Here is a 136,713-nt window from a genome sequence, read left to right as displayed (position 1 = left end):
AATGTCGTATCTCATGGTATGCATTTATCGCTCCTCGTCCTTCAATAACAAACTTGATCTACTTCACCTACTTAACCATATTGATGATTATGCTGCTACCAACAAAAAATGTGTATTGTTGGTGGGTGATTTCAACTATCCGGACGTTGACTGGACATCTCTAGACACCCCCCAGGCCTCTTCAAAGGCTGATGAAGACTTTATTTCGGCACTTTCTCTATATGGTCTTCATCAATTTGTCTCTGATCATACCAGGCTTTCTACTCAACGCGATAGTACCTTAGATCTTGTTTTCTCCACTGACCCTTTATTGGTTTTTGGAGTGAAATGTTTACCTCCGTTGGGCACAAGTGATCATAGCATGGTCTCTTTTGATCTACGTTTGCCTATGCCAATTCACCTAAGTCCTGTCACTCAGATTGACTACCTAAACTCTGACTATTCAGCTCTACAAAATCATTTGTCTCAAGTTAATTGGAATGATCTTTTTCATAATAAATCCACCACCGAGTGCTGGAAAATTTTCAAAAATGAAATGCTTTCTGCATGTCTTTCTATCAAAACTATTGGTCGCCACAAATATCCTAACAAAGAACTGCGACTTGCAAAACAATCCAAGGAACAAGCATGGCGACTTTTTCGTAAACATAAAAAACTTAACTCCCCGAACATAGCCGGTCTACATGATAACTATAAGAGAGCTAGAAACCACCTCACTCACCTAGCTAGAAAATCTCGGCAACGGCACGAAATTTTTATAACTAAAACCATAAATGATAATCCTAAAGCTTTCTTTAATTTCATTAATACGAACCGCAAATCTACAAATGGAGTGAAGAACCTCAGAGTGAATGGAACAACTGTCACTGATGACGTTGACATTGCAAATTCCCTTAACAACTATTTTGCTTCCGTCTTGTCTCCGCGGCAAATTCCAACAGTTAATGTATCTCCAAATTCCAACGCACAACCTACCTTAATTGACTGGTTTCAAGTTTCCAAACGTGACGTCCTTAAAAAACTCAAAGGTCTTTGCTCAACCAAGGCGCCAGGCCCGGATTATTTGCACCCTAACCTCCTAAAATGTACTTCTCATCAAATTTCTTGGCCTCTTACTCATATATTTAATCTAAGTCTGGCTACTGGGGAAATACCTGATTGTTGGAGATCAGCAAATGTCACTCCTATCCCAAAAAAAGGCGACCCAACCCTTCCTGAAAACTATCGACCCATCAGCGTCACCAGCCAAATTGTTAAAATTCTGGAGTCCCTTATAAACGACGCGCTTTTAAAAGTGCTACTTGAGTCAGCCTTTTTCTCAAGTCATCAGCATGGATTTCTACCATCGCGTTCATGCACCACTAACCTGTTGGAAGCCACAAATATTTGGACTGCTGCTTTAGAAAAGGGTCAACCTGTCGACATTATCTATCTTGACATTAAAAAGGCTTTTGATCAAGTTCCCCATCATACATGATCTCAACGGCATCGGTCTGCAGGAATAACCGGAGATTTACTAACTTGGTTAATGGCGTTTCTCTCAGATCGCACACAACGCGTTGTCATACGTGGTTCCAGCTCTACTTCCAGCGCAGTTTCCAGTGGTGTGCCACAAGGGTCCGTGTTGGCTCCCTTGTTGTTCGCAATTTATATTAACGATTTACCTTCTACCGTCTTAAACTCATTTGCCAGCCTGTTTGTTGATGATACTAAACTAATTAAAGCTCTAGCATCTCTAACCTCTTCTACCGAACTGCAACAAGATCTCTTCCGTGTGGAGGCATGGGCTGCTGAGTCTGGTCTCGAGTTCAACACATCGAAATCCAATGTTCTTCACCTCGGTAAAGATAACCCAAAGAAAACATACTACCTTCATGGACAAGCGATACCGTCAGTCAAATCTGTTCGATATCTTGGCGTGCAAGTGGACGAAAAGCTATCCTTCTCTGATCATTGCAGGATCATTGCAAAGAAAATCAACATGTTCACTGGTCTTGTCCGACGCACTTTTCACTTTAAAACCCCTAAAGTCATCAAGACCATTTTTAAAACTTTTATCTTACCTTTATTGGATTTTGCTTCACCAGTTTGGTCCCCTCACTTAAAAAGAGACTTGGACCTCATAAACAAGTCAGTCAACAAACTCACTAAATTAGTGCCAGCCCTTCGGAACGAAACAGCTGTGTACCGACGAAATTATCTTCATATACCAACTCTTCAGGAACGTCACTTGGCTACTGACTTGGGAGAGGTTTTTTCAATTTTATCGGGCACAAATATTTTACAAGAAGGTGATTTTTTCACTCGTTCTTCTACAACATTTACTCGAGGGCACGACAAAAAACTTTTTGTGCCGCGTGTAACCACATCGAACCGCAAGCACAATTTTTGCATACCCACTGTCCCACTTTGGAATCAGCTTCCACAGTCAACGGTGTCTCTCAAGTCTAAGCCACTCTTCCTCAACAACCTTCGCACCCTCTGAGCACCTACAAGCAGCCTATGGCGACTTTGGTGCATATATTTTAGAAGAAGAAGAAGATATGCAACATAATTACTCTAATTACTAAATATGCCACTGTACATTTATTCCATTCAAAAATCTTCACTAACGGTTTGTTTCACCACGAACCAGTAAAAAGGTGGACTACGTTAGATTTTAACCTTTTTATTCATCCTAGTAATTTTGGGAGTCACACTATTGGCTACTAACATATTGATTTAAGCCAATGGAAAACCTCTAAATTGAGAAGAAATTTTTTGCGTCGAAATATGAATATTGAAATTCATAAACTCGCTCGGTTTGTGCGGATGAAGTTAAATAATGAGTAGTTTAAAAAAGAAAAGGTTGGGGAAAATGACCCACACGGTTCGGTTCAGAGATCACTTTCCGAAAATGGAACAAGTCGTCGAAGTGGGCTATTCCATCAACGTTTTTTAATTAAAACCCATACTAGAAGAGTTAGGCCTAGGCTCAAAAGAATCTTGTAGATGCCCCAGAAAAGCTCAAATTGAATTTCAAATTTTTTTTCAATAAACCTGCTTCTTTTATTTGACAATGCAAATTTATTTTAGAACGCAAATTGCATTAATACAGTATATTGTAGTTCTTTTTAGCTCCTAAGCCATGGTTGTTCAAACCGGTTTGTTTACTAAAATAATGGCCGTCGGATTATCAGAAGTAGAGCTAATTGAGCGACGGTATGATCAGTATTTGAGATTCGATGACGTCAAATATTACATCAAATATTACGTAGGGTACGGATGACGCAATATCTGTGAAACAAACCGTTATTGAAGAAATAGAGCTAGTTGCATACTTATGAGTAATTATGTTACATATGTTAAAGGTCTACGAGAGGTACTAGTGATGCAAGGAAATAAAGAGTTTGTAGCGTACGTTCAAAAACTGTACTAACTAGTATATGTTTTTATGAAATAATACATATGAAAGTGTTCGATGCGAAACCAGGAAATAGACGCTTCAATAAAACATCTTCAAAGAAATTGCCAATAATTAATATTTCCGAGAGCCAGGGCCTGCAAGTCACTATTTATATAGTGCTTGTTAAAATAATGGAAACTTTTCACCTGTACGGTATGCAACAAGTGTTATCTTTTAACCAGGTAGCTTTTTTTTGACATAATAAGCCTTGGGTGCTTCCTCCATGTTTTGTCCTTGACGGAATCTAAAGACGGATTCTCTATCGCGCATGACCCACCGACGGCGCTCCCATTTTTCGTCCCTCGCCTCATATCCTTCTAACCGGTCTTATGTCCCCTTTTGTTTTAACATATAGGATCCTTGGTTCCATTGAAGTTGGACCAAATCTTTCGTCTAAATTCAATAAAAGCTTTCGTTTTCTCATTTCATGAAGAGTTTTTTAAAGATGAATAATCTTCAATCTCGTCCATTTCAGTAGATTCAAAATCCATCCATACTGACTACAAATTTTAAATAAGGTAAATCACGGAATAGTAATTATTATGGCAACTATTTTCTTCTGTATATTCTTTATCTGAGGATGACACTTCTAACTCGGGAGTGTCGAGACCATAGAATGTTTCATATTGTTTTAATGTTTCCCTGCAACAGTAGGTGCTAGATGTATATTTTTAATCTTGAGTGTCTCCGAACTGACCAAATCATTATGTTAGCTGTAAGTCCTCTATAAAGTTGTTTTTGTATATACCGATATCACTAATATTATTAAACCCTTAAAATTGTATACTTTTATCCCAGTTTTGTTGAATCTCAATGGAAAATACAATTTGGAACTTCACAAGCTTCAACTATTTTCAGTACCCCGCCAGGAATTTTTAACACACAGGCCCGGTCTGATTTAAAGACCCCCCCCTATCTATATATTTTAATTTTGAAATGTCCGATTTTAAAGAATTTTCTTGACTATAGTTAAAATTTTAAAATTATGACACTAATATGTTAATTTAAACGTTTTCTTAGGAACTAAAAAATTTCCTGCCCTCGCAATTTAATCAAAGAATGATACTCTTCGATTAGAGCTTTTACCAAATTCGTCAACCACTAAATTAGGGTTTTCTTTTAAACAATTCGACAAATTCCGATTTATGGACAACGTAGCCAGATTTGAAAGTCTAAATTCTCCCATAGTTGTTCGAAGACGTGGTGCTATTCTTTTCAGGGAACTGAAACTTCTTTCTGAGATGGTGTTTGCGACAAGAATGCATTGAACAACCTTGTAGTACGTAACAAGGTCGGGGAAGCCATCTTCCATGGGCATTAAATAGTGGAAGCAGTGGCGGCCTAAGGGGGGGGGCGGTCCGCCCTGGGGGGGGGGGGTCACAAAACACTGCCGCCGCCCCGGGGACCCAGCCTTCTTAAGCCGCCACTGAGTGGAAGCAGTCGCTTACGCTGTTAAATTTTTTGGGGATAATTAGATTTCTCGCAATTTTAATTTGACTTTTTAAGGAATCAAGGTCGAAATGAAACCTATCGTATGTGTTACAATGTGTTAGGATATCGATTTCGTTTAGGAAGTTCTCAGAGTTAGGGTCAAACGCCATGATACCATTATATAGACCAGAGTTTTCTAATAGCCGGATTTTCATTTCAGAAATAAATTTGTCTATTAATTCGAAATAGGTGGACCTCATCTGGTCTATTAGGGTTTTTGCTTCAGTTTCCCTGGTCCCCGTTGTAATTGTTACCACACTATGTTTTAATCTCCTGTTAGGGATAATTTTACGTTTACGTAAAGCTAATGGTTCGCTGTTACGGTCAGGTACTGCAATAAAAGCCGATTCCGCGATTTTAGTAGCTTCTTCCCAAATAGAATCAAAGCGCTCAGAGTTTCTACAATCTTCTAAGGTCTTGACAGAAGCTTGGCAAATGGCAACGGCTTCCGTAAAAATAACTTTGGAACTTTGTAAATATTCCGACAGGGAATTTGTTACGCCTAATACTTCGTCTAATGCAACGATTAATATTAAGTTGTTAAAGTTATGTAATTGGGATATATACCCACGACACTCAGCAGCCTCGTCGGGTTTTCCGTTTTCAATCAGATTCTCTGAAGTTAAAACTACGGAATCGAGTCTATTTCTAAAATAATGAATCCCCTTTTTTTTCCACTATCGAGTGTCGCAGCTTTGTGGCATTTTCAGTATGTCGTACCCTAGATCTTTTTGAGAGTTTTCAAAATATTCACTTCTAATAATCGAATTGCTTTGAAAGTTGTAAATGGCTTGAACCAAACCAAGTAATTCCCTAACTGTCGATATTTTGGAGCAACAGTCAACTAAAACAAAATTTAAGCGGTGGGCGTAGCAATGAACGTACGGACAATGGCCACCTACTGCTTCTTCTACTTTAACCCTTACTCCTTTTACGTGTCCATTCATTACACTAGCTCCATCATAATTCTCTAGTTTGAAACCACCCTCTTTTAAAAGATTTATAATTGCCAAGCTGATACTCTTTTTTTTTTTAAATAGAGCTAATACCCAAGGCCCCACCTTCGACCACATAAGCAATGTTGCTTGTGCGTGATCAAGTAACAGGTGGCCGGGTTACAATGCGTAGGAGGGTGGTGGCAAGCACTTCATGCCACGCGAGCCAACAGCTCCCTACACTAACTATTACCGTTAACCTCAGCAAGTTTTTAATTGGTGGTCGTTAACCTGGCAAACTATTGATCCACGGGATTTGGATTCCATGTAGTCTAAGTACGTTTTGTAGGCTAGTTAGTGAGAAGATTTGTTGGAAGTGAAGTGTTCTTCGAATTGTCTCCCCATGTTTTTCTAATCCGAAAATCCCTTTAGAAATGCAGTGTTTCTACTGCCTAAAAAATGACGGCAACAAAAACAATACACTGTAGCCTTTGCAACTGAATATTCAATCATTTGATATTTGTCATACCAAGAAGAATTGAAACCTCGATTTTTACCTCCAATTAATCTTTTAGGAAAAGGATTTAGTTTAAGCTGAACTGGAAGGCAATCTTTATCTAGACTAATATCCAAGCTATTCAACGCGTGTAAGCCCATTTCTTTTGAATTGGACACGTTGTTTGATGTATTTTGTGCATGGTTAGAGTTGGGGTTTGCAATTACTTCTGCAATTTCTCCTTCATGAGTTAGTTCCATTTCCATATCAGTACTGACGTTTGGAAGAACTTCAGCAGTATTACTAAAACAGTGACTGTTATCAGTCCCCAAGGATTCTAAACCCTTTCCAAAATAAGTGATACTTATCGGAGTTATACGCGATGCTTACAACGTATGACCTGAAGTAACAAATAAGTGTGACACTTATCGGAGTAATACGCGATGCTTACAACGTATGACCTGAAGTAACAAATAAGTGTGACACTTATCGGAGTAATACGCGATGCTTACAACGTATGACCTGAAGTAACAAATAAGTGTGACACTTATCGGAGTAATACGCGATGCTAACAACGTATGACCTGAAGTAACAAATAAGTGTGACACTTATCGGAGTAATACGCGATGCTTACAACGTATGACCTGAAGTAACAAATAAGTGTGACACTTATCGGAGTAATACGCGATGCTTACAACGTATGACCTGAAGTAACAAATAAGTGTGACACTTATCGGAGTAATACGTGATGCTTACAACGTATGACCTGAAGTAACAAATAAGTGTGACACTTATCGGAGTAATACGCGATGCTTACAACGTATGACCAAAAGTAACAAATAAGTGTGACACTTATCGGATTAATACGCGATGCTTACAACGTATGACCTGAAGTAACAAATAAGTGTGACACCTGGCAATGAAATAATATCATCGCCTTCTTGGCGAACTTGTTTTCCCCTGTCTACTTATTTTCTATCTCTATGTGCTTGACATTATAACGTAGCGGAAGTGAATCTTTACAAGTTACGGGACTTGATGACTTAGGCCTAAGGTGGTGCCTTGGGTATTAGCCTAGCTGATTATTATTATTATTATTATTATTATTATTGACCTTCGGAAATGACCTATCGCATATTAGGTGCTTCAGAAAATAATGGTATTTTTTATTCTTAATGAGAATGTCTACGTTGAAACGATTTTTGATCCCCGGCATGCTTGAAAAGTTAGCTACTTCCCCCGAAAAAAAATCAGCCGGTTCCCTAATAATAGCAGCAGTACGCTGAAAAAGCTTAGAACACAGAATTGCTTTACACAAGCAAGCCTCTTGGCACTAGAATACAACATTTCTGTACACAAGCAAGCCTCTTTGCTCTAGTGTAAGTTGAAAATAATAATTCGATTTTAGATTACGTCACCTTAAGAACCCGCATTTGATTGGCCCACGTCAATCGAGTCACGGCCCCCTGCACGCGCTCACGTGATCGAGTTTAATCAAAGAATATAAAGCCACAGGAATGGAAGGTGTAACTCCGTCTAGTGGAGCTTTTGCGCCTCTCGTTTTTAAGGATATACCGGGTTGCGTTAACCGTTTCCGGTTACTCTGATTTGCTCTGCCGGAAGTTTCTAACGCAACCAAAACACGCGGCCATTAATATCAATCCTTCCATTCCTGGGGTTATGCTGGGGCTTTATATTCTTTGATGGTAGACTGTAAGATTTCTTTACTCGTAAAGATTTTTCTCTTATATGCAAACGTGTTGGATAACTATTGCGTTGTTTTTTGTTATGGCTCTTCGATGTTTCATTTCCACATGTAGAAAACGATTTGCGGTGGACGGTAATGTGTCGTTGTACAGGTAAAAGTTTGGGTTTCCTTAAGCCTCGGGGCAATTTGAAATGTTAACAAACGGCGGGCTTTCAAATTGATGATTTGGTTTCTACAAACATAATAATAAATATAATATTACTTACATAAGTGTCATTCCTTAGTGTAATGTATTTTTTCTGGGATATAATTACTCTTTCATAAGGTTTTTGTTTATCTAAGTTTCTACAAACATAATAATAAATATAATATTACTTACTTTAAATGTGAAATAACCTTTAAATACAAAGGTCAATACTAAGGACCTTCAGTCACTGCTTCTCCCAAAACTGCCATTGACATTGCCTGATACTTTAAAAGTTGGGCCTATGTCAGGCCTAGGCTTATATATTTTCAAACCGAACCTAAACGAAATATTATTTATCTTCCTCATAATGGCATTTAAATATTCCTTATAATAAGTAAATATGAAAACAAAACTAAAAGTTCAAAAAATCTTAACACTATTATTAAATAAAAATCCAAAAACGTTGAAGTGGTCCATGTGAAAAATTCCAGCAAAAACCTATGGGAATTCTGCGAGCTTGGATCGGATGGATCCTGTAAAAATCGTCTGAGCTTCTACTATTTTTAACCGCCATGTTATGGCGCTAGCGGCTTGCCGTATTCAATGAATGGCCGCTGATTGGCTGAAGCTTAAGCAAAGACTATATAATCATTAGTCGTTCCTACAAAATGTCCTGGCGTCAGGTTCTCCCGTACACTGGAGCATTCTATGTAGGAGTATAAGATTTCTGTGGTTTGTTCATGGTCAGCAACCGATTTATAATGAATCAAACGTAACAAAGAAATATTCGTCTCTAAGTGGCGCACCTAGCGGTAAAATGCAAGCTCTGTAAACACGCAAAATTCAGGCGATTGGGCCCATAGAAATAGAAATTAGACTAGAAGCACTGCCCTTTCCGCCAATCCCAAGGGAAACAGGTGAGCTAGAAGGCTGACATTAGGGTGGAATCGCGATGTACGCGCCATCTGACAAACGCATTAAACTTTGTCGCCATGGCTACGACGCGAATTTCGAAGAGGGAAAAAAAGGTGATCCACTGCGCATCACGTCGTCATCGTGCGCAGCGGCGGTCTTTTCGTGTTTAAATTTTTGCGTCTAAAAGCATATCCGCAAAAATGGTTAAAAACTGCGCTTTTTCACATTGTAAAGAGAGATCTGGGAAAGAAATAAAATTATCATTTCATAAGTATGTAATATTATAGTAAATATTTTATAATAATCTCGGAATAAGAGATTTTTTTACACAAAGATTTCCTCTGAGAAATGCTAAATTACTAGGAAAATGGGTTTTAGCGGTAAATCGCGAAAATTGGACTCCATCTTCAATTACTTTATATGACTTTGTGTGTAGTAAACATTTTCTGCCGGATGAAATTTACTTTCAAAATGGAAGGCACCATTTGAAAGCAAATTCTGTGCCTACACAAGTAAAAATTACCCTATACATTCTGAAATAAAAAACTAACTGAAATATGAATAATTTCTTTATTAAAACAAGAATTTGAAAGAGCTCCCAAAATATCTATTCCAGAACAAAGCATATTTACATCTTCTAGAGTATGGCAATTTATTGATTTTAGTAATTGTTATTTAGTTTCCCTATTTATCAGAGGTTATTTCAGAAAACTTACGGAAAAAGTGAACTACCGGAAACCACTCAATATGACTTGACTAATACTGATGATAGTTTAAAAGACACTGAAACCAAGATTTTGGAATCTCATGTAGGCATATTTTAAACCACACTGAAATAATTAAAATTTAGTTAAACTGTGATGATTTCAGACTTACAATGATTGCGCAAAGTTAACGTGTGACTTTAAGGTTGACACGGTAGATATAGTAGATTCTTGAGATTTTTACGATTTTCCTAAAGCTGTTTAAATAACTTAATATAATGTCAGATAAATAAAAGAAAGTTTTTAATACGTTGCCTACGATCTGTTTTATGTTATTCCACGTGACCATATTTACTTATTTAGTTTAAATTGTTTCTATTAGATGGCGCGACTATCGCGATTCCACTCTGATGGCAGCCTTCTAGCTGGTACGTCCCCGGCCAATCCAATCGTGCTTCTAGTCTAATTTCTATTTCTATGATTGGGCCGGCCGCTATAGCGCGTGATCGAAGTTGACCGTTGTTTAAATGAAAGAATTTTAATCTTTTTATTCTTCAAATGAAACACGTAAAAATTTAATTAAATTACAAAAATTGTTCAAAATGACCACCTACAAATTATTCTTGAACCCATTCGTAGATTTCAGTCGTGTTACGGAGAGTTTCACAAGCATCAATTATTCATTGTCGTAGGTCATCAATGTCGCGAACTAAGTTTTTAAACTTTTTAATGTGTCCCCAGAGATAAAAGTCAGGATATCATGCAGACCACGCAACACTGACCATTCGACCAATCCATCTCATAGGAAACGTCGCATCAAGGTGAGCTCTTCTCGGCTACAATGTGGTGGGGCTCCGTCGCTCAATTACTACAGGCACCTCCTCGTTCCTAATGTACGTCTTCCAGTATTTCAGGCAAAGTATCTTTTATTAACCATACATACTCAAGTATACCGGGTGTTACCACAAGCCTATCATAAGGTCCCCATAAGTAAAGGTCTACCATAGGGCCCCATGGTAACGGCATTGTCCTGGAGATAATAAAATTAATTTCTACATCTAAAATATTAGCTTACTTGTTAGAGCAGCAACCATTGAGTTGGGAATAAATAGAGGTACAACTAAATCTGGACCAATTTCGTTCAATAAGGAGACTTTATCAACTTTATCGTTCTACCGTGGCGGCATCTGTCTCTAGTGGTGGAAACTATATTGCAATTGAATTTTTTCGCGAATCTGATGCGAAATTGAAATGTATGATTACTCGTAACAAACAATCCTTTGAAGTTGTTTTAACTCAAATAACGGTGAGTTAGCTAATAATTATTTATTTTTAGCCATATAACTTTAAAAATATAGATGGCGCTACCGCCTAATTATAATGATGAATTTCGTACAGTCTTATCAGAACAGGTCTCGCGTAACCATGGCAACCGAAATCGTAATTGTAATTCTAGCAGTATTATTACCAATTCAACGGCAGCAACGCTCGGGCTGATAAATGCCACACAAAGCGCGTCTAAATCTCAAATTTGAAAAATAAATACCTTCAAGAACACAACTCTTATTTCTAATAGCCAATTTTAGGTTCTGATGAATCATTTCGCAAAGATGAGTGTTAATTTTAAGTTTTAAAGCGATAAAATTGCGCATAAGCCTTGGCTACGGTGTTAAGGGGTAAGGGCTCGCGGCGGAGATTTCTCCCTCCGGGTTCTAAGTTTAAAAATGTTCGCGCACGGCTTATGCGCATTCATAATGCATTTCGTGAAATTTATTTCAGAAATGCATAGTTGAGGACGTAGCCACTAGGAGGTGCAGATTTTGAATACCTACCTCTTAATAACGGATATGTGATCATCAAAAATTTGGCCTAGACCATACTACAATGCATGTACTATTACATAATACGGTTCCATAATTGTGTCAGTTATGTGACGTACACAGTATACCCCACTATAGAGTAAATATTCTAAAATAATTCATCAGACCCTACACCCCGGCACGGAAAAAAGAACAAATTAGGCCTTTGGAATTTGTCTGAAGTCGCTCAAAAATGGTTGGCCATTTTTAGAAAGGAACACGCTGAAGTTAGGAAACTGGCACACTTGAGTGAAACAGAACTATAAACTTATGATCATATGCTTTATGATTTTATCCATTGCTTAAATATTCCTTATTGACGATAAAAATAGAATAGTTTCATTATGTTGTAATCCCTTTTTAAATTGAAATCTGATCTCGATGATTCAACTTTCGACCGAAATTTTGTCCTAGTAAATAAAAATTGTGTCATCGAAATCCCCCAAAAAAACTGAGTCCCATTTTTCGCCGAAAAGGTCCAATTTCTTCGTGTATTTTTCCCATTAATTATTTTGGAATAATCTGTGTACGTAGTTTCGTGTTTCCGATAAAGTCATTTCCCCTTTTATCTATCAGTCGCTTCGAGAATGTTCCCAGCCTATCGCGATACTGACCTAGAACTTCTCAATTTGTAAATTGTCCATTCTTAAGAACAAGCGAATCTCTTTCTTTTTCTGCCGCCACAAAAACGCCCATGACCTTCAGAAGGTTGGGGACGTTTGGCACGCCACAGAAGAATGCGACGAAAAACATCCCGACACTTCAAACGTGACACTCGTACACTCTTAGAAAGTGTTTTCGTCGAAATGAATTGAAGCTTAGAGCGTTTCTTATCGTTGATTTTTAACTGGGCCCATTATCTTTGAAACGCCGAATATTAAAGTAAACTATCGTAATAAGCTTCTTAGGAAGAACGATATCTATTGCGCAATCTTGGTTCCTTTTTAGAGATATACCCCGTGACACGGTTTTATTAGAAATCGATGAATCGCCGACGTTCTCGGGTGCATTTAAATTCGGAAAGTCAACCATCCACTTCAAACCTTAGATACTCCGAGCTTTATCAGTGCCTTTTAAAATCACTTCTACCATTGAATCGAAATTTTAAGTTTAATATTATTAATATAATAATGAATTCAGTCGCGTTGTTGACCTTATCTTCGTTAGTATTATGTTCAGTTTCAGCATTTGATGTCCGACGAGCTCCAAACACAGGTAAAGTTCATGTCAAGGCATCATTGAGTCCTGTTGCTTATTGCGTCACTTGAAAGACAACCTCTTAGTAACGAAATGCACCGACCAAAAACAGGTGTTATAAGCATCGTAAAAAAATGGTATTAGAATTCTTAAAGTATTGAGTGTGGAATATTTCATAAATTCATATTTTTGGGGCTTCAGATAATTTTACATTTACGCCATCAGATTTATCAGAAGCTATAAGTGATTGACGTTAGTTACGTTAAAAACCAGTACTTAGTAAACGCGTGTTAGCAGACGATTTTTCTATTTAGAATATACTCCTTTAATCGATTTAATAACACCATAAGTAACTTCCTAGTGCTAATTTTCTTACCAAATCTTTTTTCGATACGGACACTTCACTTAGCTCCAACTTGGACACGTACTGAACTTAGTAGTTTATTATCGTCCTTTGTAGCAAAAATGTATTTATTATACATAATGGTTATGTGCCGAATGAAACCTTGATTGTTTAATAACTTTGAACTGTGGTAATTTTTGCTAAAATACTTGCGTTATTATGCTACTTGTGATAAAAAGGTTATTGCAGCAACGAAATTATCGTTTAAAAGGACTTTCAAGGGAGATGTGAGGGGTTGAAAGTCGATTCCAAAAACGTCATCAGAGTGTAACTTTTGTAAATGCGACGAACGGCGACCGAATGACGTATTTTAAATGGATTTCCAACCCCCACAGCTATGTACTGACCTGTTTCTCTTAAAAACATTGAAGTACACTAATTTCGCGACCAAAAACTATCGCTACGCCCCCTTTGGTTCGCCATTGAAACCAAGACAGGTAGTGGCTAAAGCAGACGCTATTAGTTTTTCCTAATCGTTGTTAATAATGATACTTGCATTTTAAAATAATTTTTGCATCGTTTGCTTATATTTTGATAAGTTTATTCCAGAAAAAAACGTTCTTTTAGCTTTTTAATTGATCTGTAGCAGAGATCCTAGGCCCTACCTCGGATAAGCTAGCGCCGTTACGCCACCTACAGAGCTATTAGGAAAAGGTTTTGCGTTTTACGTTTTAGCTGTGCCCTATTTTTGAACCGCATCACGATTCAAAAAAGGCCGCGCGAATTACTAGGCCTATCAATGTAAAAAGTAGAACTAAAACCCCTAAAGGATATTTACAAATTTAACAGTCACATTTTTCGGGTGAAATCATTTTTGAAAGTCAATATGAGATCGTGAATTTAGCTCGGTAAAATTTTACTTGAAAAATTAGCTTGAGTTTGTTTCAAGCGAATAACATTAGTGATGTTGGAAGGTGACGCATTACTGTAACTTTTTGGTTTTTAAAAAAGATCAGCTTCGATTCTAATTAATTTATGAAACGTAGTCGAAGCTAATAATGAATCTGTAAAATGAAATGGGCCTTTCTATACAATAGCATTGGCCTTCTTGTTTTGATGTTGCTGCTGCGTCACGAGTGACGTATCGATGACGTTTTACTACGAAAGGCCCTGGAAATAAGAGCAAATTTGATGAGGCACCCTGTTTTTAAGTAGAGACTGAACTGAACTTTTACGCATTTCGTGACGAATGAGCCACGTAAAAACCAGTTAAGCAAGAGTAGCTAATTTTATAGAAAGGCCTATTGAAATGGTTAAATATACCTCTACCTTTGTCATTTTCTTTAATGACCCATTGTTCACGGGTTATGACGTAAGTTACGTCATTTCGAATTCTGTGACGAAAAACACGTTATCAAACTCAATGAACAGAAACGACAGTTAGTGAAGCGGATTTTGAAAACACGCAGAATCCGTAAAGCTTTTCTGCCTTTGACGATTTATAGTTTAGCTAGTACCTCACGATCACGAGATTTTGTTTCCATCGTAACCATTTCAATATCACAAGATTTATAACGATTTTCCATTTTATTGTATGTTCCGTGTGAAACAAGGTCTCATTGTAGTTTTTCTACGGAAATGTTATACAGAGGCACACTTATGACTGAATATGTTACATCAAGAACGCATAGAGGTACTAAGAACTATGAAAGACTTAAATTTTGGCGCCATGAAGTTATACTTTGCTGATGGCTTAAGCCTAACTTGGGCCTTGGTGTAATGGATTTTGACATAGAGAGAGAACCGTCGGCTGCTTAGACTGCTTCTGAAAGTATAAGATCATGGCAGCCGGAGACCATGCTATCATTCATAGTTCTTAGTACCTCTATGCGTTCTTGGTTACAAATGGTGTATGATAAATTTGTAGGATTGCAGACGTAGTACGTGTTACTGTATACAAGCTAAACCCCTACAAATTTTCTCACACGTTTTCGATTGGTAGATTAACCTGTCTAATAAAGTGAATCAAAAATATTATCTTTGCTGACTGAACCAAAGATAATTTAAACTCCTACCCTAGATTCGAATACTGAGAGCTTTCCCATTGACGGTTTTGTTACGAAGCGTTTACCCTTTTCCGGTACGTGACCTCAGAAAAATCGGGCTCCATCGGTTGCCGTAAGTCGCAAACCATGGAGCGAATTTTTTCTGAGTTCCAGCGGGAAGTGGGTAAACGCTATCGGCAACGCGCGAGAGTGATTTCGAATCTAGGGCACGAGTTTAAATTATCCTTGACTGAACTCATGTTGTAAAATGAAGGAATTCAGATTTGGCTGAATGAGAATTTTCAAAACACTTCATTTAATGAATTTCTGGTTTGTTGAATTTTGGCAGGCGTGACATGCTTCGATTATCAATCTCTTTGCGATAATTCTCTATGCATTCCCTTTTGGAAGCAATGTAATGGAAAATACGAATGTCAGGACCAAACGGACGAACATCCTGCTCTTTGCAGTGAGTTTTCAAATCACGATTAATGTTAGTAGGTTTCTAATATTTGTCGTTTGCTGTAGCGAGGAACAGAACTTGCGGCCACGATCAGTTTTCGTGCGGAGAAACTGGACAGTGCATAAAGAGCGAATGGAGATGCGATAAAGACTTGGATTGCAGTAACGGAGCCGACGAACGAAATTGTGGTAATTTGTAATGGAAATTTAAGCAGAAACGTTCGCCGATAGTGGCGTGACCGAGCTAGAGGTTGTTTAAACAGACGTCATTTATTCCATTTGTAGTCTTGACAACGATTATTTATTCTATGCAGACGTCATTTGGTTATTCCATTTGTAGTCTTGGCAATGATGTCTATGCAGACGTCATTTGGTTATTCCATTTGTAGTCTTGGCAATGATGTCTATGCAGACGTCATTTGGGTATTCCATTTGTAGTCTTGACAATGATGTCTATGAAGACGTCATTTGGTTATTCCATTTGTAGTCTTGACAATGATGTCTATGCAGACGTCATTTGGTTATTCCATTTGTATAGTCTTGACAACGATCGAGTAATCCTACTGGTAGTCTTGACAATGATGTCTATGCAGACGTCATTTGGTTATTCCATTTGTAGTCTTGACAACGAGTATATATTCGATTCGTAGTCTTGACATCGATTGTTTATTCCATTCGTTGTCTTGACAGCGTGTATTTTTTCCATTTATAGGGAGTTTACAGTATGACGTGCCACTACGTCACCCGTGCTTTTTCCTATTGATAAAAAATCCCCCCCCCCCCAATGGCGGCCATGCTCAAAGCTACGGAGTGATATTTCCCTATAGTATTGGTAATCTTGACAAGTATTTATTCCCTTATTTTTAAAACGAAAAATGCGCAGCGTCTGCTAAGAGGACCTTTAGCTCGGTCACGCCACAAACGGCAAAATTTTCTTCTCAGATTCCCATTGCTTCGCTGTGCTACTGAAATCGAAGAACTGCTGTAGTAGAGTTATTTTCGCGATTTTAGAAAGCATCGTGTGCGAAGAGAACCAATTCAAATGCGTGGACAGCGGTCTGTGCATTCCTGGAAGATACGTTTGCGATTTCCAGAGTGACTGCTCCGACGGTAGCGACGAACACAACTGTGGCTCTGGTAATTTATTTGATAATAATACTATTAGATAACAGAGAAAATGCTCAAAACACGTGTGAACCAAACTTTAGCGTAAAGACTACAGTTGTTAAATTTCGATGAGTTTTACATCAAAACTCAAGAAGGCCATAGATCATTTAGGATACCTTTGCGAAATTGAGGTTTTCAATGCATTTTTGCTCGCGCATTGCCACGCACTGTACAGCATAGATGGCAACCTTCCATAAACCTGATAATTTTAAATAATTTCAAGATAGATCATTTGCTTAATTTATTTTTGATAGAAAAACGAGTATAAATTGGGCAAAGAAGTTATAAGCTTTAAAATTAGTCTGGGTCTCTCTTCGAGGGGGTAGTGAAAAGGGGTGCTTTTTAACTTACAAACTCAAAGTTAAGATACACTTCATTTTGTCAACAAGACCTAAATTTCCCAAGTCTAAGCACTTCGGGGGGGGGGGAGAGGTACAGTTTTGTGGCCCGCAGTGGCGTAGCCAGAAATTCGCGAGGTACATGAATATTAAGAGGGGGGTCGAGAAGGGGTGGAAATTTAGTGCAGTCAAAGGTAGGCCCAAGGAGGGTCTGGACTCCGAAACCCCCCCTTGTCTACGCCACTGGTTTGTGGGGGTGGTTTTGGCCTCCACAACTATTTAAAACTTCGGGGGGGGGGGCAATTAGTGGGTGCATTTGAAAACAATGGAAAAATGTTTCAGCTTTATAACTTTTCGGGGAAGGGGGGAGGGGGTTCTTTGCACTCCAAAACTCAAAGGTATGATATGCTGGATTGGGACAACTAGGCCTAAATTTTACCACTTTATTCAATCACGGTGGTAACTATGCCTAGAGGGTATTATTGCGAATTTTTTCTTATGGTAAGCTTCACGTGGAATTTCGAGATTGACGTTGCCTATCAAACTAAAAGTGAATTTTCTCGAATCTGTAGCATAAATTTACCTAAAAATAAAGGATTTTATAGGACTATATATGCTATTTAATTTACTAACTTTATGCATTTAAAAACAAAATCTATATTTAGAGAAATAAATCTTTTATTTTCACTTAAAAAATAAAAAATATTTAACCATTTCAGTGGCGTAACTAGGGACCCGCAGAGCCCGCGACCGCGGGGGGGGGCATGACATTTTCACAAAATAAGGGGCCCTTTCGTCTTAAGAATTAATTTTTTTCTACGAAAATTGTACTAATGCTTAATAACCAATAAAAAAGTTTTTTTTTATAAAGGGCCCTTTTGATATCCTGCTGGGGGCCCAAACGTTGTCATTACGCCACTGTTTTACCATTTTATCACAAAAATATACTAGTAGCTAACCATGTTAACAATAACAAAAGTATAGACTAGAATGATTTGGTATAGGAATTTATCATATAGCTACATCTAGCAATTTAACTGAATGGTTGTATTTGACATGGGCAAAATATCAAAATTATAGGATTTTATAGGACTTTTAGGGGATTTTGCTAAAATAATAGGATGTTATAGGACATTTTTGAAAATATAGGATTTTATTGGAATTATAGAACCTCTGGGGGCCCTGCTATCGTTTTGACAGTGGAAGTTATTAAAAGGCTTCAAAGGTCGGTTGATGACTTAGGCCTAAGGTGGTGCCTTGAGTATTAGCCTAGCTGATTATTATTAACTATTATTATTATTATTTATTATCATTCTGCTCATTTTATTTTCGATAACATATTATTTACAAGAAAAACCCTAAAATTTTTAAGATATTGTTACACTATATATAACTACAACTACCTGGGGCCAGGCCTTATATTATCAATAACATTAAACGACGTTAATTTCCGATAGCGTACGTGACTTGTTCGAGACAGCAGTTCGCCTGCACCGACGGCCAATGCATCACCAGAGATTGGGTGTGCGACGGAGACCACGATTGCGCCGACCATTCCGACGAAGAAAATTGTACTTAATGAAACCTTCAATATTTTGTTTTATCGATTTTAAAATTTTATCCAAGCTCAGATGTGGAAGAAAATTGTTTGTAAATAATGCTTTCAATAATTATCACGTTAATCAAACCCAGAATGTACTTATTTATACCGACATAAGTAACATAATATGACACTTCCTAATAGGTGGTTTTTTTTCGCCTGTCCGAGAACAAAAAGGGTTAACTTTTTACCCTAAAACGTTTTATTCGCCTATTCTCGAGGTAAGATTTACCCTGTCCCGAATTTTTTTCGCTTGTTCCAGAGCTCAAATGTAACACTTTTTACTCCTCCTCGAAAGGAGGTGTAGAGGGAGTAATCTAGCTTATATAGAATATTCGTCTGCTTAAATTTTGTTTCACGAAAACATGACGGGCTTTGAACATCTTCACATATGGCAAGCCTTTAATAACGAAAATCCAATTGTGAAATGCTATTTAATGACTCTAAAAGTTGCTTGATGACTTAGGCCTAAGGTGGTGTCTTGGGTATTAGCCTAATTAGGTTTCAATGGCGAATCAAAGGTCAAAGGGGGCGTAGCGAATGAGATTTTAGAAAGTAGGTTGTAATTCGGAACGATATTAATACTTTTCACGAATTTTGTCATAGGTGAATTATAAATATGACTTGAAATAAGTTTCAAGGTTTATTTAAAAGCTAGTTTCATAACTTTTCATCCATTGGTTCGTTCAGAATGTATCTTTAAAGTAGACGAAAATTTTAAGGCGCGGAATCTTGCCCAGTCTTAAGCCTCGGTTTAATCTACTGCGCATTTTGAAACGGAAAAACCCGATTACTATCGTTAAATCTTGGTTAAATGATGGCGGACGCTCTTTGTAATAAGAAACAAATAACTAAATACGTTCTAAGCTTATTTAACGCCAAAAATTCCACGTATTTCGTTATGTGTTTCGTATTAAAAATATCATATTATTAATCCAAGATTTAACAATAGTAATCGGGTTTTCCGTTTCAAAATACGCGCGTTGACAACGCAAACTTATTATATTATTAATGTTAATAATTTTAATATTATTTTTGAATGTTATAAAGCAATAAACGGTTTTTCAAGACGATTTTATATTACATTTAAGTTCATATAAACGGGAAAATTTGTATGTTGAATATTTCTTATATCATTTGGTAGGTTGATTCGCTCGCGTTCGAACAGTCTCATCGGTGTCGTGTTTTCTTTTCAAAGCATTGATTCTGGTCTTTTGGATTTATTCCTTACGGCAGTCAATATGAACTTAAATTGAAGTGACCCATTATTCCGACTTTCCCATCATTTTGTCTCACACAACCTTCACAATAGCTTCATTTTCAAGCGATTGATTGCAAAAATAACAAGAGTTAGCTGGGTGGTAAATTTTAAACGCGGTTACATGAAGAGCGGCGGATGCCTTTTAAGTCAACGAAGGCGCAAAATTGTAAGACGCGTTTCAGGTACAACGTTAAAACTGCGATTACGACACAACGATTGCTCGTATGTAAAATGTTCATAGAACAGTTCTTGTAGGAAATAGCCGGACCCTAATGTTCATACTTGGGTTTATAGCCGTACATACAATACTAACGTAGATATTCGCGATAAGCCATTACTGTGCACCGGTTTTCCCCATAACCACTGCTCGTAAAACAACTATTTCTAACAGTAACATGTAAAAAGATATGTTTTTGTTTGAGTAATTACTCCTTAAATATTTAATTACGGAATTTTGAACCATTCTTCATTTTTTATTTAAAAACTATCTTTATGATTTGAAAGAAACGCGTTTTCTAGTGCGTTCTTAGCGATTGGAAATTATGGTAAAAAGAAAACTATTTCTAACACTAACCTGTGAAAAGATATGTTTTCTTTTGAGTATGTACTCTTACACGATTTGATTACTTTAATTAAAGTTACTTTAAAGATGTAAAAAAACCGCGTTAGCGTCGAGCTAAAGTCGGCCATTTAATTTTAGGCGAAAAGAGTGTTAGTTCACCAGTTTGGCACCGATGGCGTAACTTTCGTTGCCAGCCAAACGAAAAGCATGGGCCAAAGGCAGGGTTTTTTAAAAGTTCTAACCGGAACCCGCGACCAAATTTCAAAAATCGTTCTAGTTTGTTATTCGATTTCTATGGAAATATCGAAACTACCATCCAGATTCAGTGCTTCCACTTGTAGGGAATTTCTCCCTTTGCAGAGAATTTTCAACTTTAAAAATTAGAAAATGGATTTTTATTTGAAAAAAAGGGAAAAAGGGAAAAAAATGGAATTTCCCATTTTTCTGGAAAACAATGTAAGTTACCACTATTATGAGAAGAATATAGTTCATTGAAAATAAATATAGTCTAGACTTTTCTCCAATTTGAATGCTTTTTTGACTAGTAAGGGAATCAGCTGCACAGTTTCTATAGTTACTAAACACGTTGTGATTAATAAATAAATATCATGTCCGTCACATTGATATATACAAGACATTTCAGGAATACTTTTTGGACTCTTGTGGCTAAAATAGACGCTTTGAAATATTCGTCTGTTTCTGTATCTTGTTCTTTTCGGTTTCATTTTCGTTTTTCGGAACTCGGATTTAAACTTACAAATTGTTATCTTTAAATTAATTTTTTTTCCTTATATTAAAATAAATTTAAAATTATTTTGGTGGGCTTTAGGGCCGTAGTCCCCTTTCAAGCCACGTGGTCTAGTATAATAAAATAAATTTATGTGAAAATATTCCTTGACTTAAATATTAGGTGAAAATATTATATTTAACTCAGAATATGTAAGAAATCAATAGGGAAATTTTGAGGGAATTTCTATAATTAAAAAGGGAAAAAAAGGGAATTTTTTTGGTTACCTAATATAGAAAAAGGGAATTTCAAATTTCCCAGAGTGGAAGCACTGTCTAGATTGGCTGAGCTGGGATGCATGTTTCTCTGCTATCGTGACTTGTGGTCTTGTGGAACATTGGAACCCTCTGGTAGATTAAGCAAGGATGAACACTGACCCGTTCTTCCAATTATAAAACGGGACCCTTGTTAGTGTTAAATGTAAGGCCCATCGAAATTGTTAAGTACGTCACGAAATCTAGCGCAAATAGTAAAAATAATTAAATATATTTTGAAGCAACGGTCGGCTCTATCAATGCCCCCTGAATTATGATAAGGCCGTTGTTATTAGAGAATTGATAGTAACGAAAAAACGGGAGCTACTAAAAAGCATACCAGCCAACTTAGCATACCTAGCATACCAGCTGGCCAAGATAGAAGCGAACTTGGCTAATCGCATACCATAAAGACGTCGCGTTGGGTTCATTTTAAACGGGTCCCATCCAATTTTATCGTTAACATTACTTCGTTTTAATTTGATTTTAAGCATTTTAGAATAACCTTCGTTAAATTATTTTCATTTTAAAACATTTCCACTCAATTTTACCGATAATTGTAAACGTTTCTAAGCCGTTTGGAGCTATTCTGGAAAAAGCATACCGGCCGAGAGAAAATGCATACCATCAAGACGTCGCGTGGAACTCGTCTCATTATTGATTATTCTAATCATTAAAATTAAGTTTAATTTCCTTGTATTATGGTTTATTTGGTTTCTAACAAATGTTAGCTTTAATTCGTGTCGTTTTCACAAAAGAAGCGTAAAAATTCAAATCGCATACCGGCCGAGAGAAAAAGCATACCAACAAATTTTTAATATTTGTAACATAAATAAAATCTTTTATTTTTTAAAATGGAAAAATACCTAATATTTTTTCTGTTTTTAAGCCCTAGACTCTTCTCTTCAATGGCAGATATTCAAGAGAACCTTTCGCACTTTTGGTAAGCACCTAACATACTTCATGCATACTCCTGACATACTTCGTGCATACTCCTGACATACTTCGTGCCTACACCTGACATACATCGTGCATACACCTTGTTCGTGACAGTAGGACGAGGCAATGAGCCAGACATAAACTCAACATTAGATTTATTTAAATGATCATCTTTCAACGGAGTTACATTAGAAGACCATAAACTTTCAAATCTCGCATTCGCTTATATACAATAATAAAAAACAGTTTAGATTACGTAAAAAACAAAACATGTAAAAACAGTAAAAAACGTTAACAAGAACCGGTGCTTGAACATTCCGGCCACCTTAAACTATACCGGGTTTAACTAAACCAAGATACGACGCCTCAAGTGTCCAACGGTTGAAGACATAACTTCACCACGGGTCGTTTGAACTCCTTCTCTGCCGTCTTCACCGTTACCACTCGAACTAGCTGATCCTCGCCTGGATGGACCTGCGTGACCCGCGCCATCCGCCATTTTGTCTTTGGTAGATCTTCCTTCAGCAGGACCAAGTCCCCAACTTGCAGATTTCTCTTAGGATTAGCCCACTTCGGTCGTTGTTGCAATCAAGATATGTACTCCGCTTGCCAACGTCGCCAGAAATGCTGCAGTAGCTGTTGGCTTAGCTGCCATCTAGACAACCGACTCATCTGGACTGAAGTTAAGTCCGGTTCCGGAATGGCTGTCAGGGCGTCCCCGATTAGAAAGTGACCGGGCGTGAGGGCTGATAGATCGGCAGGGTCTGACGTCATTGGCGTAAGCGGCCTCGAATTTAGACAGGCCTCTATCTGGCAAAGGAGCGTCTGCATCTCCTCGAAGGTTAGCTTGGTTTCGCCGATAACCCTCTTCAGATGGTGCTTCACAGACTTCACGCCCGCCTCCCAGAGGCCGCCGAAATGAGGTGCAGCTGGCGGATTGAATTTCCAAGTTATGCTCTCGTCACCCATCCATCTTGCTATTGTCGGATGATACGTAGCGGTAGATACGGAGATGACGAAGTCCTTTATTTCTCGGCTGGCTCCAACAAAGTTCGAGCCGCAGTCGCTATAGATTTCTGCGCACTTTCCCCGACGGGAAACGAATCTCTTCAAGGCTGCCAGGAACGCCTGAGCCGACATGTCGCTTACAAGCTCCAAATGCAAGGGTCGGGTAGCGAAACATGCAAAAACGCAGATGTACCCCTTGAACGCCTTGCATCCTCGACCCTTCAGGACCCTGAGATTGAAAGGCCCTGCGTAGTCGACGCCGCAACTGAGAAATGGCCTTCCTGGGTTCACTCGGCTAGCTGGTAAGTTACCCATCAATTGTTGGACGGTTTTGGCTTGCTGTCGGACACACCGCATACATCGCCTGACATGGAATCGTATGGCGTCCCGAAGGCTAAAGATCCAGTACCTCGCTCGAAGAGACGCCATCATCAGCTGCGCTCCGCCATGTAACGTCTTGTTATGCTCATGGCTAATAATTAAGTCAGTCAATTTGCTCTTACGAGGAAGGATTATTGGATGACTCTGGCTTTCTGGTACTCGAGCGTGGCGAAGACGTCCTCCGACTCTCAGAATCCCCTCCATGTCCAGGAACGGCGTGAGCGGGAGCAGCTGACTCTTAGAGGACAAGCTCTCTCGCTTTCGTAGACGTTGAATCTCTTCTCCAAATGCGCTCAGCTGCGTGGCTCGTATCCAATGGCTTAGCGCTCCGTCATTCTCAGTCTTAGTCAACGGTCCTTTTTCTCGTTTGTCAGCGGGATTTCGCGTGTTCCGTACGAAACGTTGGACATACGCCGTGACATGAATCAGCGTTGTAAAAGATGAATAATTCGTGAGCAGAGGCCAATCGACAGCGCCATGTGCCACGACCGCCAATGTTCTCCTTTCCTCTACGGTACATTCGGTCGGCTCCGCTACTGACGTCTGACCTTCGCCGGGATGCCCGGTTGCCAACCAAGCCGGACCATTCCACCAGAGCGGATGATGGCAAAATTCTGCTACAGTGATCCCGCGGGACGCACAGTCCGCTGGGTTGCATATCCCGGGAACATGCTGCCATTTGATTGCTGGTTGCGCTTCTTGAACCTCGGATACCCGATTCGCAACGAACGTTTTCCAACGCTGAGGAGGTGAGGACAACCATGCCAATACGATTCTACTGTCGCTCCAGCAATGGACTTCGGAAATCATGGTGCTCAGTGACCGTTGAATCAGGGACATCAAGCGTACTAGAAGTACTGCAGCGCAAAGCTCCAGCCGTGGTAAGGTCACTTGTTTGAGAGGAGCCACCTTCGTCTTTGCTGCAACGAGCCGAACGGTTGCTACCTCGGTGCCGGTTGAAGTTCGTAGGTATACTGCCGCCGCATAGCCATTCTCCGATGCATCGCAGAAGCCGTGCAAAGACAAGTCTTTCTCCTGACTATGACCGACGTAGCGATGAATCCTCAGCTTCTCTATCCCGTTCATTTCCTCTCGTAGTACATTCCATTTTGCGACGACCGCCTCAGGCAACTCTTTGTCCCAGCTAATCTTGACTTTCCACATCTCTTGTAATAGTATCTTCGCTCGTATGACGACTGGTGACAACAAGCCCAGTGGGTCGAAAATCTTTGCCGTATCTGATAGTATAGTGCGTTTGGTGACGAGAGACCTGTTCGTTGGGAACTTGACGGAGAACGATAGGTAGTCGGAAGCTGGGGTCCATTGAAGTCCCAGGGTTCGGATCGATTCTGCATCGTCGATTTTTAAAGGAATCGTGATCTCCCTCAGCTCCAACGGCAATGACTCCAACAGCGCTGGTTTATTCGACGCCCATTTGCGCAGTCTGAACCCTCCTTCTGTAGCCGCCAAGTTCAATTCATTTTGTAATTCCAGGGCTGCAGGGACATCCTCGGCACCGGACAGCAAATCATCCATGTAGAAGTCCTCGGATAATGATCGAGCCGCTAACGGATACTTGAATTGAACATCATGAGAGAGCTGTTGCAGTACCTTCGTAGCTAGGTAGGGCGCGGATGCCGTGCCGTACGTCACCGTCAGTAGTTTGTAGTCTTGAATTGGATCCTGTTTCCTACGTCTCCAGACGATTCGCTGGTATTCTGCGTCTTCCGGCTTTACACGAACCTGGCGATACATTTTCTCAATGTCAGCAGTAACCGCTACGGCGTGGCATCGGAACCGAATCAGAAGATTCACGAGGTCACCTTGCAGCCTCGGCCCAATGAGCAACGTATCATTGAGTGACTTGCCGTTCGATGTCTTTGCGGACGCATCAAAAACGACCCTGAGCTTGGTAGTGGTGCTGGATTCCTTGACCACAGCGTGATGCGGAAGGTAACAAGACTTTCCTTGCTCAAGAGGACGTTCGGTTACAAGTTCCATGTGACGCAGAGCAAGAAACTCGTCCATAAATCCCCGGTACTTCGTATATAGCTCCGGGTTGGCTTGTAGACGCCGTTCGAGGTATCCAAATCTCCGTACTGCTATGTCTCGAGAGTTCCCAAATTGCTGGAACTCATCTTTGAAGGGTAGCTTCACGATGAACCTTCCCGTAGTATCGCGGCAGTGAGTTTCCTCAAAGATCTGTTCGCATTTCTTCTCAGCCGTTGTTAGGATCGGTTTTAGTCCAATTTCTTCCAGCTCCCAAAACCTGGCAAGTTGGTTATCCAGGCTGCAATGATTAACTCGAACTTGAGGTACGACGAAGTTCGAATCCGAGGGTCCCAACCTCCCAGCTACCGCCCAGCCGAAGACAGTGTTAAACATTCCAGGAACACCAGCCTTACCCAACAGTTTCCCGTCTCGTACGATTTCTAAGTACGCATCCGATCCCAGCAAAACGTCTATGGACCCTGGGACATGGAATGTTGGGTCAGCCAGCTTCACGCCTTTGATATGAGTCCAGGTTTGTGGATCGAATGCCAGATTAGGAAGCTTTCTGGTGACCTGCCTGAGAATCAGCGCTTGTACCTTGATGTTGAAGTAAGAATTTTCACTGGACTGGATATCCAATAAAGTAGCTCCAAGTGTATGGCCAACTCCGCTCTCCCCGATCCCTCCAACGGTAGCATTCAGACGAACCCTCTTCAGCTGCAACTTCTGGGTAAGCTGGTCCGATATAAAACTGGCCTGTGATCCGCAATCGAGTAACGCACGGCAGGACCAGATGTCTCCATTCCTCGCCCGAACCTGAATGACCACCGTCGGCAGTACTACTTGTGAAATATCCAGGAGCTGACAGGAAACATGAACGACCAGGTCCGTATTCGATCTGCCTTGGGGTTTGGGACCATCCTCCCTCGAATCTCGGTGTAGAAGCGAATTATGTTTCGCGTCGCATCTCCGGCAACATCCAGACTTGCAACTGGTACTGACATGATCTTTTCTAAGACAGTTGAAACAAAGGGACCGTTTCTTCACCATGTCCCACCGTTCCTCGACGGACGCTTTCAGCAACGATGGACATTTGTAAGCGTGATGTGTCTCCGAACAGATAGGGCAGGAGTTATCCCGCACAGCTCCGTGATTCGAGCTGACAGATCTCCTGTGGCCCGTTGGTAGGTTCGGCTTGACCGTATCGTTTACCGTTTCCGAAGCGGCTAACGCCCGTGCTCTCTGCTCCAGGAACGTGGTCAACTCTTCATATGTCGGCCTTGAGGTGCCTTTTAGCGACAACTCCCATTGACGACGTGATTCTTGGTCAAGCTTTTCCCCAACGACGTGAAGCAGCACTGCATCCCAATACTGGACAGGTTCCTTTAATACCTTAAGCAACCGGATGCATTCCGCTGAAGTATCTACTAGGTGTCTCAGGGCTATGGCTGAGCCGTTCTTCACGCTGGGTTGACTAAACAGCCGCTTGACGTGCGCGTTGATTATTTCTCTAGTATTGTTGAAGCGATTGAGTAGTATGCTCCAAGCCTCGGGATAGTTGGCGTCGGTCACCGGAATTGACTGTATGAGCAAGGCAGCTTCATCCTTCAGCGAGGCTTTTAGGTACTGCAATTTCTGCGCCCCAGATAACGATGCATTGCTATGGACGGTAGCGGTAAAGAGGTCATGGAATGGAAACCAATCAACATAGGTACCTCTGAATACGGGCAGTTCCAATTTAGGTAATTTGATGTCCGCCGTTGACTGTACCGCTGGTATGTTGCTGGTAAGCGTGTTAAAGAATATGACCAAGGTTTCCGCTCGTGCGGCAAGCTGCTCGTACTCCTCCTCATGAGCATCGAAACTTGCGGGTGCGCATGTGGCAGCAATGTCTCGTTGTACCCTCTCAAGCTCCTGCGATGTCTCGTCGGCTCGACCCTTGTACATCGTGACTGCGACTGAAGTTAAAGGTGTAGTGGCATGATTAAGTACAATTGATTCGAACCTGGTGATTCTCCCCTTGATGGTCTTCCTTTTGTTAAGAAGACTGTCCATGTCTTGTAGTTGACAAGCTGTTGACGAATTACGACCTCACCGGACGACTGCTTCCCACTAGAAGGAGATAGATACTAGTTCCTCGCTGTCAAGCAGACTAATACGCGACTAATATCCGGCTCGACGGACCAAAATATGTTCGTGACAGTAGCGACGAGGCAATGAGCCAGACATAAACTCAACATTATATTTATTTAAATGAACATCTTTCAACGGAGTTACATTAGAAGACCATAAGCTTTCAAATCTCGCATTCGCTTATATACAATAATAAAAAACAGTTTAGATTACGTAAAAAACAAAACATGTAAAAACAGTAAAAAACGTTAACAAGAACCGGTGCTTGAACACACCTGACATACTTAGTGCATACTCCTGACATACATCGTGCATACACCTGACATACTTCGTGCCTACACCTGATATACATCGTGCATACACCTGACATACTTAGTGCCTACTCCTGACATACATCGTGCATACACCTGACATACTTCGTGCCTACACCTGACATACATCGTGCCTACTCCTGACATACTTAGTGCATACACCTGACATACATCGTGCATACACCTGACATACTTAGTGCATACACCTGACATATATCGTGCATACACCTGACATACTTAGTGCCTACTCCTGACATACTTAGTGCATACTCCTGACATACTTCGTGCATACACCTGACATACTTAGTGCCTACTCCTGACATACTTAGTGCCTACTCCTGACATACTTCGTGCATACACCTGACATACATCGTACATGCACCTGACATACTTAGTGCCTACACCTGATATACTTAGTGCATACTCCTGACATACATCGTGCATACACCTGACATACTTCGTGCCTACTCCTGACATACATCGTGCCTACTCCTGACATACTTAGTGCCTACTCCTGACATACTTAGTGCCTACTCCTGACATACTTAGTGCCTACTCCTGACATACTTCGTGCATACACCTGACATACATCGTGCATGCACCTGACATACTTCGTGCCTACACCTGACATACATCGTCCATACACCTGACATACTTAGGGCATACTCCTGACATACATCGTGCATACTCCTGACATACATCGTGCATACTCCTGACACACTTACAAGGATGATAAAATACGCGAAAAAGTAGATTAGTCCATAATTAAAAGGGATAATATATCTAAATCCTAAACAAATTTGAAGAAATTAAAAAACTTACTACTAACTCGTACCCAATAGGTCTTCGAGCAAAAAACGCGAAACTCGGATCAAATAGATCTTCGAGTAATAAACTAAATTAAAATTAAATAAAATAGCCAGAAATTCCAACGGTAGACCGGTTTCGTTCTATTTGGAACTCATCAGTACCGTGCGGGAAATCTGGCTGGCGACTGTTAAATCTAAAGGAGAAACTAAGCCTAAACCTTAAAAATTTCAAAACGCGTTGCATATAGCAACGGAAAGCCGAAAAGGGGGGAGTGTGGTGGAGAATAGTATATACGATAAGTTAAGTTAGAAGAAACCACCTATGGACTGTGAGAAGGATGATAAAATATGCAACGCGTTTTTAAAATGGGTAAATTACAATGCATTTCGGCAAAATCCAATAATATTGGCTAAGTTCCTATATCATTGGATTAATAGAAAATAATTATGGTTAAATTCATCATTTAGGCATAATGTGGGTAAATTGAAATATTATTAAATTAGTTCAATTGGCATTGTAGAATTATTGGTAATTTGGAAAATGGTTGTAATTTAGGAAATTTTGGTTAATTCTGGAAACTATTGGTAACTCGGGAAATTATTGGTAACTCGGGAAATTATTGGTAACTCGGGAAATTATTGGTAACTCGGGAAATTATTGGTAACTCGGGAAATTATTGGTAACTCGGGAAATTATTGGTAACTCGGGAAATTATTGGTAACTCGGGAAATTATTGGTAACTCGGGAAGTTATTGGTAACTCGGGAAGTTATTGGTAACTCGGGAAATTATTGGTAACTCGGGAAATTATATTCCAATATGTCAAAAAATGGCCAAAATCAGGTATGCCCGAAGGTAAGGTAGAAATAATTAAAAATATTTTAACGTTTGGACTTCACTACAGCAAAAGAGTAGGGTTAAAGTATCACCTATAGGAGGCGGAATACTGGTCTATATATTAACTAATTTGTTTAAGGAGTAGTAAGGTTATGTGTAGACCCCTGAAATAGCCAATCACTTTATCTTCTCCTTCCCACAATTCCCCCAGAAAATGTTTGCAAAAATTTAAAAGCTGATTTCTTTACTCGTCTATTCACAAAATGTAATATACATTTTTCCGATATTTATTTTAACCAAATAATATAGTATAATTTAAACTTACCAAAATTATTATTATTCGCCCAATGGTTAATGAATTTTCACTATAGAAATTGGATTTAATTAATAGACTGTAAACAAAATTATGTGAATTGCACAATATTATTGGAATTTTCTCAATATATTCAAATATACACAATATTATTTCAATTTACCAATTTTATATAAATATACACAATATTATTTAAATTTGCCCACTATTATTTCAATTTACCAAATATTATTGGAATTTACTCAAAATTGTTCCAATGTAATCAAAATTATTTGAAGTTACTCAATATTATTAAAAACACCAAATATAGTTTGAATTTCTCCCAATTTATATGAATGTCGACAGTGTAATTTGAACTAATTTAATGTTATTTCAATTTACCCAAATTATACGAATTTACCTAAATGTATTCCTTTCCTAATTTAATGTGAAATTAGCCTTAATTATTTCAGTTAACCCAATGATATAAGAACTTATCCAATATTATTTGAATTTGCCGAAATATACCCATTTTAAATAAATTTTCCGATAATTTTTCTGATAACAATCAAAAGATACATTGTTATGCGCTATTTTGCAAACGGCATATTTCAAATCAATGGACAAATAATTTCGGAAATTATCGCATTATGAGGTATTGATATCTGCCATTTTGTAAAATGGCGTCAGATTTCTATCACAGTGTAATTATTTATTCGGTCAGATAATGTAATGTAGAAAATTTTACGTAAATCGACAAATAATTTCGGCAGTTATCGCATCATATTTCAAAATGGCGTCGGATTATTAGTGGAAAATCCATAGGTCTAATTAACTCGGGCAGATAATGTAACGTAGAAAATCTCAGGTTAATCGGATACAAATTACCTAACTTATTGTACCATGATTTATATTTGTATCCGCCATTTTATAAAATGGCGTCGTTTTTCTATCGCAATCTTAAAATCTGTTTACATCGTTCGGATAATGTAATGTAGAAATTTTAAGATTTATCGGCGAAAATATATGGCAGTTATCACGGCATACGTTTTACAAATATTTTGTATTATACCTAAAATTTCAACCTATTTATTCAAATTAGCTCGAGTTCACCCAAAATGGTTTTTATTCCCCCTATTTGTCCAAAGTAATCCAAAAATGTAAAATTTACTATTTTCTTTATTTTTTTAAAAATATATATTTTTTTAATTTATTGAAGTTTTGCACATGGATTAATGGATTTATATACCCCCGTAGTCCGTACCGTAAATAGAATTTGTAATTTTCGCATGTTATTTCACGTAAACTTTTTCTCATTTTATGTTGTCAAAACATTTTTGGTTGCCATGGCAAAACTGAAGCCCAGCGTAACTTTTCCCTTTAGCGGGTTTCATGTTACATCTAGGTCTAACAATCCCCAACTTTGAACAAAATCGGTGAGAACCATCTCGGGTCGTCTCCTCTTAAGTGTGTCAGGAGTATGCACGATGTATGTCAGGAGTATGCACGATGTATGTCAGGAGTATGCACGATGTATGTCAGGTGTATTCACGATGTATGTCAGGAGTATGCACGAAGTATGTCAGGAGTAGGCACTAAGTATGTCAGGAGTAGGCACTAAGTATGTCAGGAGTAGGCACTAAGTATGTCAGGAGTATGCACGATGTATGTCAGGAGTATGCCCTAAGTATGTCAGGTGTATGGACGATGTATGTCAGGTGTAGGCACGAAGTATGTCAGGTGCATGCACGATGTATGTCAGGTGTATGCACGAAGTATGTCAGGAGTAGGCACTAAGTATGTCAGGAGTAGGCACTAAGTATGTCAGGTGTATGCACGAAGTATGTCAGGAGTATGCACTAAGTATGTCAGGTGTATGCACGATGTATGTCAGGTGTATTCACGATGTATGTCAGGTGTAGGCACGAAGTATGTCAGGTGTATGCACGATGTATGTCAGGAGTATGCACTAAGTATGTCAGGTGTATGCACGATGTATGTCAGGTGTAGGCACGAAGTATGTCAGGTGTATGCACGAAGTATGTCAGGAGTATGCATGAAGTATGTTAGGTGCTTACAAAAAGTGCGAAAGGTTCTCTTGAATATCTGGCGTTGAAGAGAAGAGTCTAGGGCTTAAAAACAGAAAAAATATTAGGTATTTTTCCATTTTAAAAAATAAAAGATTTTATTTATGTTACAAATATTAAAAATTTGTTGGTATGCTTTTTCTCTCGGCCGGTATGCGATTTGAATTTTTACGCTTCTTTTGTGAAAACGACACGAATTAAAGCTAACATTTGTTAGAAACCAAATAAACCATAATACAAGGAAATTAAACTTAATTTTAATGATTAGAATAATCAATAATGAGACGAGTTCCACGCGACGTCTTGATGGTATGCTTTTTCTCTCGGCCGGTATGCTTTTTCCAGAATAGCTCCAAACGGCGTAGAAACGTTTAAAATTATCGCTAAAATTGAATGGAAATGTTTTAAAAGGAAAATAATTTAACGAAGGTTATTCTTAAATGTTTAAATTCAAATTAAAACGAAGTAATATTAACGATAAAATTGGATGGGACCCGTTTAAAATGAACCCAACGCGACGGCTTGTTGGTATGCTTTTTCTCTCGGCCGGTATGCTTTTTCCAGAATAGCTCCAAACGGCGTAGAAACGTTTACAATTATCGGTAAAATTAAGTGGAAATGTTTTAAAATGAAAATAATTTAACGAAGGTTATTCTTAAATGTTTAAATTCAAATTAAAACGAAGTAATATTAACGATAAAATTGGATGGGACCCGTTTAAAATGAACCCAACGCGACGGCTTGTTGGTATGCTTTTTCTCTCGGCCGGTATGCTTTTTCCAGAATGGCTCCAAACGGCGTAGAAACGTTTACAATTATCGGTAAAATTAAGTGGAAATGTTTTAAAATGAAAATAATTTAACGAAGGTTATTCTAAAATGCTTAAAATCAAATTAAAACGAAGTAATGTTAACGATAAAATTGGATGTGACCCGTTTAAAATGGTATGCGATTAGCCAAGTTCGCTTCTATCTTGGTCAGCTGGTATGTTAGGTATGCTAAGTATGCTGGTATGCTTTTTAGTAGCTCCCGTTTTTTCGTTACTATCAATTCTCAAATAACAACGGCCTTATCATAATTCAGGGGGCATTGATAGAGCCGACCGTTGCTTCAAAATATATTTAAATATTTTTACTATTTGCGCTAGATTTCGTGACGTACTTAACAATTTCGATGGGCCTTACATTTAACACTAACAAGGGTCCCGTTTTATAATTGGAAGAACGGGTCAGTGTTCATCCTTGCTTAATCTACCAGAGGGTTCCAATTTTCCACAAGACCACAAGTCACGATAGCCGAGAAGCATGCATCCCAGCTCAGCCAATCTAGAAAGTGCTTCCACTCTGGGAAATTTGAAATTCCCTTTTTTTATATTAGGTAACCAAAAAAATTCCATTTTTTTCCCTTTTTAATGATAGAAATTCCCTCAAAATTTCCCTATTGATTTCTTACATATTATGAGTTAAATATAATATTTTAACCTAATATTTAAGTCAAGGAATATTTTCACATAAATTTATTTTATTATACTAGACCACGTGGCTTGAAAGGGGACTACGGCCCGAAAGCCCACCAAAATAATTTTAAATTTATTTTAATATAAGGAAAAAAAAATTAATTTAAAGATAACAATTTGTAAGTTTACATCCGAGTTCCGAAAAATGAAAATGAAACCGAGAAGAACAAGATACAGAAACAGACGAATATTTCAAAGCGTCTATTTTAGCCACAAGAGTCCAAAAAGTATTCCTGAAATTTCTTGTATATATCAATGTGACGGACATGATATTTATTTATTAATCACAACGTTTTTAGTAACTATAGAAACTGTGCAGCTGATTCCCTTACTAGTCAAAAAAGCATTCAAATTGGAGAAAAGTCTAGACTATATTTATTTTCAATGAACTATATTCTACTCATAATAGTGGTAACTTACATTGTTGTCCAGAAAAATGGGAAATTCCATTTTAAAAAATGTTTTAAAAGGAAAATAATTTAACGAAGGTTATTCTTAAATGTTTAAATTCAAATTAAAACGAAGTAATATTAACGATAAAATTGGATGGGACCCATTTAAAATGAACCCAACGCGACCAGTGGCGTAGCTAAAGGGCAAGGGGCCCCGGTGTAAAAAAACAAATGGGCCCCCTAACCAATGTTTAAAAAAAATAGTTAATGAAAAATCTTTAATTTTTCTATTTAAATTTTTTTAAACGAAAACTTACAATCTTTTGCGCGCTTTAATGTTTGTAAAATTATCAACCACTTCGTTCAAATTCAATTTTGATGCAGCCTTGTTCTCTATTGCTATTAATGGTAAATGGCAAAGCCGATTTTGTCCCAGCCTATTCCGCAAATAGCTTTTAATTATTTTTAGTTTGCTGAAAGATATTTCAGCAGTTGCAGAAGTTACAGGTATAGTGTGAAATAATAACATTGCAGTAAACACTTCTGTAACGTCACATTCAAGAACTACAAATTTCGTTATAATTACACTTAATAATTGTTGCAGCCCCCCCCCCCCAATCTTAAATTTTTAATATGAAAAATAGGATTATATTTCTAAAATATAGGACTTTTTAGGACAATTTTTACAAAATGATAGGATTTACTAACTTTATGCATTTAAAAACAAAATCTATATTTAGATAAATAAATCTTTGATTTTCACTTAAAAAAAACAATTTAACCATTTTATCACAAAAATATACTAGTAGCTAACCATGATAACAATAACAAAAGTATAGAATAAAATGATTTTGTGGAATTTGTCCTATATCTAAATCTAGCAATTTAACTGACGACGTGAGTGGCGGGATTTGAAATGGGCAAAATATCAAAATTATAGGATTTGATAGGACTTTTGGGGGATTTTGCTAAAAATATTGGATGAAATAGGACATTTTTGAAAATATAGGATTTTATAGAAATTCTAGGATCTCGGGGGCCCTGTTGTTGAACAGTCCCCACTTCGGTTAATTCCGGTAGACATTGAGAAATTGAAGCGAAAAATTTGATATTTATCACATTTTTATAATGAAACTGCTTCGTCGATATCTACTAAAACTTTTGGCGTTAGAAAATCAAATGTGTCACAGTCTCACAGATTTCTCTCATACCAGTAAAAAACGCCGCTCTACTTGAGATATCAAAATGTCTAACACATTATTGAAAATGGTCACTTTAAAAATATCTTCCTTTTTTTCGAATCGGTGGTCAGAAGCTAATTTGTCAAAATGTTTTTTAACTTTTTCTACCGTTTTACTTGAAATTGGGGATCAATATCATATTTTGCTGCAGTTTCATTGGCCTGGAATTTAAATGATTCGAAGTCATTTCTGTAACTTTTCAATTTAATTCGAGCGCCTTCCAAAGCTCTACATGCCTCGTCCAAATCGATTTCACATTTTTGGCAAATTTTGGAAACATAGTTAATGTCGTTCAATACACGGTGCATGAATTCGCAGAGTAACAAAAATTCGAAATTGAACATTTTTGTTTTAATATTTTCTGCTTCAACCCGTTCGTCTTCACTGTGACTTTCAAAGATTATTTCTGACAATGCTTTGATAATATCGGGAAAAAAAGAAGTTTCACTGCACATAACGTGTTAACCCTGCTGGACCATCTGGTAGGATTTAATTTTTTCAAGCTGATTTCTGATTCGCTAGTGAAATTCGATAAAAGACCCCAACGCTTAATGCTATTACCAAAAAAATTATACAGGTCTTGAATAGTTCCGAAAAAGTTCTGTATTTCCACACAACCACGCACGGCATCGTTTATCACCAAATTTAGGTTACGACTAGCACAGTATACATATTCGGCATGACGAAGCGTCGAAGTATTTATGTAACGTAAATACGTGGATTTCCCGAATTTTTCCACAGTATAGCCTAGGCTTTGGGCCCCCCCCCCCCCTCTGAGCTATGGGGCCCTGGTGCACCGCACCACCCAGCCCTATGATAGCTACGCCCCTGAACGCGACATCTTTATGGTATGCGATTAGCCAAGTTCGCTTCTATCTTGGCCAGCTGGTATGCTAAGTATGCTGGTATGCTTTTTAGTATTTGCCCGAAAAAACGACTTTACTGGAGAGCGTGGTGCCATCTATTAAAAGTAAAGGAAGCTAAAATTCGTAATAGAGAAACAATAACGTCGTCAGAGAACCATTTATAATTATTATAATTTGACAACTTACAGTCCTCTTAGTGGACTTTAAACTAAATTAAATTTCCCATATAAAATAGTATTGTTAAAAATGACTATACGTAATTGTCAAATTTACAAACAAGCTAATAAACCCAAGGGAATCTTTTATGTCCCGCTTTTTGAGTCAAAATCAAGGTTTGTAGGGAAAATGTAGCGAATCTTGTTTTGATTTCGACGCTAGCGACCATATAAGAGATTTTTATAGGAAGTTAGAACCTTGCTTCACGTCGAGCCGACACTTGCTTTAAGTACGTCACGACATCTAGCGCTGGTAATAAAAATAATTAAATATTGTATATTTAATTAAATATATGGAACCAAAATATATTTTCAATATTAATGTGTCAAAAGTATAATTAATTAAAAACTTGATTATACGAAACTCGAAAGGTATAAGTTACCGCTATGTTTGAAAAGTTAATCTTTAGTGATCAGATCCAAACATAGATGGCGCTGTCGTCGAATCCGGTGGGAAACATAACTGAATTCAGAGAATTGAAAACCAGCCACTTGGCCCACTTGAAATCACGGACGGCTTCTAGCATTTTTTTCATAAACAAATTTCACTTTCAAATAAGCCTAGCTAGCTTTTCTGTAATAAGAGTAATTTTAAAGTTGTCTTTCAGAAAATGGTATAGTTTTGAAAAGCTATTTCCAACCCATAGAAAACTAATTTGCAACCCATAGAAAATAAATTTTCGACTCATAGAAAAACAATTTCTAACCTATAGAAAAACACAAAAGAAAATGGCGTTTTTAGACGCGTTTCAGGGATAAGTTTAACATTCAAACTGAAATTTCGCAGAAACTATTGCTATAGACATAAAAGCTCTAAATACGAACGTAGATATTGGCATATTAGATATAAATATTACGCGTACAACCAAATGAGGGAAATTTTTGACACATTATGTATTAAGCCTAATTAGCCGGTGCATGACGAAAAACCGAGCAATTGCAAAAACGCATACAATGATTGTACTTTGACGTCATACGGTCATACTCCAGCATGACCTCGGTGACCTATTACGTCAGCTTAGGCTTTCCCTTATTGCAGTGGCGTAGCTTCAGATTTTGGGCCTAAGGATTTGTGTGTAGTAGTTTCACGTACAGTGTAGCCGTTGCCGATGTCGATGCCGATGCCGATGCCGATGCCGCCGTGTCGTGCATATCTCTTCAACGGTTAGGGCTAGAAGAGTCAATAATATCTCGTTCGAGTGTACATATATCGCCATTGATAGCCTTTCATAAATTTTTGAAATCGAAGCCCAAGAAGTTGGGCATTTGCCCAATTTATCGTTTTCGGTAGTTTGGCTTTGTGTGGTTGATATTTTGTTAAAATGTAAGTCCGGTAACGTTAAAAAAATATTATTGGATAGGTTAGGATTCAGTGAAGCTATCCCTTCGGTTATATCAGTATATATTAATGTTAAGTTTGGGTTTCGGGGTAATTTAAGGGACCCCAATGTTCGTGGTTTTATATTTACGCCTGAAAGTCGACATAACGTTCCTTAATTTAAGTCCGATTTTCATGAAAGTTATATTTTTGGATAGCTGTGGTTTCCATATAACCTAGAGTTGCAAATACGTTCCTTAATTTTAATTCTAAGTAAGGTTTTTTGGGCAGCGTATACGGACCCCCTCAACTTCCAACATTGGAAACACGCGTGGTTATAGAGACTTTCCGTGAATTTCTCTCTGGAATTTTCCAAGGCAGTTCTAATATGGCCCAAAGTAACAAATAAGTGTGACACTTACCGGAGTTATACGCTATGCTTACAACGTATGACCTGAAGTAACAAATAAGTGTGACACTTATCGGAGTAATACGCGATGCTTACAACGTATGACCTGAATTAAAAAAGAAGTGTGACACTTATCGGAGAAATACGCGGTGCTTACAACGTATGACCTGAAGTAACAAATAAGTGTGACACTTATCGGAGTAATACGCGATGCTTACAACGTATGACCTGAAGTAAAAAATAAGTGTGACACTTATTGAAGGCCGTTCTAATATGACCAAAAGTAACAAATATGTGTGACACTTATAGCAGTACGCGATGCTTGCAACGTGTGACCAGAAGTAACCAATAAGAGGGACACTCAACGTGTGACTATTAGTAACAAACAAATGTGATACTCAACGTCTGACCAGAATTAACAAATAAGTGTGACCACAGAAGTAACAAATAAGTATAAGTGAAAATAAGTATGGCCGTGGATATATATTGGTTATGTCACTGGCGTTGCAGGTTTCTGTAAATAGCTCAAACAAACTTATTGTGTGTATTCCGATGCGTCGTACGTCTTGTTTGGATTAGATCGTTTTGAAAAAACTATGTAAACGATAATGACTTTATTTTAAGAAAGAATCGGCCCCCTAGGGCCCGTGGGCCCCACCAACATTGTGGGCTCTGCGGGTCCCTCGCTACGCCACTGCCCTGTTGTAAATAGTAAATAATAATATCCACATCTGATAATAGCTATTTTTAAAACCGATACTTGGCGACGCGGGTTTTTTAAATTTTACTAATTTTATTAAGTTTTTCTAAACAAATTAACTAATAATTTGCGATTAGCGGTAATATAAACTGAATTTTAAATTAATCCAAATTAAATTTAATTACTACTTGTAATTTAGTTTGTTTCTGTATTGGGATTAATCTTATAGATGTTCCACGTTTGTTCATTGAAGTATAATAGACGATATCAATGACTTTTTTTTTAAAACGTTTGATTTAAATCTCGATTTAAATGAGTTATTTAGTAATAAATCTCCCGTTAATTCGGGGACTGTATTCTTTAGGTCCGAATATCACAAAATTATCGATTTAATCGGAATTTACACTGTAAGATAACAGCATGAAAATTTGCATGTTACTTAAAAACTACCCAACCATAACATTCTAATTTAAATATAATTTCTGCATATGGTTTTTATATTTTAAATTATAAAACTAATCGCTTTTATCGTAGTGTTTCTTTATGATCCAATAGTTTCAAAATGTCATAAAAGTAATTTGGGTACATTTGTTCGAATTTCATTCGTCCGAACGGTGGTACAAATGTCCGAATGAGCATTTGTCCGAATGCCCGAAAACAGGATCGTATCATGGACTAATTAATGTATACATTAATTAGTTCATGATCGTATGTCCGAAAACGTATTTCATTTGCCCGAAAAATTTATCACAACTTTTGTTGGTGATTTAGTCGTTCAATTTATGTTAACTTTACTGGCGAATTTCATTTGTTCGAATAATCGTTTGTCCGTTTTTTCGAAAATTAGGAATTGTTTTTTTTTAAATATTGTTAATATAAGAAAATAGTAACATTAACGTGAACCTAACCTAACCTAACCTAACCTAAAATATCCACAACATTGATCGATATTAATACGAATATGAAGTAAAATATACAATATATATAGCAGCAATTAAGAAAAAATAACTTGAACAAACAACGATATTTACAATGTAGTTTTTAATTTTTAATTCTTGCACTAAAAAAAATCCGGACAAAAAAAACAGCAATAAGAAATACTAATTTAGCGACAGAATTCGGACAAGTGATGCTACCGATACGGACGAATGAAACAAACAAGTTGTCCAATTCGAACAATTGAAACATTTGTTATTTCGGCGGTTCGGACGAATGAAATTCGAACAAATATACCTACCCCATATAAGTTTCTTATAATTGAGAGGTTAAGCCACTTATTGAAAACGTGTGGGATGAACGTTTAGGCTTTTTTTTCTGTTAAATCCCCCACAAGTTCCACCTACACGTTTTCCAAAGGTTGCTTAACCTGTCTATTATTTGTAATTGTACAAACATCTCAAATCAGCTCAGTTGTCTAAAACTAATCATTTCCCCGAAGTGCACAAATAAATACATTATTTCTTAAAGTAACTGAATTTTGTATTGTTTCGTACCTTCGATTTTCAAATAATATTTAGAAATATAGTAAGATTGGTTTTGGGCATCGTAACTTTGAAATATTTTAGAAAGTACAGATCAGAAATACAAAGTTTATTAGCTATAAAGTCCGTCAAAAATAAATAATACTTACAATGGGAATTTTATTTTTATCCATAATAACGAAAATGCTAACGTGTTTATGTTTAAGCATAATAGCAACTAGGCGCCTACGCGGCAGACTCACCAACAAAACCGTCGTAACTTCCAGGTGAGTCTGCCTCGTAGGAGCCTATTGATATGTTCCTGAGCCGCAAATATAACGTTTTTGTTATTAAAGATGGACAAAACGTTTTGATTCTAACTATTGTTTATTTCGGGCAGCCTTTCTAAACTATTAACCTAGTTTATTTACTTCAACTGATATAATTAGCTTTGAATAGGAAAATTAATCATTTCTATGCCATCAAAAATAACATAAATATATCATCGTATAAAACGTTAAAAATGAACTTAGATATTTAACATTCAATCTGGTAATTTAATATTTTTAAACATATTTATTTATTATTAACTTAACTTAATTTTTAAAATTGGAATTATCATACAACCCAGTTATAAGGTGTTTTCTAAGAATTTAGTTTATTCCTAATAAATGTTACAACAAAATAATATACTTTTAATCTTCTAATTATTGTAAAATAGTAAATACATAGCATTTAATACGTAATGTATATGTAGAATTATAAATTATTCTTCTGAAATATTAAAATTTGTACGGTAGCATTCTAAATTATTCTTATAAAATTTTAGAACTTGTATTGTACCATTCTAAATAATTTTTATAAATTTTTTGAACTTGCACTGTAGCATTATAAATTATTCTTATAACATTTTTGAAATTGTATTCTAGCATTCTAAATTATTCTTATAAAATTTTAGAACTTTTATTGTACCATTCAAAATTATTCCTATAAAAATTTTGAACTTGTACTGTAGCATTATAAATTATTCTCATAAAATTTTAGAACTTGTATTCTAAGCTATTCTTGTAAAGTTAGTACGGTACCATTATGTATAAGAATCTCACATTTAATTGTGTAGGAATGACCCCCCCCCCAAAATGCTAAGGCCCTAGCTCACCCGTCGTAATTGCGCGAGGTTCCTAGAAATTTACGCTAATATGCGTGATTTTGAGGGGATCGTACATAAAATTTATTTTACATTTAAGATTAAAACTTGCATCATTTGCCAAACCTGTCACGTCAAAGATACAGCGTGCCTCCAATAGGCGAAACTATAAAGTAAATTTGATCTTAACCAACTTGTTAAAATGGGAAAACAAAATCTGGGGACTACCATATCACAGCCAACTTCGATTTGGTAACTCGTGTTCATAGGTGCGACGGAAAATAAAAAAATATTCCTTCCAGATACTGCAGAAAGCTAAATACCTTTCACCTTTCTATTAAAAGATGTTTTAAATAATAATAATAATAATAATTATATAATTTAGATGAATCGATCAAAATTTAAACCACCATTAGCAAAATAAAATGAATAATAGTTCGTATTTCCGAGGATAGATGGTGCTACAGTTCTCCACAAAGTCACGTGACCACCATCTTTTCAGCTTCCCCTGCTGGGCTTTATAGTTTCGCCTATTATTAATCAATTTTATTAATTTTCGTATTTCCATGCTTTAAAGGGAGTGTGAACTTCCATATTCATGGTGCATCAAAGAATTCACATTTCTACCACTGGGCATAGCAGACGCTAGGGCTGATTGGTGATAGTTACGTTAAAAACCAGGTTAAATTAAATGGAATATAACATATCTAGTAGTTTTCAAGCTGTCCAAAAAGGTTTGCGATATAGGCGCATCAATAAAACATCTTCAAGGAAATTGCCAAGAAGTAATATATCCGAGAGAAAGGACCCGCAAATTACGGTTTATGTAGTGCTTGTTGAAATAATGTACACTTTTCACTTGTACGGTATTCCAAAAACCAGGTAGCGTTTTTTGACGTATTAACGCTTAGCAAAGACACGACGTTGTATTTCCAGGTGAAAAAAAATCATTATTTCAACAAGCACTTTATTAACAGAGACTTGCAGGTCCTGGCTCTCGGAAATATTACTCAGCCTATTGGGATTTGTTGCTTGGTTAATTGCCAAAATTTGTTGGGGTCTTCTGTAAAGAACGCGTTGAAAGTTATAATCAAAAAGTACGCTTTATCCTCCAGACTAATGAGCATTTCATCTCCAAAAACCAAATTACCCTTAAGCACGGTAAATAAAGCACGGTTTTACCATTTATTAAATTATTTCTAAATTGACGATCTGTAAAAAGAACAATTTGATTCATCTTTTATTTAATTTCATTTCACTCTACGGTTTTAGGACTTAATTATTGCTAATTCATGTTTCTGAAATGAAGAAATTTTATTTAAAATATTATTTAATTAATTTAATACAATATTTTTAATATATTATGTAGTGAATACACTAATTTGCTATCAGGAAAGAGTATCAGAAGTGAATAAAGTCTATTACTAACTAACTGATTTTTCAAAAATAATTAGTTTTAATAGTAGTAAATTTTGAAGCTTTATGCCTAAAAAATTTAAAGGTTTTTCGAACCTGCTAAGGTACATGTTTCACTTGAATGTCCTCTCCTAAGAGCAGTATTATACGCTTTTGTTGATTTGTAATTTTATTTGCTCCCGTTTTTACAAAATGTAAATAGAATGTGCTTTCTAAAAACTGCGATAGATGGCGCCAAAACCAAATATTGAAGTGGAATTTTCTCGAAATTTACTTAAATTAATAATTTTGATCTACCTTCAAAATTGATTAACAAAAAGTAATCATTAACAATAAAGTAATTTATATAAAAATTATTCAAACGCTTCAAAATAGTGAAATATTTGCTCGAATTAATAGTACAAATTCAAAATTATTTAAAATTTTAATGCAATAACAATTTAATATAATGTAAGTAGTTGTAAGCAGTCGACGCTTCGTCGTAAAGTATAAAAAAAACGTCCGTCGGAGGTCGCTGTCGAGTTCAGAAACATCAATTAAACGAGGGAATCGAGTGGAACACGAAAATACACCGCAGTCAAAACAAAACAGAAAAGAGCTCTCTAAAGATAGGGTGCGTAACGTACGGGCCAATTTCCGCAGAGCTAAATTTTTTAATCAATAAAACCTCGATTGGCCTTTCCTTCGCGCGCGCTCTCTCTCTCTTCGTTTCGCGAGACTCCCACGTGACACCGAACCACCAATGGGACGTCTCGAAGTTCGTAATTGTAAAAGTAAGGGGGGGTAGAAATAAGCCTCAAACTCACTCGGCTTCGCGCGTACACTGATATCAAGCGCCCGTCTTTTGTATCTGTACCGCGCGTGTAGGCATATAATCGAAGCTGAGCATGGGTGGGGGGGGGGGGGGAGGGTTAACTCTCGAAAGGGCGAAAAGGGGGGGGGTGTGGTTGCTCTCCCTTTTCGGGAGGGAGGCGCGCAAAAAAAGGGGAGGGTCGTCCAGGGCTACACGGTGTATGGGGAGGGAATCCGAGAAATGTTTCCCAAGTTTCGGTGGCGAAGCACCAGAGCGCCAAGTACGTGTATAATATTGCGCTTTTCAGTGATCCGCGAAATGCAATGTTTCTCGAATTAGGGGCGTATTGGTTTCCGAACCTCTTAGTAAACAATAGTCGGCGTAACAATGCGAAGAAGAAAGTTCCAAGGTAGTCTCCCTAACGAAGACGACTACTAAATTCGTTTGAACGTTACGAAAGTTAAAACGAAAGAAGACGCGTTATATCGCGGGCCTCGGCTTCTGGGAACTGTAAAATGGCGTCGGAGGCTGCTCGGCCGCAGCCCGTCGGGGTCGTCGCCGTTCGACGCCGTATGGCCATCGAGCTTTGGAGTTACCTCGTTATAATAACTACTCTATCGACTCTGATTCGAACTTGCGTCGCGTTGAATAATAAGTGTCCGTCTAGTTGTTCGTGTTTGGGTGTTTTCGTGGACTGCAGCAAAAGAGGACTTATCGAAGTACCCCGAGATCTTCCTGTTTGGGCTGAAAACATGTAAGTGTTCGCCGACTTTCGAGCACAGGCTTAGCGATTACTTCTAACCTCTCTGGCTACTCTTACGAATAACAACTTAAACGTCATTCCGAGGCCTACCTTTTTTCGGGTTTTATTAGTAAATATATTGGAATGTGGGTGACGCGTAAAATTGATGTTAACAGTTGATGTTATTGATTTTCTCACGTTCGCGTTCGTCGAAAGACACGTTTATTTATGGCTGGTTTGACAAAACTCGTGACAAATGTCACGGAAGCAACGACAATTAATTCTTAAATACGTATTCGTATAATACCTCTTAATTTCTTATTAATAACAATGTACATCACGTTCATTATAGTGTTAAAGTAAGGTTAGGGTCTCTTAAACCATTGAGTCAGAAGTAACGATAAATTTTAACATATGGGCTAATGAAACGCTGTTCATTTATTTCGCTATTAAGTATTCTGGTTTTTGTTGGGTGTTTCAATGCTTCTTTACTGAAAATGAAAATGGAAAGGCCGTTATGTTAATGAGTGACACAACCCTAGTTAAAGTAGCAAAACGAAATCATGAAATCAAAGTTTATAAAGTATATTAGGTGATATTACACTGTAAATTTCCATATTGGACATTTTTAGGCATTCTCAACTGCTGTTACTTTAGTTGATTCCTTAATAATACAAAATGGTTGAGAAAACAGTATTTATAAAGCAGTTTTCAATAATACAGTTTTTCTGTATTATTTCACCGCTGATTTTATACGATTTTAGAATTAAAATAAATTTAAATTGGAAAACGTTCGTTAATCATGATTAAAAAAGGTTAGAGATTCTTAAAATCAAATGATATTAATTTTCAATTGTGTCTGAAATTAGTTTGAAGTAAAAAATATTGATTCAATTTAAGTTATTTCATTTAGTCTTTTATAAACGATTAAAACCACTTAACAATTAACGTCATCGTTATTTCATTTTATAAATTTGTTTAGGGAACTGTCAGGGAATTTGAAAATAGTCCTAGAAGGTCAGGGAATTGTTGAAAATTGAAAATAGTCGGAAATTTAACTTTCTTATTAAAATTGATACATTATGTAATTTTAACGTTGAAATATAAACTTTATTTTAGTTAAAACAATTACCTTTATTCTAAAATATAAGCTAAAGGAAATTCATTAACTTCTGATAAAAATAAAACGTCAGGTAATTTCAGTCTGAAAATATCGCGTGTGTAGAATTAGTACACAATTTTTAAAAATGGAAATTTTAAGAATTCGTAAAAATCCTCAGGAAATTTAAATTTATCTTGTTAAGGTTATAAATTTGTGTCATTAACATAAAATTCCTAACAGGTTTCGGTCATTTTTAAACGTTGTAATTTTAACGTTGCAATAACTATTTTTTTAATTAAAAATGAACCTTAAGACAATTACGTTTTGATAAAATTAAATATAAAGTAAAAAAATTTACTATAAAACGGTCATTGAAAATTAATACAATTTCAATTATTATATTATTTGTATTATAAATTAAAATGATATTTAAAAATAATGTAGCAACTAATTTTAAGTTTATATGTAAAACAAACTGCGCATAAATAGTAATTTTTAGCATTAATTTGTCAAAATCAGCTCAGTTACACCCAATCCTTCTACGCGTACGTTAAATTTCGTGTAATCTCGAATCAAAATAATCTGCCCTGGGGCTCCGACGTTCAAACTAGTAATAAATTTATTTTCCACAAAATTTCCCTTATTTGGAAATTAACCTATATGTGGCCAATTATGGTACACACGTTGGACCTGGGGTGCGTCTTAATGGTAATATCCACAGAGATCTCGTTGATGGCTTAGCCCTTTTAGTCGGGCTGTTTTGTTTACCTTTTGAACCGCGGGGCCAACTGGTTTTCTCGGCCCATCAAAGACGTCGTGTGATAATGACATCAGTCACACATCTAATGAATCTCCCGCAACAATTTGCTTTCTGGTATATTCCCGGAATTCATTTTGCTCGAAATCCGTATGCCAATTTAAAATCGTAATTTGCGATTTCTTTAAAAGGGATTAAATCGGAAATTTAACTTTTAATTGACGTGTTTGCTTCGATTCCAAGTGATTTAATTATTACGAAATATAATCTTGTATTTTTAAGATTTTCGTTTAAGATTTCAAATTATTGTGTAGGTATGATTTGTAGGATTTTTTACTGAGTATCTAATATTTCTCAGATTTTTTTGATTCCAGCGATTTCATTATTACGAAATATAATCTTGGATTTTTAAGATAAAATTATTGTGTAGGTATGATTTGCTGGAGTTTTTACTGATCATCTAATGTTTCCCAGATTTCTTTGGATTCCAGTGGTTTCATTATTACGAAATATAGTCATGTATTTATTAGATTTCAAATTATTGTGTAGGTATGATTTTCAGGATTTTTTACTGATTATCAAATAATTATCCGATTTTTTTAAAAATTTCATTCCAAAATTTGATTTTATGCTTTCTAAATTAATCCTTGGATTTTTAAGATATGCATTGAAGGTTTCCAGATATTTATGAATTTCGTCTGATTATTTTTCATTTTCTACGATTGTCTAAGATTATTTTCGATAATTTATTTTATTTTATTTCTTCTATGATTGATTCTATTAAACGCAGTTATATTTACTACAAAATTCATCCATTTAAATATCTCGTACACTTTACAGAAAAAAATATTTTTGAAATTTGTAATTTGCACGGATATCATTGAATTTTGTGCAAAATGCCACACACAAGAAAATTTTCCTCTTTTAAACAGTCTATATTTAAGACCAAAATTCCATAGGTTTTTATTCGAGTGAATATTATATATATTTTATATTTTCCTATTTTCCGATTTCCTATAACCTCGTATATTTTGACAATTTTCGTATTTTTCGTACTTTGAGCTTTGCTTTCAATATAGTTCTAAAGTTCTATAGAAGGCGTTCAAAACACACAGCCTTTTACTAAAACACTAATATCATTGGCTTTTACGGCTTGCTGATGTTTTAAAATAAAAATATTACCTTAATATATACTTACATAGTCATATATCTAGTCACAAAGTCTGTGATGTTTTTATAGTTTTTTAAAATAAATATTATTCCTGTAATTTCCTTTAAATTCGTTGAATTCCTATAAAATTACTATTTTACAGACCTAAATCAGAAAGTAACCCTGGCAATTTTGGCACCGTGGTTAACGATTATAAAATAAACGGTGGTTTTTGTAAGGTAGTAAAACATTTTTTTGGTAGTTGTGCAAAGGCGCGTAATGACTTTTAAATTCATTTTCTATGAGACGAGCTCAGGCTAATTAAAAATCCATTACGTTCCTAACGAGTTTACCACATATATTATTAATTATTACAAATAAGTTACTTTACACACACGTATTGCCATAAGTGCATTATATTATCTCTTACGAGAGAAGTATAAACTAGGGTTGGCACTTTTTTGATTTTCTTAATAAAAATTAAATCAATCGATTTTTATTATTTAAATCGGATTTTTTTATTTTTTTTAATTTATTGATTTTTATACAATTTACGGCTCTTACATTGTATTATAAAGTGGATATTTTACTTTTTTAGCTATTCTTGAATTAAATGAAATCTTAATTAAATTTAATTACTATTAAATATTTTAGTTTGCATTTTAAATTTATTAGAACCTATTTTGATAAAATTTTGATTCCCCCATTGAAATACATTGTGTGATTTAATTCAACGATTTTTAAAAAAACAGTCACTTGATTTAAATCTTGATTTCAATCACGATTTAAATCAATGCGGAGGAAAGTTGTGCAGGGTTCGTACACGACCTGGAAAAGTCAGGGAATTTGAAAATGTTTCCAAAACGTCTTGGAAAAAACGGAATTTTAAAAGGGTCCCAAAAGGTCAGGATGAAGTCACGGAATTTGAAAATGGTTCCAAAAAAATCAGGAAAATAAATTTTTGAGAGAAAATATTTTTCATATTTATACCTCAAACCATTCATTTATTTTTACAAAAATGGTCAGGGAAAATTTGGAAATTTGGTCAGGGAAAACCCGGGAAATGTCAGGGAATTTATTTCCGTAAATTTTGTACGAACCCTATTGTGGTGTCATTTTTGGAAATTCATCATATATAGAATTTATCGAACTATTACATCACGAATTTATTATTTAGTACATATTTCTACGCAGTGGAATTTTAATATTTTACATGGTTAGGAAAAGTAGTACGTGAGGCGTACTCATCCGCGGTTTGGCGGGAAATTATCGCCCAATGAAATCCATGTCTCATGCTCCATTTTAAAGGTCTAGATGCAAACGTTTCTCGTCAGATACTTCTGATACAGATCCCATTTCTCGAAAGTTCGAAACCTCCACGAAGATGGCTCAGGCCTTGTTTGTCTGAACGCAGAAACGCCCAGTTTGTTGAAAAGGCTAATTTCTTGTAAATACGTGAAACCCGTGAAAGGAGCGATAAATTACGATTGTCGTCGACTCCCTCCGGAGGCGTATATTGCCTCAGCTGCTCCGCAAAGGATAATCGCATTTCGGAAGATATTGGATTATTTTTATTGCGGGAATTTAAACCGTGCAATAAAACGTAAAATCACATTTTTAAATTCCTCTTCAAATAACGTAAATTCACTGACAATTGTTTGAATTTTCTATTTCCCGAAACAAATTTCAATTGTTAGAACTCTAAACACGACCTAATTTAAACAAAATTTCCATTTTTATAAGATTTTAATAAAAAAACAAATATTTTTTATTTAAATCAATATTGTTATTTCGATCGGTTCGATATTTTTATTTAAATCGATAATTTTATTTATATTGCTTTTTTTAAATCAATATTTTTATTTTTATCGTTTTTAACTAAATTGATTTTTTTATCGTTTTTTTTAACTAAATTGATTTATTTAGTTAAATCGATTTTTTTACTAAATCTATATTATAAACTATATTCAAACGCAATTATTAACTAAATTTAAACCCAATTATAAACTAAATTCAAACCCAATTATAAACTAAATTAAAACCAATTACAAACTAACTTAACACCCAATTATAAACAAAATTAAAACCCAATTATAAACCAAATTAAAACCCAATTATAAACTAAATTTAAAACCAATTATAAACTAAATTAAAACCCAATTATAAACTAACTTAACACCCAATTATAAACTAAATTAAAACCCAATTATAAACTAACTTAACACCCAATTATAAACTAAATTAAAACCCAATTATAAACTAACTTAACACCCAATTATAAACAAAATTAACACCTGATTATAAACTAAATTAAAAACCAATTATAAACTAAATTAAAAACCAATTATAAACTAAATTAAAACCCAATTATAAACTAACTTAACACCCAATTATAAACTAAATTAACACCCAATTATAAACTAAATGAACACCCAATTATAAACTAAATTAACTTAATTTAAATAAATGGTAATTAATATAATCATATACATAAAAAACAATTATTGATTGAAATGAGTAAGTTTATTATATACAGCGAATGCTACCATTTCCAATTTCGATTTCGAACGGGTTTATATTTGAGAGATTTCCACAACGCCACTTCGAAAACTGTTATCGGAGATATCGCTCTATCCCCCCCCCCGGAATTTCTTCGAGGTAAATCCATCATTAAAGGTAATTTTACCTCGTACGAGAATGTGGGTCGTCTAAACAAAATGCTCACGAAGCGCCCCCTTTTGGCCACAGACGAAACAAAAGACCCTCCAAAAATAACACCATCAACCTTCACAAATAATCGGGACGCAACTCGATACGACGAGCGCGTCATAGAATATCATTATATTTTTACCTTGGCTGCCAATCCCCGTAAGCTGCTGACCGAGGGGGCAGCCACTTAGAAAAAAACTGTACACCAGATTCCTTCCGATATTTCTTCATATTTCCGTTATTTCTTCAATATTTCCGTTATTTCTTCAATATTTCCGTTATTTCTTAAATTTTTCGGTTATTTCTTCAATATTACCGTTATTTCTTCAATATTTCCGATATTTCTAGATTTCCAGAAATATCAAAAGAGTTTCCGTTGGTTTCTCTAGATTTCTAATATATTAAAATTTGGGCGAAAAACAGTTCGAAAATCTCGAAATCAGTCACGGACATTTAAGTACAAGTCAGGGAAAAGTCAGGGAATTTAAAAATGGGCCTAAAAGGTCAGGGAAAGTTGTAAAAAGTCAGGGAATTCAGTTTTATCTAGATCTGTGGCAAATTATGTTATTAAAATTTAGATAATTAAAAGGCTTTTTATAGTTGAAATAACGTTTGTACTTAAATACAAGTTTATTTAAATTTATTAACTTCTAATAAAAGTAAAAGTTAAAAACTGTCTAATTTTGGCCTTAAAAGTCAGGGAAAATAACTTAAAATTGGCAGGGAAAACAGGGAATTTGAATCTGAAAATTTTGTGGCAACCCTGTTAAATATTAAAATTAAATTTGAACAAATCATATTGTACATTAACTTAATAAACCAAAGATGAATTTTTCGAATTACCTGGTTTTTTAAATAAAGTAGCGAAACGCGAATTAATTCTTTTGTAGTTAGATGGAGCCTGTATCAATTGGTCTAGCAAATTGGTCGGAAATCTTACTTAAAATTAAATTTCTTACGCAACCGAAATGATTAGTACTAACTAAAAGTATAATTTTCAACGAAGTCAGTCTTAATTTAATAAAAATATGAAGATAAGTCGAAAATCGTCCAAAATGGGCAAATTACCAACTTGTGGGGTTGTGCGCCCCCTAGCGCCAAAATGAATACTGGGCTTTTGAGGATCTGATATTTTCTGTCGATTAACATATCATTGACCCTTCTAGACCTAATTGTTGAAGAGTTAGGTATCTTATTGGTTTCCTTAATCTAACCGTTTCTAACGTCATTTAATTTCGTTAAAATAATTATATAATAGAAAAATTATGAATCAGTAACCCGGCCATCTGAATTAAAGGCTTCAAAAGTCGCTTGATGACTTAGGCCTAAGGTGGTGCCTTGGGTATTATAGCCTAGCTGATTATTATTATTATTATTATTATTATTATTAAAAAAAATCACAAATTTGCAATTTTTATTTCTATGCGAAACCAAATTTAACTCAAATCCAACAATCATAAGATTCAAATTAACACACCAGCGTTGTAAGATTCTGAAAAACAACAACAATAATAATAATAATAATAATAATCAGCTGGGCTAATACCCTTGGCACCGCCTTAGACCAAGTCATCAAGCGACTTATAATGCCTTTAAACAGGTGGGCGGGTTAAAATGCGTAGGAGGGTGGTGGCAAGCCCTTCATGTTGTAATAATCTAATGATTTATGAGAAATAAAAAGTGGGGAAAATCGAAAAAATATCTACATTGAAAGAAAAACTAATATTAATAGTTACCATTTTATCTTGTTATCGATGAAATTCGAATATTATCGTACAGCATCGTACGCTCAAGCCGTATTAGCGAAATTAAGGTACTATATATAGTACGCCGATTAAATTCTCGTACGGTTCAAAAATTGCCTGGAAATTATCGTATGGTTTAACAATTGCCTGGAAATTATCGTATGGTTCACAAATTGCCTGGAAATTATCGTATGGTTCACAAATTGCCTGGAAATTATCGTATGGTTCACAAATTGCCTGGAAATTATCGTATGGTTCACAAATTGCCTGGAAATTATCGTATGGTTCACAAATTGCCTGGAAATTATCGTATGGTTCACAAATTGCCTGGAAATTATCGTATGGTTCACAAATTGCCTGGAAATTATCTTATGGTTCACAAAATGCTTGGAAATTATCGTATGGTTCACAAATTGCCTGGAAATTATCGTATGGTTCACAAATTGCCTGGAAATTATCTTATGGTTCACAAATTGCCTGGAAATTATCGTATGGTTCACAAAAAGCCTGGAAATTATCGTATGGTTCACAAATTGCCTGGAAATTATCTTATGGTTCACAAATTGCCTGGAAATTATCGTATGGTTTAAAATTGCCTGGAAATTATCGTACGGTTCAAAAATTGCCTAGAAATTATCAACGTGTAAGATAATTATCGTACTTCTGGCAACACTGTAACACACACCTTGGTGGAAATTTGTGGCCGCTAAAAGCGAAATCTTTCAAGGTCGTTGTTTCGTAACGAGTTAGGAGTGTCTGTCTACCTTTAAAGTTAAGTCTTCTTAATTACCGTATTTTAATTAAATGAATGCGTATTTTAATGGTGTTTGATACGCTGTTTATTCGGATTTCTTTTTCCAAACTCTCGAGTTCTCAACCCGAACAAGGACGCTACTTCGTTAGAGGCGTGAAATCTAACGTAATAACGTATTTATTGAAATGTATGCAAATTGTTTTAAAAAGCAGGATTTGCTGGTCTGCGGAGACGGCCTACGCCGGGTGTTTTAAGGGAGTTCCCTCAATTCGTAAATACGCAGAACGTAACTGCAGGGTGGAAAAGTGGTTATTGGTTGTGCGAAATAAATTATTTTTTGTAAAGAGAATATCTTACTGTAAGAATAATGCAATTTAATATTTCAATTTTGGAAAATACAGTCGTAGATTGTAGTGCTAAGCCTTATAACATCGATTTATTTAATTAAAATTGATTTATTTTTATAGAATTTTAATTTTTATTGATTTTTTTATTTTATACTTTTATTGATTTTTTTATTTTATACTTTTATTGATTTTTTTATTTTATACTTTTATTGATTTTTAAACATTTTTGTAAAATTTATTGATAATTTTAATTAATTAATGTAAATTTAAATGACACTTAATTAGTACATTTAACAGGGTTGCCACACGTCAGAGAAAACAGCGAAATGTCAGGGAATTTTAAGAATTTGTAAAACGTCTGGGATAAGTCATGGAATTCAATTTTCATTTGACACTTGAAGATAATTTTACTCTAATTTTTCAGTTTAAATTACCGCTGTACGTAAATTATTATTAAATTGACAAAAGAAGCATAAAATGACTAAAAAACATTAATATCCAAATTTCATTAATATTCAAAATTCATTAATATCCAAAATTCATTAATATCCAAAATTCATTAATATCCAAAATTCATTAATATCCAAAATTCATTAATATCCAAAATTCATTAATATCCAAAATTCATTAATATCCAAAATTCATTAATATCCAAAATTCATTAATATTCAAAATTCATTAATATTCAAAATTCATTAATATCCAAAATTCATTAATATCCAAAATTCATTAATATCCAAAATTCATTAATATCCAAAATTCATTAATATCCAAAATTCATTAATATCCAAAATTCATTAATATCCAAAATTCATTAATATCCAAAATTCATTAATATCCAAAATTCATTAATATCCAAAATTCATTAATATCCAAAATTCATTAATATCCAAAATTCATTAATATCCAAAATTCATTAATATCCAAAATTCATTAATATCCAAAATTCTTTAATATCCAAAATTCAGTAATATCCAAAATTCATTAAAATTAATAAAATCAAAAACCAATAAAATTAATAAAATCAAAAATCAATAATTCATTAAAATCAATAAAATCCAAAATTCATTATAATGAATAAATTCATTAAAATCTGATTTAAGTATTTTTAAATTATTTTAAAACGAAAAATAAATGAACGATGAAGCAATTTAGCCAATGAAAATCCGATTTGAATGAGATAAATCTATTTTTTTCGACAATTGAGCAAAATAAGGTGGTGGTATCCATCCAAGGCAGTTTGATTTATGTCAGCACGTCCTCGAACTCCGATAATTAGAAGCCTTAAAGGATTCGTGGCTATTAGCGCCTTTACGAACTCGTACCATAAATAACGCGGTGTTTTCTCGCCAAGTGACATCCGTTATCGCGAAAGGAAATAACACTTGTCAAACGACACACTTGACAACGTTGGAGTGTCAACGGTTATCAGTCGCTAGTATCCGCTAATACGCGCTCGGATCTTCCAAATCATAAAACTACGAACAAACAGAATTGACCTCTGACGGGGCGCCGCAATCGGGGTCAGGCGCGGATTATCGCCTGCCATTATCGGCAATTAGCAGCGCCGACATCCTTTCAACTTAAACGCGCGTTTTAATATTCAATAAAAACATTTTTATTTGTATTTTCCTAGATCTTTTTATAACAGGTGATGCTAACGTTATCTGTAACGAGTAAATAAATCCTATTTGAATGTGGAACTGACATTTATTTTATTAATTAAATTCACTTAAATAATAATTTCATTCAGGGCTCCTATATTTTCCTATAATTCTCAAATGGTCCTATAAAATCCTATAATTCCATTTTTATCCTATACTTCCTATATTTTTGCATATTCGGATAAAATTAAACCGATAAAATTTTAAGACTTTTATCCTATAATTTTGAAATTTTGATCCTGTAATTACCTTATAATTTGGAAATGTTGATCCTATAATTATCCTATAATTTTGAAATTTTGATCCTGTAATTACCTTATAATTTGGAAATTTTGATCCTATAATTATCCTATAATTTTGAAATTTTGATCCTATAATTATCCTATAATTTTGAAATTTTGATCCTATAATTTGGAAATTTTTATCCTATAATTATCCTATAATTTTGAAATTTTGATCCTATAATTATCCTATAATTTTGAAATTTTTATCCTATAATTATCCTATAATTTTGAAATTTTGATCCTATAATTTGGAAATTTTTATCCTATAATTATCCTACAATTTTGAAATTGGCCACGAGCCTGGACTTTTCTCCAAGAACCAGCCAGACCGGATTAAACCTAAAAAAATCCATGATTAAATCAACTTTTTTTTATTAAAAAAATAGTGAGAAATGAATTAGTATTTAAAATTTCAATATTTCTATTTATTTCAAATAAAAAATGCAGAGCTGAAACTTAACCTTCACTTTTTGTCGTAAGTAATGAGATCTAGATATAAGCAATTGGAGGATCTTAAAATTCATTTTGCGCGTGAAAATACGCCGCCATGTTAGGGTATAAAAGCGGGTAAATGAGCCTGCTATACCTCACCATGTAAACGGTCAAATCAGTCAATTTGAGCATTTTCGAAGTAATGAGGGCTAGCTAGATAAAAGCAATTTGAGCATTTTTAAATTAGTGGATTTAACCGAATTTTTTAATTTAAAATAAAGCCGGTTTTTTTCCAACCCTGAAAATGGTGGCTACTTAGAAACACTGGTTCCGGGCTTAAACTAACTGGTTAGCATTTTAGCCAGTACCTGATCATATCTGAGCGCAGATAATCAGATCTATTTCCTCGGTTCAATTAACGCGAATGCTATCTGAGAATCGGTTTGGAAGCGCTGAACATCCCTTTTGGCTAAAAGCGTGGGTGCAGCACGGGCGCGTGTCTTTCGTCGTGTGCCTGTTGTTTGCGTCGGGGTCGGATCCGTTTTTCGCGGTTTACAGTTTGTGTAGCTGGCGACGCGTCGGCCTGCGTTTCCGGCGCCGCTCCAGACGCCGCCGTCGTCAACACCAGCCTCTCGCCACCCCCCGCAGACGGCCCAAGGTTCACCCTTTGTGCATCCCCAGTGTACACTTAGTGTGCCAAAGTGTAGTCCCATGACCTTTCGGTGTAGACCCAGGACCATTTAGTGTAGCCCCAGAACCTTTTAGTGTACACCCAGGACCTTTTAGTGCAGACTTTAGACGCGCCATTTCGACTTTCGTTCGGCATTCCGAGCACCCGGACCAGACGAGAATTTGGAGGGCGACCGAGATCGTGGAGGTGAACTTAATTCAGCTTCCTCTCCCCTCCCCCCCCCCCGGGGTGTGGGTGGGCATTTTCGATTACAGAACCGCTCAGCTCACCGCTCAATTAAATCAGGGATATTGCATTTTTTTATTAATTTAAAAATTTAAATGCTTAAATTTATTTTATGAAATCACATTTGTGTTATTAAATTGTTTTTTAATTGAAATCGAATTTTTAAAATTTTATTTAAGTCGAATTTGAATTTTATTTATTTTTTTTTATTTAAATAAGATATTGGAAATTTCTTTAAGCTTGTTTTAAAAAAAATGTTGCTTGAAATTACTTTTGAACTTTCATGTTTCAAAGTATAGTATATTTGCCAATAATTAACGTACTATGACAGGGCTCGTACACGACCTGGAAAACCTGGAAAAGTCAGGGAATTTGAAAATGGTCCCAAAAAAATCGGGCAATTAAAGTTTTTAAAGAAAATATTTTTCAAGATATTTATCTCAAATCATTCATTTATTCTACAAAAATGGTTAGGGAAAATTTGGCAATTTGGTCAGGGAAAACCTGTAAATTCTGCACGAACGCATAATGAAATTTCATTAATACCTTAAATTCGATATCATTAGCTCTACGGAATAAAATTAATTGTAAATACATTAGGTAATTTAAATTATCTTGAAAAAGTAATTTGATAAACAACCAAATTCGAGCTCATTCGAGCCAAAAAAAGAGGGCTCGCAAACGAGTCAAGCGTGCCCATCGCCGCTCTCTCTCTCTGACGTTGAGCAGAAACTGGGCGCTCGCCTTCCCCGCGAGTTTCTCTTGACGAGATCCAGACCTCCCCCCCCCCCCAATTGCACCCCTCTCCCCCCCGACGACTTAGAGGGCGCTTTTGATGCTTTTTCGCATCGGCCTATTGGGTATACTTTCCAAATTGAGCGATTGGATTGTGTAAAGTTTCGTCGTAAATCCGCCATGCAGGATGTTTATTTTAAAGATATCGAAGTTTCACCGCCACTTTCACAGAGAGATATTTTGGCTACAGCGACTGAGCGACCTAAATTCGAGGGATCCGGCATTCGTACAAATCCCGTACACTCTAGAGAAAAATGATTTTAGTAATCCACTTGAAAATTCCGAAATCTGTGCGAAAACAGTTCCAATATGTCGAAATCAGCGTATAAACTAGAAATTTACTTTGAAAATCCTGAAATCTGGCGAAAACAGTTACTAAAATCTCGAAATCAGCAGGGTTGCCACGCGTCATTAATGGAATTTAAAAATGCACCTAAAAAGTCAGGGAAATTTGTTAAACATCAGGGAAAAGTCAAGGAATTCAGTTTTAACTTGACTCTTTTTGAAGGTAACTTTACTCTAGATCTATGACAAATTCTTTGATTTATTTCCTTGGCTAATTTATTTAACATTGTCATAACCTTTTTACTGAAATATAAGTCCATTTAAATTTATTAACTTCTAATAAAAGTAAAATATAAAATGAAAATTTTGGAGTTAAAAAGTCAGGGAAAATCTCTTAAAATGGTCAGGGAAAACAGGGAATAGTCAGGGAAAACAGGGAATAGTCAGGGAATATGAATCTGAAAATTTTGTGGCAAAATTGATCAGCCTAAATACCAGAAATCCACTTGAAAATCCCGAAATCTGAGCGAAAACAGTTCTAAAAACCAGTATTCCACTTGAAAATCTCGAAATCACACTAGATTAGCAAGATTTCTCTAATAAGTATGTATTGTTTCATAAACTATCTACAATTAGAAACGCAATTTCATTGTTTTTGAATTAACAAAATCGAAATTTTTAAGCAAAATCGTGCAAATCGTGCGTAATTCGTTCTTTTTGTAACAGATGTCGCATTTATTATAATTAGTTTCTTGAAACAAGTTCTTTCCCTCGAAAAAGGGCAGGCCGAAAGTAAACTTTGAAAAGAAATTTTTTTTAGCCCTGAACTTTTATATTTCTTTAAAAGGCGAAAAGTGTAATTCGCACGTGCGAATCGGCGGTTCGTGACATTGCCGGTATTATTGGATTTTCGCCAAATTTCACGCCTCGAAGTCAAAAGAAGCGCCAAATAAGCAAACTGAAAGGCATAAAACGCCTAAGACGTGTTAACACCTTTTCACAAACCTTTTCCTTTTTCACTCTAAATATTTGCCCAAATGTTTCGATGCTTGTAGAGCAGGATGCTAACGGGGGGGAGTCAATTCGTTTTTTCTGGTTAGTTTGGCGTCCTCATAGATGGCGCTTGAGTTATATTTTGTACACCCATTACGAATTAAATTAAAATTTACAATGGCATTAATATTAAATTAACATTGAGAAAGAAATTAAAATTGAGAACGAAATTAAGAATGAAATTAAAATTAAGGATGAAATTAAAATTAAGGATGAAATTAAAATTAAGGATGAAATTAATAATAAATTAAAATTAAGAATGAGAATGAAATTAAAATTGAGAACGAAATTAATAATAAATTAAAATTAAGAATGAGAATGAAATTAAAATTGAGAACGAAATTAAGAATGAGAATGAAATTAAAATTAAGGATGAAATTAATAAATTAAAATTAAGAATGAAGTTAATAATAAATTAAAATTAAGAATGAAGTTAATAATAAATTTAAATTAAGAATGAAGTTAATAATAAATTAAAATTAAGAATGAAGTTAATACTAAACCAAAATTAAAAATGAAGTTAATAATAAATTAAAATTAAGAATGAAAGTTACCATATGATTAAGCTTTTAACCCCAATGTTCCCGTTCGACGACTATAAAGGGCGACCTGAACGCCAAACTACATTTTCCATTTCTTCGCAACTTGTTTGGAAGCGGGCAAGAAAGCGAGTTGGATGTGGGCGCCACCTGAAAACACAAATCCTGGTCCGTCGCACGTGTTCCCCCGCGCCCCGAGAGTAATGGCGTTTCAAATACATCGCGCCTTTCGCGAACAATTGTCCCAGAGATGGCGCTTACGGCCAAATAAAGACGGCGTTGTAAAATTAGCGCACGTGCGAAATGTTAAAAAGAATAAAGAAAAATAAACGCTGTTCTTTTCGGTCCGCGTGAGGCTTCTGCTAGATCGATATCGTATTTTGGAATGTGTCAACAAGAATGTTTTTAGTAAAGCAGCCTAACCACCCCGTCTCACACCGCCAACGATTCGATTGACTGGCTTTTTGCCTCTAAGTTCTCGTTCGTACTGTGACCGATTTTGGCCACCAAATAACAAGGCAGGGCTGGCAAGAACCAGCCAGACTGGTTTAATTCACCCTGGCTTAAACCATATTTAACCACCGAATAAAATACATGGTTCAATCCACTATTTTTTATTAAAAAAAATACTGAGAAATGAATTAGAAATATTGAAATTTTAAATACTATTTAATTGAAATAAAAGTTAACCTTAACTTTTTGTCGTTTACTACGTCGTCTCACGAAGTAATGAGGGCTAGATATAAGCAATTGGGGATCTTAAAATTAATTTTGCACTTGAAAATATGCCGCCATGTGAGGGTATAAAAGCGAGTAAATAAGTCTGCTATACCTCACGATGTAAAGGTACTGTCACACGCAAAAACTTAATTTTGAAATCGGGTAATTTCAGCATTTTTTTATTAGTGGTTTTAACCGCCTTCAACCACCATCGAAAAACCTGGTACAATAATACGGTTGCCACAGGTCAGGGAAATTAGGGAATTTTGAAAATAGGCCTAAAACGTCAGAGGATTTTAAATAAAAATCTCTAAAATTAAATATATCTTTTTTAAAGGTAATTTTACACGTAGTTCTGTGATAAATTCGACGTTGCAATGAAACGTTGTTTAGTTCATATATGACTTTTATTATCAAGTATAAATTTAAACGTATTAATTAACTTTTAATGGAAGTAAAATATTAAATTAAAAAATTGACTAATTTGGCTCTTAAAATTGTCATGGGAAAAGTCAGGTATTTGATTTTCATATATTGTGTCAACCTTAAATTAATTAACTTAATTTTACTGACTAATACGCGCGAGTTATTAAAGAATAATGAATTAACTGTTATTTGAATTTAATTTTGGTCTTAAAATGGACGTGGGAAATCTCTAATAAGGGTCAATTTGAACCTGAAAATATTGTGGCAACCCTGAATAAATTATTTATTGGCTAATTCGCGATAATATCTAACGCCATCTAGTGAGCGAATTATTTTCAAATTTGCAAAATTGACCGTCGCCTAGTGCGAACGTTGCTAACGGTTATCTATAAATTCTTGGTGTGAAACGAATTATTTTTCTTATCGCGGCGGCTAACGTAACCTAATAGCTTTATTGAAGGTTTAGAAAAACGTTTCCTTTCTACGTTATCGGTTCTAGATTAGGCTGTCGCGAAGAGATTTTCCGAACGCCGAGTACAACCCGCTCCTCGCAACTCCGTAACGTGTAGACGTTTGGTTTTTTTACGGATTGATAAGGCATATCGGGCCGCGTGACGGATTTGCAGCCGGTAAAGCGATCTGTTTACGAGTTTCAGTGTCTGAAAGATATGATGGGACCTCGAAATCCCTCGGAGGGAGGTCAAAGGGCCCAGGAGCCGCGTCAAATGAACGAGAGGGGGCGCTGGCATCAAGCGACCCATCTGGAAATCTTCGGCGAAACCACCCCGAAGTGGCGAAGTTCAAACACCTTCGAGCGAGACGTTCTTTGTCGCCGACGTCGCACCTTTTGCCTTTCAAAACCGAAGATTGAATACTGAGCCTCTTTGAGCCAGCTGTATCCCACATTTCGGAATTATTTGGGGATAAAAGGTCATTCCATTTAGCTGTGGTTTTGCATTTACCTTCTGCTATATACAACTTTTTTGAAGCACCGAGTACTGGGTGTAAATAACCTTACGCGTATATATAATTAGAATTAGTTTAAAGAAAAACAAAACCACGACCATTATTGCGTAAGTAAAGTCAAACTTATTTACAATAAAACCGACTATTTTCGGCATCAATGTGGAAGACCTTGATAATGGCACAGAGGTGTGCCGGAACTAGTCGGTTTTATTGAAAATAAATTTGACTTTACTTACGAAATAATGGTCGTGGTTTTGTTTTTCTTTAAACTAATCCTCATTATATATTAAAAATTTCTAAGTGCTAACTTATTAATAGACGGTTAAAAAAATAAACAAGCTAACCAGTGCTTTTCCCAAAGGAAGGTTTTGTTTGAAAATGGGGGGAAATGTGACGTAGACCCGACGCTAGTGCCACCTATGGCCAAAATAAATATTTATTTTCAATGTTTTTCCGTTAAAATTCGATCTTTGAAAGTTCGACAGCTTAAAGCTCTTTTAAACCTTAATTTTGGCTCAATTTCAAATTAGACCTAAACGTTAACCGAAATAAGGCTATTATTACCTTTGAACTGATTTATTTTGATCCATGATGTTTTCCCGTCTATTTCAGTTTATTGAAAATAATTATCGATAATCCATTGAAGTTTATAAACATGTACTACGATGTAAAGCAAACCAATGGTTTTTTTTTATAAATTTGAAATTTCAAAATCGTAACAACGTAATAAAATTTGTTAAATTAAAAATTCGTAATAAAGTCATAATATCTAAATCTTAGTCCTAAAGTCATAATATCTAAATCTTGAAATCCCAAAGTCATAATATCTAAATCTTGAAATCCCAAAGTCATAATATATATTTTTTGAAATACTAATGTCATAATATCTAAAATTGAATACCCTAAAATAATAATATTGAATTTTATTTATAAATCCCGAAACATCTGTAAATGATTTTAAGTGCTAAATTTGAACACGACGAATGAGCAGGCGAATTCCGTACGCCAGCCCGTTTTCGTTGACACACGTGGTCCTTTTCACACCTCTTGAGTCCCCACCAAAGCCCTATTTTCAATAGCCGAAAACCCCACGCACTAAAGGCTAAATTTCGTCTCTTTTTCATATTGTTATAAATTTCCTTCTATTTCCGATCCTTAAATAATTTCTCTTTTAACAGGGATATTTTTCTTCTTGGTCCACTTATTGTGGGACCGGCCAATGTCCGCCACCGGCCAATATCATCCTGTTTTTATTCCCTTTGAAAACGACGATTTCATTCTTGGTCGGGTCCTTTCAAATTTTACTGCGAAAATATATTGTACGAAGAAACCATTCTTCTTTCCCGCGTTCCCCAATATCCCCCACATGGTTGCCCCCATTTTACGACGCCCCTGTACTACGCTGAGGTCCGGGCTGCTACCAAATTGACCGTAAATAGTTCGATTTCACTTTGAGCAATGTAGGGCAAAACCTTCAGCGAGTTAGACGGAGTTTTTCAAGCTTTTTATTATCGTTGAATTTAGGTTGACCCTTTGGATTCCTTGTTAGCGCAACACCTGTTATCAACAGAGTGTTATCGGAAGTATATTTTGGAGATAAGTAATCAGTTAGTTACATTGCTAATGCAGGGTCTAAAATTTCTAAATATGAGGGAAAAGTCAGGTTTCTAAAAATTAGTATAAAAGTCAAGGAAAAGTCAGAAATTAAAATAAAAATAGTATTCAAGTCAGGGAAATGTCAGGAAAAAGTCAAGGAATTTGAAAATAGGCCTAAACTCAGGGCAGGGTTGCCACACGTCAGGGAAAGATCTGGGAATTTTAGGAATTTGTCAAATTCATGTGAATTCAATTTTATTCTAAATCTATGACACATTCTTTGATTATCATTTATTTCCTTGAAAGTTTGGCTAATTTTATCAACATTTAAATAACGCTGTTTTTAACGTCAATGCAACAGGGTTGCCAATTGCCATACATTTTCGAGAAAAAATAAACAAATTTGAAACATCAATTGGAAATGGTATTTTTAAAGATTGGGAATTGTGTAAATTTCATGAGGGTTACTTGCGTAAGTTGCGTTTATCATTTATTAAAAAGAATAATTTGTATCTTTGCAGAGAACTTCAGGTCAATGATATCACCGGCATTCCGGAAGAAGCTTTTCGTGGCCTCGACAACCTCAAACAATTGTAAGTCTATTTCACTCTTTCAAGATTTGGGCTAGTAGCGTTTGTTTGAACTTGAGTCGTACGATTCGGGTTGCAAATTTCCGAAATTATAACGGACAACGTCTATAAAGTAGGACTCGCGACGAACGAAAGAATTGAACGTGTTAGACGTAACTAAATAATAACATGGTTACTGGTCATTTTTACTCGTCCTGGTGATCAAGCTTAGATTAGATAAATTTAATAATTTTAAACACATTGGCTTGAGTCCTACAATTAACTCGTGTAAGAGAAAACTACTATAACGTAGGTCTCGCGATGCGACGAATGAAATAAATATAAGCGTTAGACGTAACTAACATCAATTGTCATTTTTAGTCTTTGGGATCAAAATTAGATTATATAAAAATAAATAATGTTAAAAGCATTGGCTTTAAGACCTTCACAGGGTTCGTACACTACCTGGAAAACTAGGAAAAGTCAGGGAATTTGAAAATGTTTCCAAAAGGTCATCAGGGAAAAGTCAGGGAATTTGAAAACGGTTCCAAAAGATCAGGGAAAAGTCAGGGAATATGAAAATGGTTCTAAAAGGTCAGGGAAAAGTCAGGGAATTAGAAAATGGCTCCAAAAGGTCAGGGAAAAGTCAGGGAATTTGAAAATGGTTCTAAATAGTCAGGGAAAAGTCAAGGAATTAGAAAATGGCTCCAAAAGGTCAGGGAAAAGTCAGGGAATTTGAAAATGGTTCCAAAAGGTCAGGGAAAAGTCAGGGAATATGAAAATGGTTCTAAAAGGTCAGGGAAAAGTCAAGAAATTTGAAAATGGTTCCAAAATGTCAGGGAATTCTAAAATGACCCCAAACAAATCAAGCAAATAACTTTTTGAAATAAAATATTTTCCAAGATTTTTACCTCAAACCATTCATTTATTATACAAAAATGGTCAGGTAAAATATGGCAATTTGGTCAGGGAAAACCTGGAAATGTCAGGGAATTTAATTCCGGAAATTTGGTAAGAACCCTGCCTACAATAATAACTCGTGTAACAGAAAAAAGCTGTAAAGTAGTACTCGCGACGAACGAAATAAATACACGTGTCAGACGTAACTAACACCATGGTCAATAGTTGTTGTAATCAAGGTTAGATTAGATAAAAATAAGTAATTTTGAGCACACGTAGATTCTATCTCCGCTAGCGTTTCTGTAGTCGTAACGGCAGCGGAGACTCGGCGTGGGGGGGGGGGGGGGGGGCAACCTGCTCGTAATGGGTGGAGGGGTCCCTGAAATGTGGGATTCGTCGCAGCGGGGTTCCGACGTCCCCGTAGCGGGGCCGGCGAAGAAGAATGCGTCTTTTTTACGATCGTGGCGGGGCTTTCGAGGTGCGAAAAATATTCCAAAACGGTGCCCCGTCGAGATCGGTCTTTTATTTCGCACCAGCGGCCCACCAACAATACCGTGTCTACTAGTTCCCGCAATTGTCAGTGGGGGGAAACAGCCAGCCTACGTGCCGCTGCACGGAGTACACTACTGGCGAAACGTTTCATTTTCGAAAGAATGGTCATTTTTTAAAAGCAACTTGCAGTTTTTGGTGCTTTTTTGGCCAAAGCTATGTTATGGGAATTTAAACATAACTTCCTTTTTTCCCTTAATTTATATCATTTTTGTTATAATAGGGTCATTTACTAGTTCGCTTGGTTGCTGTCTGTTTTTTCAGATTTTATTAATATAACGATTAATCCGGAATAGATATCGGAATCGATACTCTCCAACTCATATTATTCCAAAATTGATACTCTCCAACTCATATTATTCCAAAATTGATACTCTCCAACTCATATTATTCCCAAAATCGATACTCTCCAACTCAAATTATTCCAAAATCGATACTCTCCAACTCATATTATTCGGGAATCCATACTCTCCAACTCATATTATTCCAAATCGATACTCTCCAACTAAAATTATTCCAAAATCGATACTCTCCAACTCATATTATTCGGGAATCCATACTCTCCAACTCATATTATTCCAAATCGATACTCTCCAACTAAAATTATTCCAAAATCGATACTCTCCAACTCATATTATTCGGGAATCCATACTCTCCAACTCATATTATTCCAAAATCGATACTCTCCAACTCAAATTATTCCAAAATCGATACTCTCCAACTCATATTATTCCAAAATCGATACTCTCCAACTCATATTATTCCAAAATCGATACTCTCCAACTCATATTATTCCAAAATCGATACTCTCCAAACTCATATTATTCCGGAAGCGATACTCTCCAACTCATAATATTCGGGAATCGATACTCTCCAACTCATATTATTCGGGAATCGATACTCTCCAACTCATAATATTCGGGAATCGATACTCTCCAACTCATATTATTCGGGAATCGATACTCTCCAACTCATAATATTCGGGAATCGATACTCTCCAACTCATATTATTCGGGAATCGATACTCTCCAACTCATAATATTCGGGAATCGATACTCTCCAACTCATATTATTCCAAAATCGATACTCTCCAACTCAAATTATTCCAAAATCGATACTCTCCAACTCATATTATTCCAAAATCGATACTCTCCAACTCATATTATTCCAAAATCGATACTCTCCAACTCATATTATTCCAAAATCGATACTCTCCAAACTCATATTATTCCGGAAGCGATACTCTCCAACTCATAATATTCGGGAATCGATACTCTCCAACTCATATTATTCGGGAATCGATACTCTCCAACTCATAATATTCGGGAATCGATACTCTCCAACTCATATTATTCGGGAATCGATACTCTCCAACTCATAATATTCGGGAATCGATACTCTCCAACTCATATTATTCGGGAATCGATACTCTCCAACTCATAATATTCGGGAATCGATACTCTCCAACTCATAATATTCGGGAATCGATACTCTCCAACTCATATTATTCGGGAATCGATACTCTCCAACTCATAATATTCGGGAATCGATACTCTCCAACTCATATTATTCGGGAATCGATACTCTCCAAACTCATATTATTCCGGAAGCGATACTCTCCAACTCATAATATTCGGGAATCGATACTCTCCAACTCATAATATTCGGGAATCGATACTCTCCAACTCATATTATTCGGGAATCGATACTCTCCAACTCATAATATTCGGGAATCGATACTCTCCAACTCATATTATTCGGGAATAGATACTCTCCAACTCATATTATTCGGGAATCGTTACTCTCCAATTCATATTAATCCGGAATCGATATTTCAAATGGTATAAAATGAAATCGATACTTTCACTCGTATTAATCTGGAAGCTGTATTTCAAACGATATGAAACCGAAATCGATACATCAACTCTAATTTATTTTAAATCGATATTTTGAACGATATGAAACGGAAAACGATGCTTCAACGCATATGAAACTGGAATATGTGCCCATTGTACACCAAAACAATATACTGCCATAATGTTTTTTACAGTTAATTTTTTATCATTTCTATGTATAAAATTATCACTTACTGACATCGAATTCTTATATCACCCTAATCGATTAGCCCTAAAATATTTATACTTAAAATCTACCCATATCACTTTCCACCAGACACTTCAACTACACATCTGATTGTAAAATTAAAACTTTAACATAAGTATCGGTGTAAATCGAAAATTAAATTGGCAAATGTCGGACCCCTCGATAAAACTCCTTCTAATTGTCAATTTAGTCCTATTATTGTCCTGTGATATTGAAATTTTGGTCCTTTAATTATCCCACCATTTTGAAATTTGGGTCCTATAATTTAGAAATTTGAACCCTATATATTTTGAAATTTGGGTCCTATAATTTAGAAATTTGAACCCTATATATTTTGAAATTTGAACCCTATATATTTTGAAATTTGAACCCTATATATTTTGAAATTTGGACCCTATATATTTAGAAATTTGAACCCTATATATTTTGAAATTTGGGCCCTATATATTTTGAAATTTGAACCCTATATATTTTGAAATTTGAACCCTATATATTTTGAAATTTGGGCCCTATATATTTTGAAATTTGAACCCTATATATTTTGAAATTTGGACCCTATATATTTTGAAATTTGGGCCCTATATATTTTGAAATTTGGGCCCTATATATTTTGAAATTTCAACCCTATATATTTTGAAATTTGAACCCTATATATTTTGAAATTTGAACCCTATATATTTTGAAATTTGAACCCTATATATTTTGAAATTTGAACCCTATATATTTTGAAATTTGGAATCTATATTTTTTGTAGCACTATTGTCTGGGAGTCCTGTAAACTCTCCGTATCCAATTTCTGCGTCGTTATTAAGCGCCCTCTCCAATCTCATGATCTGATGGCTTTTAAATTAGAATAAGACTCTTCTTTTAAACGAAGGGCGTTCCCCAAAACCAGATACAAGCGACCTCTAGCGGTTTAAGAAGAAAAAAATCCGATTAAATTCGCCCTATAACGTTACCTTTATATTTCGACGTAATAGCCGCCGGGGATAATACTAGGCCTTCGCATCGAGGAGTTTAAATGATGCGCGTCCCCAACGACGGTAATAAAAAACATAGGGGGCGCTTTTAACACTACCTGACAGTTTTGACCAAAGGCCCGTTACTCGGTACCGTCTGCGTTGGTAATGCGGGAATCGGTTCAATGGGACTTGATGCGCTTACCCCCAACGTGTTATCCACGTATCTTTGGGAATAGTTTAGTCGAAGACTATCGATGAATTTGTAAGCTGTTTGGAGGGAGATTCAAGTAGAGACATAAGTAACTAAAAGTGTGATAAGTATGACAAGGGGTAGTTCGATTAATCCGTGCCATTTTTTTTTTTAAAGTAACGCCATTTGGTGGCGATTTCAGGTTTTTTGCTGTGGCACTTTTCTCCCTTAAAATAACTTTTTTTTAAATTCTGTCACTAAAAGCGAGGGGCAGGTCACCATTTTGGGTACGTCTTAATCATAGTAAAATGAATAAATCAGGGTAATCGTGATTAAATCAGGGTAATCAAGATTAAAAAATCTAATCAAGATTAGAAAATCTAATCACGATTTAAACGCGATTTAATCAGGATTTAATCATTTAAACGAGATTTAATCATTCTAATCACGATCTAATCTTTTTAATCAGGATTTAATCATTTAAACGAGATTTAATCATTCTAATCATGATCTAATCTTTTTAATTAGATTTAATCATTTAAACGAGATTTAATCATTCTAATCTTTTTAATTAGATTTAATCATTTTAATTAGATTTAATCTTTTTAATTAGATTTAATCTTTTTAATTAGATTTAATCATTTTAATCAGATTTAATCATTTTAAACAGATTTAATTATTTTAATCAGATTTAATCAACTTAATCGTGATTAAATTGAATTTAATCAAAATAATCACTATTAAATCGGATTTAATCTTTTGAGGCGTGCGTCGTTAATCAATTAAGTGACCTGCCCCTCGACTAAAAGTCACTTTTTCACAAATTGGTCACTCTTTATCACTTTTTCACAAATTGGTCACTCTTTATCACTTTTTTTTTAGGATTTTAGCGTTTTTAATATTGTTTGTTTTTTTTTGAAATATCTTCTAAACTATTTAAAAACCGAACTGAAATGAACTCCGTGTGATCAAAAGTGACATAATTACCAAAAGTTGCCAATCCCTGTAATTTCGTATGCTAAAGGTTTAATGAATGCTTAACTCGAGATCGACCACATAAAATTCTATTTATTGTCGCCTTTCTGGATCTTTTTTTTAGTCTATGGTATTATATCGTGGGTAGATGGCGGTAGCATGTCCACAGAACGACGAATATTAAAAAAAATACACTAACTTTGACCAGTGCTACTTAGTTGCTCCGTTCCTCACTACGAGGCGTTATTTGTTGGTTTTAACTTCCTTCCCTCCCCAAGGCATACTATCCCTTCTCCCCTCCCAATTTGTATTTCGCTCGTAACATTCATTAAGAAATAGGTCCGCTTGACACACTTTTGGTAATTATGTCACTTTTTGTGTGATTTAGTGAAAAAATATATCTTTGAAAATTACACCAGTTACTAATTTTGTAGCTTGTTTATTTTGGCGCTGCATCTGCGCTTTGAAGGAGGCTAATTCGTCTGCTTGTGCAGGGTTGCAAATTCGGTTATTATTATTTAGATCCTTGAAAGGTTTTTTTTAACTTATCTACTGAAAAATAAATTAATAAAATTTATTAATTTCTGATAAATGTAAAAGTTAAAAACTGTCTTAAAAAGTCAGGGAATTTGAATCTGATAATATTGTGGCAACCCTGTTAAAAATTGTTAGTCACTTAAATCACTAAATTTTGCTGTGCAACTCAGCAACAACCCCGCGATTTCACGCACTGTACTAAAGAGTATTTTAGCAGACCACGCGGACTTGCAAACTTCGGGAATTAGCATTTGGCAATCCTGTATCATCCCACTGAACTATTTAAGGAAATTTGTGAACATTAGAGAATTTTAAATCTGCTTCCTAACGTAGATTTTTGCAACTGCAAGTTTCGACGTAAAAATATATATTATTCCTAACGTAGATTTTTGCAACTGCAAGCTTCGACGTAAAAATATATATTATTCCTAACGTAAGATTTTTGCAACTGCAAGCTTCGACGTAAAAATATATATTATTCCTAACGTAAGATTTTTTCAACTGCAAGCTTCGACGCAAAAATACATATATTAAGCAAGCCTAACGTAGATTTTTGCAACTGCAAGCTTCGACGCAAAAATATATATTATTCCTAACGTAGATTTTTGCAACTGCAAGTTTCGACGCCGAAATATATATTATTCCTAACGTAGATTTTTGCAACTGCAAGTTTCGACGCAAAAATATATTTTAAGCCTAACGTAGATTTTTGCAACTGCAAGCTTCGACGCAAAAATATATATATTAAGCAAGCCTAACGTAGATTTTTGCAACTGCAAGAATAGACGCAAAAATATATAATCAACCTAACTTAAATTTGTTTGCAACTGCAAACTACGACGCGAAACAAATGGTATTAGGCCTAACGAAGACCTTTTGGCGGCTTGTTTCAGTGCCAGTGGAAAGCATTCTTTAATCTTTTTATTTATGGCGTGCTTTCTTTTGGCGAGCGCGACGAAGCCGTCTTAAATGTCGAAATCTGTCCGGAGGCAATTTATAGCGTGGACCCCATCCAATCTTCTCTTTTTTTGGACAAAGCATAAATATGGATTTTTGAGAGTAGTGTTTCAGCGGGCCGACCTCCCCGCCACAGTCTGTTTCGAGCGTCTCATTTTTAATACGGACAAAATACGCTTGGAAGCGTGTCCGGAATATTTTAATTTCCGCCGGTCGACGCGTTCTTGCAAATATTAATCGCCTGAATCTTGAACTTCGGCGCCACGGCCATAAACATGATCGAAATGCAAAATATCGCGAACAGTTCGTCGTCGACTAAAGTTTTTGCAATTTGTAAAAAAAAAACATATTTCAAGGTTAATTATTGGTTGGTGTGAAATGCGAATCACGGTTACGCGCGACCTTGAAAAATCTTAGAAATATTAAAGTACTCGCGATTAATTTTCCAAGTTTGTTAGGGCTTAGTTTACAGCTCGACGTACGCTGATTTGTTGTTTTTAGAAAGAATATTTCAACCTGCTTTATACCAAAAACATTTATTTTAACTTAGGGAATATGACTATAAAGGTTAAAAGGTGTAATTATCTATTTCGGGGTGACCACAGTTAATATCCTTTTTTCTCTTATAATTTCTTTAATTTTCCTATATCCTGTATTTTAACTCAAAAGTCTGAAGAAATGAAAAAAGTTGATATTTTACCCTTAGTCCTTAGAAGTCTTTAAAACGTCCTAGCTTTTAAAGATGCTTCTATCCAACGATTGGTTGTCAACTTTATTTTGAAGGTTATAGCCCCTTTACGCAACTTTCACAACCGTTTTCTCTTATTAAGTAATTAATTTTCTACTATTTTTTCTTTTTTTCGCCCCCAATTTTCTTCCAATATTTCACAGAGAAATTTCCTAAAATTATTTTAAAGGATTTAAAAATATTCTGTGGTCACCCTGCTATTTTTAAACGTTTTTTACAAAGGATTACGTAATACTATTATTTTCAAATTTAATTTCTACTGAAATTTACCTTATTTTGGAAGGAAAGTTTTTTAAGAACAATTAAAAATGTCAGAGAAAAATCGGGACATTTTAAAAATTGGTTTCTTGTTTGAAATTCGTCTTATGAGTAATCTGGTAGCCACGTAGAAAATATTCCGCTTTTAAATTTGGCCAGGAAAAATGACGTTAGATGGTCAGGGAAACCCTGGAAAAGTCAGGGAATTGGAAAATCAGTGGCAACTTCGGAAAGAGTTTAAAGGAAGTTTTAAGCTGGAGCAACGAATTTCATCGGGGCGTGATTTAGCAGACATTTTTTTGATTTAGTACATACTCACTTTAAATACAACCATTTTTCGAAAAACTGCCGATGATGGCGCCACAATAAATAAATTACCAATACGTAAACGACCCTAAGTTAATTTTGAAACCAAAAAACTGCCGATGATGGCGCCACAATAAATAAATTATCAATACGTAAATCAGGCAAGTACAATTAACCCTAAACTAATTTGACGACCAAATTTATAAATTAGAAATTAGTCTTCTTTTAGCTAATTATCACCTGCTGATTTTAAATTTTACAGTTACGCGACATGGTTTAAAAATGTTCTTCTCCGTCATTAAATCTAAGGCAGAAAAAGTGTCTATTTGGAGACGGAGGGAGGCTTGATATCGTTGGAATTGATGGTCGCGAGGGAGCCGATGGACGGGATCAAAGCTCATTAATTCGGCCGGTTCCGACTCTACAAAGGAATCGTCATTGTGAGCACGTGCTCAAAGGGGGTGTCCAGGGGAACACTGGAGAGGGTCCATCCCTTCTTGCCGGGAATCGGACCCGAGATGTCTTGAGCCTCCAGGCGGCGCGCTCCGATAATGAGCCCAGGCGCCCTGAATTATTCATGTTCCCTCTCTTATTGATGAGTTTCTGTTCCCTCTCTTGGTTTATATCTTATAGAAGCAATTTCTGAACTGACCGCAACCATTACCTTTAGCGGTTAGATTTTGCCCTGATTACCTCGTTTTGCGAATTTGTTAATTAATGTGTAATTCGAGTCTGTTTAATTTAGTGTGGTTAATTTTCCGGAAAAATAAAATGCGAAAAATTTAAAAATGGATTACTTGCAGGGCTCCTATAATTCCTATAAATTCGTATAATTTCAATATACTCCTATAAATTCCTATTTTTTGGCTAAAATGTTCCTGTAAATTCCCATATTTTCTAGGAAATTTCCTATAATTCCTATAGTATAAAAAAAAATCGCTGGGAGCCCTGTACTTGTCAAAAGTCAAAATTTAGGGCACTCTGAATGTTTATTATAAATTACTTTTTAAGGTTTTTAATGTTTTTAATATCAGTAAACATACTACAAAACATTAATAGTGTTACGTTGTTAATCAATTTAAAGCTAGTCTAGAGGTTTAGTTTTACTTTCAGATTCGAAAAATTGAGGCGAAAATGCCGCTTTATTTAAATTTGCAAACAATATATTAGACTAATCATGGAAGGAAAAACTTTTTTTTTCGGAAAAAAAGGTTCGTTCATTTTACGGAAAATTTTCCGCCTTTTTTTCCGACGGCAGCAGGCGCTAAACCGTCTAACCAATGAAAATTGTAAACAAGAAAATGCACGCAGTTTTACGGGTTGCGTTCTCCTTTTGTGGGGTGCTGTGTTTATTGCTCCTAGCTTCATAAGAAGCTTACAAAAGCCTTTTGTACGAAGTTATACGGGGTTCGCACACGTATGCCAGGGAATGTGAAAATGATTCCAAAATGGCAGGCAAATTAAATGAAATAAAATATTTTTCAAGATTTTTATCTCAAACCATTAATTTATTCTACAAAAATGGCCAGGGAAAACCTGGAAATGTCAGGGAATTTAATTAAATATTACACCATGGACGTTGTTCTAGTTTCAAACGATAGGTACCACACGCAGATACGGAACGACGGCTCATTCGTTGATTTTGGTTTGTTAGTTCACGAGTTATTCGCGATTAAAAAATTCCGGCCATTTTCCAAGATGGCCAACTTCCACATTGTTGAAATTGAAGGTGAACTCTTTTCTAATATAACTTCGTGCAAAAGCGTTTTGCTCGTGTACAGAAATCTTCGATTTAATTTTGGGCTTACGGCAAGTTCCTATTATTTATAAGCCTCGTCCGAAACGTTTAAAGAACGGTTCTTATGTGGTCTATAATTTCTTTATTCGCGTGAATCAGAATTTTGCTGTTTGGCAACCCAGTCACAATGACTCGTCTAGGTTTTTCTTAACTGCGAAAATTGTGTTCAATTTCGCAAATTTACATTCGGAGAATCAACGTTCATTTTTATATAATTGTTTTTTTCCGTCGTTTTCCATTCAAAAGCTTTTGCATTCTAGTAAAACCGTAACTCTAAATTGAGCGTAAAATGCTGTTAACAACATCTTGCTCGGGTGATCCCAACTTGACGATAATTTTGCAGCCAAAGAAATGCAAATTAACCCATTGATAAGATGTACACTAGCTTTAGCTACATTCTAATCTTGCTTAAAGGGAGGGTGAAGTTAGAATTCTACGGTGGATCACCTATTTTAACATACGTTGCTTTATTTGCAAATTTAGAAATTGAATTTAAAGCTGTCTAGGATTACCAAATTTCATTAATTTTATTTTTTACCCATATTTCCATGACTTCTTTTAATTTTACCTACTTTCTATGATTGCCAAATTTCATTAATTTTATTTTTTACCCATATTTCCATGACTTCTTTTAATTTTACCTACTTTCTATGATTGCCTTTAAATTTTGTATTTTTTCTTATAATTTACCTATTTCTTGGTTTCTGGTATTTTCGTATAAATTGCTTTTGAGTTTCCGATTTCCCTCTAAATTGCCTCTAGATTTCTGATATTTATCTATGATTTGCCTATAAAATTCTGATATTTATCTATAAATTTCCGATTTTAATCTATAAATTGCCTATAAATTTCTGATATTTATCTATAAATTGCCCATAAATTTCCGATTTTTATCTATAAATTGCCTATAAATTTCTGATTTTTATCTATAAATTGCCTATAAACTTCTGATTTTTATCTATAAATTGCCTATAAATTTATGATATTTATCTATAAATTGCCTATAAATTTCTGATATTTATCTATAAATTGCCCATAAATTTCCGATTTTTATCTATAAATTGCCTATAAATTTCTGATATTTATCTATAAATTGCCTATAAATTTCTGATATTTATCTATAAATTGCCTATAAATTTCTGATTTTTATCTATAAATTGCCTATAAACTTCTGATTTTTATCTATAAATTGCCTATAAATTTCTGATATTTATCTATAAATTGCCTATAAATTTCTGATATTTATCTATAAATTGCCCATAAATTTCCGATTTTTATCTATAAATTGCCTATAAATTTCTGATTTTTATCTATAAATTGCCTATAAATTTCTGATATTTATCTATAAATTGCCCATAAATTTCCGATTTTTATCTATAAATTGCCTATAAATTTCTGATTTTTATCTATAAATTGCCTACAAATTTCTGATATTTATCTATAAATTGCCTATAAATTTCTGATATTTATCTATAAATTGCCTATAAATTTCTGATATTTATCTATAAATTGCCCATAAATTTCCGATTTTTATCTATAAATTGCCTATAAATTTCTGATTTTTATCTATAAATTGCCTATAAATTTCTGATATTTATCTATAAATTGCCTATAAATTTCTGATATTTATCTATAAATTGCCCATAAATTTCCGATTTTTATCTATAAATTGCCTATAAATTTCTGATTTTTATCTATAAATTGCCTACAAATTTCTGATATTTATCTATAAATTGCCTATAAATTTCTGATATTTATCTATAAATTGCCCATAAATTTCCGATTTTTATCTATAAATTGCCTATAAATTTCCAATTTTTATCTATAAATTGCCTATAAATTTCTGATATTTATCTATGAATTGCCTATAAATTTCTGATATTTATCTATGAATTGCCTATAAATTTCTGATATTTATCTATAAATTGCCTATAAACTTCTGATTTTTATCTATAAATTGCCTATAAATTTCTGATATTTATCTATAAATTGCGTATAAATTTCTGATATTTATCTATAAATTGCCCATAAATTTCCGATTTTTATCTATAAATTGCCCATAAATTTCCGATTTTTATCTATAAATTGCCTATAAATTTCCGATTTTTATCTATAAATTGCCTATAAATTTCTGACATTTATCTATGAATAATTGCCTATAAATTTCTGATATTTATCTATAAATTGCCTATAAATTTCTGATATTTATCTATGAATTGCCTATAAATTTCTGATATTTATCTATAAATTGCCTATAAATTTCTGATATTTATCTATGAATTGCCTATAAATTTCTGACATTTATCTATGAATAATTGCCTATAAATTTCTGATATTTATCTATAAATTGCCTATAAATTTCTGATATTTATCTATGAATTGCCTATAAATTTCTGATATTTATCTATAAATTGCCTATAAATTTCTGATATTTATCTATGAATTGCCTATAAATTTCTGACATTTATCTATGAATAATTGCCTATAAATTTCTGATATTTATCTATAAATTGCCTATAAATTTCTGATATTTATCTATGAATTGCCTATAAATTTCTGATATTTATCTATAAATTGCCTATAAATTTCTGATATTTATCTATGAATTGCCTATAAATTTCTGATATTTATCTATAAATTGCCTATAAATTTCTGATTTTTATCTATAAATTGCCTATAAATTTCTGATATTTATCTATAAATTGCCTATAAATTTCTGATATTTATCTATGAATTGCCTATAAATTTCTGATATTTATCTATAAATTGCCTATAAATTTCTGATATTTATCTATGAATTGCCTATAAATTTCTGACATTTATCTATGAATAATTGCCTATAAATTTCTGATATTTATCTATAAATTGCCTATAAATTTCTGATATTTATCTATGAATTGCCTATAAATTTCTGATATTTATCTATAAATTGCCTATAAATTTCTGATATTTATCTATAAATTGCCTATAAATTTCTGATTTTTATCTATAAATTGCCTATAAATTTCTGATTTTTATCTATAAATTGCCTATTTTCTTTTAAAACGCACCTATTTTTCCCATATCTTATTACAAATTGCCTATTTTTTTCCTAAGAAATCCTATTTCTTTTTTCTCGTATTTTGGTATAAATTGCGAACTTTCCCAAAATATTTCCAGCGTAATTTCCCTAGTCAGCCTGCTATTTATAATCTAGACGGAGCGTGACTTCGGTAGGCAAAAGGTAGCTTCGTTCTGTAAAGTAGCCCCATCTGCTGAATTGTTCGTTGCGCGAGGAAATCACAATGGGAGGAACTGCTCCGCAGAATATGAAACGAAGACTATTAGAGAGTCGAAACAAAAGGAAATCATCACTCAAACGCGCGTCCAAATTCTGCACACAGCCGCAAAGTTGATTCGCTCTGCGCCTCCCGACGGAATGAGCCGTTTCGGCGCACTGGCACTTTTTCTTTCCGAATTTTGTTTCTTGCGCTTCCAAGTTCTGGCTACAACCATAAGCAAAATAATATCAGTTAGACGGGTCCCAAGAGACCCATTACTACCGGAGATAGCTATACGTTTTTGGAGATGAACCCGGGATAAAAGGCGAAACTATGAAGTCCAAGCAGGGAAAAACTGGTAAAAACCGGGAAAAAGTGGAAAAACTATGCTAAATTAATCATTGATACATCTATTAAGTGACCAATTTGGTCATTGCAAAAAGGAGAAATGAAAAAAGGCCAGAAGAAGAGTGAATAGAATAGAAGAATATACTGCTTTTATTATTTATTTTTTATTGAATTTTGCCACTAGAGGTGGAAAAACCATGGAAGTACGATTTTCCACACGGTTTTTAACAGGAAAACAATAGGTGAAAAAAACCACCCTTGGCAAAATTGTGCCAACCCTGAGTCCAAGGGCGCTGAAAAGATGGTAGTCCCGTGACTTTGTGGAGAACTGCAGCGCCATCTATCCTACGAAATACGAACTAGTATTCATTTTATTTTCCTAGTGGCGGTTTCAATTTTGATCGATACATCTAAATTATCTAATTATTATTATTATTTAAAACATCTTGTAATAGAAAAGTGGGAGTTAATTAGCTGTCTGTAGTATCTGGAAGGAATATTTTTTTTAATTACCGTCGCACGGCCAACTACGAACACGACTTACCGAATCGAAGTTGGCTGTGATATGGTAGTTATTTGATTTGGTTTTCCCATTTTAGCAAGTTGGTTAGGACCAAATTTACTTTATAGTTTCGCCAATTATACCTAGTTTGTTCAAATACGGGCCCCTGGGTTGCAAGGGCCCCGGCAATTTGTACCCAGGGCTATGTTAAGGCATGTGCCAAGTGTGCAATAGCACAAGGGGGCAAAGAGAAACGAAAAGGGGTCTGGAGAATGGTTTTGAATTTTTAATGGGGTGTAGCTTCTCCGAATGCATGTGTACTGTTTACTACTATGTAAATTGGCGGGAAACATAGACTAAATTTAAACACAGTTGAGGTTCTATAAACTGTATATGCTTTTAAAATGATAATTTGAGCCTTTTGAAAATTTCAACTGACCAAAATGTTGGAGGGGGCAATAACATTAGTGGCCCCTCCCAGCAAAATTCTAGGGAGGGGCCTTGTTTGCACCTTCTTCCCCTTTCTCTTGCCATAGACGTAATATACATAGCGTCTTCTGCCGCCAGAGTTCGTAGCCGTTAGTGACGTCATCTATTATCGGTAGAAAGTACTACTAACTAAGGTTCTGTGCCGAACGAAACCTTGATTGTTTAAGAACTTTGAAACGCAGATTATCTGTTATAATTTTTGCTAATACTTATGTTATTAATTTACTTATGATAAAACGGTTAATGCAGTTCTTTATCGCTTAATACACACTTACTCCTAAAATCGCTAAATAGTTTTGAAAACCAGCGTTAGAAATCGCTTCGTGTTGGTTCGGGAAGCAACTCGTCCAAGTCGGTTCGCTTAGAATCGCTTTCATAACGACCAGGCGGGGAAGTAAAATTGATCGTATTTTCAGAAATAATGGGAATAAAATTCTAAATAATGTCGAATAATATTACTGGATGTATAGTAAACATGATTAACTAAATGTATCCCAAAACAATTAGCTAATCCAGAGAAAATAAATAGATTCTTGGAACTATTTATTTTAAGCGTAATGTTTCTGTTGTTTCTTAAATTAAGCTTTGTCCAAAGACTCGGAAAAGATGAGATGGTTTAAAATGAAATGCATACCAAAATTAACAAAATGCTAAGCAGATAATATTAACAGGAAATATAGGTTTTTTCCAAAAGGATCATTTATTTTTTTAAATTCTTAATTTTCTTAATTTACAAAAAATATTCTTAATTTACAAAAAATAATATTCTTAATTTACAAAAAATAATATTCTTAATTTACAAAAAAATGATATTCTTAATTTACAAAAAATAATATTCTTAATGTACAAAAATAATTTTCTTAATTTACAAAAAATAATATTCTTAATTTACAAAAAATAATATTCTTAATTTACAAAAAATGATATTCTTAATTTACAAAAATAATATTCTTAATGTATAAAAATAATTTTCTTAATTTTCAAAAAATAATATGCTTAATTTACTAAAACGACCTGAGAGCCAAATTACAACATAAATATAATATTTTCAATGCCTTCCTATAACTCCCTTTAAAAACAACGAAGTTCCACTTCATAATTATTTAAAAACCTTTATTTTTCTATAATTTCAGCATAAAAATATCCTAAATTTTCTTTTATTTAGCAAAACTATGTATCCTATAAAATCCTGTAAATTACTCAAAATTTGCAATTTTACAATAAATAATTTGAGCCTGTCTGTGGACATCCTGAAATAAGCTGAATCAAACAACTGAAAATAAGGATTTTTGTGACCTTAAAAAGGGCATGTAAAATATTAGGGCATTTGAATCTGAAAATATGGTGGTAATCACGCGTAGAACAAACATGGTAATTTCGACATATTTACACCATTTCGATTACAACAACACGGAACAACGCCCATTGACGAACCTCCTCAAAAGTCGAAAATGCTTTAATCGGAACACGCAAACGCCGGAATAATTGAAAAGACGAATGCAAAATTGTCCCACAACATCGACCGAATTATACGATTTGCATTAGCATAAAACCATTTTTAGAATGATCATTATAATCGAGAGGGGATTTCGGAGCAGGTGGTCGAGGTGGCCTCCACGCCCAATGTCAGTTATTCCATCTACTGATTCTACTCTTCTGCTGGTTGAAGAATGCGTGTTTTTCGACTTAGGCAAAACGACTCTGTTTAAGACGATTTGTAAAGTAACATTGTCCTTCTTGTTTAGATGTATCGGGCGCGTCACTCGCATAAACTCTATTTGGGTCTTATTCAACTTGTTAAAAAGTTTCACGCGCGTCTCGATATTTTAGCGTAAACAGGCTCGAGCGATTTCGCGCGTGCGCCCTGAAATAAAAAAATGCGCGAGGCTTTGACGCTAAAATACGAAAGAGCGAGTGGAACATTTTAACAAGTTGAACAAGACACGAATTAAAATTCGACGAGTAGCCGTTTTTATAAAGATCTAACCTGACCCAGTGTTATAAAAAAAGAAATTATGGTATACAAGCTCAAAAATTATTGAATTCTTGGAAAAACTATTACATTTCCATTATGAAGGCTTGTTTTGAGAGTTTGGTGAGCTTTTAAAAATTATAAGTGATTTTTCACGATAAAACTACGAAATATGGCGTCAAGATTTAATTGAAACAAAGGTAACTAATAACCTTTTTGAGCTGAACATGAGTGCAAAATATTAGTGGATTCGGAAATTAATTATTGAAAATATGTTAAGTCCTATCAGAATTATTGAAAGTATGGTATTGCGAAAAGGCGTACCAGATAGCAAACTGTGAAATTCCAAGCTTGAATTATGGAATTGTACCGTAATTATGGTACGTCTGGCAACGCTGTCCTGACCCGTGCAACAAATCAAATCTCATTGGTTGCCTTAAATCTGACGTCAACGGACCCGATTGAAGCGCGCGCCGGTGACGTATTCCTCCCCCTCCCCCACTTCTGTCGAAATAAATGCATTTTAAATATTTTGCGAAGATTTTACCTCAAACCATTAATTTGTTATCCAAAAATTTTTTTGGCAAATTGCTCGGGAAAAACCTGGAAAAGTCAGGGAAATTAATTCAGGCAGCTTTGTACGAATCCCATACATTTCTGTGGGTACAGCCGATATATCGGCTATTCGTGGCCGATATTAACAAATCTATCATAACAGTAGTTTATATGATAAAATCAGTAGCGTAGCCCGGATTTTGTTTCGGGGGGGGGGGGGGGGGTACGCCATAAAAAAAGTAAAAAAATAAAAATATTTGTACGTACGACCATACGTTTCGGGGGGGGGGGGCATGTGCCCCCTGTGCCCCCCCTGGCTACGCCACTGGATAAAATCATTGTAAAAGACAGTTAAGTACGCTGTGATACCATTTTATTGCAATTTTTCATTAAAAAATGTTGTAAGAGCATATCCGAATACGTTTCTTTTCATTTTAAGTGATACATATTTTCTATCACAAATCGAATATCGTAATTTTTTATTTGTTTACACTCGTAACCACCTGTCTACAAAAAGGTATGATCTAGCTTCTGAAGTTTGGCGTAAGTGGCACGACCAATAATATTAAATATTATCATTAGTTTGTCAATAGCAAATTTAAACGTTTCCCCGGCCAGAAAATAGTTTTCTAATACTGGTATTAGGAAAAAAGGCCGATATCCTATAAAGTCCTATATTTTTAGAAATATAAACCTATTTTTCCTATAAAAAATTTAAGATTTGAGGAGGGGCCCTGCGCTGTACGGGCCCCGGTTAGTCAACGAAAACCACTTTGAAGTAAAGAAATTACCCTATACTTATACGGATCATATAATATAAACTTATGTTGTTACAATTTATTATTTTATTGCTTGTACTCTTGACGGTCCGGGCTCGAACCCACCTCCTCTTGCCGCGGGACGAAATGCTAAGCACCCAATCTTGTAACTTGGTATAAACACAGTAGAGACATAATTTGCGTTCTCAACGTCTTATAAGGAACGCGCTAATGAACTCAACTTTATTCTGGCCGCTACTTCGTAACAACGCTCGTAGAGAAGATGGGAGGGAATACTGGTCAGCGCGCAGCCCCGTCGAATGCCCGTATTCACGCGCGCTCATCTCGCTGGCGCCGCGCATACATTGTCTGGGGTTGGCAGCCTGGCACGCGTGGTCTCGCATCCCAATTGCCTCCGCGCGGACAACAGGTAAGAAGGGAATACGCCAAATGAGGCGTCATTACTATTTTCGATTGAACAGGGGCGTGTTCGTCTCGGTGATGCCCCTGAGGCGCTCATCTTTCACGTTTTTTAATGAGTTTAGAGTTTATAATTGTTTACGCGTAAAATATGGAAAATCAAATTGAGGTTTTTTTTTGCAAATTTCAATGGTAATTACCTCAAGGTCACTTTTCCCCCTTTAAAACTCCGGACTATTTTGCAAAATGGTGGGAAATATGCTAAATTAAATAAATTAACGACTAGATCCACTCGCTAGATTATTTGAAAATAAACTATTTATTTTATAGTAAGCCTTTACTTAAATTTGTAATCATACAACAGAAAAGGGTAAATGTACTAATGCAGTGTTCGTACAGAACCTGGATATCCTGGAAAACCTGGATAAGTCGGGGATCTGTAAAATGGAGGGAAAATGTCAGGGATTTAAATAATTTCGTATAAAGTCAGGGATAAGTCAGGGATTTTAGTTTGTCAACCAAACCACACATTAACAAATAATTTTTGACCTAAAATATTAATAAAAATGTCCAAAAATATAACGGAAAGGTCAGGAATATTGCCAAAAAGTGGTCAGGGATTTTAGATCAGAAAGTTTCGTACGAACCGTGTAATGGTTTCACTTTTTTGGTATTCAATATTCAGTTATTTCAGTGCTGATACGGAGTAACTGTTTAAACTAAAAGTTGCTATTTTCTCATTTGTTTACTAAAAGCACCCTGGAAAACCTGGAAATCCTGGAAAGTCAGGGAATTTGAATATGTGTCTAAAAATCAGGGAAACGTCAGGGAATTTAATTTCGGTTACAATTTGCAAATAGGAAACTTTTTCTAAAATATAGGTGAAAAAATACCAAATCTTGGCGCAAAATAAGTCAGGGAAAATCTCCGGAGATGGAAAACCTGGAAAAGTTGGGGAATTTGATTGTGAAAAAACGGTGGCAACCCTGTCAGACACTCTGTATAAATGGCTGTCCCATAAACGTTCTCAATAAGTGTCTGTAACCATCAAAAGTAACGAGAAATCAACCACATCTCTTCTCCTTTCGCAGACGCTTCCCGCCTAATGAACTATTATAGTTTGCTCGCGTGTATTTATTTGTAATCGTTTTTTCTGGCCGAAATCGGGCATTCCACGGAATCCGGCGTGTCGGAATGTTTCACACCAGACTTCAAAGGAACACACAGCCATTGGGCTCGCGTTCGGGCTCCAGCCAAACCTCGTCTACCGGGGCGCGGAAGGTGTCCCAAGGATCCCCCGTTGAGAGAACCGTTTTGATTTAAAGCATCGGCCCTCCTTGAAAGGTGCTGGCGCCGGTTTGCTGCCCCCCCTCCTTCGCTCTTGGATTTATTTTTATATCCTTTCCTGGAGCCACAGCGGGGATGATCTCCCCGAGCTATTCTTTGGCATGCCACCTCTCTCGCATCATTCGCTCGGTGTTTAGACTGATATATGTCTCGGCTATTGTGGTATTTGTTAGTTGTAACGCTGGAAAAATAATCACTTAGAAAGTAATAATATATTTTTAATACGCTTTTAGCCACTTTAGAAAGTCGTCATTATTATATTCCATTAGACGCTTAAAGGGAATATAACCTGCAAAACAATCTTTATGGAAGACCCCTTCATTTTTTTTAAATTCCCGGTACTGTGGCGTCAAACATTTTTAACAGGGTTCGTACACGACCTGGAAAACCTGGAAAAGTCAGGGAATTTGAAAAGGTTTCCCAAAGGTCAGGGAATTTGAAAATGTTTCTCAAAGGTCAGGGAAATGTCAGGGAATTTGAAAATGTTTCTCAAAGGTCAGGGAAAAGTCAGGGTATTCGAAAATGTTTCTCAAAGGTCAGGGAAAAGTCTGGGAATTCGAAAATGTTTCCCAAAGGTCAGGGAAAAGTCAGGGTATTCGAAAATGTTTCTCAAAGGTCAGGGAAAAGTCTGGGAATTCGAAAATGTTTCCCAAAGGTCAGGGAAAAGTCAGGGTATTCGAAAATGTTTCTCAAAGGTCAGGGAAAAGTCAGGCAATTCGAAAATGTTTCTCAAAGGTCAGGGAAAAGTCTGGGAATTCGAAAATGTTTCCCAAAGGTCAGGGAAAAGTCAGGGAATTCGAAAATGTTTCTCAAAGGTCAGGGAAAAGTCAGGGAATTCGAAAATGTTTCCCAAAGGTCAGGGAAAAGTCAGGGAATTCGAAAATGTTTCTCAAAGGTCAGGGAAAAGTCAGGGAATTCGAAAATGTTTCCCAAAGGTCAGGGAAAAGTCAGGGAATTCGAAAATGTTTCTCAAAGGTCAGGGAAAAGTCTGGGAATTCGAAAATGTTTCCCAAAGGTCAGGGAAAAGTCAGGGTATTCGAAAATGTTTCCCAAAGGCCAGGGAAAAGTCAGGGTATTCGAAAATGTTTCCCAAAGGCCAGGGAAAAGTCAGGGTATTCGAAAATGTTTCCCAAAGGTCAGGGAAAAGTCAGGGTATTCGAAAATGTTTCCCAAAGGCCAGGGAAAAGTCAGGGTATTCGAAAATGTTTCCCAAAGGTCAGGGAAAAGTCAGGGTATTCGAAAATGTTTCTCAAAGGTCAGGGAAAAGTCAGGGAATTCGAAAATGTTTCTCAAAGGTCAGGGAAAAGTCTGGGAATTCGACAATGTTTCCCAAAGGTCAGGGAAAAGTCAGGGTATTCGAAAATGTTTCCCAAAGGCCAGGGAAAAGTTAGGGAATTCGAAAATGTTTCTCAAAGGTCAGGGGAAAGTCAGGGTATTCGAAAATGTTTCCCAAAGGTCAGGGAAAAGTCAGGGAATTCGAAAATGTTTCCCAAAGGTCAGGGAAAAGTCAGGGTATTCGAAAATGTTTCTCAAAGGTCAGGGAAAAGTCAGGGTATTCGAAAATGTTTCCCAAAGGTCAGGGAAAAGTCAGGGAATTCGAAAATGTTTCCCAAAGGTCAGGGAAAAGTCAGGGTATTCGAAAATGTTTCTCAAAGGTCAGGGAAAAGTCAGGGTATTCGAAAATGTTTGCCCTACACGTTTTGTAGCTCCAACTTAACCGCTCTCTTCCCCAATATCGGCTCTGGTTGGGCTCCTCACACTTACCCCTAAAATCGCTTCGTTTTAGATAACTAGTTTTCAAAACCAGCGTTAGAAATCGCTTCGTGTTGGTTCGGGAAGCAACTCGTCCAAGTCGGTTCGCTTAGAATCGCTTTCAGAACGACAAGGCGGGGAAGTAAAATTGCTCGTATTTTCAAAAATAATGGGAATAAAATTCTAAATAATGTCAAATAATATTACTGTATGTATAGTAAACATGATTAACTAATTGTTTTGGGATACATTTTAGTATTTTCAAAATTCTGGTCATAATTTGAAATGACGTTAAGCCTTGGTTATAAGCGAACCGGGGTGAAGCGATTTCGCACGTGTGAACCAAGAATTATCGTCGGCGGTCAGAACTGGCATTCAAACCGACATAAACTGGGTCTTAAGCTCTGGTGTGACCATGGCTATAGTTGGCGGGGCGCTTTGAAACCCCGGGCGCATCTTCGACCACGTCGCCCTTGGTATAGCAGGAGCGCGAAAGTTGGCCTTGTCCAGATGGAAGAGCCGGGGTCAGCCGTCACCGCTCTCCGCTGGCGAGCGGGAATTCCCCGCCGCGCTCGGAACTGGGCTGAATGGGAGATGGCAGCCCTTAAATTGTTTAGCGATCATTTAGTTACGCCCTGTTTAAAACTTCTTTTTTGCGTGGGCGGCTCGCGTCATCTACAGCTGCTCTTCCGTTCGTGCATTTATTCCTACTTCGAGACCGAGAGAATTACTAAGACTACGGTTACATGGGGCTCTGAACGTCGACGTTTATTTTTCGCATGTCACCGCGCGAACGTCGACGTTCGGGGAGATACGTCGACTTAACGAAAACTACCTCGACGTTCGGCGCTGCATGTAAGTACCCCTCAACGACGACGTTCCCTCGGCTAGTAGGGATTTTCCCTACCACATATCCGACTGTTCCGAAATAAATTCGTTTTCATTTGAGTTTTTTATATTATTTACTATTTATATTTTTTTTTATATTTATATAATAATTAAAATAGCTACGCTTTAAGAAAATTATTAAGTTAATGATATCAGAAATATTTCCAATAAAAGATTACGGTTCCAAGCTAATGTTCATTAAATATTAATTGGATTAAACAATAATCAAGGCGGATATTTTACTTAATTTTATTTCCTATTAATTTATAAATAATTTTAAATATTTCGAAAAAATTTACTAACTACAAATTGCAATTTATAATTTATGAAACTTTTTAAATTATACTGAAAATAAAATGAACATAATTTATAATTCATTTATATAATAAATTAATCAACGTAAAATTATATACTAATAAAAGGCAAGTAAAGCATATTTTTAAGGATCGCCAAAACCCCTGTTTTTGGAAGGAAAAATCCGTAGTATTTTTTGAAACGACGATCATGTAACCGCTCTCCTTTTCGGAACGTCGACGTTCAGAGCCCCATGTAACCGTAGTCTATGTTTTGAGAGCGAATGGGGTCTAAGTGGGGTGGTGGAGTGGTTAGCACTTTCGCTTCGCAGCGAGTGGAGCCGGGTTCGATCCCAGCTTGTGGAACTGGGTGAAAACTAGAAACAACAGGGTTGCCACACGTCAGGGATAACAGGGAAATCAGGGGAAAGTCAGGGAATTTAAAAATGGGCCTAAAAAGTCAAGGAATTTTAAGAATTTGTAAAGATTCAGGGAATTTAATTTTATCTGGGCACTTTTTGAAGGTAATTTAACTCTAGATGTATGTCAAATTCCACGATTATCATTTATTTCCTTGAATGTTTGGCTAATTTTTTCAACATAGCAATAGCCTTTTTACTGAAATATAACGCCAATCAAATTTATTAACTTCTGATAAAAGTATAATATAAAAGAAAAATTTTGCCCATAATAAGTCAGGGAAAATCTCTTAAAATGGTCAGGGTAAACAGGGAATAGTCAGGGAATTTGAATCTAAAAATTTTGTGCAAACCTTAACAACTCCTTCCGCGTTGAGTTTGCAAGTGCTCTCCCCACTGGTTAAAGGGGTTTTCCACCGAGTTCTTCGGTTTCCTCTTATATAAAAACTTCCTGAGGTTAACGGTAATAGTTAGTGTAGGGAGCTGTTGGCTCGCGTGGCATGCAGGGCTTTCCACCACCCTCCTACGCATTGTAACCCGGCCGCCTGAATTAATGGCTTTAAAAGTCGCTTGATGACTTAAGCCTAAGGTGGTGCCTTGGGTATTAGCCTAGCTGATTAAATATATATATATTTCATTTGTAACTTTAATCGAAAAACAATGAAAATTTAAATAACGTGCGGATTCGAAACTATTTAAAATGTTGTTATGACTCCTTTTAAAAACACTCTATAAAACGCCTTTAATTTGGTCATTTAGTCTTATAATTATCCTATAATTTGGAAATTTGTATCCTTTAATTCCTTTATATTTTTGAGATTTATGTCGTTATAGAACTTTTAGCATTTTATCGCGATTAAATATCTCGTGGAATCCAATATTGGATTTATCCGCATTTGTAAACAGATCGATTTACTAGTTTTATTGATTTTTTTGGTTTGTCGCGTCGTTAGTCGTCGACTTGGCGTTATCAGCGGGCGTCGGGGTGCCAAGAGGACCTCCCAACGCGAAATCGTTCGCTGTCCGAGTTTCACACCATCTTTCTTATCGTTATCGGCTTCGTCGTAAAAACTGAACAAGGGCCCCGCGTCAATGAAGACTTCCTCAATAAGCGACGGATCTCATCTCTTGGATTAATAGAAAAGAAAGAGCTGAAAGTTTAGTCGTTCCGCTTTTGATAAGGAGTTTCCCGCGGAATGGGCTGTTCAAAGGAATAATTTCTCTGTTGCGTGATAAGGAGGGTCTCTACATTCTTTGAATGGCGAGGGGGTTTCAATTGCCCGAAAATGTCCCCTTTGGTGGGAAACTGTTTTGGTGGTATACGTAACGAAATCAATTGGGCTGGCAGAGAGTCCTGAGAATTCGAAAATGGGCCTAAAACGTTAGGGAAAAGTCAGGGAATTTTTTAATTTAAATTTCAGGGAAAAGTCAGGGAATTTGAATATGGTCTAAATGTCAGGGAATTTTAAAAATTAGTCTAAAACTCAGCAAAATCTCTGGGAATTTTAAAAATTACTCTAATAAAAAAGAAATATCAGCTTAATTTAAAAATTACTCTCAAAATCAGGGAAATGTCAGGGAACTTTAAAAATTACTCTCCAAATCAGGGAATTTTAAAAATTAGTCTAAAAATCAGGGATATGTTAGGGAATCTAATTTTGGTTTGCAAATAGGAAATCAATTACTAAAATATAGGGTAAAAATAAAAAAATTGGCACAAAATAAATCGAGAATTTGAATAGGAAAATCCATCTAAAAGTTGATTTAAGTTAATGATTTTTTAAATAAACAATGAAATCTAAATCTAAAATTAATCGAAATGAGGCAGCCCAGCAGTCAAATCTCTCTCTTTGTAAATGCGCAAAGTCAATAATGCGGTTTCCGGTCGCGCGAGAATTACACTTTTATGATCAATAAAGGCGAGTGCTTTTCTCGCGGCGTGTTTGCTTAGGCTTATGCCGCTGTGTGCTAATGCGGGGGGTAGTTCCTTTCTTTCAACGGGCATTCACGCCCATTGTCTACACGCATTCCACGCATTCCAAGCGCCACCTTCGCGAGAGTTGCAGATTTTAGGCTATTTTAAATTGAATTCTTCCCGCTGGTAAGCGCTACACCGCTACTCGTCGCCGTTAAAACAAAACCACGTAACTTGAGATACGTGGTTTTGTCAAAATTGACATACTTAGATTCTACACCCCAATTTACGTATATAACATTAAAAACATTAATAGGTTTCAATTGGATTTATTTTTTTAAATCGAGAAAACATTTAAACATATCTTTGATATTCGCAACTTATTTCGCGCAAAAACACGTATCTAGCTTATTTTCAGCTCCTATCTCACTTCATGACGCGAAACCACGTATCTCTAAAATTCCCCTTTAGCAAAATATTTTTAAATTAAAATCCTCATAAAGAGTCAATATTGAAACGAAATTATTTAACTATAAAATTAACTCACATGTAAAAACCTAAATTGTGATCTCACAAGTCCCTGCAAAATTAAAAAATCCATTTTTCTCAAAAAGGCGACCGAAAAGATGGTTTTGTTTTAACGGCGACGTACTTTACTTCCCAAACCACGTAACTCTACATAACGCAACCTGAAATAAAGACTTTAAAAGGTCGCTCGATGGCTTAGACCTAAGGTATAGTGCCTTGGGTATTATCCTAGCTGATTATTATAATACTAATAAAGCTTATTTGTTTTTTTGACAGTTTTCGAAAGAGCATTTCAACCTTCGTTTCTGTTAAAAAATATATCCTCAATTAGTTTTTTTAAAAGGAATTGCTTAATGATATATTTTATTTTTTGAATGCTTTTTTAGCTGTCTATTTTTAATACATTTTTGGAAACTAGGTAAAATTAGGGTTGCCTTAGTATCTGGAAAACCTGGGTAACCTGAAAAAGTCGGAAAATTTGAAAATGGGTCTGAAACTCAGGGAAATTGAAGATGGGTCTATAAGTCAGAGAATTTGAAAATGGGTTTGAAAGTCAGGGAAATCGAAAAAGGGTCTGAAAGTCAGGGAAATTTAAGAACTAGTAAAAAGGTGAAATATAGATTTAAAACTGCCAAACGTTGGCTTTAACAAGTCAGGGCAAATCTCTGGTAAAGTCAGGGAATTTGAAAAACTATAGTTGGTTTATTTTCGCCTGTTCTCGGACCAAAAATGTACTCTTTTTACTCTAAAAAGTTGTATTCGCCTGTTCCGGGGGATGAGAATTACTCCGGCCCATAAACTATTCGCTTATTAGGGCTACTCTTTTTACTCCTTTTAAAAAGGAGGTGAAAAAGAGTAAATCAAATTTTGTGGTCTGCTAGCCAGAACTAAATTGATTTGAAACTTAAAAAAATGCATTAGTTCTCCAAAAATCAATAAATTCCCAGGGGGAAGTCACTTAAGAAATCTGGTGTACAAATAGTGAGAAATCGAAATAATTATTTCCCGAAATCTAGAAATACAGGATAAATATTAGAAATCTAGAGAAATATTGGAAATCTCGAGAAATTTAAAGAGATAGTGGAAATCTAGAGAAATAAATAGAAATATTTTCGATATTTCTGGAAATTTAGAAATACATTAGAAATATTAGAAATCTAGAGAAATCTAAAGAAATATTAGAAATCTAGAGAAATCTAAAGAAATATTAGAAATCTAGAGAAATCCAAAGAAATATTAGAAATCTAGAGAAATCTAAAGAAATATTAGAAATCTAGAGAAATCCAAAGAAATATTAGAAATCTAGAGAAATCCAAAGAAATATTAGAAATCTAGAGAAATCTAAAGAAATATTAGAAATCTAGAGAAATCCAAAGAAATATTAGAAATCTAGAGAAATCTAAAGAAATATTAGAAATCTAGAGAAATCTAAAGAAATATTAGAAATCTAGAGAAATCTAAAGAAATATTAGAAATCTAGAGAAATCTAAAGAAAAATTAGAAATCTAGAGAAATCCAAAGAAATATTAGAAATCTTGAGAAATCTAAAGAAATATTAGAAATCTAGAGAAATCTAAAGAAATATTAGAAATCTAGAGAAATCCAAAGAAATATTAGAAATCTAGAGAAATCCAAAGAAATATTAGAAATCTAGAGAAATCCTAATAAATATTAGAAATCTAGAGAAATCCAAAGAAATATTAGAAATCTAGAGAAATCCTAATAAATATTAGAAATCTAGAGAAATTCAAAGAAATATTGTAAATCTAGAGAAATAAACGGAAATATTTTTGAAAATTCTGGAAATCTGGAAATATTTAAGAAATATCGGAAATATTTAGGAAATATCGGAAATATTTTTGAAAATTCTGGAAATCTGGAAATATCGGAAATATTTTAGAAAATTCTGGAAATCGGGAAATATTTAAGAAATATCGGAAATATTTAGGAAATATCGGAAATATTTTTGTAAATTCTGGAAATCTGGAAATATTTAAGAAATATCGGAAATATTTAGGAAATATCGGAAATATTTTTGAAAATTCTGGAAATCTGGAAATATTTAGGAAATATCGGAAATATTTTTGAAAATTCTGGAAATCTGGAAATATTTAAGAAATATCAGAAATATTTGGAAATAAATAAATAAATTCAACAAAATGAAAAAACGAATTAAATAAAAATGTATTGTTTTAAATTTTATTTAAAACAATAAAGTAACAACCACTGTTAACTATAGAAGTTAATAGTAATGGTTAACTTAATAATAAAGACTCTCCCCAGCAAGGCCAGCGTGGTTTCATTCGCGTCCCCGAACCCATCCCCGATTCGTAAAGTGGCCAGTTAGGCCGCATCTTCCCGCGGCGGGATGAATGATTGTGAGAAAGCGGCCACTCGCGAAATGGATTACGTAAATAATCCCCCTGCTGCCGGATTTTGCTCGCTACAAACGGTTCCGTGTTATATCGCGCAAAAAAAGCCTTTCATTATTTCACTATAAAGTCCGCGGGGGGGGGGGGTCGAGCGCGTGCTTGCTTTCCCAGAGGCTGCGTCATTATAGCGGGCGATGCCCCCCCTCTGGCGGGGGGAAATGAAGGGCCAATATTACGCGGAGGGTGACTCAGCGCCTCTTTGCGCGCCAGAAGCCGCCATCACGATGCGCGCTTTTACGTCGTTAGCCCTAGGTTAGCCTAGTGGAATAAAACTACCGTTTCAGGTTGTAAATTTGCCGAGCAGCGTTGCCAGATTGATGGAAACTGGAAACTAAAATAAAAATCCTTTTTTTTCTTCCTTAAAGTATCTTTTAAGCGAGTTCCAATATTATATGGAGATCAAACTAGTGTTCTTAATTTCTCGGAAAAATTAAACGCGGAAAATTTGACGCAAATCGGAAAATTTTACGCATAACGGAAAAATAAAATGCGGAAAATTTTCCGCAAATCGGAAAAATAAAAAATTAAAATATAAATTACTCTTTAAGGGTTTTTAATGTTTTTAACTTTTTATCGATATAAAATGTCTAATATCAGTAAACATACTACAAAACATTAATAGTGCTACATTGTTATTCAGTTTAAACTTTAAAGCTAGTCTAGGCTATTTTTTACATTTTCGTATAGGCTGAAACAGGAATCCATACCTCTACTTGGAATGCTTATCCTGCCGTATCGCGTATAGTAAGATGACTCTGACGGCTTTGGCCCCGCCTACGAGAGAAAAAATCCCCTCTGCGCGCGCTCCCCTCTCACGTTGTTGTTCGTTAAGTTAACATAGTGACGTCAAAAAAACCGTCAGCCATTTCTAAAAAAATCTATAATTTTGATATTTTGCCCATTTCAAATCCCGCCACTCACAAGGAGACGACCCGAGGTGATGTTCAAACTCGGGTATAGTGTACACCTCCATGTACCTTAAAAAACCTGCAAAGGAAAAATTCCGACGGGCTTCGTTTTGCCATGGCAACCGAAAACGTTTTTGACAACATGATTTGGGATTATTTCCATTGAAAATAACATGGGAATCTGAAGGATTTTAAGACCACTGTGAAACCTGTTAAAAAATGAAAAATTTTGAACATTTCAAAACCGTTAAAAATACATTTAAATTGATTTTAAAAATTAAATTTAATCAAGTTTAAATGTAATTTGGTCAATTGGGGGACCCTTAAAATCCTTCAGATTCCCATGTTATTTTCAATGGAAATAATTACAAATCATGTTGTCAAAAACGTTTTCGGTTGCCATGACAAAACGAAAGCGTGTCGCAAATTTCCCATTGCAGGTTTTTCAAGTTACATGGAGGTGTACATTATACCCGACTTTGAACAAAATCGGTGATTATCACCTCGGGTCGTCTCCTTGTCAGTGAAATTGCTAGATTTAGCTATAGGATAAATTCCTATACAAAGTCATTCTAGTTTATACTTTTAATTGTTATTGTTAACATTCTTAGCTACCAGTTTATTTTGTGATAAATAAAAGATTTAACATAATATAGATTTGGTTTTTAAATGCATAAAGTTAGTAAATGAAATAGCATATAGTCCTATAAAATCGTATAATTTAGAAAACAGTCGTATAAAGTCTTATATTTTTAGAAATATAATCCTGTAAAATCCTATAATTAAAAAAAATACCTAAATAGCCCTTTAAAGTTAACATAGTGACGTCAAAAAAAACCGTGAGCCACATGGAGACGAAAATCGGCCGCGATAAGCATTCCAAGTAGAAGTATGGATTCCTGGTTGTAAATATTGGAATTGTAATTTTATTTTGATGTGATGATATCGTTTAAGCGGTACCGTATAAGCGCAATAAATGAAATCCAACGTTTTTCTTTGCAGAGATCTGAGCTTCAACAAGATCCGAAGTTTGAACTCGACCTCCTTCCTGGGCCTCAACGCTCTCACCGATCTGTAAGTATTTCTAAAAGCTCAGCTGCATCCTCGCTTCAAGGAAACCCTCTTGATGAAATAATAACTTATTGTTAGCCTGTTAGGCTGGAGTCAGTTCTGATCCCAGCTTGTGGCACTGGGTGAAAACTCGGAACAACTCCTTCTACGATAAAAACACCACCTTAGGCCCAAGTCATCCAGCGACTTTTAATGCCTTATACAGGTGGCCGGGTTACAATGCGTAGGAGAGTGGTGGCCAGCCCTTCATTCCACGCGAGCCAACAGCTCCCTACACTAACTACTACCGTTAACCTAGACAAGTTTTTATGGAAGGGGAAACCGAAGAACTCGGGGGAAACCCCTTAAACCAGTGGGGAGAGAACATACAATCTCAACGCAACACGAGTAGTTCCGAGTTTTCACCCACTGCCACAAGCTGGGTTCGAATCCGGCTCCTCTTGCTCTGAGGAGAAAGTGCTAACCACTCCGCCACTCCACCTTCAGCGTTGACCACTCTACCCACTGGTTAAAGTGGGTATTCCCCTGATTTCTTCGGTTTCCCGTTTCCATCAAGAGGTCCTATAAAATCCTATATTTTTTTGCAAAATCCTCAAAAGGTCCTAAAAAACCCTATAATTTCGATAGTTTGCCAATTTCAAATCCCGCCACTCACAAGTCAGTGAAATTGCTAGATTTAGCTACAAGATAAATTCCTATAAAAAGTTATTCTAGTCTATACTTTGGTTATTGTAGCAGTATATATTTGTGAGAAAATCGTTAAATAGGTAAGTATATTTCTTCAGTGAATTTTTTGCACTCATTTCAGTTTTTAAATGCATAAAGTTAGTAAATGAAATGGCATATAAAAAATCCTTTAATTTTGAAAAAATAGTCCTATATAGTTCTATATTTTTAGAAATTTTAATCCTATTTTTCCGGTGTTGGTCCATTTGATCGAAAAATATGTGATCGACAGTCGATCATTATACGTTACAATTGATCGAAATTCCATTTGATCGAATCCCATTTGTCATTTGTTTCATAAGATCGAACCTTCAAATGATCGAATACTATTTGATCGAATTCAAAAGTATTTATGGTACCAGTTGGTATGTTTTTATTTTACCGAATGTCAATATGAAGTGCAGAAGGAATAATGATGGAATAATTCATTGCTTTAACTGTATTAAGCCACAAAGATGAAGATATTTTTACTTTATACACTATATGATGGAATTTTTTATGACATTGACGATAACGGCCCGTTGTTTTTGATATATATATAAATAGGGTCAGGTTAGGTTAGGTTAGGTTCAAGGTTCTTACAAGCGGTTAGGTTGATGTACGCGCGCCGTAGGCGCGTATGTACCGTTGTATACGAGGGGACTGACCACGTTCACGGCCCTTCTTTTGCTAAAAATTAGGTACAGAGTTCGTTTTTTTAATAGGTCTTTCTATTAATTATGTCCGAGATAATATTTTGTTTTCTACGTCACTGCGCTCAGGTTTTTTTCTGTATATTATTTTTTGAATTTTTGTTGTTAAATTGTAAACAAATCAATTAATTTATTAAATTTGAATATGCATATTTCTGTTGTTTGTTTTAGTTTCTTATTATGGAGAAGTACTATGATTATTTTTCTTTAGTACAGTTTAAAGAAATAATTATTATTCATAGGGTCTACTGTATCTCATTCTGACTAGATGTTGCCTTTCCGATTTACTCCCAAAAACTAGTAGTTTTACCCTACAGTAGCTTTCGATCAAATTTCGTTCGATCAAATGGGACCCGTTCGATCATTTGGGAATCGATCAAATAGACTCAAACCATTTTTCCATAAAAACATGTTGAGGTTAACGATTTTAGGGGAAACTGTGAACCTGGCTTTAGTAATGTCTACGGTGGTTGTACCCTAAATTGGTATTATTTATACTTCTATTATTGATACATTAATTTTTAATTTTAGGAAAATTAACGACAACATATTAAATGAAATGCCCGATCTGGGATTTCTGCCGAATCTACAAAATCTTCTCCTGTAAGTATACCTTTCCTTTGGCTCTTCAATTTCCCGCATTACAATTTTCACGAATCCCTCCTAATTGTCATTTATTTAATTGATATAAAATATTAATATGTTATCTCTAATAACGATTTAATACGTTTGGAATGGGACTTCAAAATTATGATACAAAAATTTATTAACAGAATTAATTCTATTCGCATTTTTTAGAAGATTAAAAGTTTGGAAATAGAATAATTTTAATTAATTATTTCAATTTCGATCTGAATATTTTAAATCCGATTTGATAATTATAATATTGAATTCATCTATCTATTTGTGAACTGCTTATCAAGATTTTTTCGAAATAGGCTATGAAATGACCTTCCAAAATATGCCAATTATTTAATCATTTAGTATCAATTTTAAAATAAAAAAATATATCACGAAATACCATAATGAAAATGTGATAAAATTACGCCTAAATTAAAATACGCTCAACGAAATAATATTTTCTTTTTGGTATAAACTATATGACTATAGTGTTGGTTATTTTCCGGAAAAGTAAAATGCGGAAAAATTTCCGCAAATCGGAAAAATAAAAAATGTAAACATAAATTACTTTTTAAGGGTTTTTAATGTTTTCAACTTTTTATCGATATAAAATGTCTAATAACAGTAAAAATACTACAAAACATTAATACTTTTACATTGTTAATCAGTTTAAACTAGTCTAAAGGTTTAGTTTTACTTTCAGATTCGAAAAAATGAGGCGAAAATGCCGCGTTATTTAAATTTGTAAACTATTAGACTAATCATGGAATAAAAACTTTTTTTATTTATACGGAATATTTTCCGGAAAAAAAGGCCTCGGTCATTTTCTAGAAAATTTTCCGACTTCCAACACTAGTATAAACAGGGTTCGTTGACGGTCAATTTTCCAATCTTCGCGTGCTCTCCAAACGTCAACAATTGGATACTGATTGGAGAATCGGAGAAGTTATATCAAATTAAGTAATTTACGGCTATCCAATTGCAAATCCTAATTTACTCGTATCAGTGTCGCGGTGAAATCTCTGCCGCCCCCGTCCCCGCCGATTATATTTAGTGGACGCCAATTGAAGGCGCTCGAAATATGGTTGCCATCCCCCTTTTATCATCCTTCGCAGCCGGCAGCCGGCGCCACTGTCAATTGCCGTAATCCGAACCATTTTTCCCGTCGGGGAGAACGACGGCTAATTTAGCATTCCCAGCCAATCGCCGTCGTCGAACAGCCCTCACTACTGTCGAGAAACGCGACTGGATTTTATTGAACCGTTTAATGGGTCGCTATTTGTATCCCTTCAGATTCGATATTAACAAGCTCTCGATGCGGAATTGTCGTAAATTATAGCGGAATACGCCTCCATTTATTCTTCGGATGGGCAGACCTAATTTGTCAGATAAGCAACATTCGCCAAAACTGTCAAGACGAGACCGTCCGCTTGTAAATAACAAATTTCGCGCTGCCATTGTTCCCCGCGCGTCTCATCGCGAATAAGCGACTCAGTAACGATGGGAGACAGAAATTGATGGGCTACATTGTCCTCTTCAAAAGAAAACACGATCGTTCGGTTTAGCTATCGTCGTAGGTGCGTGCGGAAAGCGATCAGATCGAGGGGTCGGACATTGACAAAAATCCCGTACGCTCAGCGAAAAATCCACGGAAATATCCCAAATCCGCGACAAATCCGGCAAAGATTTTGCATTTGTTAAGAAATCCACTAAATACTTGGAAAAATCCACAAAATCCATAGAATAAATCTACAAATCCACAAAATCCAGGAGAAAATTCCACAAATCCACAGAAAAATCGAAAATCCACGAAAAATTCCTCAAATAATTTTGGATTTTTTAAAAATTAAAAATCCAGGATTTTTCACAAATCCACAAAATCCACGGCAAAATCCAAGAAAATATCCACAAATCCAGCAAAAAATAGAAATTCGAGGATTTTTAAAAAATACAGTTGGATCCAAGAGCTAAATCCATAAATCCACAAAATCCAAGAGAAAAATCCACAAATCCAGCAAAAAAAAACAAATACCGTTGGATTTTTCAAAAATCCATAAATCCAAAAAATCAACTGGATTTGCAAATCCCGTACGTTTTTTAATGAATGTCCGACCCTTCGGATCAGATTCGCCAACTCTGTCCTTTAGGCTTGTATTTCGATGACGGTAGTCCTAGTCTATATTACACCGCGAAATATTAGGCTCCATCATGGGCCAAGAATTTAAGGGGACACACTGTTCACAATATTTTGACACGGTAGGCGTGGCCTAAATCGGAAGGCTTACTGAGGTACAACAGCCGCTTTGAAGCGCCTCAAGAATTCTGTTCAACTCATGGAGTTGGGAATATTAATCTAGAGGTCCAATCAAAACGTCGGATTTCAGTATTTCGCGAAACAAGTTTTTAAAAAATAAGAATACTGCCGTCTGCTCCGAAATGACGAGAAAACGTTATCTTTCCACCTGTGGCGCCGTCTATCTCTCAATGGTTCGTTCAAATAAGACGCGTTTTCCGGCAAAAATATTCTTTTTTTCAAAAATAATGGATGGTCATATGATCACGTTTTCCCAACTCAATGGTTCAACTATCACTGCGAGTTGTGGCTTAGGAGTTAAGTTCATTAAATTTTTTAAGTTTATAAATTAAATGGAATCCAATAAATTTGATTAAAAAACCTCAGCCATACGCGTCTCGCTGGCTATTTTTACTTAACAAAATGGTTAATTACCATTACTTAAACTTTTAAAGAACCAATTTCAAAAATAAAAGGTCTAAAACTTATTACGCCTAATCATTTAACCGACAACAACGGCGCCATTTTCTCAACATTGAGCGTGAACGCTCCAGCTTCTCTACGAAATCGACTTCAGCGACGCCAAGTTTGTCCACATTGAACTAATATTAACCGTGATTTTCTTATTCCCAGTATTAACGCGTGCTTTTAAAAGCCTAATCAGTGAGTCCCCTCAGATTCTTGGTCCATGGCTCCATCCTGTACATTTTGGCGGGAAAACGAAAGTTGGCCAATTTCGGTGTATTTCTAACAGTGATGTTCCAAGCGGTACATTTGTACTTTTTTAATACATTTTTGATTTTGAAGTACAAAAATACATTTGGAGATTTTTAATACGTATTTAGTACATTTTGTAAATTTATGATACCAAAGTAAACTTTTAGATACGTATTTAGTACATTTTGAAAATATATGAAACGAAAATACATTTTTATATTTTTGACATATATTTAGTACATTTTTTTTAATTTGGGGGATTGTTTTAAATTTAACCATCACAAATTTTCTGCTTATCTCCGAATTTCCATTGTAAACCCCCGCTCTCCCACCCTCCCCACCTCAGCCACCTGTATAGATACTAATCCTCCTTGGTTCCGCTACTATAGCGGGAGAGTTTTGACGGTTCCCGCCAAACTATTAATTTTTGGCGGACGAAACCAATAAATAACGAAAGATATTGGAAAATAAATAAAAGTTGCAATTGGTTTCATCGAACTATCTATTATAGTTTTTTAGCAGAATTAAAAAGAGGGCAAAAATTTCAGCTGTCGAAGACTTTTCAAACAGAGTGTACATTTTATCCTCCAAAAGTACATTTTGACATAGGTGGAAAGTACATTCCTAAATCGCGGTGGAACATCACTGATTTCTAATAATAATCTAAATCTGACAACACTGCTATCTTTTCACAATGAGGTAGAATTATAATATGAACTAGAGAGATACAACGTGTCCCGCGAATCCCAGATATCTTTGTATTTGAGTAGAAGAATTAGGAGGATGGAAATTATATGGTAGACTGGGTAGGTAGGCTCGGCAACGTTAAACCATTGAACTTAATACAATATAGACATCTAGCGGAAATAGTTTGAACTTGAGAAAATATTTTCGTTTGCTAGTTGTTGGCACGCCACATGTTTCTATAGTTTTAACAATGAAACAAGGAAAAGCGTTCAATTTAATTTTCCAAGAACACAACTAGGCCTATACTGTTTTTTCCAAAAGTAAAAAGAGACCAATAATGATAAATATACGTTGTTTAATTAGAACCATATTTTTCTACTAAAACCAAACATTCAGCTTCATCCATTTAATCAAATCAGTTTCCACCAATCCACTACTAAACCAAAGATACGCCCATTACTACTTCTTATTTCGAACGTCTAGCAGATAAAATTATATGTACCAGTGTTGCCAATGTTTGACGAGCGAATATCCCACAGTCCAGTTCCAAAATTTCCAGCAAAACCCCAACACGTTTTTAGCCACGCCCCCTCCCAAAACTCAGCGGAAAACATGGCAAATATTTTCCAGTTTCGTAGTCCAGCGCGGGAAAAAAAATTAAATACAAATTACTAATAATTTTTATAAAAAAAATCTATAGGAAATTTTTTGTTAAGTCATTTTACCATCTTCTTTGATTGAAACGTACGCTTAAATGAGCAGTATTTTTAATATTGCAAGAGATTTAATATTATGGTTATTGTGATTATAGAAGTCTGATATTTTCGGTTTATGAATTTCTGGAAATAGTGTTTTTTCAAAATTTCAGGCCAAAAATCCCACCAAATCAATGATTTTCGCTTAAAAATCCCTTTATCCCACTCAGCCCAAAAAATCGCCAAAAATTCCACAATGTGGGATTTATCCCACACATTGGCAACGCTGATATGTACACGCAAAGTGACGCAATCACGCATATATGTTATCTAGTAACACCGTCTGCCGTAAGGTGGCGCTACAGGCTTAGGTTACAGTTTTAGCTCGAGCTACGTTACTGTAGGAAAACGAAAGTTTGCCAATTTCGGTGTATTTCTAATAAAATAATCTGAATCTGACAACAAGGCTATTGGTTTTTGTCGGGAAGGGTATTTCCTTGTGTACATTTTTCATTGGTCTTTAGCGCCTGCTGCCGTCAGAAGGGGAAAATTCTGATATTGTCAACTCCCCCCTCCCCCCGCCGTAAAACGTTCAGCGTAAAGGTTCGGTGACCTTCGTCCAATGAAATTTGTACACAACACTGCGCTAGCGTGTTTCAAGGTTAGCTGCGTTCTCCTTGTGATAACTAGTAGGTTTTATTGACTGAATACTGACCTTAGACCTCAAGGAACCTGTATAAGAAGTTTTACTAAACTATTTAAATTCATGAGAATTAGTAGCTCTAGTTATTTAACACAGCTCAATAGTACCCACACTCTTTTTAATCTCTTACGCAGCATTGTTGAAAAATATGTAGTGTCTAATAGATCAGCATAAAGTTACAGATTTGTAAAATCTTGTAACTTTGAAAACTACAGAAATGCATGAAATATGACTACAGCGAGATGACTTTTCCCATTTTCCCCAAAATATTCACAATCCACCTCAGGCCTATTAAACTCCATCCCCCTAAAACATCAAATCTCATTGGTTCCCTAAAACTGACGTCTTTAGATGGAGACTTATTTCGTTAATGATGCTCTCAACATAGTCTTTTTTTCCTGAAAATAAATAGATTCTTTACTTAAAGGGATCCCTCACTCACAACAGGGGAAGGCATAGGGGTCACAAAAAAACTGGTTTTGAAGCACACTGCAAGTCTGGATTTTATGTTACCCCTATGCCTCCCCCTGTTGTGAGTGATGGATTTTATTGATCTTTAATTTGATTAAGGCATAAAATTGGCCCATTAATGACCACACCTTTTACTTTATAATGTAGCCTATATTTTTCATGCCTTTCTATAATTACTCTACTTCAGAAATTAATTAATGTACTGGGTACATAAAATAAGAAAAAAATACCATGTAATATCGTTGCCTACGTTAAAAAAATGTTGTTGGGTGGGTTGGTATTTTTTCACATCTTTTAATATTGGCGTATTCCCTGTGTTCAGGAGGAGGGCCAAGGAAAGTGGACAGTGGTGCCGTAAAGGTTGTTTCAGTGCGCCACTGTCCATATCCTCACATTTTTCCAGTGCCATTACATGTTAAAATACAGACAGCAATCAATAACTACAAATTTGGAAATCTTTGACTGAAATTCTTATCAGATCTAAAACATCTTTAATTAATTTCAAAACTTTTTTTAAATTGTTCTTAATACTTCTAATTCATTTAAAATCATTATCTCTAAATCAATCAATTCTACACCTCTTTCTAGTCTAAAATTTTCATGTTGGAAAAATATAAATAAACTCTAAAATGCTTGTTTTCTACTTTGCAGGAACAGAAACAACATCAACTCTATTAATGGAACTTCGCTGGCAGGTTTACCTAGTCTTTTTCATCTTGAACTGAACAGTAACAGGATTGTGAACTTAACTAATACTTCCTTCCCCAATGCATCATCGAAACTACAAACACTGTAAGTTTGTTGAATTCTTTTTTAATTTTGACTTTTTTTGTGGAAATTTAGCTTACCAGTTTTAACTCGCCTTAAAAAATTGGAACAAGATAATTGTTTTGCGTTGAACTAAAACATTGACGTTTGAGTTGTAAACAACCAGAAATTATATCCATATATGGCATTGCTGTCCCATAGTTCTTGCTTAAAGCTATACACTCTTTTACGCGCGCCTTTCCCCCCATCAAGGACCCGCAACCGATTTGCTCTACAGGCAGCTGCCATAGACGTACTGCACGTAGCTCTACCGTGGAAAGTTCTTTCCCCCAAAACCCGTTCTCTCGCGTGTAGCACGGTAATGGCGACTCCCATGAAATACGCGCGTAAAAGAATCTATAGATATTTAAAATTTCAGTGAAAAATGGGCCTAATTCCACCAAATTAATTATATTTTTTGTTTTTGATGTAGATTCACAATTTTCAAATTGACTTAACTGATCAAGCTCTGAAAAAATTATTTAAAAAAAATTTAAAAACATGATATAATTACTATAACTTTAAAAATTGGAAATTAAGTGTAATTGAATTATGATTGTCTACATTATTCCGTCACTAGTCATGACATGAACATCAGTCATTGCAGGGTTTCCTATAAGTTTTAGTGCTACGCACATCTCTGTCTCCGTAACACTACTGAGACACCAAATAAGCAGGCTTATGCGAAAGGACTTGATCTAGATCTTTTATTTTACTTTTTTTATAAATATTTTAATCTTGTTCAAATTATTCTTGCACAATATAAATAATAAATTACTCACTTGCTAGTTTTATAATGGCAACTTTAAGGTACCCTTTTCAATCAGTTCAGCATTGTTGCCGAAGTTTCAAACTACTCCGCCTTCCCCCTATAGTAAAATTTGTTGGTCATGGTGTAGTGGAATTTTTCCCACCCTTGTTGACAAGCTCTATTGCACTGCCATCTAGTATTATTAACCTAACTAAATCACACCACCATACCTACTTCCTGCACTTCTTGATTCTTTGAGGAGTGAAAGCATTGACAGCTTAACCAACATCTCATACGGTTTTTGAATAGCGTATACAAATTAATTATCAATGAAAGAGGTAAGGTACAGTCTGAGCTGTCAAATCTGACACTCAAGGACAAAAAGTACATTAAATGATGTGAAATATCTTTTGAATTTTAACATCAATCAGTAGGCTTATAATAATAAGGTAGTTTTTGTGTCCCATGGCAGCGGATCATGGCCTATAAAACGTTTGGTAATTAAATTTTGCTGGGGACCAATTTTTCTAGTAACTTATAAATGATGGATTGTTGAAAATCAATAATAATACTTTTGCATATAATATCAATTTCATTGTTGCTTTCAGATCTCTGAATAGCAATCGAATTTCGTACTTGGATAAAGATGTATTTTACAATTTAACATCATTAGAAAGGCTGAAATTGAATAAAAACCATATAAAAGTTTTGCAAATGGACCTCTTCCGAAACCTAACTAACCTCGAATCGCTGTAAGTTCTTTTTTACTATGGTAACATGTGTAAAGATTTTGGTTAGCTTACAGGATTTTTATTTAATAAGTCAGAAGTTGGTTGGCCTGACGTCACTGGTAACTAACTATGAGTAAAGTTACTGACATCTGGCCGACCAACTTCGGTGTGTTTTTGCATATTAGTGGTATGATCCAAATTAAAAAAATTATTCAAATAAAATGTCAACCATGATTAACATAAATGTTAAATGAAAAATATGTTCTTTTCAATAGGGATGCACCGATATGAGTACAGCCGATATATCGGCCGGCCGATATATCGGCTAATCGTGGCCGATAATATCGGCCGATATATCGGTCTAGGATAGCCGATATATCGGCCGATATTAACAAAGTTACCTATCACAATATTATGCTTTTTTGTTTACTCTCGTAACCACCTGTTAAAAATGATATGATCTAAGGCTTTTGGAGTCTAAAAACCACTTATGATTCCTGACCGTTTTGGACGCGAATAATTATTTCCTACAACAGCGATCAAAAAGAAACACTAGAAAATGTTTTTCTAATACCAGAAATATCGGCTAATATCGGCCTCGCTTAAGCCGATATTGGCCGATACCGATATTTGAAAAATTAGCCGATATATCGGTGCATCCCTACTTTTCAATGATTGCATTTTTTTCAAAAGTGTTTGGTTGTTATTATTTCATATGTATAAGATTATATGGGAAAAGCTTGAAAATCTCTGTTTTACCAAAAGTCACTACATTATTATTTTTCAAAACAAAATAAAATGATCTAAATATTAACTTTTTTTTTTTCAGAGAGCTGAATCGTAACCAGCTTATTCACATTCAGAGTCTGGTCTTCCAAAACCTAAACTCCTTGCAAATTTTGAAAATGAAGCGAAATAATATCAGCCAACTGTCTGATGGAGCTTTCTGGGGACTTAATAATATCAAAAATTTGTAAGTGTTTGTATTACTCGTCTATAGATTTAATAATGGTTCAATTTTTTGTTGTATAAATATAAATGTCGATGGTGATTGAAACTACGTTTTTCATGTTAAGTGCACTGAAGTAAACATAGAAATTATACAAAAAAATTCAATAAAATAACTATAATAAATGGAAGTTAGAGGATAATTACAGAGAAAAAAAATCCAGATGGTGTTGATTTTTTTTTAATGTTGAGCTGCACTTTAAAGATGACAATAGACTAAACTAAAGAGATTGAAAGCAGTTTAAAAACAATTCAGTTCAGAAAATTATTAGAAGTTTATTAAACTGTGTAATGAAACTTTAAATATTACAATAATATGTTTTTCTTTCTTTTTTAGACATTTGGACTATAACAACATGACTCTCTTAAAAAATGGGTGGCTTTACGGACTAAATTCACTAGAGCAGTTGTAAGTGAGATTTTTAGTATCAGAATAATGAAGAAATTGTAGCAAATCAAATATAAGAAATCCAGCTGAAGGTTCAAGTTGTCGTTAAATATATTTTTTTTGTTGCAGAACTGTAAGCCATAACCGGATATCGAAAATGGACCAGGAAGGATGGGAGTATTGTAAGGGCTTATCAGAGCTGTAAGTGTTTTTTAAATTGCCATACTTTTTAAATTTCCAAAATTTTCTCACTGGTTTTCTTTTTCTAGCGATTTAACATTTAATGAGATAGACACCATTAGCAAAGAGAACTTTTCAAGGCTTCAAAGTCTGCGATACCTGCATCTTGATAATAATAAGATTTCATACATTGAAGAAGGAACCTTCAAGTCATTACGTTCATTACAAGTGCTGTAAGTGAAATATTTATTTTGTTTCTTACTTGGCGCCATACCCAAATTATTGGTTTTTGATAAGTAACAGCAAAATTAACTTTTTATTTGAATTGTTAGAAATTTGAAAAACAATGACATTTCTTGGTCAATTGAGGACACGAATGGTGCATTTACTGGACTCGAACGTCTGTCTAAGCTTGGTTTATCGAATAATAAAATAAAATCAATTGCTAAGAAGGCTTTTGCTGGTCTTAATAAGTTGAGGATACTTGATTTATCATTGAACCCGGTAACATCAATTCAAGAAAATCCATTCTTCAATTTGAAACACCTACAAACTTTGTACGTATTTTTCTGTCATGATATTTATTTGGCAAATAGCTGTCCAACATATTATCTCTGGAGGGGCTACATACATTTTTAGTGTGATTGAAGAATATGTGAAATTTATTTAGTTACTGAGTTATATTGATTATGGGACGAATTTATGCTTTCTGATCACATATTGGAAACCCTTAAAGTGAACATTAGTTTAAAAGAATTTGATTTTTTTAGGAGTTTGGATAGCCAAAACCTTTTATGCGACTGCTCTCTAAAGTGGTTTCCAATTTGGCTCATGAATTCGAGGATAAGCTACGAAGGCTCTGCTAAATGTGGGCATCCACTTTGGATGAAGGGAATTCCAATAATGAAAGCTAAACCAGAAAACTTCACATGTGGTAAGCTATATATTATTATAATTTTTAACTAACGATTTCAACATGATAGGAGAGTGAAGTGATGCTAAATTTAACATAATTTCAAGCAGAACAACCTATTTCTACTCAACAAACTATACAAAACTTTAAACCACTTATGAAATTAATTCATCAATACATAAACAGAGATTCATTAAACTGCTGTAGAATTGAGTATCATGTTACAGGCAAGAGACATGATATAGTTGCTCAATAATCAAATAAGAATTCTTTAGCGCAGAGTAACATAAATTAATTGCATTTGGCATCATTATATATCTTATTCAAATTGATATTAATGTTAGACACTTAAATAATGGGATTTAATTTGGGAGTGTAAAGTAAACTTTTATTGTAGGTTCAGAGTTCCAATTTGATAAGCCTGTCAATAAAACCTGGTTTTTGCTTATTTCAGATGACTTCCCAAAACCCTACATTATAGAAGAACCTAAAACAAGAATAGCTTTAAAAGGTGCAAATGTAACTTTAGTGTGTAGAGGAGCAATTTCATCATCCGCAGCTTCTGACACAACGTTTCTTTGGAGAAAAGATAATAAAGTATTATAAATTTTTGTAAATCCCCATTGACAGTAACTAATTTTGAATGTATTTTATAGATTTTACTAGATTTAAGTAACGTTGATACATATGGTGAATTAAAAGAGGGTGGTGTAACGGAATACGTAAGTTTATTGCATCTGCGAAATATTCAAGATGAGGATGAAGGTCGTTACCAGTGTGTCATATCGAATCATTTGGGATCAGTGTACTCTCAAAAAGCAAGAATCACAGTGCATGGTAAATGCTTTCATTTTGTCTGTCTACCATTCATGGTTGTAATTTCCACTTCGAAAGTTAATGGCATGAAATGGGTGTTTGTGATAATCTTAACTGTTACAATGTAGCTAGTACTTTCAACAAAGCGCACAAAACTTCGTTTAACCACTGCCTTAAAAAATTGCACTTTTCATTTTGAACATTTATTTACGTATATTTTTATAATAATTAAGCTATTCCAAATACTGTTTCTAGTGTTCCCAGTTTTCACAAAGACACCATCAAATGTAACTGTTAAGGCTGGAAGTACCGCCCGACTTGAATGCGCAGTTGAAGGTCAACCACCACCCGAAATAGCATGGCAGAAAGATGGAGGAGATGATTTTCCAGCTGCTCGAGAGCGACGCATGCATGTTATGCCTTCAGATGATGTTTTCTTTATTGTTGGTGTAAAACTGAGTGATATGGGAGTTTATAGTTGCACTGCCAAAAATCCTGCTGGAACCATTGTTGCTAATGCAACTCTACAAGTTCAGGGTAAGATTAAACCTAATTGTAAACACCTATGGTTTAAAATTACAAAAAATTAATATTTATAGCTGGTTGAACTAAGGGTAGAGCCCCAAAACAATGTTGTGTATTTAAAACTGATACTTAAAAAATTATATTCGTCTAACCAAGTGGACAGTAAAAAACTAGCCATACCTTTTTTTTTCATACTTCATTTGGTTGTGTAATAGCTATAATTACTCAAGTTTTTATCAAAATTCCAATAGTGAGTGCAATCATAGATTTGAGGGTTTTTGTCATCTGACCAAAAATAGACTGTTAAAAAAATAAACAAGCTCCCCAGTCCTCTTTCCAAAGGAAGGTTTTGTTTGAAAATGGGGTAAATGGGACGTAGACCCAACGCTAGAGCCACCTATGGCCAGAAAAAAAATTTATTTTAAAGGTTTTTTCCGATAAAATTCGATCTTCGAAAGTTCATCAGCGCAGCGTCTGCTAATAAAACAAATCTAAAGGCATAGAGCTCTTTTAAACGTTAATTTTGGCTTTATTTCAAATGAGACCTTACATGTTAACCAAAATAAAGATATTATTACCTTTTAACTGATTTATTTTAATCCATGATGGTTTTCCGTCTATTTCAGTTTATTTAAAATAATTATCGATAATCCATTGAAGTTTACAAACAAATATAAGACTATGACTAAGATACGATCGTGAATATGTTTTTAAGGGCAGCCATGTTTAATAAAATAAAAACATAAAAATCGTAAATGAGCAAGCGTGTACTAAAATCTAAAGCAAACCAATCATGGTGTCCCTTCCCTCTTGACGCATTTTTCGACAGTTACAATATTTAAATGGTTTATTTATTCGTCTATAGATAGTAAAAAAAATATTTCAGCTTAGGGTCTTTATAGTCAGAAGGACATTGTGCAATGTTTGTTGCTTAAGATCCCAAATTTGATGAAGGTTGTCAGTCATACCAACAGCTTGATTTCTTGCTTGTACTACATGGAACCATGGATAGTTTAGTTGTCTTATAAAATTTATTTATGATTGATAGAAATACCATCATTTGTAAAACCAATGGAAGATAAACAAACTATAGCTGGAGAAACTGCAGTCTTGGAATGTATGGCATCTGGAAGTCCAAAACCGCGACTAAATTGGACTAAAGACGGTGGTCCTCTTATACCAACAGAAAGGCACTTTTTCACTGCTGAAGGTCAACTTTTAATAATTGTACAAACTCAACCAAGTGACACTGGACGTTATGTGTGTGAAATGACAAATGCTTTGGGATCTGAAAGAGATTCAGCTTCCTTAAAAGTATCCCCAGCATCATCCTCATCTAACAGTTTGGCGTTGGGAGTGGAAGATGGTGCCACTACAGGAATTATCATAATTGCTGTTGTGTGCTGTGTAGTAGGAACATCACTGGTGTGGGTTGTCATTATTTATCAGACTCGCAAGCGATCTGAAGACTACTCACAAACTCAGAATGATGATAGCACTCTAGCAAATGGAGAACTGGCTCCGTTTCATCATCCTGGGTATCCCTCTGCTGGTTCAGCTATAGTAGACTTCAAAGATTCAGCTGGACACCTCTTCTCAGATTCAAACTCTGGTAAGTTAAAACCTTTTGCAGAATCATAATTCCTCTAAGTAAATGCACAGGGCTCCACCTGAAAAGCAATTAAATGTACTATGATTGGATAGTAGTGCTAACAATATTTAAAAAATTTGTACTTTATATTTGGCAGAATAACCAAAAACTGTGCTAAGTAAGGGGTTCCATTTTTGTAAATAACTACCTTATGAAAAGCAATAATTAAGTAGTAGCATAAGTAACATAAAAACAATAAGTATGACACTTCCTATTGCTTTAATGCTTATTTTGTAACCGAACCTTTTTTCGGCACTGATACTCTTTTCAAGCTGTGACTTGTACTCGCGACTTACCGTTTTGGATGACTACTTTTTGATAAAAATTTAAGCCTAATATCGGAGAGCACGTTCTGGAGTCGCAAGGGGCTTTGGCTTTGTTTTGAAGCGTGCGAATCATGCGTGATAAAAAAGAGCTCGTGGCGCTGAGAGAAACTTTTTTATTTTTAACATTTTAGCCTAATATTCCGCCTATCTATCGGAAACCAGATATTTTGGCTTAGCAGAAGTCACGCGTATTTTAGACACTAGATGGCTCTGTGCTGAGAAAACATCTTGATTACGCAATAACTATGAAAATCAGTTTGGTTGTAAATCTCATTAATTGTCATACTTATTGTTATTATGTTACTTATGGTAGTAGCAGTATTACTATAGTAGTTAATATTTTATTCCAATTCATAATTATTATTCCAGAGTAGGTGTACTTGTAACAAATAAGGCCTAGCTAGACCTTAGGTTGACTTTATGATAAGCTATTGGTACAAAATATAAGTTAAAATTATTTCAAATGAATAAAATTTTCATTCTGGGAGTATGGGCTAACATAGTTGTGTAAATGTTCTTTTAAAGCAACTGTCTGCTCTATCATTGCCATTTGTATTATGAAAAGGCCCCTGTTATTAGAGATGGCCATGAATCTATCCGATTCTTCGTAAAAAAGCGAATTTAGTGAATTAAGAGCTTGGTGCCATCAATTAATGGCAAAGGAAGAAAAAAATCAAAATACCCAAATGATAACGTCGTCAGAGAGCCCTTGTAGAATATTATATTTAGACAACTTGTACTCTGTTTAGTTGGTGGGATTTAACCTAAATAATATCCCATCTAAAAATAATGGTTTAAAATTACTGTAATTTATGTTATTGACCAATTTACAAACGATTCAATCAACATGATGGGTATCTATAAGTATCTCCTTTTTGGTCTAAATGTAGCTTAACTATCTCGTTTTGGTGTTGACGATAGCGACATCTGTTGAAAAAAGAGCTACCTGAAGTCGAGCCGACACTTGATTTTAAACCTAAAAACACAATGATTTAAGTTACAAATGCAATATTACCCTTTTTTTAAAGGTGGCATCTGTACATTGAGGAGGTATAATAGTTTTGGCTTACAGCTAAAATATATGATACCATTAGATACTTATGCTGTGGTACTGTAATCTTGGAGAGGTTCTGACATCAAGACTCGGTTTTCAGAACATTTTAAATAATCTCTCTCTGAAGTTCAGGGAAAAATAAATCGGGGTTCTTTAAATCCATTTTCTGGTACATTATATTTTGGACTTAGTGTATTCATTTTTTGAAGTTGATGTTTTAGCAATGGCAATCAACCAATGATTTTAAAAATACACGTTACATCTTCTATTCAAAGTAGTTTAAGCCCTACCTATTTCTCTTGGTGCATTTGTGGCACAGTGGAAATCGAACCTTACACATTCAAAGTGTTTAAATATATCACTTCCTGATGAAAACAATTGTGTGAAAACTAAATAGCTAAAAGTTACCCTGAAGATCTGAATTTCTAAATTTTTGTCTATTTATGCTTTTAGAACATTCAAGCAAAGATAGTGGCACTGGAGAAAGTGCGAAACAGTCTAATGATGAGTTACTGTCTTGTGAAGAACCAGATCTCCACTGTCATAGGCTTCTCATTTCAAATAGGAACAATATAGGGAATGGCATAGGTGGTCCATACGCAGGAAGCCCAATGATGAAAAGGCCTAGTGTGAGCAGTATGCTTGGACAAAGAAGTGACATGTCGGATGAGCTTAGTGGCCATACAACATGTGATTCTCAGAGCCCACTGCTACACACATTCCAGCCTGGTATTCATTCCGTAGACAGGAGAGTGCGCCAAATGCCAACTAGTCGTCCCAGCTGGACCGCGAAGGGAAATAATAATATCTGTTATTATTCCCACCCACCAGCTCCTGCGGATCCACTGGTACATTTTCCCGAGAGAAATATGGATGACCAGTGCGAAACAGAAGTGAACAGGTGGTCTTGCGACCCTTCTCACCTCAGTCCAGTTCCTTATAAACCAGATGCTCGCCCATCTAATAGTCATCTGGGCTCGCAGCGATGCTTTTCAGCAGAGCAGCTCACTGCATTAGACATAGGTGCCAATCTTGAAAATGATATGGCCCGTCTGAGGCTAGAAATGACTTCTTCAAGATCATCGGATGGTGTAACTCCAAGTGGGAGAAGTTCAACTTATCCTAGATCACTGTCATTGGCAACTTGGAGTATGGGCTCTTTGCAGGCTGGGCAACAAGGTATTGTTAAAAATATTTTAACTTAGTATTTAAAGATTTGTATCCTGTTAATTATAAGTTTTATCATAGAAAATAGCGCTGAATTGCATTCTTCCATATCAATAATTTTCAGCAACCCAAAAATTATCTTTTGTGTATAAAAATAATTTTTAAAGTGTATTGGCCTAGCCAAGTGAGTTAATTATTTAGCTTTAGGGAGGAAAAAATGTTTGAACTGAATCGGTTAAATTTCAGATATAATTTTTAGGTTACTTTTTCAATAATACTGAATACGCTTTTGGGCAAAACAAACTAAAAGAGAATTATCTTCTCTTTAAGTTAATTTAAATTTATTTTTAAATTTTAGATGTTCCAAATGATAGCGGCAGTTTTTCTATTGTAAGCAGTGAAACTTTACCCACCAGCCCTCGTTCAGTCAGTCGCAGGACGCTCTTCCATACTGAGCTAGAGGGAAGGAGTACGTCAGCTCCAACATCAACAATAGACTGTGAAAAAAACTGTGAAGGGAAAGAGTTAGAGAGCAAAAATGAGTATTTAGATACTTATCGGACAATTGTGCCTAATTCTACGCAGGATAGGTACTCTCCAATAACAAGTAATGTCGAAGTCACTTAGTGTTTATCTAAAATACTAAACTTAAAATGATTTCCCAGTGATTTTCTTTTAAGTACATGTACATTCTGAACTCAAAAACGTGTGCTAGTGCCATTTAACTGTACAGAACAACTTTAACAATTTTAAACAATTTTAATTTAAAAAATGTAACCACTGGAACTTGGTGTATTTTAACTAAATATACAATGTTTCAATTGAAGTACATTAGTGAAACTGTTCATGTTGTGATTTGTAAATAGTATAGACAAGTATAAACAAAACATATTTAAAAAATACATTATCTAAATATATATAAATATATATATTTGTGTACAGTAAAAAATATATGTATAGATTTTCCTGTATATTAATGTAGGTTATTTTGCGCTAACTGCATTTTCATTAATGAGATATTTCCTTTTAACTATTTTAAACTCAACCAACAGCCATATGCAGGGTTTTAATAATTATGGCTCAAACAAATTCATTTTGTGCCATTTTTTTTATAAGTTGTCCAGATGTGCGAATGTTACGTTTACGGATTACCGCTATTTACTTGGTTTTAATAGATGAATAGTGGCAGGAGCATATATAAATACCTCCTAATAGCTGTAATTTTGTATAAAATATTTTTGAATTGAAATATATAATTAATTTTATTTGACAAAGTACATAAATTAAAATATAACAATTAGTAATTTGTGCCAATTATTGTTCTACCACTTCAGAAGTACAATACTGGAACCAGTAATTGGGATTTCCAATTTTAAATGCAGGCCATGTAATATTTGTTTCATTAGTGATATTTGTCACTCTGGACAACATTTTTAACATTTATTAGGTCAATGAATTTAGTTTAACTCAGGTAGCTTTTTCCTGTTTTTGTTCTTTAAATTGTTATATATTAATGTGCCAATTTTGTTCAGAAATTATTGTAATGTTTTATTTACTGTGGTTGGTTTTACACACTTTTAAGGTGTCATATAGAAAACCTTTAGTTGTAAAGGTTAACACTGTTACTACTAAGTAGTATTTTACCTAAACAAAAAAATATAGCACTCAATTGTCGCAAATGTATTAAGGAAGTCTTTGTTTCTTCAAGCCCCGAGTTTAGACTGACTGGTTCAGTCAATACTGTGGTTAATTTTTAAATGGTAACTATAATCTTCCACTATGTGCAACGTACTATGTTGACAGTCAGTACCTGTAAGCAATAAATTATTATAATCTACCAGTATAACATTTTAGCTATTTTAACAAAAGTATTTATTGTATTTACGAGCCAGGGAATTACTAAATTGATAAACTTTCCTCAATATAAGGAAACTTTTATAATTTCAATTTATCATTAAATGTATATGATAGGAGCTCTTCTATAACATTACTTTGGAATATTCAATTATCTTCAAGTTTCTCTTAATTTTGATTTAGCATCACTTTAAATTCATTGTTTACTTTGTTGATTATGAAAAAATTTAAAATCTTGAGCTAAATTATTACAAAGGACATCTTTATGAGCAGTAGATTCGAAAGCTTCAATTTTTGTTAATTTTATCGCTATTCAATCCATACTAAGTTGCAGCCTCAGATCCAACCATCTTTAGTTGTCAATTTTAATGAAATAACAAATTTATTTTTCAATTTAAAGTAGCTTCATAATTTGGCTTTTAAAAATTCAAAAAATTAATTTAGGGTGAAAAATTTGTGCTCCATTAAGATGACACAATAGAGTACATTTTAAATATATTTAATATATCAATTGAAGTTAAAGACTGTAATACATTTGCTACAAAATAATTCTTTTGTTATTGCCATTAACAAACCGGATGTTTCTCAGCTCAAGTAACATATCCAGAGTACATTTTTAAAAGTAATTAAAACATTATAGTTTCAACTATTACGATAAAATGATACTAAAAACTAATATTGTTTATTGTGCAAACTAAATTTTGTGCCAACTTGAGTTAATATGGCATACTTGTGTAAAAAAATAAAGCCAAATATTTTATGTATATTAAATTGATAATTTTAAGTGAAACAGAAAAAGATGATTTATATTAACAACAAGTGTAATGAAATTAAAATTCCATGAAAAATGCTAAGAGGTACAAATAGTAAATCTGCTTAAAATATATTTGCAAATTTTTAACTTAATCACTAGAATCTTGTGATTTTGAACATTGGATAACAGTCAGCAAGCATACTGAATTTCATAATTTAATATTGACTTGAAGCGCTCGCATAGCTAGATTCTCTTTCAGTATATAATATGTCTTCCTTAAATTATTAACTACAAAATGAAATAACTTCAAATGAATGTTAAATGATAATAGAAAATAATCGCGACTCAATGCAGTGGTTCTTGAACCTTCAATCATCACAATCCCCCACTAATACCTTCGAATCCTCAAATCATCTGCAATCTTTTATTGTAATACGTTATGTTCCTTTATAAAAATTGATATCATAGAGGATGTAAATTTTTATAGAGCTATTGTATGCACTGCAGTATGCAGTAGAACTCAGACTTAGAGAAAGGATATTAGGAGAACATGTAATAAAGCATATGTACAATTGAAAATAGCCAAATGAAATCTACTTTCAGGAAAGAACACTGTTGAACAAAAGCAAAGGAATAGGTGGGTTATCAATTACGTGCGGTTGTGAAAAAATGTTACACCTGAATTTTCCAACCTATTTAGTATAATATTTAAGTTTTACAATCATTGTTGCGTTCTGTGATCATCAGTATCCCTAATATCTTTACTCCAAGGTTAATCAATCTAAAAGTCTATCGATTCTTCTAAAAAGAGTAAAATGTATCATCCATATTTAATTCTGTAAAGACAGTATGAATAATGAAACATGCCCTCATTAAATAGAAACCTCTTGTATAATATATATTCATCAGTCTCAAACATGAGTTAAGGATTTGCTGGTACTACAATATTTAGTGTAAAGTAGGAAAATTTAAGAGCTACCAGTATATAGTTTTTGAAATATTGTTCAAGTGACGTATACTTGGTATTCGGTATTTGAAAAATTTGATTTCGTACAACCTATAAAAATGCCACGAAAAATTATAGCAAATTGGGTCCACACTGTAATTAAACATCAGTTCATTTCTCCAATTAGGCACATTTTATGCTGCATTTATTGAAAGCCACCATCTGTGCACCTCTGATGTTCTATAACAAATTTTTCATACACTTATATCATCAGAAATAAATGAACCTAATTTTCTTTTGGAAGTTCATTTAGCTCTGGTATTGCTGCAAATGCTATATAATTTTAAATGTACCAGTATATTACAGAGTCACATTTACTTTTTATGCTTTATCAGTTTAAATGATGTAAAGAATTTTCAAAAACCAAATTTTGCAAAGTAAAAATCTGTCAAAAATTCCGGCCTAAGCAAGGACTCTATTAAGGAAAGGATAATGGTATAAAAGTAATTACTACCCCACATCTGTGACCAGTTGATTAGGATGCTAAAAGAAATGATTCATAAGATATCAGGAAATCTATAACCTCTGATTTTCTACAATTAGTGATAAATTTATATAATAAATTTCAGTTTTAAAGGTGGCATCAACCATAATTCATAATATTATAAATATTGTTTATTTCTCAAACTAATTCGAATTTTGTAAAATGTTCCTGAACCTTAATAGAGTATCTTTGTCTTAATATACACCATCCAACAAATAACTGAAATTATTTCACAATAAACACGTCCAAATGTTTTTGCTTGAAATATTGTATAGATTTTCATTTTCTATTTGCAATGGTTAAAACATTTTGAGCTAATGCCTTTTAAAACGTTTATTTTTTTTCAGAGAATTTTACAAATCTTTACAATTTGTCTAAACTAAATGCTAGAACATTATTTAAACTTTGCATATAAATAGTATATGTATTTTTCATTACTATGTACCATTAAAAAATCTTCATTCAGTTAAAAGTATACATAACAAATAAAACGATTGTCGTACTAATAAATGTACAGATAAATTAAGGAATGAAATGTTTTCATGTTAGTACCACTTGTAAAAGGTGTTTTGTGTCATATCATACCAATTATCAGATCCTTGAAACAAAGTTGAAATACCAGTAAGTTATTAACATTGTAGAAAAACAAATACCCAATCCCTCATTCTAGAAAGTATGATCATATCTATTAAAAGTAATAAACCTGTGAAATGAATAAAACCAATGTGTTGTAAATGAATAAAGTTTGATTATTGCTGTTTGTAGAACCAAAGTTAGTCTACAAATTTTAATTATTATTTTAACATTGCCAGTAGTAGACAGCTCTTTAACAATAGGGAACTTTGGACTAGTGTTTATAATAACAAGGTGCAGGAGTGTATTTTTGACAAGGTAAACCATTTGCGTGCAATCTTTATTAGGCAAGCTGTTATAAAAGGCAAGAAAAGAGGCGTGTGACATAGTGGCAGGGTCTAGTTCCAAGGGAGTTCCACATGTGGGTTCTGTATATTCTGAAAAAGAGTGATATACACCTGTATATTCTATCATTGATTTTAGATATTTAATTACAATCAGAAATGCCTTCATCAGGACAGTATACAATTTAGGAAAAGAATGTGGCGCAGCCATGTGGAAAAAAATCAGTCTTAAGTTATTGGAACTACCTTTGTTATGAGTCTTACATCATTAGAGCTCAAAGGATTTCACCAGCCTTGTAAAGGAGTGAAACACATAGTATTTCAAATAATTCAATAGAACTATATCATTACCCTTTTGAAATTCTGGGGCTTATAAGATGTGCGTTTTAACTAATTTTGATTCAGGCTTTCCATCGACTCAATATTATGACCACTGTCATAACAATAACAAACCCCTCCCCACAATTGTAGTCTGAATACCTAATGCAGTTCAATATTCAAGGTAGAATGATATGACTAACCTTATTGATTGAATAGTTCTGAAGTTTAAAGCTTCATTATTTAATTACACCTAAATGTGGAGGCACAAGGATTTTTGGGAAGGTACAACACATAAGTGGGGTACCATGATTTTTGTATTGGACATCTTTTATTTTCTAATAATTAAATATGGTACACAACTCAAAATTTTACAATCCTAAAAACACAACGAAATTTTAAAAGTTAACTGCCAAATTTTCCAGTTTACACAAAGCCCTATAGTAGCTAATAAACTGACACTATGTAGATGCTTTATTTTATAATGGCAAATTATTTGCTGAGCAGAGAAAATTTCTGCAGTTTATAAGTCTCTCACTAATATGCAACTTCTATTTTACATATGGATTAAAGTAAGTGGTCATTACCAGCTTAATAGGCATCTTTGGGTGTCCTATGTGCAAATCGTGCTTTGCAGAGGAGGAGACTGCCTCTCACGTCATTTTTATTGTTTATTATGCCTTTCAAAGGTTTGTGCACCTTGGTATGACAGGTTGGGAACAAAGAGATCTTTCCAACATCTGGCGAAGCAGGTCCTGCGCTTTGTTTCCAAGATGGGGCTTTTACAGGTTTAAATGGCTAAGATAGCACAATGGATCTCTGGTCTAAGTCGTAGGTTGGGCCTGGCCCTACTACCTAACCCTTAATAATAATAATAATAATAATATATTAAAGGGAAACATGTCATCTTAAGCCAATTTGTTTTAATGAAATTTTAAGGGAACCAAATTTCTGATAAAAATATTAACTACAACAGATGACAAAAACATATATGAAACTCAGGATTTATTGTGACAAAATTTTTAATGAACACATTTTCATTAGTGTTAAATTAACATTTAACACCATTTAATGACCGTAGTACAGGTAATCTTATGATAAGCAACAAAATATTGAAATATACGATGAAACATTATTTCATATATTTGTCACCTTGCTCAGCGAGAGTTTTTGCTGAGGACTTTGCATCATGAAATAAGTCACTAATTTCGATAATATCATCTTTCTTGATAGACATTCTGCCATTTACTTTCGCTAATAAACTTGCGGGATTAAGAAGTTGCACTGCGTACCTTAAAGTGGCTCTGCTTCCAATATCACCAAGAAAATTTAACGATTCTTCATCAACTTCCAGTCCTTCTGCCTGTGCTCGTATGCGAATAATTTGAATCATATCATCTTTTGAGTAAGGAAGGGTTCTTATAATCATCAATCGATCTAATAAATCCAGTGGAATTCCATGTGGTGATATTATGTCTTCTGTGCCTCTGACAGTACAATGCCCCCTGTTAGTAGCAAATATAACAATAGGAGCAATAGTAGATTCTAAAGCACGATGCAAGTATGTAAAACATTCAATATCGAGCATGTGAACTTCATCTATGAAAAGTACACCAGGTACTAATTCTGCAATACCTTGATCAATATATTTATTTACAATCTTGTTAATTTCACGACGTAATTTATCAGTAATTTCTGTTTTACGAGGCTTTATTAACTGGCCCATCATAGAAAGAATATCTTGACCACCTTGAGGTTTAGCGTTTGCAAAATCAAGATCATGTAAGGTGACATCTTGTATAACTTCTTTCTTTTTGTGAACATCACCTTTTGGAAGGGGCACGTACTCATCAGCTTCCAAATCATATTCTGTAGCATATGAGTCGGATCTTCCTTGCCTTTTAACAGCTCCACTATTTGCTTCAATGTAAATTACATCCCCAAGTTCAATTTTCTCTCTTTGAAGACTTTCATAAACAGTAGGGTCAAGCTTTAGCTGCTTTACTCCCTTTGCAGTTTTAAGACCAATAATAACGTGGCTCACTGTTTTCCCATAACCACCTAATGGATTTTCAGTTTCAACAGGAGTTAACTCTGTTACCTCTCCTTCATATACTTCTTTGGTTTCTTTAATTCTTAACCCAATAGCTCTACGAAAGTTCTCCATTAACACTTCTGTTTTCTTTACTTCTGAAGAATAAACTTCGCTGCCAACCATGGGGCAAAAGGGCACCTTGTTACCAAGTTCCTGGGCAATTGCCAAAGCAATCGCGGTTTTACCTGTGCCAGGTGGACCGGCAAAGAGAATGGCTCTACCAGCCATTTTCTTACTTTTAATAAGATCCACAAGTATTCCTCCAGCTTCCCTAGCCATTTCTTGTCCCACTAAGCCAGCAGATATGGCAATAGCTGTGCCAGCTTCATCCAGACCAAGACCTTTAACATGACTGTGCGCTGCTATACGTTGTGTTTTAGTGCTAACTTTAACTTCTTCAATTTTCATCTTTATTTGTAAATGTAATTCTAATACTTTATAAAGAAAAGAACTTCTTAAAATTACAATAGTTATCTCGTTGCAATGCCTTGAATCCTCGAAATACTAGCAGACGACTCTCAAGACATTAGTCAAAAACAGAGCGTGAGATAAGCTTTTCATTTTATCCATATAGTTTTTTACTTTTAATTTAAATTTTAATCTACTTACTTTAAAAAGCTGGTACTAACGGTCAAAATAATACAAATAAACAAACAAAAGGTTATGAAACATATCGCAGGCGACAATAATACCAACCGTTTTAATTTCGAATTGAATATGAATAAATTACGATTTCCTTTAACCATTTCGTTCTTTAACTAATAGCTGAAAACTATTCGTGAGTTCTGAACCGTTCAACCAGTCCCCATGCGCACTATTCGGCAAAAAAAATTCTAGAACTACCCAAATGCAAACTATTCGCAGACAAGAACCTCTTGTCGAACCGTTCGGAACAGACTTGGAAATAGTGATATTTTTAACAGGGGTCCTACGGGCTCCCGACCCCCCCATAACTTTATTTTTATTGAAGCACCGTAAAAAAATAATTTCCAGAAATGTCCATGATATTTGTTAAATATATTTTTTATTTAATTTGGGAGCCCCGGTGGCTCACAACCCCTTTCGAATGATTTATTTTAAGGGCCACCTGATTTTTTTTTAAGAGCCATTGGCCCCAAGACTCCCGCTATTTCCAAGTCTGGTTCGGAACCGTTCTAAATGGTACCTGCTCAAGACCAAGTACTGGCCGGAACTCAAGGTTGAAATCTCTAAAATTCGTCTGCACATCGGGCTGCGTACGTCAAATCGTACGATCCTAATTCGAATCACAACTATTCGTACAAAAGTTCTGAACTATCCAGAACTTTTTCGTGACATCACAGCTCAGTCCTAGGCCGTTCTCTTAACGGTTCAGAACTCACGAATAGTTTTCAGCTATTTATTACCATAAGTGTATAATATACTCATGTCATGCTACTTTGAGTGATTATGTTACATATGTTATTACTAATAGCGATTTCCATATGACTCCTCGAGATTCATTCCGAATCCGTCATTGATCTTATAGATTTTACTCCGATCGACAGAGAAAAGGGAAATAATAACGCTTTATTCTACAGTTGAAAAGGAACACACGAAAAATCGTTCCGAGAGAACCGAACCGATTGGAACACGCAAAAAAACTGGTTGTTGATCCGTTGATTGGTCGAAATCGACAGATCGGATTTGAGAATTCTAGAGAGTCATAAATGAAACACGTATTTATTGATCAGAGCACTCAAATGGAACATGAAAAGTTGATTGCGGCGATCTCAAATGGAAGAGTTTTTCCTTGTTCCAGCTCTTGAGCGGTCGGACCAAGTTTGTTGGGTGTTCCAAAGCCCTCAATCGTATTGAGTTCCATTACGTCATAGATGGTTCCGGATAGAATGAATCTCGAGGAGTCAAATGGAAAACTCTACTAAACATATACATTAATTTTTAATTTAGAATTTAGATTCATTATTTTAACCAGAATTATGTTAGCGTCGAAATAAACCTTTGGGCAATTCGAACCCAAAATTGGTGTTGAGCTAGCAGTAGTTCCAGAACGGCTTTTGTGTATGACTCATGATTTTGTGACTCGTCTGCTTCAAAAATTGGAATGTCGAATCAAAGTTTTTTTTTCAAGGGTGGAAACGAACCTCGAGTTATAAATAATAGTAAAATGTCATCGTTATCAATCTCAGTGGTTTTTGTAGGTTTATTGTTTTCGTCTGTTTTATTTGAAGGCGTTACATGTAAGTTTCATAAGATTTTAACCCTTATCTTTTAACATTTGAAGTTCACGTTTTGGAAATGACACTCCAAGGCTTATGAAACATTTAGGTTAACTTGCAAGATAGTACACCAAATCTTTCCTTGTTTACATTTTAAAAGTCTAATATGGTATTACTTACGTATTAAAATAAAGTTTAATTAAGAAATGGAGAAATTTGAATAGTAGTTTTCCATACACGCTATAAAGTATATGATGAAACCATAATAGCCCACATGCATGGTCGCCATTGGTGGTTAAAGGAGAAGAAATTTCTTGGGTCTAAATTTTAGTTGGTGGGCAGGTTGAAACATTTAGTTCAGCTATGGCCATACTTGGTTATCGATGCAGGGTAGTACCATTATCAAAGACGGTTGGAAAAGAGTTGGAAATTCTTATATATTTGGAGGAACAATCGTGACTACAAAGGGAAATCTGGGATGGCAGACAATGGAGTTGTTTACAGATTTCAGGAAGTTAAGGAGTTAGCTCATATATAGATTGATGAAAAGGACCAGGTGGCGATTGTTGGTTTTTTTATTTACTCTAGCATAGATAATTAAAGACTGAATGGTGGAACCAGTGGAGCATACTGATATGATTGTGGTGAATCATTGTGAGACTTGTGATCACAGAATGAAGCTGTGGGGCTCTAACCAGAGGGGTCACAGTCTCTATAATTGCTTAGAGGGAAGGAGGGAATACAAAGGAATGGTTTGTGGATCTAGCAGATTAAGGTGGAAGATTACCGTTTAGGACTTGGTCAGGGTTTTGGGGACTAATGCTGAGTAGAGAGTTTTTCGGTTTCTCCTTTACGTAAAAAACTTGCTGAGGTTAATGGTAATAGTGTGTGTTGGCTCACAAGCCTTGTAGGGCTGGCTACCACCCTCTACGCAATTTAACCCAACCACCGGTAATTGGCTTCACAATACACTAGTTGACTTAGGCCTGTGTGGTTCCTTGGATATTCGCTCATCTGATTATTATTATTATTATTATTATTATATTCTTTGTTTGCTTCAGTCCCCCCCTCTCAACAATAGAATTATGCCGTCCCCCCTAGGAAACCCTTTGTGATGCTACTGTTTGCATGTAATTTTCATTCCCATCTCAATCATTCCCACAAAATATTGGCTGTCTATTTTCTGTTAAAAAGGTTCACCTATAGCTTACCTACCTGCAGAGCCACACAATGGAAGATTAACTATATTGAGACACGCACATGCTTTGGACCTGTAGCCATGATGATAGACAAGAACTTATAAAATTTAATTATTAAATAACCATTTAATATTTTTCAACATGGTTTCCTTGATTTGAGAGCACATCAATTATAAAACTTTAAGCTTAATGCTGGTCCTTTATAATGAATTGCACTGTGTGCATTGAAATTGAGATTCATGTGCTAATAGAAATAATTATTGAATTGTTGTATTATGTGTTTCTGTCTTTTAATACACAATTTTTTTTAAGGTCAAGTGAATTGTACAGATGAAGTACAAAATTCAACTAGGCCAACAAAATGCCTTTCATCCTTAACAGACTCTATAGACCAGGACTGCTGTTCTGATACAGACACCAGTTGTTGCCCTCCAATTGCTAGACGCTTTTTTGAAATTGATCAAACGTAAGTGTTCTCAATAACTATACAATAATGGTTACAGTATGAGTACTATCCTACACTTTCCTTACATTATTTGGATAAAAAGTTGGATCTAACTGAATAATTGATAAAGACTTCTTTTTCAAAAGCTATCTTCTGCAACATGTTTAGAGCCATTTTTTATTATAATGTTTTGGATATAGACTGAGCTGTGTTGATAGTTCCCCATTTCATTTGCTAGCTCCCCAAAATGGTATATGAATAGTTTGTCTCATTGTCTGGTAGAATGTTATTGTTTGACAGCAAGGATTTTAGGAGGGGATCCTTTTGTGATATTTTAAATTCAAGTTAAGTAAAAGAAAACTTTAAAAAATCATGTCAGAGGTGGGTCTTATTAATTTCATGTTACAAAATAATCAAAAATAGCAGATTTTACAGAAAAAATGTTTTATAACTTTTGCCAAACTCGTTTTTGAAACCTGACTCAAAAATTAACCACTTGTTGGGTATAAAAACCCTGGGATTCATGACATTCCAGGTCGGGTTAGTAGTGCTGTACAATCACTAGATTTTGGTCATTTGATCATCGCAATTTAGAGAGCAATAATTTTAAAATATTTTGAAGATTAGAGTACTTTATTCTAACCATGAATTGGAACAAAAATGTTTCTCTGAAGCTCTTTGGAATTAAGTACTCCAAGTATTATCTTGCAGTGTCAGACACAACCTACTAGTAATAAAGCTATCAAACCAAAATAAATATTCAATAAAAGAGAGCAGGCTCAGGGTAAACAGAGTGCGGAAATTGAAAAATGATCCTATAAAATCAGGGAATAGTCGTTTAAATAAATGATCATTCATAGCCGGTTATAGAGTTTGTGCTGCTGGGAAAGGACATATAACCGGTTTGTCTATGGTTTCTCTTTATACTGCCAAAGCTGAAAATTTTCTATGCATAGGTCTAAGAGAATTTTTCAATAGGGGGCAAGACAGACAGAGGGGTTTATTTAACCGCCTATTAAAGAAAGGAAACTAAAAATTAAGTTTATATAACATCAGGGTAAAACTGTAAAAATCAGGGAATTATAACTATGAATCTAAGTATATCACGATTTCTTGGCAGGAGTTCGTTAACATAACTGTGCATATTGATTATTACAGTTTAGCTAAAGATTTATCCATTTAGGGCACTAACGTATATCTAAATTATTTTTAATTTTAAGTGTGGCAACTATTATTGCTGTGTCAGTTACGATGACATCAGTTTTAATAACAGTAATAATTATCGTCTGTTGCTTTTGGTCAAAATGTCCCTTGTACTCAGCTTGTAGAGTGCAATATACAGCTGATCTTCCTACATTGGGTAAGATTTCCATCAAAGCACCATGTTTCTGTTATTTTGGTGTTTACGAGCTGTTCTTATAAATAATAGCTTGTTATTTATTTTTATTCCTTAATATTTTTTAAATTGAATGCATTGCAATGTAATTTTTTCATGTATGTTTTTCTTATTTGAATCAGCATGTATGGCCATGCTTATTACTGAACTGTGCATAATGTAAATAATGATAAAATCTTGGACAATTAAAGTAAGGTTAGGCTTATTAGAAGATTGTGTTTGAAAAAACTCAAAACATTAATTATTCTATTTTATATGATCATGATAAACAAGCTGAATCTTTCCATTAAGGGAATACCAGCCTTTTCTATAGTCATCTGCATACTCCTTTACGTATACACAATAGTTGATTTTATAAATTAAAACTGGACCAACTTGTTTAAATGTTGCCCTTACGTCACAAGGCACGGCTTTATTAGTGTATTCTTTGCATGCGCGCTAGAAAAACCTATATTCCTCATGCTGTTGTGCTCAGTCTTGACTTGTAAAAGTAAAAGACTGTAACGTAAGAGTCACATCAAAACCAGAAAGCCATGTTACTTTATAAAAAGAACTATATTACACAATAATAATAATAAAAGGTTTTTATTTAAATATCCTTTTCAGTGTTACACTGCTTTAAAAAGGATCTAAGATTAAATTTAAACAAATTAACATATTTATACAAATATTATTAATCATTGACATTTGAATATTAAATTAACTCTGTTAAAACTTATTTATACAAATATTATTAATCATTGACATTTGAATATTAAATTAACTCTGTTAAAACTATCTAAGTTTTTAGATTTTTTCATTTTATCAGGGATGGGCATGCCATAGTTTTATGCCATTTTCTTTTATACTCTTATTGCATAGGTTTTTTTTGTATTTTCTGCTATTCTATAAAACCTCTATCCGCGGCTACCACGTATGTTATGACTGTGCAATAAATTCCCTTTTTGAAAATGGTTTAATTAGAATATAATCTGGTTGATTATTGTTGTGAGTTTTATACATAAACAAGAGAATGTAGATTTTCTAGGGTTTGCTAATTAAAAGCTTGGAAGTGCGTCTTTGGAACTGTAGTGTTTTGTCATTTTCATCACAAAGCAGGCCAATTTTAAAAATATATGTATATATATATCATAATTTTTTATTGCATTAAAGAATGAATAGTGAACTTATATCACGAATTTAAGTAAAAAATTTATGATTTTAATATTAAACTGCATCATTAAAGTTATATTAAATTTAAAATGAATAATAATGATTTATAAATTCCAGTTATAGTTTGCAAATTTTAAGCTAAAATGAAAGTTTTTGAAATACCGGAAAAATGTTTAATTTTTTTTATATAAAACTCCACATTAGAGGAAAATGTAAAATTAAGAAGCTTAAAGTTTTGCCTGATAATTTTGGCATGTTTTTCTGCTAAAGGGTTCTACCAGTAGGGATGCACCGATATGGGTACAGCCGATATATCGGCCAATATTAACCAAGTTTTATCTATCATAATCGTATTGTATATGATAAAATCATTGTAAAAGACGGTTCAGTACACTGTCATACCATTTTATTCTCATTTTTCATGAAAAATAGTTTGCAAGAGCATATCCGAATGTTTATTTTCATTTTACGTGATACATATTTTCCATCACAAATCCAATATCGTAGTTTTTTATTTGTTTACACTCATAACCCACTGTCTAAAAATAAATAAATGATCTAGCTTTTGAAGTCTGGCGTACGTGGTGTGGCCAGTCAAATAGAATATTATCATTAGCTAATCGAGAATTTTATTATTTTTAAATGTTTTTTCTGAAAAAGTTTTTCTAATACCAGTATCGGCCAATATCGGCTTCGCTGATGCCGATATTGGGAAAAAAGGCTGATATATCGGTGCATCCCTACACATAAGTGGAAAATCTTAGCTCCTAGCTTAGCCAGTCCAAATTTAATTTTTGATGCTCTTGTATGTCGCTGAAGACTTGCCTTTCTAGCTCTCTCAGTTAACACTCAACATATGAGGCTTGTGGATTCCTTTAAGTTGTTGCATGTATTATTTGTACAATTAATTGCAGCCTATTATTAAAAGTAAATGATCAATGAAAACTACTTGACAAATCAAACCACTGTCATACTCGTCACTCTTGTAATCCACTTTTTGGGAATAACTTTTATTTTGTCAAATTTTCCAGTTGAAAAAGGCTCTGATGTAAACATCAAGTCAATGCCAACCGATGATACGGATAGTCAACGTACTCTAGTGATGTCTAACAATTCTAATGGAAAACAAACAGACAGATGTGAGTACTCTGAATTGAAAAATTGAATTTAGGGACAGAGCCATAAACACCATTACTGGCAGGTTGAGATATTTTCATGTAAGCATTTTACGAACAATAATGTGGGATCTCCCTGACAAATGTTGAAATGTTGCTTGACTGGTCAGAATGGTTGGTTCTGCGAAAACTGTAGGATTAAACAGCCTAAAACGTTTATTGTATCAGTTGTGATTAGTTATATTATCTAATTTTTTTCAATAATTCGCCATATTGATCTATTAAGGTTACCAGTAATAGTAATCAAGTGTAGGGAGCGGTTGGCTCGCGTGGCATGAAGGGCTTTCCACCACCCTCCTACCCATTGTAACCCGGCCACCTGTTTTAAGGCATTAAAAGTCGCTAGTAAATCTTAGGTCAAAAGAGCATAGGACTAGAAAATTTAATAGTGTTAATAGAGTCATTGCGACTGAATTTCAGTAAAATGTTTGTGTAAATTTTAGTAATTAGCGTCATACATGGAATTATAAATTAATGTTAGCTCTGGCCATCTCTTAGACAAAATATTAATTGTCAACTTGCAGTGCAATTAGTTTTATAACGTGCATACTGCTCTCAGAGAAATAGCACTATTGATGATTTTCTTAGAATTTTTTTACTAGGAGTTGGCTCTGATGTTTATTAAACGTGTATCTTGTATAACTTCGCCCAATTGCAGTAATATAGATGTTTATTATTTTACTGTTTGGAATAATCATTAAATAGAAAAATTTTATATTTAAATTTATATATTTTCGTATTATTTCCTATCGCTTACATAGCTTTAGTAGTCCTTGCAAATTTTTCTATTATTCATATCTAAAACCATCTTCTCGTATTAAGCAAGCTTACACTTTTTTAATCTATTACTATCTACATCTGATTTTATGCCAAGTGGTTAGTTTTTGTTATATTTATTATTCACACACCCTTAAAATTAGACTTATTAATTATAAAGAGAAGCAGAAACCTTTTAAATTGCTGGCTACTATTTTACTGAAAGAAGTAAATTCTGTGAATTCCAGTTTCTATGCTAGGAAAGTCATGTGTGGTGACAAATTTCTTGGTTCATCACAACCCTAATAAGGTAGGCCTATCCTTTTTGAAATTGCTGCTCTGCCGTAAAACACTAAACCCAAAATTCTCTGCTTGGCTATCAGTTTTACAATAAGCTTACATCCTTTAAAATTAGTACTAGTTGAAAAACTTCAAATACTGCTAGAACCCTTGTATTAGTTCCTCGAGATCTTTTAAATATATTGAGAAGTTCTTTGACCATACTACTCTGGTTTTTCCCTAAAAGTTAAGATTTCTTCCCTAAATCTTTTTTACTTGGTCACTTTTTAAAGTTGGCAAAATGAATGGCAGCTATAAATTTTGATTTCCAACTTTTTTAATGTTTTACTTTTGGACAAAACTTTTATGAACTAGATGCACGTGTAAAAGTAGGTTGGACCATCATTACCCGGTTTTTATGCAAAAGTATAAATTAAAATTAGCTTTTGCTTAAAAAAAGCATTTAAGAATGCAGAGCCATCTAGTATAGTTCTGTAGTGAAAGCAATAGAAATACTTTATTTTTTATTTTGTACTATAAATTTCTTGTGTGATGAAACTGAGGAATTATTATTGCTTACTTGAAGATGGGAAATTTCTTGACTTCTAGTAAATATTAAATTTATCTCAATTTTGTCAGAACAGTTGAACTTTCGTTTTGCGGTATTTATCAGTGGATTTATTTCTTTGCTTGTTAGCTCATTTATGTTTAGTTGGCCGAAAAATTTTAATATTTAATAGCTTTTTTTGTTATTTAATACGATAGTTTACAGCGAGCCGATTGAATAAATTTATAGGTTGAATACCAACACACCAACTCACATCCGATTTTTTTATTTTTACCTTTTTTTGATGCTTTAGACGATACTGTCTAAAATTATTTTGCAGAAATAAAAATACACTGAGGTATTAATTTTTTTAAACTAACGTTTCCTAACCCTTTTTCCATTTGTGGTATGGTAGGGTACACGAAATAATTTTTTGTTAGGCAGCCCATCGTGATTAGCAAGAATGGAATTTGGGTGGTGCAGCGCGCCCGCACACATTTAAACTTAATTTATACTGACTGTTGGTAAAGTTATGCTGCTCTTGAATACGACCCCAATTTCAGGCAATTTTCAGTGAACCATTCCCTTCACTTCAGAGATCCTGAAACCAGGGTCCACGTGTAGAAGGACTTTGGCTCATGCTAAAAGGGCCCTTCCTCCTTCAGGTCAAAGGAAACTTTTATCCCGGGATATTTGGCCACAGTTATGTTCTGCAGCCGCGCCAAATGTCTGGGGGAAAATTGTTTTTTTTTGGGCATTTTTTTAAAGCAGCAAGCATCTGCACTCCCTGCTCCTTGACCATGTAAAAACTTGTAAAATTTAGCTTACGCAAGTTGAACCATTTCCACAAATGAAAATTGGTAAATGCTACATCTACGACAATTAGGTGGGCCAAATTTTGGCAAAAAGTAACGGTATAAAAAATGTTAACTTTACCAAATTTACATTTCAGCGTATTATCATTTCAACAAAATAATTTTGACACAGAAATGTTCAGTATCGTCTTAAGTATAAAAAATTTCCGAAGTATGTTGTTGTGTTGGTATTTTGCCCATTATTCTAATGCTTAGTTTCTATAATATATACACAGTAAAAATTTCATTGTATGCTCAAATATGCCATTCAAGGCCTTTTAAATAAGCTTGAATCGGTATTGTTCACTGATAGCACGCTAGAAGGTCAAATACATGAAATAGTTTCAAATTTTGAAAAGAAACACATCTCTAACTTAATGTACAAGCGCACGTGGGTTTTAGGGGTAATGTCAATAAAAACCAAGGTTTATCTGAATTGCACAGGCTTTTAATATTTAAATAATCTGTTACAAAGTGTTGTCACATCAACTGAGTGTTGCAACAATCTGCCCTCCACATGGATCCGTCCGCTCCTCTTATACGGGGTAGTTTCTGCCAAAACCGGTTAGGCACATAACGCCCTCTTGTGGCCAGAAATCCCCCTAAAAACAACACCGTGGTTTTTTCATACTATAGCCAAGTCCCTGCATTACAAATGTAACTTAAATTGTTTAAAGTACGGTGGTGGATTGGTTAGCACTTTTGCTTCGCTGTAAGAGTAGCCGCGTTCGATTCCAGCTTTTGGCACTGGGAAAGATCTTGAAACAACTGCGTTGAGTTTGCAAGCTGGCTCCCCACTGGTTAGAGGGGTTTTCCCCAAGGTTTTCAATTTCCGATTCCATAGAAGCATGTTGTGGTTAACGGTAATAGTTAGTGTAAGGAGCTATTGCCTCATGTTGTATGAAGGGTTGGCCACTACCCTTTTATGCATTGTAACCCGGCCACCTTTTTTAAAGGCATTAAAAGTCTAGGTGGCTTGGGCCTAAGGTGCTGCCTTGCTGATTATTATGAGGGCTTCTATTTCAAAAATGATCTTCCAGTGACACATATGATTATATTTTTACACACTCCCTCTGTGAGATTTATTCAAATTGCAATTTATTGAACACGTCTTTTGGCTTAACCCAAATATATCCTTACATTAGCATTTTCGTTTGAATAAACTTGAATATTAAACAATTGAATTTTGTTTGTGGAAGCTCAGGTTTAAAAAATTTTAGAACATGTATTAATTAAGAAATTATGGTATTTTCATTTGCTAATTATATAGCTATCAACATGTATAGGTACTTGGTTTACAGGTTATTTAGTAATTTGAAACACTTTGCAACTGTCTTAAATGCCAGGTTTAGAAGGACCATACCAATGTTTGAAAAATCAGGGTAAAAATTTTGTAGTTGATGCATATCCAACCAATCATATTCTGGAATTTTTCCAGCCTTACTTCAGGATTTCAGTGATAAACTTGGAAACTTTATAGGCTGTTTTTTCTGTTTTACCTAACTTAAAATTTTGGTTTTAATTAATGTAATGGGAAGAACAAAAGCATTTGCCAACAAAACAAATTTCAAAAGGTTTTTAGTTGACGGAAACAATTCTTTATAAAGGGTGCAAATGCTCAGAGTAGGGCTTGGTACAATACTATGAATCCTACTTATTTTTATGTATAATGGAGAAGTGGTAAGGAGCCTAAGCTCTTGTAAAACAATTTTATAGCGTCACCGTAATGCCAACAAAGGAATTGAGATTGAATGAAAGATTGAGTCATGTATGTAAATAAACCTATCATTGACTCTCTTTTTCCGTAAGCCCATTCTTGCTGGAATATTTCTCTGATGCCTTAAATGGTTTTGCAACGTAACTCCTTTAATTTTGGGCATTCTAATATCTATTGAAGCAATGATTTTTTTTCAAGTACTAAAATCTGTTCTAAACTGAGTTTTGTATTCATTTCATATTATTACTTTCAGCTGACAATCCTGTGGTTGCTGTGTAAAACTCCACCTGCCGAGTGAATCGTAATATCGAGATCAAATATATTGTTTATAATTCATATATTGCAGCTGTGCTTTTGTACTTAATATAGTTATTGTTCAAATAACTGTGATAATTCTAACATAATATGGTAGTAGTAAATTGCAAAATATCTGATCAATTCCTAGAATACCTTAGTTCCTCTTTTCCTATCAACATGAACTTGATAAGTACGTACAAGATATAGGTTTTCTTGGGCACAATTTTATTTTTCTAAGATGCTATATTGAAGAATTAACCTTTTGTGCTTTGTAACTATTATCAAGGCCAACCTTTTCTATTTGAAATGGTTGTTTAAAAGTTAGGTTTCAATTTACACTGAGTACTTATTTTCTACAGGTTGGACGATATATATATAATAGCTTTATTTACTATACTGGTACTTAAATTATAAATATTATTATAGATATTTATGAAAGGTATGAATTTTTTTTAAGTAATTAATCGAACCCTTTCATAGTAATAGTGCCATGACAGTGAAATATATAGTGTGTGAAATTAACTAGTAGGAATAGAATATATAAAATTCGATTTTAAAGTGGTGTAGTGTATGTCCTAAATATTTTTACTTAAATACTTTTATAGTAGTTCTCTATATTTATTAAATTTTCATTAGTGTATGAAAAGCTTAGCCACGCTTTTTAATTTTGAAATGCACTTTACTGATAAAAAATAACAAAGCTTCCAGCTGTAACAAATCAAAATTTGTGTAGTATAGTACCTGCAAAATGAGAAAATAACAGGCATTTATAAGCCCAATTCTTGAGCTACGTGTGTTTAACAACTTCAATGAAATTGTACACCAATATTTTGTTCCCTTATCTCTAAAAACCAAGTAAAATTACAGAACTTTTTCTAAGTTAAATAGCAATTTGTAAAAAATTTATAAATGCCAAACTTTTACAACTGAGCTACTCGATTGGATTCATTCTTTTCTGAAACCGCACTATCAGCCCCAAAGAGTGCGACTTAAACACTTGGACTTTTATATTTTTGTTACAACTTTTGGAGACGCAGTTTATACACAAAATTAATTAAACAATTGTTGCAATAGGAATCAAACCAATTCTCAAAACTATAAGCATACTTTCGTTTAGAAAGAAAAACTATTATTATGAAGTTCAATTGAATTATAGAAGATTGCAAAAATTTAGCACCATCAGTAGACATTTTAACGCACCATTCCCTTGATATAAATGCATAAATAGACTTGTCACAGTTGATGTTTATAGAAATTTAGATCCATGATGTAGTTTTATACATGGCAAGAACACAAGTATACGCAACTGAGAACATTAGTGGTTAGAAGTATTACCCATCCTCTAGTATCAGAATCACAAATTCATATATGTCTAACTAACCTATTGTAAAGGATTAAAAAATTTTGTAACATTGCACCTGATTATTTTAAACATAAGCACGATAACCAGATAATAATAAATAGCCATTCGCTGTATGATAGGTGGATAATCCCAAGAGACCAGTTATTGGTGATTTGATATGAGAAATGGTATGTTCAGAGATTGCTAAACTCTAATTGAGTCGTTAATTTAAAATAAATAATTTTTATTTTTTTTTAATTTAAGGGGAAACCCTGGGAAAGTCGCGATTAATTTTGTAATTTTTGGAACAGTTTCACTACTGTTAGGTTTTTTAGAATAATTCGTTTTTATAAAACTGAAATGTATAATATAAAAGATGTATACTGAGCATTGCTCTAACAATACAGTATGATGCTGAGGGGTGGCGAAAAAATGTTACGAAAAACTTTCACTGGGTTTTTCTTTAATCATTTTATTTACCAAGTAGAACACAACCGAATATAATTATTTTAACATCAACTTATTTCCAAGTTCTTCAAATGTCTTTAGGTTTTGTTCTCAATAACATAAATGAGTTCTTGTTATTGTGGCTGGTTGGTAAATGTTGGATCCCATAGTTTTAACAAAGAATATTGGAGAGCACTTGTTTTCTCTGTTTGATCGGATGAATTTTTTGAATATCATTGATTTACATCTCCTTTTATGCATCAATGTATTTATGAAATTTGTAAAAGTAGTTTGTAGTTATGCAAATTCAGAGCAAACTAAATTATTAGTTATAATTAAATTTAATCAAGATAAATTAAAAAATTTAACTAGTTCACATTGCCTTTCCAACAATTATTGATAGGGAAAAGGCGACATAAATTGACTAAATCAACAACTGTGCTTGTTATCACACATTTTTTGTTTTCTTCCAAGTAACAGCTCTTATTAAAAAGTATTTGACAGGTACTATACTCTCCCAACATTTGACCAACTACATGAGTTGATGAATTAACATATCCTGATACTCTTTTTGGCTTTTCCTACTAATTTTGTGTAAATTAATAGTGTGAAGTGTAATTAAATTTAGCTAAGCGCATAATTTAGGTACGTGTATAAGCTTTATCGTAATGGTTCTGATATTATTAGGTGATAGAAGACCACTATCTATTTGAACGTGTTTTTGCTTCTAGTCATTTAAAATTTTCTATTTATGATATGTATATTTTTGTATATTCTTTATGCACAAAAAATCTGTATGTTACATTAACATATGGTATGCCTTATTACTAAAATTTTTATTTATATACAAATTTTTTAATGAAATGCTTATATGGCTCCTATTTGTAACTAATAGTTTAAATTAATGTATTAAAGTTTGGAAAACATTCCCATTTAATATTATACCAAAATTTATAATGCTGCTTTTATATTAACTTACCTAAAGCTAAGTTTAGAAAAGGGAGTTAAAATTTATACACATTAAACAAAAATGTAAACTATAGCAAAATTCTAACAAATTGGATTTCCTTTAGCAAAATTCCCTTTAAAAAATTGTCCATTATTTTCCATTAGTTTTTTATAATGTTCGAAATTTTTAATTGCATACTGGTAGATATTTTGACTGTAAATAAATTTGATAAAATTTATTTTATAAAAAAAAATATAGTTTACAACTAACTTTCAAAATTATTTGCTTTAAAAAATTAACATCTTGAATAATATCAATGAAATTCGATTTTTTATATGACTTAAGTACTGGATCTGAATTATTAGTAGCATTGCTTGCTTGCTTGGAAATTTAATAATATATAATAAAAAGATAAACCATAATTTTTTTCTTGGAATTTTCATTTTATGTAAACATAATTTATGTTTACTCTGCAAATGTGTACCTCTGAATAGATTGTTGACTATTCCATTTCTTTTTTAAAATCCCCGATAACCTGTTGTCATAAATACTGTAAAATAATTATTATTCAATTTTATATATAATAAACAGAAATTAGGATAACAACTGCAGTCGTGAGTAACCAAGAAAGTTGACTAAACACTGTATAATCAGTTCGAAGCACTTTTTAAAGTACTGATGTGTGGGATATTATTATAAGCTTGTGGTTTAGTTCCTTGCTATTACATGTAACTTGCTTAAATCTTATACAACCATGTATTTAATATTAAAAATTCGCTGTTTGTAAAAAAAACTTTATACTTAACTAAATGTGTCATGTGAATAAAATTCATAAACGTAAAATTGTTTTATTTTTTTGCAGTGTAACCGATCCGGTCACAGATGGCGACCAGATCGGCTATCATCGCCATATTAATTTATTATTTAGTCTTTGTTCTCTCATTCGCCACCAGGACGATATGTGTCGCTTCGTCGCAGATAAAAAGGCGCTACGGACGAAGCACCGCGTCCTGGCTGCTGAACAGAAGAAAAAGAGACTGTCAAGCTGACAGTGTTTGGTTCGTTAATCTTGACCCCTCTCGAAGCCCAGTGGCAATTTTATAATTTTTTAGTTTTGATTCCCAAGAGGAATGGCGCATCAAGGAGGGTTGTCACATCTTGTAAGTTTTTAATTCCTCGTTTAAATTGTTATATTAAGAAACAATAAAGGTCATTGTTTTTACCACATTCGATTCGTGACATAATTTATACATATAAAACTTGTCTGGCCCGAACTCTAACTTGTGACAGTTTAGCCTAATCGTGTTGCATCCTCCATAGGATACGATTAGGTTGATTCAAACTGTTACAGCTAGCAGTATTTAAGTCAAGTTTGATCGTGGGCCTGATGTATTCTTGATTCGATTTGGGGACAAATATTTTATATTCTACCCTTATTTTTAAATTGATTCTGTGGTGTAAATAATATTTCTTAAAGTGGACTTTGTTCTATTTGTTGTAACATTTGAGTGGTGAAAACCATGAAAGCGAAAACACTTAAATACAAACTATTCACGAAAGTGTGAGTAATGACTAACAGGTTGTTCAGTGTTAGGAAACAGTTCCCAGTGTTAAATTTGGTTAACATATAGTAATCATGTAAGTTATTATCTAGGTTGTATGAATTTTGTCTTGTGTTCATGAACTGTTGATAGGAAACGAGAAAATAGTACTTTTGATCAGCGATTAAAGCCAGTTTATGAGACACAATAAAAGAGCACACTAAAGCTCGACTCACTTCCAATATGGTTGTCACTATAACTAAAGTGGTGGATATAAAACAGGAGGAAAAAAGTATAGGGGTGTTGACTGTAAGAGACCACATCCATTCACAAACCCAAGTGAAGTATAAAAGTCCAGATATTTTATCCAATCTGTAAATGAATTCCAGGATATCAGAATGGTGCTGATCCAATATTAACCGAGAATTGAATTTCGTATTGGTTTTAAAAGCTTCATTGTTAATCAACTGCCTAAAAGTTACACATATCTCTTCGATTCGTTCCACACAATAACACACTATTACATATGTGAAGAAATTTATGGACAAGATGAAATGATAAGTGATGTGATCCAAGAATGTCATTCCCATTTGAACTACTCTGGGAGATTCAGCCAATAAAGTGGAGTTGTACATAAATGTCTTAATGTAAAAGGAAAAATTTATTTCCTTAAACCATATTAACTGAGGAAATGTATGCAAAATTCCTCCTAACAAGACTAGCGCAAACAGGAATTGTTCGCGGCATTTGTGAGATGGTTTACGACGTATCCAATTAGATCTCACAAAACATGGATAACGCTGTGGAATTTTGTAATTCTCAATGTCAAATAAGAGTTTTGATAGTCCATTTCCATTACTAGCCAGAAATCCCATAGTGATTATAGTTGATAAAACCGTACCTATTGAATTTGAGGCATAATACAGCACTGATAAGTCGAAGGAAGAATAAGTGTTGTACACCATCAACAAGCTTAAATGAATAAAGTAGATTACCGCTACTAAATATACACATTTTGCCGACGTTTTTATTGAGCTGTTGTGAGTGATACTGAAAAAATAAAACTTAGAAATTGAACATTTCCAATTCATTTTTTTAATTCTAAGATGTAGCGGTGAAACTTGGGCCAAAGATGGCAATGGAATGATGTAATTAACTAAATTTAACAAGAAACTTTTGTCCTTCATCATAATGTAATTCTTTCCTAAATGTGACTTTTCTATATATGCAGCTGCTAGCACCACAATTTCCCGATTTTGAACAATATTAAATTTGTAACCAACACGCGAAAGAACGCTTCGACTTTGAAATAAAGTTTGCTTCCCATTTCATGTTTTTGCGAATTTATAGAAATAGTAAA

General features: G+C 34.7%; 5 protein-coding genes across 8 annotated transcripts; 3 read left to right on the top strand and 2 right to left on the bottom strand.

The window, feature by feature from the left end:
- The first annotated feature begins 12,746 nt into the window (after positions 1 to 12,746).
- LOC149966741 (uncharacterized) lies at positions 12,747 to 18,979 on the top strand. The gene is made up of 5 exons (XM_090154143.1): positions 12,747 to 12,955; positions 15,675 to 15,794; positions 15,854 to 15,976; positions 16,799 to 16,924; positions 18,750 to 18,979. The coding sequence occupies exons 1-5, from the start codon at positions 12,871 to 12,873 to the stop codon at positions 18,869 to 18,871; spliced, it is 576 nt and encodes a 191-aa protein (XP_090010269.1). The 5' UTR covers positions 12,747 to 12,870; the 3' UTR covers positions 18,872 to 18,979.
- Positions 18,980 to 23,283: 4,304 nt separating this feature from the next.
- On the bottom strand, positions 23,284 to 28,131 carry LOC149966740 (uncharacterized). The gene has a single exon (XM_090167602.1). It carries the CDS (start codon positions 28,129 to 28,131, stop codon positions 23,284 to 23,286), a length of 4,848 nt encoding a protein of 1,615 aa, XP_090023728.1.
- Positions 28,132 to 44,287: 16,156 nt separating this feature from the next.
- On the top strand, positions 44,288 to 116,223 carry LOC149966739 (uncharacterized). 3 transcript variants are annotated; one of them, XM_090154118.1, is made up of 18 exons: positions 44,288 to 44,772; positions 63,522 to 63,593; positions 93,641 to 93,712; positions 95,659 to 95,730; positions 101,966 to 102,106; positions 103,481 to 103,624; positions 104,433 to 104,576; positions 104,949 to 105,020; positions 105,129 to 105,200; positions 105,269 to 105,412; positions 105,512 to 105,736; positions 105,950 to 106,113; positions 106,547 to 106,689; positions 106,749 to 106,929; positions 107,164 to 107,445; positions 108,482 to 109,045; positions 110,918 to 111,643; positions 111,990 to 116,223. In XM_090154118.1, the coding sequence occupies exons 1-18, from the start codon at positions 44,534 to 44,536 to the stop codon at positions 112,256 to 112,258; spliced, it is 3,726 nt and encodes a 1,241-aa protein (XP_090010244.1). In that variant the 5' UTR covers positions 44,288 to 44,533; the 3' UTR covers positions 112,259 to 116,223. The 3 variants fall into 3 exon arrangements, with proteins under 3 accessions (XP_090010244.1, XP_090010250.1, XP_090010258.1); XM_090154124.1 differs by lacking the exons at positions 44,288 to 44,772; positions 63,522 to 63,593; positions 93,641 to 93,712; positions 95,659 to 95,730 and adding an exon at positions 101,383 to 101,457 and having other exon boundaries at positions 111,990 to 116,221; XM_090154132.1 differs by lacking the exons at positions 44,288 to 44,772; positions 63,522 to 63,593; positions 93,641 to 93,712; positions 95,659 to 95,730 and adding an exon at positions 101,468 to 101,513 and having other exon boundaries at positions 111,990 to 116,221.
- Positions 116,224 to 117,513: 1,290 nt separating this feature from the next.
- pont (RuvB-like helicase pontin) lies at positions 117,514 to 119,588 on the bottom strand. Its single transcript, XM_090154106.1, has one exon. The coding sequence runs from the start codon at positions 119,465 to 119,467 to the stop codon at positions 118,097 to 118,099; it is 1,371 nt and encodes a 456-aa protein (XP_090010232.1). The 5' UTR covers positions 119,468 to 119,588; the 3' UTR covers positions 117,514 to 118,096.
- A 1,574-nt stretch (positions 119,589 to 121,162) lies between these two features.
- LOC149966737 (uncharacterized) lies at positions 121,163 to 131,641 on the top strand. Of its 2 annotated transcripts, XM_090172317.1 has the most exons (6): positions 121,163 to 121,278; positions 122,769 to 122,922; positions 124,122 to 124,261; positions 126,481 to 126,588; positions 127,629 to 127,690; positions 131,031 to 131,641. In XM_090172317.1, exons 1-6 carry the CDS (start codon positions 121,206 to 121,208, stop codon positions 131,073 to 131,075), a joined length of 582 nt encoding a protein of 193 aa, XP_090028443.1. In that variant the 5' UTR covers positions 121,163 to 121,205; the 3' UTR covers positions 131,076 to 131,641. The 2 variants fall into 2 exon arrangements, with proteins under 2 accessions (XP_090028443.1, XP_090028453.1); XM_090172327.1 differs by lacking the exon at positions 127,629 to 127,690.
- The last annotated feature ends 5,072 nt before the right edge of the window (positions 131,642 to 136,713 follow it).

This window comes from Leiobunum rupestre, chromosome 1 (genome assembly GCF_980474605.1).
Source record: "Leiobunum rupestre chromosome 1, qqLeiRupe1.1.hap1, whole genome shotgun sequence".
NCBI lineage: Eukaryota > Metazoa > Arthropoda > Arachnida > Opiliones > Sclerosomatidae > Leiobunum > Leiobunum rupestre.
The sequence above is the reverse complement of the archived record's forward strand: the minus strand, read 5'-3'. Positions and strand labels throughout refer to the sequence as shown.

Bases quoted from the DNA above. Each gene is read 5' to 3' on its own strand.
- LOC149966737 (XM_090172317.1), top strand. From the start codon at position 121,206: ATGTCATCGTTATCAATCTCAGTGGTTTTTGTAGGTTTATTGTTTTCG. The intron at 124,262-126,480 runs GTAAGATTTCCA...CAAATTTTCCAG, and splicing joins AGCTGATCTTCCTACATTGG to TTGAAAAAGGCTCTGATGTA. The intron at 127,691-131,030 runs GTAGGCCTATCC...TATTACTTTCAG, and splicing joins TTCATCACAACCCTAATAAG to CTGACAATCCTGTGGTTGCT.
- LOC149966740 (XM_090167602.1), bottom strand. From the start codon at position 28,131: ATGGACAGTCTTCTTAACAAAAGGAAGACCATCAAGGGGAGAATCACC.
- LOC149966739 (XM_090154118.1), top strand. From the start codon at position 44,534: ATGGCGTCGGAGGCTGCTCGGCCGCAGCCCGTCGGGGTCGTCGCCGTT. The intron at 93,713-95,658 runs GTAAGTATTTCT...TTTTAATTTTAG, and splicing joins CTCAACGCTCTCACCGATCT to GAAAATTAACGACAACATAT. The intron at 111,644-111,989 runs GTATTGTTAAAA...TTTAAATTTTAG, and splicing joins TTTGCAGGCTGGGCAACAAG to ATGTTCCAAATGATAGCGGC.
- LOC149966741 (XM_090154143.1), top strand. From the start codon at position 12,871: ATGAATTCAGTCGCGTTGTTGACCTTATCTTCGTTAGTATTATGTTCA. The intron at 15,977-16,798 runs GTAATTTGTAAT...TCGCGATTTTAG, and splicing joins AGCCGACGAACGAAATTGTG to AAAGCATCGTGTGCGAAGAG. The intron at 16,925-18,749 runs GTAATTTATTTG...AATTTCCGATAG, and splicing joins CGAACACAACTGTGGCTCTG to CGTACGTGACTTGTTCGAGA.
- pont (XM_090154106.1), bottom strand. From the start codon at position 119,467: ATGAAAATTGAAGAAGTTAAAGTTAGCACTAAAACACAACGTATAGCA.